Consider the following 127,166-nt stretch of genomic DNA (forward strand, 5'->3'; position numbering starts at 1 on the left):
ACTTTGGGTGTAATAAAAACAAATTAAATGTAATTCTCTTAGTTTTGAAAACTGAACTCTCTAATATTAATAGTTAATTAGTTTGTGTGAGCTTTGAAAAAGTTGTCCAGTCGATTTTCTAAATTGTATCGATGCGTGTGATTGCCACCTGAAAATTAAAAGTAGATCATAGAGAAGTAATATGTGGATATTTGGTCTGCCAAGCCTGTGAGAATATTGTCCAAAGTAATAATGACCAATTAATAATTTATGATTTGAAATATAAAATATATATATAAATGTAAAATATAGAAGAACAATTATGCATTATATCCCTGTGCGTACCTTTAGCACCATACAATTAATTTGAACACAGATTAAGTGTCACCCTACACACAGTGTTCTGTACTTATGACAGGAATAAGGGGACGTCTTATCCATTTATTTTTATCACACCACTATTTGCAATATTGATTTCCATTGAGTGATTAAAATCTAACCCTATAGGTGCCATTAAAGGGAGTTATTTAACATTATACGTTTATCCTACTCTTGAACTGCAAGGTTGGTTTGATCCATTCAATTCGGCAACAGTTCCCTGAAATAAAACACTTGTGTTTTTGTCATTTACAACCTCAGCAAAGTATTTCCTGTAAAACAATTAAATAAGCTTCATCTTTCAATGTAATTGGCAGTATTATCAGTACATTCATCACATGCTGGTTAATGGGTGTGTGGTAAAATGCTGTGCTTTGTCTGATATTTTGCTATTTGAGCAGTTTCACACATCTTAAAGCAGAGCCCAACCTTTTACTATATAAAAACTGGCAAAGTTGTGTCCAACCCCAAAACTGCACAGATAATATTGTAATTTATTTGTTATAAATATTTTAAATTATCTTTATTTTATTGTATACTCATGAAAATAACTAAAACTAATAAACAAAAGTCACACTTGGTGTGAAAAAAAATGTCCCCACAAAAGGAGAGCACAATCATATTTTATTTGCTATTATTTAATATGCTATTAACAATAATTGCCAATGGGAACTAAGACAAGTATAATCTTTTAGCATACTAAAAGCTCCATGCAGGAATGCATATTACACAACTATGCTTTTAGTCTTTCACAGACCAGTTATTTTAATGTACACAACTTTGATAATGAATGATTAATTCACCTAATTATGTCAGAACAATTTCAGTTTTAATAAATAATAATAATACAAAATAATTTGATCTATTTTCCTCCAGTGCACAAAAATGACTTGTCTACATTTCCACATATTTAAACCTGTGAAAACAGCTAAACTACCATAGTGTTATCATACATAGCAAGATTATCTTAAAAGGCAGTATTGGCACTATCATCAATGCTAAGTGCCATTTTCACAGAGTGTTAGCACTAAGGAAATTAATTTACAAAAGTGAAATGATATAAAGGAAGACAGTTAACTTTTATAATCCTTCAACCTCCCAATACAGTCCTATCTTAAATAATTTTAACCCTGTTTGCTCAATTTCAGATCTGTTAAATTTAAAAGTCTGCATGAACCTTCAACAGATCTTGATATAGTGACACTGCTGTATTGTTTCTTCTGTAATATAATTGTTTAATTATTTCCCGAACATTATGCCATGATTTTCAAAACACACACAATATGCTTTTGTGTCATACTGACGCATATATTATTTCAAAATCAATCACCAATCATTTGAGGATTTAGCTTTTAAAACGTATTTCTAAAATATCAGTGAAGTTAATTGGATTATCTTTATAATCTCCTGTGCATTATTCAGGGCTCTGTTGAAATGTTTGAGAGGCAGAAGTTTGCTGGCCAAGTTTTAATGACCTTTGATGACTCTCAATGACTGTAATGAACTTTTCTTTTATGGCTTCTGTTTTTCCATGGATTGTTACCAAGGGGTTATTGATGTACACATTGTCTTCAAAATGACATACTTATATTTGACTAATGCTAAACATCTTACAATATTAGGTTAATACTTTGGCATATGTTTGCTATAATTTAGATTCAATAAAGATTATATTTTATTCAATAAAGCATTTAATGGCTTTACACAAACAAACATTCAGCAGACATTTAAAGCTTGTTTGTCCATTCTTGTAAAAGCAACCAAATTAATTGCTGCATTAAATATTACAACTAGCGGGAGAAAATTCCAGCCCCGGGTTTTTGGAGTTCAGAATTTATAAACCCAGGGTCCCCAGGGCACCCGGGCTTGATGACAAATTAGTCCATAGGCATATAAATAGGAAAAATAAGCAATATGGAAACAAAAATAAGTAAATAAAAAACACTAAGCTCACTATAAACCTTTCCGATGGCGCTTCTCACGAAAGTATACAAGAGTTCGCTGTTGCGCGGTGCACACAAGTATGATTTTTTTTCTTCCCGTCAACCCCAGTTTTATACCTATGCCAAACCCGGCCTCGACCACCGATTCCCAGATTCTCCCTACCAGCCTGTTCACCTGATCATTGACCCGCTGCTTGCCTTATCGACCACGACTTCTGGATTTCCCTGGACATTACTATTTGCCGGTATTGACCCCAGCTGTTCCTGACCACTTCTCACTCCGCACCTGGGTTCCCTGCCACGGCAGTCCTTCGTTACTGAAGACTTAGCCTAACAATGGACCCAGCGGAGATGTCAAGCATCAAAACCATCATGGTAGCTCGGGATGCTTGGTTAGAAGATCACGACACGAAGCTGCAACAGATTGATGATGCTCTCAATAAACTGTTGCAGGGAACATCACTGAGCGCTGTACCTGCACCTCCGGCAGTGACTGCAGCTCCCCTCTGTTCACCTTGCTATTCTAGAGAAATTTGATGGCACTCCTGACAGATGTGAGGGATTCCTACTGCAATGCGCCCTGTACTTCGTCAATCAGCCCTCCGCCTTCCAAGATGACGCCGCAAGAATAGTTTTTGTCTTCACCCTTTTGACCGGAAAAGCCTTGCCTGGAGTACATTTTGACCGGAAAAGCCTTGCCTGGAGTACATATGCTCTGCAAAACTGCTCAACCCCCGACAGGCGCGCTGGGCATTCTTCTTCACACATTTTGATTCCCCCTTACCTACCACCCGGGCTCCAAGAACACCAAGGCGGATGTGTTATCCAGGTTGTATGATGCTGACGCTGTTCGTATTTCCACAGACTGGCTCCATTCTTCTCCCGCGTCTGGAGATCCTGGGGTTCATCGGACCATCTCCCTGATCCAAAGGAAGTTCTAGTGGCCAGCGCTGTCACAGGAGGTGGCTCAGTTTGTGGCAGCATGTCAGACATGTGCACAATCGAAAACACCCCGGCAACTACCAGCAGGTCTACTGGAGCCTCTTCCAACACCACAGCGACCCTGTTCCCATATTGCCATTGACTTCATCACAACCTTCCCAAGTCCCAGGGTTACACCACCATCCTTGTGCTGTGGATCGCTTTTCTAAAGCATGCCGACTCATTCCGTTGAAGGGACTTACTACTATCCTGGAGACAGGAGATTGTCAGGTTCCTTGGGTCCTACTGCAGTGCCTCTCAACCTGACTGGAGTCGATTCTTGCCGTGGGCTGAATATGCGCAGAACTCCCTCACCAGCTCCTGCACCAGCCTCACCCCTTTCCAGCGAGTCCTGGGATATCAACCTCCACTCTTTCCAGGTTTGGAGGAGACGCATCAAGTTCCTCAGGTTGATGACTGGTTTCACTGCAGTAATGAGGTTAGGCAAGTTGTGCACACCTATCTCCAACAGGCTGTTTGCCGTCAGAAGGTCCAGGCGGATCGCCGGCATTGGCCTGCTCCCCTATATGTTTCTGGACAAGAGATGTGGCTCTCCACCAGGGACATTCGTCTCTGTCCCCCCGTAGAAAACTCCTTCGGCTGGTCAACCCCGTTGCCTACCACTTGCAGCTTCCTCCTACCTATCGCGTCTCCCTTCTGGTCCTGTGGATGTTCTGCATGTTCTCCCTTCTGCAGTGCCTCCCCCACCTCCATTGCTGCTGGACGACGGTCCCGTCTACACCGTTAAGACTCTCATATTCATATTGAAATAAAGGTTTTACCTTAACCCTGACTCACCTCTGCTATTATTAGTTGTTTTGGTCAGTGGTGAATCCAGTAGCAAAATGCTTGAAAAGCTATATTATTTTTGAGTCCCTTTTTTCATAGACAATGGCATTTTTGTCACCTTTAATGAACTAAATTTAAGTGGTGCAGTGATTGTATATTCAACAACCACATAAATGGTATTGAACTAAACTAGGTTTAAAATAAACAAGATGTGACAAAGGTGTTTTGAAAAAAAAAAAATACAAAATATCCCTATAAAAAAAGAACAGTTGTATGCCTAGCAGAGATACAAATACAGGGCTAGTTTAGCTGCTATTACAAAACAGCCAGAGGGAAACCTCTACCTTAAATGGTATTTTCACTTTGCATCACTGAATGCACCACAGAAAAGAAGCTTGAGGGAAACATTAGAAAAGAAAAGAAAATGCTGTGAATTGTCACAGAAATAAATCTCAAGCCTCATTCGGGGGTTGCAAGACTCATACTCTCCAAGTGTGAGGCAACCCTACACAGGGAGACACATTTAACCCTTTGTCATTCGAAAGGTGAGATCATGCACTGTAGTATGGGTGAAAATATCTGAATATAATGTCTTTATTAGGGTCCGTTGTTTATATTGTTTGTCTGTGACAGCAGTTTTTATCCAGGGACCGACTGCAAATGTACAGTGGTGTAGTGTGACACCACTTCAAACATGGAGTCTGAAAGTTCACACTGCGTTTGTGTGCCCCACTGGTCACTGTACGTGTTAAAATAATCCATCAGTCAGTTTATTTTGATGCTACTCTAATCCTGTACTTTCTACTTAGGAGGGTTTGGTTTCTGACCTGTATTGTCTATATTTATATTCTAAAGACTTAACCAGGAACAAAAACAACAACAACAAAACTGTTACACTTTCAAGTACAGTTTCCAAACTTTGGAAAACCTGTGAACAAAGGAACCAACATTAGTGTTAAAAAACAATTGAGGACATGAGTTTTATAAATTTAGTTTTTCAGTATCCTTCATGGTCTTCCTGCAAAAGACAAAGTGTTAATAAAAACAAAGCAATCTGAAATATCATGCATAAGGAGTTTTAATAAATAATAAAACAACAGTCTGTTCTTCGGTGGCTGCTACCTTTGCAAAAACAAATGTTTGCAGATTGAATAATTTGCATATTAATTAATTCTGATTTTGTTTATTCCAGAATGAGAGAAATAATGTTCAGATAGTTTAAAAGCTTTTTAATATAGCTTTTTTTCACTTTCTATGTTCTAATTAGCCTCTCATTAGGACACGTTTAACCATAATATCCTTACTAATTTTACTTAAGCTTTACATTAAACATGCGGGCGTTCCTCTTGCGTGATCTTTTGCCTGGTTCAGATTCAGTGTGAAACTAAATTAAAGAAAGAAATGTGTTAAGAAAGATAACCCAGATTATGAACCAAAGGTTGAAGTATTAAAATAAATTTGCCGGTAGAGCCAATTAAAGGAATAGTCTTTACGGATAAGCATATGACACATGCAGCTTTCAATTATTTCATTTTGTACTTGTTTTTTGTGTGTTCCTTTGTTTTTCCAACATATTCATTAACCATTTCAGAACAAAGCACATCTTGGCAAGATTTATCACAAACTTATTCTCAGTAAATTTAAAATTGAAGTATTAAACAGGTGCTATACTTACATACCTCCTCATTTTGAGCCCTGTCTTCTCAATTTCATTTTATTTCCTTTGGTTAAGTTACACAAAATATTCACCTGTATTCTTCCAGTCAGATATTTTCTTAGAAGAAATAAATGAGCAAAGAGTTATTTTATGTTGTTTTATGTAATTAATCATATGAAGAACACAAATAGATAGTAAAATACACAGCACACAAGATGCCTAGATGTACGGTAGATCAAAGCTCCTTTTGATCAGTTGGTAATTGAAATCATGCACTTTGCTGACCACAGGATTAAGAGAGTTAAAATATTTTCAATGAGGTTTTCCATACCATTAAATAAAATCCACAATTCTGCACATTACATCTCTAAAACCTCCTCTCACCAGTACGCGTATAAGTTCTAAGACAAACTGGAATGGCGTTTGAGCTGCAGAGATTTAAAATTACATTATCTCTGCCCTCACTTTGGGCTCTAAACCTTTGTTCACTTAAGACTGCAATGCTGTGAGAATAAAAATCTCTATAAAAGGGCCCATAACAGCACTTAGGAGTTCCCTGGAGGGTTGTGTGAGATTTGCAGGACATTTCATTCCTGACATTACGAAATAATCTAAACTCTGTCTGTCTTTGCCCAATAACATAAATCCTGATGGTATTACTCTCATTTCAATATTGCAGTCTCACAATATAGTATACAGACAGACGGGTGACAAATTAAAGAAAAAACCAACATAAAGTGTCTCAGGTGGTGTTGGCCACCACGAGCTGCCAGAACATCTTCAATGTTCTTGGCACAAATTCTACGAGTCTCTGGACTCTACTGGAGGGATGAACACCATTCTTCCGAAGGCTGTAGCATACGAGTTATATAATTTTCTTACTCATCAAACCATTCAGTGAGCCCTCGTGCCCTGTGGATGGGGCATTGTCATCCTGGAAGAGACCACTGTCAACAGGATAGAAATGTTTCACCATAGGATTAAGGTGATCACTCACAATAGCTTTGTCATGATTTGCAGTGACCCTTCTCTCTAAGGGGACAAGTGGACCCAAACCATGCCAGGAAAATGCCCCCCACAGCATAACAGATCCTCCGGACCCCCTCACTGTAGGGGTCCAGCAGTCAGGCCTGTACCGTTCCACACATGCACTCGTCCACTTGTCCAGAACACGAGCCAGTTGAGTGTCTGTGCCATTCGTGCCCCAATAATGACCCGTCTTTCACAGTCACTTAGATCCTTTCCTCTTGCCATCTTGATCCAAAATCGAGGTCAACTGGGCCTGTTGAGCATTTGTATACATGCCACAGAGAATGATAGGATGTTAACTGCTTAATTGTATCATGCAGTACACCTGTTTGGAGGCATCTGCATTCATTTGTCACCCGTATATATATATATATATATATGTATGTTCAGTGTGTTTAAAGTAACTCACTTAAGATAACACTTAACTGTAGCAAGAGCTATGCATATTATTTGATTTTAAAATAATTTAATATTGTAGTGAATTGTTTCTGTGGGACACTTCATGTCCATATGCTTCCATGACATGCTCAGCTGTAATGGGCTCTGACATTGGCTTGCTAGACCATAAGACAAATTGATTAGACTCTCTCCCTGGTCTGTCAACTAAACCTGGCTTTACGTACAGAAACTCTGGTTCTTATGATAATGCCATGTTCTGTCAGTAACCTGTGACGTCTTCTACTATATTTCCATGCTGTCATGTCAATATGAGTCATCATTAAAAATAAACCCATTCCTTGCCTTTTTTTGGCTTCCAATAAGTGCCCACACAGGGAGGTGAATCATTGCCCTTGAGATTAAAAGTCTCTAAAACATTACCTAAAACATTTAATATTATATATACTACAGAGTCACTGATGTGTAATAACAGCTTGCTTTGCTTTCATCACAACTGGCCTGCCTCTTTGCTGTCACTCTAATTCTCCAAAACCATACATTTGCCGCTTGTATAAAATCAGTTAGGACACAGCAATGCAATGCAATGTTCCATCGAATCCCCTTGGATATTGGGTGATTAAATGTAAAATCTAACTACAGCTGTTTCTTTGTCTAACTTTGAAGACATTACACGTTAATGATAAGCATCGGGCCAAATGTACAGCAGTGTACATTTCCGATGTCTGTTTACTCTAGCTTGAATAAGAGCAACGATAATGATTTCGTCTCCTGCAGTAGCGTCTATCTGTCAGGATGGAGCAACCATGGATGTTAGCCCTGTGGACTGAATCATGAGCAAAAGGTGATAATGCCAAAGTGAACATCACAGTGTTATAGCACAAAAATGATAAAAGGACATTATAAACATGCTTTGCTTGGGGTCTGTCCTCACATGTCTTGTATTAAATGATGTTGACATGTTAGTGGAATTGTGAATATTGGGGTTGGCATAAAACAAGCTTTGGGTGAAACAATGCAACAAAATCAAACAGAAAGGATGCCCTAAAGGAAAAACTGTTGAGATCCATTATGCAAATGCCACATGGTTGATTAAGTATGAGAAGCAAAACCACTGCTAAAAAAAAAGTGCAAACTGAAAGCGCATGATGGGGCAACTATTCAGAACAAATGTTTCAATGTTTACATTTGAGCCAATCTGGACATACTCCATGTAACTGGCAAATATTTCACATTGTTACATAATTCCTGAGCAACAGTTTGAAGTTAACAAACAGAACTTACTAGATGCCAAGAAGCAAAGATGGATTTTACATTATTATTTTTTACAGCATCATTAAATATTATTGCTTTGCCCCAGAATAAAGCTGTATTGATTTATAAAACAAAAACAATAAAATATTATAATTGGTTTACTGTATATATTTGTGATGTTTTCAAGCAACAGATCCACTGGGTTTAAAAATCAAATTCCTACCAATGATTTTCACAACACAACCAATGCTTTATTGGGGTAGACCTAGAGAAAAACAAAAGTACAGATACTCTTTCATGTTTCACTGAACACTAAAGAATCTAATTGCTGAAATTATAATTTCTTGAAAGAGAAATTAAGCTAAGAAACCCTCTGATATATATCGATGGAACACAAAGTCAGATGTTTGCACCATATCACATGATTGATTCAAATTGATCACTGTCAGAAACCAAAAACATTGAATCCCATTAGTTTACACATTAACTTGACAGTGAAAAGGTAATCAAACCAGTTCAGAACCAGATTAGTTCTTTGCAATTCAATTAGGTTGAATAGAGCACTGAAATACAGCAAAACAAGAATGGACAATGCATGATCATCATTATTCACCAACATATAATATTTCTGAATGTATTTCTATACCCTCATAATAGAGATTGATGAAGACCAAAGCACGTAGAATCACTAAATGCTTTCACTACTTCACAGGACATGATGTGTTTCCTACTGTTCTGTCTCCATGCTTGAGCTACAGTGCTTGTATGCACTGACTTTTTGCTATTACGTAATGATTAAAATTGAGCTCCAGAATATGATGTTTTTTGTTAAAAAACTATAAGGAATATTAAGATATCCTTATAAGAAGATAATAGTATAGCATAGTATTAGTGTTAGTAATAGTATTTCCACCAGAAGCATATATAAGCCTTTAAATACGATATAATTACATTAGGGGCCTGATTTTGCAAAGTTGGTAAAATACTCAGACATGAATAAAACCAGCAGTATAAAATTATTTGTGAACTTTTACCGTTTTTTAAATTATTGATGGGCACCTTTTTAAAACTTTTATAGTACTTTAAAGGGTTTATTTTCTGTCTTCTTATTCTTCCAATCAATATCTGTTTTTTGTTTTGTTTTAGTTTTACTGTATTTATAAAGAGGCCCAAGTCAAGTGTGTGTCCTTTGACTGGGTATACTTTGTTTGATTTCATTTCACAGCACTGCGAACAAGCTGTTAAATAATAAACCCACACTGACTCATCATCGTCTTTTTGCAGATTAAAACTTAAGATGTACTCAGTGGGTGAAATTAAATAAATGAGGTGCAGAGGAGCGGAAGGCCCGGGGGGGGGGGGGCTATTTAAAAGTGTCTTTAAAAGATAGATCTTTGGAGCAAGAACAAGGAAAATGGGGGCTGTGCAAAATTAGCTCACCAGCAAATGTGACTTGAAATCTACAGGCTTGAGAGAATAAGCTTGAAAGATATTCGGCAAGACTGCTGTGTGCTCAGGGTCTCTGAGCATCAGCTGATCTTCCTAGCACATAGTTTGTGTTACACTTGTAACATCTTTTTCTACGTGTTCTTCATCACTTAGGAATCACTGGAAATTATACCATAACACCATATCCTGTCTTTGATATTATTACTAATGTTTGTTTGCCAGTGTATTTATTTGTAAAGATTTCCACTAATTATAACTATTACTGCAGAGAGAAATGATTGAATTTCAATTTAATTTCCCAACAGTTAGGATGCAGACATTTAGATAGTGAGTGTACATAACTAGATATAACTATTACTGCACAGAGAAACATATTAATGTTGTTGTACGTGCCACTCTGTATGTGTAGGACTGCATGCTAACTATTGTTAAGATACTTACAATACTTTTGTGGGTAGGTTATTGTGTGGTTAGATCATTGTGTGGAGAGGTCATTGTGTCGAAGTGTTCTAAAAGGCTTTTAAAGGTCATTTTTTCCTTTTATTGTGAGATATATCCACATAACTGAAATCCACATACTAGGCATACTATACTGACATTCTGACACTTCAGATCTGAATATGTGGTCAACAGCTCTAAATAGCACATTGTATTGGGTAACATTAAAGTTTAACCACAAGAAAGATAAACATAATGCTATCACTCAACTCAATACAATCTCAAGAACTAATGTGTTATAATAAATAATGTTATGATCAAGGACTGATGTGGCTAAATATAGTCATAGTAAAATGTTTATTTGGGATAAATATTGACACAGGCCTTCATAACCATACACAGAATGCACAAGATGGTGTGGAAGCAAATGCAGATGTGTCATATGTTTCTGTGCAAACCACATATACCTAAATCTATATGACATGGTTGGCAAATTGCTATACAAAAGGAAAACCGTGTGTACATGATACATGGTTGGCGAGGGATTACAATATATCATTACAAAGAAATGGCACAAAAGTGCAATGCTCACTATCAAGCTCTCTCAATTAACTTAAATAAGTACATATAGGCCTACGCTATCTACACTTCACTACATCTGTGTGATGTGTTCAAACTTTATATCTTACCATGATTTAAGAGCTTCTAAGACTGCACTGTGTGGAACTAAAATGCTTCAGAAACCTTATGTTAAATAATTATGCTTAATTAAACATAATAATATGTTATTATTATTATGAATGATATAATTATTATTCCTTTGTTCCTTGCAATAGTCAACTGTCACAAATATAAATACAATAAAATGTACCTACAACTGGCTTGTTAAGGCCATTGGATTTAAAACATTGGGGGTTATATCACAAGATCATTAAGATCACAATTTAATTTCTCTAAGGACTTTAGAAAGTGTGCTGAATGTTTGTTCACTGTGTATTACATTACAAAAAGCATGAGATATGATGCAATGTTTTAAGCAGACGGCTTAGCTACAAGGGCATCTCGGAAACCCTGTACACTGAACAGACTATATCAGAACATGCTGCAAGCTAGGATCAAGTTATATAATATTTCAATCAAATCAAGATTGGTTTTAGATAACAAAAACAAACAAACAAGCAAACAAACAAACAACAACCAATATATATTTGTGGGAGTAGGGGGGCTGTAGAGGACAAGAAAGCATTATAGGTGATACAAAAATTCATCCCTGTTAATGCATTGTTTGTTGTTGGGGAAATACTTGTTATTACATCAAATATAGAAGTCATTATTCACTGTCTAGTCTACTGCCCTGGAGAAGCCTAATACTGTATTACACTTTTTATATTGTGATACACTGTACTGTAGTATAATTATGACAAGTCAAATGAACATTTAGAGATATCTGCACATTATTTCAAGATACAAGATATCTTGAAAACATTTAATGATACTGTAATACACTGTGTTACTACAATACACTGTACTGCACTGTGAGACACTGTACTGTAATACACAGTATTGCACTGTACTTTTATACAGTGTAGACTATTATAATGTACTGTATTGTTTGTGCTTTATGTAAAAAAGCTCCGGCAAAGGAACTTTTTTCTGCATGTCGTGGGGGCAATGGTGTCCCTGCCTCATGTTAGGCTCATATAGTATACCCACATTTTAGCACTTCACCTGGTTTGTGTGTATGTGTTTGTCAGTAAGAGTGTGTTGGCTTCTTCTTTGTGAAAGGACACTATCAGCCCTTCACCTGGCCAGAATACAGTGAGTGTTGTGGCCGAGAATAGGCCTCAATCCGTATTACTGTCTCAAACCAGTCTAGACTGTCGTTGTGTAATCCTTCACTGTGCAGCAGATGAATTGGAGGATAAACATGTCATTGGGAATGGATAGAGATTCTGTGAATGAGCATTATGTAATTATATTTCAAAATAAATGCAATTGTGATCATTCACTTTTGTTGTTGCAGTGTAAATGTATAATAATGTCTGTACAGACTGTGCTGGTTACTGTGAAATCTTTGGCACAAGTAGAGAATTCGAAGTACACCACACTACATGTTACTGTGTTTTCACCACAAAACAACAAACTATATATTACCATATTTTTACCACAGTACATCACTTTACACTTTATTGTGATTTTGCCAGTGTTCACCACACTACTCTTTACTGACATAGAAGTGTGGTATTGGTAAAAATTCAGTAAAGTCAGTGATATTATTATTATTATTATTATTATTATTATTATTATTATTATTATTATTACATAACATTGAAATATGTGTGATACTGTTAATACTAACTACATCATGCAGTATTATACATGTAACATTTTAAATTGATAATATGCTGAGATATTAGAAGTCTATTCTTCACTACAAACAACACAATATGTACAATCATTTCATATTATTATTAGCTGTGGCTGCTCTTGGACAAATTAACCATGTCCAAAATTAAAAATATAAAAATGAAGTTGTGGGAGTTAAGTATAAAACAGACCTTTTGAAAATGATTGGAGTTAAAATGCAAATCAGTGTTCATGCCATATTTATTTATTTATTTATTTATTTATTTATTTATTTTGAATCTGTGCTCCTTGGAGATGATCCTGGTGCCCATCTTGAACTTTTGATCTCTACCCCTGGCTCACATCAGTTATCCAGCAGTGCTGTAAATGGGAATTAGGGAATGGAAAAGCAGTGCATTTACATACAGGAGGGACTTTTTCATGACCAGCGGTTCCCAATAATCAACCAGTACCATTACTTCTTTAGAAGACTATTTAGCAGGCAGGTCTACCTGTGCACTTTCTCTCCAGCCCCAAGGATGTCTTTCTGTGCCACCTACCAGCCACCCCTTCGCCACCGCACACACCTAACATATTGGACCACAACCACAAAACACGTACTATTGACACACGGGATAGTGCTGCCTTAAGACGGCAGGGGCGTTGAGTCGGCCTGGCGCAGCCCTGCCTCAATCACGGGTCCTGGGTGCGAGCTGCGCCTGCGCGGAGAAAGAGCGCTTTGGACAGGGGGTCCAGAATAGAGTAGAGTTTGTAAAATAGAAAAATAATAGCAATACTCTCATAAAATAGCCACACGACCTTCACATGAGAAAAAAACGCACATTGAGTCTATATTGTGTAGCCATTCAAATAATGTTCAAGTTTGCACATGTTAGGTTTAAAGTTAGCACTACTGAGACATAATAGCGCACTTTGCAATCGCATGCTTTATATAGGGGATGGGTGAGGGCTTTGGAGAGTCATTTTGATATTCCGATTTAAATGTATTGTGTAAGAAACTCAACGATACACTGTTAACTTTTGGAGAATGTAGCTGCTCTTTTCTCTCCTGGCTTTACCAGTTTGAAGGCACCCAGCTTACGCGTGTGATATTAGCGGACCGGAGCATCATCATCACAGCTGAGGAAATCTCCCAAAAATAATATAATAAATAAACTTAAAAGTGCAGGACAGTCTCTGCAGCAATGGTTATTTTCGTGGGACTGCTTCCCCACTGACCGGGCTGGTAATAAAGAGGAGGTGTGCAGTGCAGCGGACGTGCCTCTCCAGTGAGCTCATCCACAGGGACGCAGCCGCAGCCGCAGCCTCAGCACCAGAGCTGCGCTGATTCGGGGGAGCCGGCTCGGGCGCCTCGTTTTTCCGCTTGGGTGACAAGACAACTACAAAAGAAGGAAGAAAAGAAACACAAGACAACCCCGGCGCAATCCTGCAAAGTGCGTGGACAATTTTTCTCCTCTTTCTCTCTCTCTCTCCAAGTGCGTCTTCTGCCGACCCCAGCGGGCGCCCCAAGTTTCTGCACCTATTCCAGTTGCGGACAGGGGGAAGGAGATGGCTGCTCTGGTGACTGTCTCTCTGTGTCTCCTCATCCTCACCGTGACAGGTAAGTGCAAGACGACAATAATGGCGTGAAGAGAGAACTGTCGAGTATGATGTGAAATCGAAATAAGCCCAGCGACAGCCGGGGGAAGAGCAGCCCAACAAAGGCAGTTAATACGATTCGTTTGCACTGGTTTTAAATGCTATTCTGTGCAAATCTATACTAGTCTTGTTTTGGGGATATTGGTTATGCATTGTGGATGAATTGCACGTTTGGGGAGGTTATAGGAGCCTCCTATTTCGTTTCTTCTCTTGAGGTTAACAGTTCCTAAAACTTAACTGCCAGGTATGGAGAGCTTTTGCTTGCCGGTGCTGATGCTGATGTGTAATTGTTTTAGCAGGCGCTCACCTTATGAACAGATCCACAGATTTCATTTTCATCTCGACTAGTACATCCTGCCTTGCTTCTTAAACAACGTTTGCAATTAAGCAACATTGATCACTTTTGTGACCTCGTTGTGGTTGACAGGTTAATTTAATTTAATGATCAGGTAAAAACGTAACATTTTCCAAAGGCTTTTTATGGTGGCATAGGCTTGCCAGTGGGTATGGGTCTTTTCCAACTGTTTAACCCACGGCATGCTAGTTTTCACAGTGGAGATGTGCGGTGTGAGGATGCTCAGTCTTGTCTCCAGTTTGAGTTGCTCGGATTGATTGATTGATTAATTAATTCATATTTTGCATCTGTCAGGTGACTTTCGGCACGCCTCAGTTTAAATTCAACCGCATTACAGTTTGAGACTACAACACCTTGCACATGAATAAAACATACACCTGCTTATCGCGCATAAATAGATGCACCCCCCGCTACATGATGCCTGTGTATTGTTTTTATACGTGTCTGAATCGGTTTATTCCTACTTACTGTAGATTTCACAGCCCCTTGTTGATTCAAATTACATCCTTCACTTCAGTGTTTGATTTGTGATGTGATAGGGTCAGCACTGAGAGCAAAATAAAGAACTGTTCAGGATGTGATGTGCATTGATTTAATTAGCAGTTGTTGAATGGCAGGTTTTGTCTGGCAATCATGTGTGCAGTGTAGAGAAGGCAGTTGGTTTGGGACTGACCTGGAAATGCTTCATTTTTTTCCCCCAAAGTTGTCTTGAAAGTTGTTCTGGTTTGTTTCTATACAGGGTTAATGATATACAGTCAGATCTCTTTTTTTCTCTCCCTCTCTCTCACTCATGTAACATGTCAAGAATTGGAACCAGATATGTCTGAATTCCTGCCACGATTTTGATCTTAGTGATAAATCAATGTGCAGGTTACAGTCATAATGAATCAGATTGTATTGGGAGTTTATTTCAATTAAAAGAAGCTTAAATCTGAACAGCAATTACATTAAGGTTATACTGTAACATGGCATAGACCTTTGTTAATGTTAAGTAGACTAGTAACCTGCCTGTGCCATAAATACACTTATGATCCAAATTATGGAGTCCTCAGAAAAAAATGAAAAGTATAGTTGAACCAGAGTGCTATATTAGTGCTTATAATCCTTTTTTAAAACAACATTTAGTAATAGATACTGGTATTTTGCCTCAGTGGCCCCTATTAAAGGCTCTCTCATAGAACTGTATGTTGAATAATTGTAACTCCAAAGAAATTCAATGAAGACCTGGTATGGATTAGTTGTGCTTCGAAGCCATCCTTATGAGGTTATGTTGGGCTTTAAAGAATGGAAGGATGTTTCTATTTAATTTTGTCCTCAAACTTTCAATTTACTATCTCCGTGTTTTACTGTAGGGACTACATAGAAGTGTGACACATTCCCATCTTGTTTCCTTGCATGTAAAGAGTATGCATGGATCTGAAAAGTGCAGCCATAATTTCAGTTTCTCTTCGTGGTTCGTCAAACAATTATGGCCCTGCATTGGGCATTATTAACAGCTTCCCCACCCAGAAGTGTTTACATGGCTGCTCTCTCCCTATCACACCTGTTTCCTCACAGATGTCTTCACTGTTTCCTTTACAATTGAGAGATTTCAGATGTAATGGATATCAGCACTAAACAGTTCTGTCGAGGAGATGAAGGACCCTCATGGGGTTCCAAGGGACCAGAGGGACCAGTGGAAAGAAAAATAGAGCAATATGGTCTGCAGTATCCATTTCTACAGCTACTGTGAAAACTCTGTACTCAATTAGGCTTTTATTCTTATCTTATTCTTATACTTATATCTAATTCTAAATTAACATTTTTCTATAATTACTTTACACTGGTCTTCGACAGCTACTGTCATTTAGTACAAAACGAGAATACAACCCACACATTTCCACATTTTTCATCTCAGTTGGTAAACTACTGTTTCATGCTTTGCAGACAAATGTCTACTCACCAGTTTCTGTTTCCAATTAGGCCCTTATCTATCAATTTATTGATTTTGCTGCACACAAGTTTTTGAGTCTTTAAGGTCAGTCTAACAGCTAGCACACATACACATTTAGTGTATACAAATAAACTGTACACTTTACATTTTTACATTTACTTTCTTTAGTGATTTTAACTTTTCAGAAGGTATCTACATCTAGTAGAATGTTTTATAAGGTCGTATTTTTACTGTGAAGATTTCATATCCACCACCAGACTGAGCCAAAGCATTTCTTACAAAGTTACCCGAAGCATGGTTAATGCAGACCCTTGAAACAGTTGAAGCTTGAACAGCACTGGCTTAAAAGGAAGCATCTACAGATGGTAGATATCTTAATAATTAATCGAGAAAAAAATTGAGCTAAAAACACACATTTATATGTATATAAATAAAACGGAAGGGAAAACATCTCATATTTTTCACATAGGCATCTGATTCATCTTTACTTATTTATATTTTTATTTCTGATGAATTCCATTTAGATTCTGCAGGTACCGAAATTGAAGCTAAGAGCTAAATTATTCAAGTGGTGAAGTCTACCTTGGTGCTGTGTTAGTGTTTGTGTTGTTGTGTGTTGTTAAATATGTCCTCCTTTTGGAGGGAGGCTTGCTGAGTGGGATTGCAAACTGTTTGTGGGTGCGGTGCATACCTTCTCGTAAGTGTCATCTAATCCGTCTTAATGGGACCCTTTGAAAGCCATTACCTTCATTAATTTACGCATTGTGATTTTAAATTAAATTTCGGTGGGATCAGTTATGTAGAAGGTTATGATGGCTGCTGTGGGCATTAAAGCTTAATTATATGTCAATTGCCTGCAAACGTCTAATCTGATTGGATAAAGATTGCTTCTTCACCCCTATTAACCTTCATGAATGTCCATCACCAGAAACTACCAGCAATGGTATCGTTTTATATCTTCATTTATATATAATTGGAATAATACCCTTCATTTCAGCTAATGCATTTCAAGGAGAAAACTAGCACATGATATCCCATGAGTGGTGTGGCTTAAAGTTTCTCACATGGTTATAATAATAATAATAATAATAATAATAATAATAATAATAAAATTAAGCTTTAAAGTAAGACAGTACTTCTAACTTTGTTGGAAAGATACAGGTAATAAGAACTATAGCATTACTTGACTGTACTCTCACTCCTCTCCTAATTAAGATGTTTTACTAATATTATAAGACAATCTTAGTTTCTAAAACCGTTCTTTGCTCAGTTTATGGCACCATGTGGAAAACCTTCAATCACACTTACTGCTCTACAGATATTCAGTGTCTTGTCAGATTATTAAAATACAACCTGGTTTTGGCCATGATGCTGAGAAGAGTGGAGGGGGAGAGACAAAACTTCAATTCTGTGCATAGTTTGAGATGATGACAGCAATTTAGAACTAGTTTTTAATGCACTAGGGTTTATTGAATTGATAACCAACTTTTATTAGGTATAAGCTTCAGTGAATAATATTAGTTTTAATCTGTATTGTCCTTTCTATAGTATCACAATGTAACAAAGGCCATTCATTAGAACTGGTTTCTGTTACAATGCTGCTGAAATGTTTTGATTGATAGAAGATGTATAACACATGTATTAGAATAATGATATGCATTATTATCATAAGTCATTCAACAGACTAAATTCAATTATAATAAAATAAATAAATGGCACAAAAGAAATTGGCTTTGGTTCTCTTTGAACTCTCTTTGAACTTCTTCAAGCAGCAATACATATTGTCTCTGGCTCACCGGCCTATTTCTTTTTTCTGTGGTGGAGATATATTTCTTATTTCCTTACAGGTTTTTTTTTCTACAAGTGGTTTAATTTGAATGATTTCCTGACTCCACTAATTACCACATAAACAAATGTCAAACCTATATGAGATGTAATTCCTGCTCATGTTGGTCAATTCTGACTCTAACTTACAGAGACATGTACATTGTACATTGTGCCTATTTAGAACCAATTAAAAGCTGAGGAATATGAAAAAGTGAATAGGTGAGAAAGGGTATGACAAATACATAATTATAATTTTGGAAATAACTGACCCTTTTTAGGTATTCACAGTGTAGTGACAATAAATGACAGCCACCATGAGATTAAAGACCTGCACTTCACTGTCATATAATAATTGTATTTTGTCCTGTACCTTTTTCACCACTCTGTTCTTTTTACTTAGCTTATTTCTCATCACAGTAGGATCAGAAGATATGTGTGTGAGAGCTGATTGCTAACACTTTTACAGGAGGAAACTGTTTTTATAGACACAGGTAATATATTATAGTGCAGCACTACTACATTTTCATGTGTAATTTTCTCGTTTCCATTAAGGAGCGTCCCAGGCTATGGTTTGTACCCTACTCTGATAATTTCATGGAGTTTAAGTTGAGGTTATTGTGTTAATGGGAGGGTGCTGGCTGCTAGCACTTTGGCCCTCTGTGTCTTACTCCTTCAGTAAATAAGTTATCTTAAGAAAGGTGCATTCTATACCCTAATTCAATTTATTTTCTTCTGATAATTGAAATCTTAAAATGAGTTCCCTGAATTTAATTTAATTTTAATATATTGTTGGTTGAGCTATATATCCAGCATAAATATGTCCAGGAAGACCGTACAAAATGATTTAGAGCACATTTAGCCTTAAAGTGTATGTCAGGTTAAATTGTAGGTAGTGCATGTTTGCACAATATGAATGTATTTCTTCCACTTACTGTTAGAGACCATATAGTGCGCACAATGTTGCAGCTGTCTGAACCAATACACCTTCTTTCTGCTTATGGCTTATCGCTAATTCATTGTCCCCGGGATGTTGATTTCGCCGAATCTGGTATATATTTGAAACGAACGGCAAGAATTAGATCAACCCACGCACTCCACCCGGAGCATAAATGGAAAAATGTCACTGGATGTCCAAACAGGGAAAACAATAAGTCTTTCTAAACAGTTTGAACTTACTGTACGTGCCGGAGCTTTGTGGGTGAACCTAGCAGAATCTGAATGCTCTAAATGATCCAAAGAAATCCTCACTGCTCACTTTCAGGTTTTAATGGAAATACGAGCCCTCGCTTGTCTTGCTCTGCTTGTTGAATGTTGTGCTAATTATCTGTGTTTGTGTAGCTCTGTAATGGAAAATGATATTCTCATGTTTCCACAAGATTTATGAAGAATGCCTTAAGATAAATTATATTTTGCAGCTTTCAGAAGTGTACAGTTTGTGTATTATATTGCTGGTGCATTACAGTTGACTTTTATACACTATAATATATTAATTTTCTCATAAGGATGCATTACATGTGAGAGCATATTTTAGTTATGAAATGAAAGATGAGTTTTATATAAACTTGGTTGCATTGTTTGCAGTTTGAAATTTCTCAGCTACTATACCAAACTAAAGTGCTAAAGGTGAAGTTGAATCTTAAATGTTTTTTGTTTTATTGGGTTCATTAATTTTGAATCACTGTATAGCATTTCATTCTGCTGATGTCAGGGGTTGGGATACTCTATTTTCAGTTCCTTGTCTTATTATGTCCAGGTTTGTGAGTCCACCTCCACCAGTGAATCTTACAACTTCCAGCTAGAGATGTAATTAATGTTACATGTAATATTGACCATCTGTCCAGGTGCTGTGAATTCAGCCTCAGCTTGTCTAGTTGACTCTGCTGATGTATTTCTAGCATAAGTACATAAATAAAACCATGGTCAATAAACTTCTTTGTTTTAAGGCAATCCAGGGACCCAGTGTCTGTAGATTTGTCCAATTACACTTTTAAAACACATTCAATCATCAATATGTTCTTCTCATCATCTGATAGAACCTAGTGCATTCATCAGTCAGGTAAAAAGGTCACATTTTGCAGTTAACTGATCATACTTCCCAAATGTACAGTATTAATCTGATTCATGTCCTTGTAGAATCCACGTAGCACATTGGTTTAATTTAATATTTTTCCAGACGTCTGGATGGGAATTAAATTTATCTACCTTTTTTTCCATTTTCCTGTTTGTACAGATTAGTTCTTATTAGTTGTACAGGAGATTTGCTGTGCCTCTCAAGTCCTTCCCATCACTCAGTCAAAACAATTATACCACCTGATCCCTTAGCTGACTGTGGGATATATTGTATTGTATTGTGTCTATATTTGACACTATTTCATGCATTTGTCATTTAAAATTCTACAATCATATCAACATCTACTGACCTGCCATGTTTCATTGTTATTTCCCCATTTCCATCGATGTAAACAAATTACCTAAAGCGGATTGTCCTCTCAGTGGATCTTCCTTAATGTAAAATCTTACATTTAGCCTGAGAGCTATTTTTATTTTACTGTCAAAAGCAACTGAATTGCTTCTATATTCCATTTTCTTTTGAAAGTTACATTTTCCAGGAGGTGACAGTCAGTTATGAGGTGAGATCCTGCCTCACTTGAATTGTATGCAAATGAATAGGCAGCAGATGTTTGTGTATACTTGGATATTTAGGTGTCATCTATTGTGAATCTTAGAGGAGAAGCGAGATACTGCATTTGACGCTTGTAAGTGGAGCTGAAAGTAGTTCTTCAGCCATTACTCTTTCTTTTTAAAAGTGCTTTAAATATTTATATTGTAGCAATACAACAAACACTCAACATCAGTGTGTAGCTGATGGATGGATCTGGTGGATCTTTCCCTTATAAATACAGATAAGAGTGATGTTCCTAAAGCAAATAATATTAGTCTGTGTGAATAAAACATTTGCCTTTTTTAATTTTTGATTTTTTGATGGATTTTTTTGTTGTTGTTTGTTTGTTTTGTTGACATAGAAAGTAGGCCCGCAGCTGCTAGAAGATTTAACTACTCTCCTAATGTATACCATCAAAACCATAAATTCAACTGATTTAAATGTTTTAAATGTGAAAAAAGATCAGGTAATGCAAATTTACAATCCATCTCTGTTGCTAAAAGTGTGTAAAATGGCAAAAACAATGTAAAAACAGTTCACAAATTTATATCAGAGAAGCGTACAGAAACACACTCCTATAAATGCCACTTATATTGACACAAAGACAACTCTGATCAAACTAGTTGTCGACAAAGTGTGTAACTGCACATCTACAAACCCCAAATTGTAGCTTTGTAAAGACAAGTTTTGTAGATTCCTCACAGCCATCTGTCTTGTATGTGAAGCAATTCAACCTAATGAAAATAACAACCCACGTTAAAACAGCCCACGAGCTTCTCTAATTTTTTACCTCATTAAATCAGACAATCACGATTTTAAGAATTGCTCATCAGCGTGATTCAGTGCTTTTGAATCTTCCCCTCTTCATCCTCAATGTAGTTGAAGTATTATCTTGGCTACCGTGCAGGTCACACCATGAAGTTTATGTTTTGGTTTTAATATGAAAGGGATAGATTATGGGTTCCTATAGTCTGCTCCTTATAGAAGTGTTTTCTCAAAATTAATGGCATTTTAAAATTGTTATTATGCAGTAATCCCTTTAGTTAGTGCATCCAAAATATTTAGAATTTAATGGAAACTTGTGTTATGAAGATATGATTGAATAATACGACTACATAATGAACTCAAATTGTCATTGAAGAAAACAATGAAACACAATTTAAGCATTTCCTAGTGTCTCTTTTAACACTGAGACATACAAATGAAAAATGATAGGAATAAAAAAAACATTAAGGACATTCAAGTTTGGATTTGCAATAACAAAACGTGGAAGCACAAGGACAGTAATGCCAGTTTCTTTCAGCTGCCCAGAAAACTGACATTCTAAATTTATTATATATTGTTCATATTGCATTTAGTTTTTTGTTTTCTTTAGATAATGGAAGTACTTTCTGGAAGGGATGAATTTCTTATATTACATGTCTTTTGCTGCCTGAATCTTTAAGCATCATGAATGAATATAGAAAATGTTTTTGCTGTATCTTCTGAGAACTTTGGCTGTGACTGAAGTCACGGTCTTTAGGGTTCATGTGTTGAATTCTGGATGCAGGGCTGGGCTTTATTACTGGCACTTTTATTGTTTCTGTTCCTGCACTTCTAAATCTTGATAATGTTACATCAGTGGTTGTACTCCCAACACTTTCACTGAATTGGAAAATCACTAGGTTAGCAGCCTTCTAGTAAGGAGATGCATTTCCTTAAATTCACAACAGACATTATGCCTCTCAAGTTGAGTGTTCAGACTCTATACTGTTTTCTAATAAGTTTAATTTAACTCCATTCGTGCACCTACTACGTTTCTGTCATACAAAGCCTTTGATTTTTAGATGACCTCTTGTGTTAAACTGTATGTGCTGCTGGTCTAATAATACATTTTACCTAATTTTCTCCAAATGTCATTCAAGCATTATTTGGTTCAGAGATGTGTCATTAAAGCAAATACAGTTTCAATCCATTCCCTGCATTTCAATTAAAAAATAAATAATTAAGATGTCTGCCTTAGCACTGCAATACCATCACTAAACACACAACCATGTCCCAGGTGTTTTGTGTTTTGTCAGAACGGTACCACGCCAGTAGAAAAGCACAAATGCGAACTTGGCCAATGATGTGCATATGTAGTACATAGTGTGTTAGTGTTTGAAAAATATGTAGACTACTCAAAGATAAACACATCTGCAAAAAAACATATTAATAATACAAATTGTTTGACTAAAAAAGGAGCACTGCACTGTCGACACATATTGTTTCATTCTTAGCCAACAGCCTTACCCAGGGCCTCGCTTGTACCCACAGATACAGACCAAAGCGCAGTAACGTTAAATGTGGATGATCACTTCATTTGAACATCATCACTAAGTCTGTGAGTCTGTTATAGAAATGTGAATAAACACACGGCTGGGTTACATCTTTTCAACATCGCAGAGCCGGGAACACGACGTGCGAAATCAGAGGCATGCACATTCATCCGTATGTTTAACTATTTAAATTTAATTCTGGTTTGTACTTTAGTTCCTGCGTTTTGACACTATTGTGAAATGGTAATATTGAGAAAGTTTTACAGAGCTTTTTACTCAAACACCTACCTGGCAAAGTTAAAGGCTCTGGGATGTATGGTCTATTTAGGCAGGTTCCCATCTCCCTTGGGAAGGAGGAAAGTAGTTCATGTCAATCTACACACAGAAATGTTTATGTAACATTCTTTGGGTTTATGTCTCGGGAGAACTGTGTGTTAATTTTACACCAACCAAGAAATGTGCACTCACTTATATAGATTTTAAGTTGCACTTTAAAATACCCTGATGTATTACTAATTTTTGTATTATTTTTTTCTTTCTTTTGTCAGAATTGTCTTTCAGATTTCTCTTCCTTTTTGTACATCAAACATTTCCCCAAAGTATGTTTGTTGTTTCTCCAGACTCTCAGTGGACCTGGTGCTATCCAGTCAGTTCACAAACAATGGTTTTTCAGATCTCCTCTTCAAGCGATGGCTGCTGCTCCTGTCAATGGGGCTCCATATCGATAGCTCTTCAGAATGCAAGCTGGAGAAAGATTAAATGCAAACAAACAAGCAAACAAAAAATCCTTTTAATTATATATTTCTTTTGTTGTTTTGAAAGATGTTTCAGTTTTCTGTGTCAATAATAAAAACCTTTTGGTACAAAATGTTACTGATCTGCTACAATATGAAATGCATCTCTGTAAATCTGTACCATTGTTGACATGTCTGAAGCCGTTACATTTGTAAAGTACAGCTCAATTTATTTACCCAGAGGTTTTCAAAACAGCACGTACAAAATGTGAGTGATTATATTGGTTGAACCTAGGGATGGCAGCCTTCTAATGTAATCCCTTTAAAATGTTGACTGCTTGTCTTTTCTAATCAAACTATGACGAATATTTATAATTTGTCTTACATATCCTCACCTAGCTTATAATTTGTATTTTGCCATATTTCTAATGTAAGCACAGTTGACAAATGACATTACTTGGTTGTCCAAAATCCATTCTTACAAGTTACTTATTTGTTTTCGGGACATGTTTTACTTCCCCCAAGGGTTTAACAAGGTATGCTGACCGAGATTCTCAGCATAAAATAGACTCATACAGGGTGCACAGCGATAGAAAATCCATGACTTAAAACCTCCATGATTCAAGGCTCTCGAATGGTGCAACCTGTACAGACTTCTTGTCACAAAGCTGGTTGCAACCCATAGTCCAGTGCTATTGTCTGAGTTTGAGTGAAGGTACTCAGGGTAACGACAGGAGATGATTTTACTTCGCAGTGCAACTGAGCTCTTGAGAAGCATGATGTTTAGTAGATAGCTGCCGGTACCAAGTTCCTTAATAAGTAAATGTGTAATTGACTGCATTACTGCTGTTCTATTGCAGCCGCCTCTGCCGCTGATGCAGAAGAAAGGCTAGTGAATTACCTACTGGGTCCAGAGAGGTACAACAAGCTAATCAGACCAGCTGTGAACAAAACCCAGCTTGTCACTATAGCCATTCAAGTATCCCTTTCACAGCTCATCAGTGTGGTAAGACAAGTCTAATTACATTGCACTGCATTACTGTGGGCCTGTTCAGACGTAATCAGATGTAAAGTTATGGTGACGTTGTCAATAAAATCATGCAAAACAGCATGATTAGACCTTCCCAAACATAGAACAGTAAAATGAAAAAGTGATAAATTGTAGTTTACTATATTATACAAGTAACATTATTATAAGTAATTTATAAAACACATGCTCATACAAAATAATAATCTATACTGTACTGTTAAAACAGATCTGGAAGGTCAGTAAAACATCCTCTTCCTGCTGTACATGTAATGCTTCCTGTAGTTTAGGAATGCATGTATTTGAAATCACTAAATGTACACAAAATATGAATTGTGCATAACTGAGGCAGGAGGTTGATTTTATTAAAATGTGTTAGTGATGTTTTAATAAATGTGTCATCCTGCAATGTTATACACTTCATGCAATGCAAAGATTAAATGAGGGTTATGTGCAAAATACTAGTTTAAGTTTATATTGTTAAATTTAAATAAGGAAAGATTAATTTAATTGGTTTCTGTGGTAGGCTGTAACAATCATGAGGCAGCTGTTTTAAAGCATTCAGCTTCGGTTTCTCTCTCCTGAGAAGATGCATACCACAATGCTTAAATAAGGAATGGAACACATTTACTGTAATCCCAAATGGAGGGATTTCACTTGGGGGTCTTGCAGCCTCTACATCTTGTAAAGTAAAGCCTCTCATCTGAGTTTCTTTCTGTCTTTGATAGAATGAAAGGGAACAGATCATGACTACGAACGTCTGGCTCACACAGGTCAGTAATACTTCTTAAATGTTTGACAGTTATTCTGTAGCTTTGCCTGCATAAAGTCCTGGCATTCATATGTCACATGTAAAACCGCTGACACTCACATGGAAAACAGACATATACACTTTGTAGTGTAACACCAAACACCAGTTTGTAAACTTGAGATCAATCAGTCAAAATATCATCCCAAAGGAGAATTAACCTAAACAGCAAGATGATATTTTTAGCACATACTGATTCTGTGATATGATTATGGATGAATGCTTAAAAAGCAAGCGATACAAGTTCAGAGAATCAGTCATTAAAGAATGTAATGTAATAATGATACACAATTGTGTGTGCGTGCGTGCGTGCGTATGCATGTGTGTTTGTGTGTGTTAGCTGGAAGCATAAATGTAATGCTTGACTGAGCTCATTATGTGTTTTGTGGATTAATCCTAATTCCTCAGGAGTGGAATGACTATCGCTTGATGTGGGATCCCCAGGAGTATGAAGGCATTAAGAAACTCAGAATTCCATCACAACACATCTGGCTACCAGACATTGTTCTATACAATAAGTAAGTCGCCTAATTACACTGTGTTCTTCTAACTAATTGAATTACAATCCGTGGAAAATGAATACATCATCCTGCTAATTTCACAATAAAAGTGCATTGACCGTTAAAAAATATTCCACAATCCATATGTTGCGTAATAAGACTGTCAAACTGTTGTTTTCTTGTTTGTTTGTTTTTCTTGTTAGGATTGTGCATGTTTGTCAAGGGTCTTTTGACATATTTTCTTTAGCATGTAAACAAATAATAATACCCAGGCTGGACATGATTGAATAATCATTATTTTAAAATCAAAACAGGTCTCATTGATTACAAATACTGGTTGGCATTAATTGGAATGGGTACAGGCTAGTGGTGGGCATAGTGCTAGGTAATAATAATCATTCATGGTTTCAGTTCTTACCATTTCATGGGGCATTAAGCATGTTCCTGTCAAACAAAGACCACAGCATTTTAAAAGGCTGCACTTGCCACTAGCAGGCAGGTATTTTATTTTATACTATTGAATACATTTACCTATAATAACAGTGACTAAGAACTCCACAAACACCGCCCCCCCCGTTCAAGACAAGTGCACAATCTGTTGGCTATATTGTGTAATGCTTCTAGTCAGACACTGGAGAATACAGTCATTGAAGAGACAAAGTAGTCAATAAAACACAGCGTGTTCCTCAGATTCTGAAACAACTGAACATCATTTAGTTTTGGTTTTAGCTTTTATGTTTTCCTCGATTAGAAATGGAACATTTTCCTGGACTCGAAGGAAAGTAAAGCATCTATGCTCATCTATTCTGAATAAAGTACATACATATACACCAATGGATTTCACTAAAGGATGGATACAATATATAAAAAAAAGTGCCAAATTAGAGACTATAAACAAAATTGCTTTTTTATATGAAGCAGCTAAGTGTAATATCCTTGGTCTTTCATATACTATTCATACATTTGCCAGCTTCTGATATTCAGTTGCTTTGCACCACTGGTTCACCAATATTACCCTGAGTGTCACATCACAGACATGCAGCTGCAGTGTCCGGAGCAGGTAGAGATTTGTGTCTGTACGTTGTGCACGTTTGCACTTCATTTGAGTCGGACAAGCAGTAGAATCAAATTCCTAATAGAAAAATCTGGCCTGTACATTTGTGGCTTTGGTTCCGTCAGTATGTTGATAGATTATCTGAAAATGTGTCTTTGTTTTGATCATTGTAAATCTGGTCAGACTATTGGACAAGAGTTTTAGTGACCCATAAGGCAAGGCTGACTTTCCCTGTTTTAATGTTATTGGTTTGATGTAAACTCAGGTCTTATGCTTTTCAAAAATGTAATTCCCAGTTAATCCTTAAGCAGATTGGAACTGAGGTCAGCAGAGGATAAGGGGTTGAAAGGCCAGCAAATTGACATTGTCAACCTTTGTTTTATTTTTAATTGCTATAGTTTTATGTGCTTTCTATAACACATGTACTTGAATTATAAGGTTGATCACACGACTACATTAAGAAGTACAATTTCAACTAATTGTTCTAGTTCTGATTATATCAAGGCCCAGGCATCAAGTCAGATATTTAACTCATTTTGTGAAAAATACTTGATGGCTTTCATTATCAAACCTGTTGGACCAAATCAAAACATTGAAGCTACTGCAAATATTATTCAGCTACGTTCAAGGATATGGACATCAAAAACATCAGTCCCACTCTCTTTGATTCGAGAGAAAAATTCACAATTGAAACAAATTCCAACACAACACCTTGGTGTTTTCAAATCACTATAAAGACATACTGGACATCTCCTGTAGTAGCTGACTGCAGCTGACTTTGTCCTTGAAGTTTATCAATGTATCCCATCTCTGGAAAAGTCCCATCGACTCTTGATCACTCCATTGCTGACACCAATTTCACACGCCATGGAACCCTGTGAATTGCCTGCCTTGGTCATACTACAAGCTGAACACATCATGACATGCTGAGGCTTCTTCTTTATGACACGCTGAATGTCAATTTATTGCTTTGTCTTGAAATGAGGCTTTCCCTTCCTGTAAACTCAGCATTTGCAGTATGGTGTAAATAGATAAATAAAATATTGTGTCACGGAGAGACACAAGTTTAAAATCCTGTACTGACTGACCTCAATAATAACCATACATATAAGTGAAAAATATATATGTTATGAGATTTTGAAATCTGTATAATGATACATTTATTTTTTAAGAGATTTTGAAATATTTTGAAATGTCCATTTGGCAAATCATTAGTTGCATTATCCTTTTTGCTATTCTAAAATTGAAATGTTATATATATATATTTATATGAAAGGCACACGGAAAACTCAAATAGATTTTTATACACATTTTTTCACCACCCTGGGTAACTATGTCTGCAAAGAAATAACTAATATTAATAATAATCTCATTCTGTACTGGTCAGGGTGAAATTGCACTGTATTCACACACATTCATCATAGATCAGCTACATTTGCTTAACTTATTACTCCTTATTAATTGCAGTCTTCTGCTGGAAAAAAGGAGAGACGCGATTTGTACACAAGCTGTACAACTTCTGTTAATTGAGCTCAGATCATAGTGGGCTGTGCTTCTGCTCTGTACGTTTCATCACATGTCACTGATGCACTGTGGGATTGAGGTCTGGTAACTTCTCTCTTAACTCATCAAAGCTGCTCTCTTTAGCTGAGTTTTAAAGGGCGCTCAGAGTATTACATTCAATTACATGGCTTAGTCACCCATTACAAGATTAAGAAGTCTGTAAAAAAAAATTGTTTCTCTGTATCACTGCTACATTTTGAAATGGACTGCCTCAGGTTGTCAGAGAAAATGCAGTCATCAGTCTTATTTATATATAATGACAACCTTCTCGGTTTCCTTTTAGTAATATAAATTGTTACAAAAATGAAAGTACTGAATTGCAAAAATATATTTTTTACTACCAAAAATTCCCCACAAAACCTAAGTCTAAAATAATAGCTGGTGAGGGTTTAGTATGAACCCAGATCTGTGCTCAAATACAACACTATTTAATTCCAGAATACATTTTTCACTTTTCATTTAGTTTCCCGAGATCATGGATAATTTCAGTCAGAGGTTATCTGTGACATCCCTATTAATACAGGTGTCCCGAGTAAGGCAGTATTGGAACACAGAATGTAAACCCATTCTGATACAGATTGATTTTTCTTAATTATAAAACTTTACTGCCTGATTAGTATATTGTTTTTATGAAGGGAAGTGTGTATTGATTTTTACAGATAAGTTATGTTTGTCATTAGTTCATGTTGCATTGTTGCGTTCCTGGAGAAGCATCTAATCTGTTATTTAGAGTACTCCATTAGATTATCTTGGAGAAGTAAACAAAGACACAAATAAAATGTCTGAAAGCACTGTAGTCTCAAATGCTGTGTTCACCTTTAATTGTGATAAAAATAAAAATAAAAGAAAGAAGCAGTCAGCTTGAGTCTCTACAAACCCACAACGGAATAAGGAGTCGCCCATTTTACTCCATCATCACACAATGTAGTTACATTTGCATTGCAGAGTTTAACAGATGCTCATAATTCTACATTTCATTAGTTCTTTATTTCTTTCTTCCGTAGTGCTGATGGGACTTACGAAGTTTCCTTCTACTGCAACGCGGTCGTGTCCAACAACGGAGATGTCTTCTGGCTGCCTCCTGCAATCTACAAAAGCGCCTGCAAAATCGAAGTGAAGAATTTCCCTTTTGATCAGCAGAACTGTACCATGAAGTTCCGCTCCTGGACTTACGACCGCACGGAAATCGACCTGATCTTGACGAGTGACTTCGCAAGCCGAGACGACTTTACTCCCAGCGGAGAATGGGACATTGTCTCTCTGCCAGGGAGAATAAATGAAGATCCCGATGACGTTACCTATTTAGACATTACGTACGACTTCATCATCAAGAGGAAGCCCTTGTTTTATACCATCAACCTGATAATCCCATGTGTTCTAATAACCTCCCTGGCAATCCTGGTATTTTATCTCCCCTCAGACTGCGGCGAGAAAATGACACTCTGTATTTCAGTGCTGCTTGCTTTAACTGTGTTCCTGCTGCTGATCTCGAAGATCGTTCCCCCCACTTCACTGGCCGTCCCGCTGATCGGCAAATACCTGATGTTCACCATGGTCCTGGTAACATTTTCTATAGTCACTAGTGTCTGCGTGCTGAATGTCCATCACCGATCTCCAAGCACTCACACGATGCCTGAGTGGGTAAAGAGAGTGTTTATAGACAAACTTCCAGCTTGCTTGTTCATGAAGAGGCCCGACAACACCAACATCAGGGAGCGGTTTCGCCGGAAACAGCAGAAATCCTACCCCGACCTTAAAGGAAGCAAAAGTGACGTTGATTCATTCTATGTCAATGAAGAATCTGCCAAAAAATACGGGTGGAAGATCAGTGACATTCCTGAAAACACAGACTTCAGGAAGAGGATGACAATGAAGTGCAACCCAGACATGGAGGAAGCTGTGGATGGAGTGAAATTTATTGCCGAGCACATGAAGAGCGAAGATGACGATGAAAGTGTAAGTATATGGTAGTAGACTTTTTGTTCATACTCTAATATCAAAGGGAACTGAATTGGTGAAGTGCAGACCGCTGAATAATAATAGTATATTTCTTTAGTAATAGTATTATTGTTTTTATTAATATATAAAAACAATTTGACTTTATTATTATTATTATTATTATTATTATTATTATTTTTTTTTTTTTTTTTTTTTTCTTGGCAGACGCCCTTATCCAGGGCGACTTACAACATACAGTGAGGGAAAAAAGTATTTGATCCCCTGCTGATTTTGTACGTTTGCCCACTGACAAAGAAATGATCAGTCTATAATTTTAATGGTAGGTGTATTTTAACAGTGAGAGACAGAATAACAACAAAAAAATCCAGAAAAACGCATTTCAAAAAAGTTATAAATTGATTTGCATAAATAAATGTAAATAATTTGAAGACTGTAAGAGAAAAGTGCTCATGGATGCTTTATCTTCCTTTTCTGTTGTAGATTATTGAAGACTGGAAATACGTTGCAATGGTTATCGACCGACTTTTCTTGTGGATATTTGTATTTGTCTGTGTTGTGGGAACAGTTGGACTTTTTCTTCAGCCTTTGTTTCAGAATTACAACACTCCAAGTCTTGCAAACGATGAGTAACACTACAACCAGATACCAATTGTAAAGTTTACAAAAGGTCACATGCTTAGAAGCAACTCAGGACTTCTTTTGATGGCACTATATTATTTTTAGTTTTTTTTTCTTTTGTTTTCAAATACAGTATTAGTTTTTATTTTGTCACCATTACCTGAATATATAAGTATTACAATTTATGGTTTGTCTAGCATGTAAAGGTATCCTGGTAGTGACAGAGAGAGAGAGAGAGAACAATAAGCCAGTGAGGGATTGGAAGTGTGCTCAGATTGCTTAGCCCAAAGATAACCCTGATCAACAGTTACATCAATAGAAGAAAGCAAGGTGATACGGAACCTTTCTTAGACTAATTTCCAGTGGAAATATATAAATAACATTGGTCTTAGAAAAAATATATATATATATCAGTGTCCTTTGGTGGAAATGGTTTGCATTGTTGCAGTAATATAAATCAACAGAGGAATGAAAAGAAGGGGGAAATCGCTACCAAGAAGATCCTTTATACATCAGACAGCAAAGCAATAGAACACATTTAAATTTGTTACGTTTGTCTCTGGGTGAGGTGATTTTTGGGGAAGCAGGGCTTTATTTAAGGAAAAAGTGCAGACAAGTGTAGTCTGCCGTCTACAAATTCATATCCATTTGATACTTTATTCCTAAGTGCAGTTGCATTCACACAAAATAAAAAACTGAATGATGCCAGCAGGTAGACATACTAGTTCATAAATCCACAAGCACATGTGCAAGGCTGAACGAGGACTTCATGATGAATGTAGGCATGGGGTATTGAAATATAGGTACGAAATGCTGGTTAGAGTCCTCCATTATTCTCCCTAACTTACATATCGGTGAAGCAGGGTGTGGCTTTTGCAATTTTATTAAAAGCGCTATAATACATGTTAGGGATGGGTATTTAGAAACATAACGTTTACAAACGAGGCCATTTGACCCATCATGCTTATTTGGTGTGCATTAATACATTTTAGGGGGGATGTGGGGTGCTAGCAGTGCCATGTGATTTCAGATGTCACAACCCTAAGGATAATTTAACACAGCTTATTTGTATATTTAATTATTTGTATCTCCCAGAATTCAACTATTGTCATGAGTAATCGAAAACTAATGTCGCTTCCAATATTCGAATACTCGTGCCAATGATTAATATGTGTAGCCTTGTGTCTGTCGCCGAAAGAATGCTTTCACTGCTGTGAGCCCGAGTGGCCAATCAGCTTCACATACTTTGATTTAATTTGCATATTTCAAAAGAATAGGATATCCTCTGCTTCCCTGACATGCCGACCTGTCTTCACTGTTTGTCTAACCGATGTACGACTGATTTGTTGGAAAATCTTGAAGTTGGGGGACAGAATGCAGAATATCCGTAAAGGGCACAATACAAAAAAATGTAAAACTAAAGGATAAGCATGGCAAGGAGTTTATTTCACATGCAGAACTGTTTTTCTCTTATTTATTTTTAAATTGTGTAATTGATTAAATAAATGATTGTTTAATAAAATGTACATGACATGTACAATAGACGGTGTACCTGAATAGAAGAAATCCATTCTAAAAATTCAGTGTTCTTCAGTTAAAAAGAAACTTACACTTTAATTATTGCCTTAACTGCAACAGTTAGATAGGTGTAAGATGTAACTATTGAACATGTAAGCAATATTTTAAGAAAATGTACTCTGTAAAAAGAAACCATTAATGTCATTTGTTTCAATAAAATATTGAATCTCTACAATTGCATTATTATCTAAATGTTCCAAAATTCTGCAGCAGGAAGATGTCAAAAACACACTTTAAGCTGAATTAGTAAAGAGGTGTCATCCACCTTATTTTGAATATTTAGTTTTCAGTGTTTCAGATTTGCTTCCGGCACAAAGCCAGATTATGCCACTCTCGAAGCAACTCCTCAAGAGAATCAAGGACAAAATCCCCCAGGAAAAAAAAAAACACGGTACGTAATCTAATCTAATCACATAGGAACAACACAAATGGAAAGATGTATTAATGAAGCTCTTTATTCACCATACAGGCCTTTAGGTGAGATATACTGATACATATTCATAGTTTGTGGTCATTATTTATGTTATCTGTACAGTATCTGTTAGATTTTTCTTAATTTCTCAATTTGTACTGTGGGATTATATTGGTGTAGTGTAGGATTGTCTAGTTGGATTTAGTCCAGATAGGCCCACAGATGATTTCTATTTCACATGTTACAGCACAATTACTTTAATAGTAATTCATCAACACTTATGACAACTCAGAAAGTCATTATTCCTTCATCTTCTCCTAAAACCATTTTTTTTTAAAGCACAAAATAAACTGTTCTATTACTCATACTATGATATTTATTCCCTTTTTCTTTACTTTTTACTCTAGCTAAATTAAAGTATGTTGCATGGTTTTAGTTACAGAATGCCCACAGTAATGCAGGACATTTACATAGGGATATTTACATAGGCGTTTATATAGGGATATTTTGTTTTCATCATATAGAATAGGTAAGACTTTTAATGGTTACCCCACAAAACACATACAAAAAACATACTTGATTCACAGTATTTGATCATATGAAGTCAGAAGAAGATGAGGAACAGGAGTGCTCTGGTAATCTCAAGAAGAGGAAAGAGGGGACGCTACTGTTGAGTGAAGATCTTCTGATAGTGTATGTAGGTGTACAGGTATGTAATCTAAATGTTAATAGTATAGTATGGTGCTCGGAATTATAAGGGCATTGCAGGTTCGATAGGGATCTCCATGTTCCTTCTTTGAGTTCATACATCACAACTTTCGTATTGGGAAGCGGAAGGTACCTAGTTCCCCAGTGTCACATCAATGATCTGGTCTAGCTCAGAGAAGGTCTTAGTGAAGTTGTCATGTTTCGCAACCCATTACATCCTGCCAAGCACATACAAGATAAGGAAGAAGTGCTAAAAGCATGTCAAACAAAGGACATTTAAAATGATTCATGGGGTAAAAAATCTATAAGGAACTAGAAAGCAGCAGAACATAATTTTCCTATAGCTTACAATATTCTCCATTCCTTTCTTTACCTTCATGTAAAAATGCATCAATACACACACTGTCTTAGTGCAGTTCAATAAAATTTAATCTTAACATTTTACTTTATGCTGATTTATTGTTCTAATAGCTGAAAAGTCATCTTAGATAAATCTTAGATAAATAAGCATACCAGTAGTTTAATTAACAATATTGACAAAGTTAAATGAATCACAAAGTAATAGTGTTTCAAATGAAGTGTGAATATGTTCAACTACAACTTTATATATGCTGAGCATTGCACGCCAAACCGTTATTCTTTTGAGAGAAATTAGTGATTAATTCCTCCTAAGCTTAGATGAAAATAATTCAATACAAAAATAATAACTATGTCTGAAAACGTAATGTCTTATTGTGAAATGTTCTCAAAATCTTTGCTGTATTTTGTTTTCTTGAAGCTGAACTTATAGATTTTGGTTATAGAATAAGTGTCTAAGATGTATCACTTATCAATAAATTGACTTAAACTTCACACACTGATTATCTCAGCAACAGCATTACAGCATCAGAAAAACAGTAAGACATTAATCAGTTTTATCTGTATTACACATTTTCTATAGATACTGCATCTACAAATATACATCATATATAAGATGCAAATATAGTTTTAAAAATGTTTTAAGTACATCCTCTAAATACATTTTTAAGAATTATTCACTCCAGACAGATGTTTCACAGTCTAATAAATATGCTTTAAAAGCTGAGATGAGAGTCACTAAAGCAAACAAACAACATGATTAAAATTATACTTTAAACAAGTGAAATAAATGCAATACAAATGCAAACTCCCGACAACCAATGTATCATAACTAATGTAAATAGTCAATTAACTATACATTACCATACTCTGAATTACACTTGACTTATTTAAGGGCTGTTTATTTCTCATGCTGGATGAAAAGCTTTTGTGCTGTAGTTCCTGAAGAAGAAGGGATTGGCTTTTTAACTGAAAGACGGGGTGACGTTTCTATAAGATCACATCAATGTCAAAATGAAATGTTAGTGTAAATTCTTATTCACATATAAAGAAAACTACTTTTCTGCAAAGGAAAACTGTAATGCATTGTGCTGTGTTTATTGTACAGATGCAGCATTGCATTGCATTCAACTTCATTCACATGGGGGTATGTGACTGTAAAACACAACGTGAAAGTTTCTGTCATAAACCAAGCAGCAGCTGGAAATTATAAAGGCAGTGCAATAAACACTGTGCTCTGCTACCATGCAGTCTGAGACATTCACATCACATGATATTTTTAGTCCTGTTTTGAATCTCCAAAATCTGTTTGGGGAAAAAATAAACATTTTACAATACATATAACAATATTTTGTTTACTGCATTTTGCCTATGCCACCTGCCTTTAGCTCTTATCTGGGACTTCACTTCCTCATATTCGCACTTGTACATTTTATTAACTGTACTTCTGCACTTTTATGATTCTTAAACTGTATTATGTATTATGTACACAATGAGCCCCATTACATACACAGAGAAATAAGAATTGACATCTAGTTCTATGAAAAATATGTACTGATAACAAATAATACACTAAACCTTCTATGATACAATACAGGTGCACTCCACTTATAACATACCCCAGGGGACCGTGGAAATTAGTAAACAAAGTATATTGTAACCGTCATAATAATTCAGATGCTCCAGTTTGATAATAAGCATCACTTTCCCAGCTGTCACGTCGAGTACAAGCCTCGGCAAAACTGCACGATGAGCACTACCTCCTGGACATATGTGGTTTAAACCCAGGCTGTCAGTGACTAACTGCCATCAGCAGGCCCAATGGGAGTTAAGAGGCTAGGAAATCCTTTTGCCTCTGACATGAGCCTCCATATGATTGGCAGGCACCTCTAGATTATATTCTTCAGTTGCTGAGACCATGAAACAGAATAGAGGCTTAATAGGATTGCACACAGATCATCAAGCAGATGTACCAGTTTTTTATTGCATGCCGTACTGTGTTACTATGTTACATACATGATTTTGACGTGATCAGGACCTGAACCAGTGAACAGGCAACCACAGTGGTTACTAAATCAAAATATTATATGAATCAGCCTTTGTGCATATGTTTGAAAAGTAATGTCTGGATAAATATTATTATTATTTTCTCTTTATAAAGGTCACCAGAGAACATCTGCTTACATTTAGCAGTGTTAAAATGCCATGAGCAGTATTTTTTAGTAAAAAATGCACTGATGTTTCAGAATGTGAGGTCTAATTCTTACAGCTGATATAATGTTTTACAGGGCCGGTGCAACTATTAGGTAAACCAAGAGGTCGCCTAGGGAACCAAATTTACGGAAGCACAAAAAGTATAAATATAAAAAAATTGGGGCACCAAGAAATGATTAAACTTTAAAACTGTTGTCACAGAAAGTTAGCAGCTCTGACAGATTGTGTTCCCAGCATCTTCATTGCGGTCCACTTTCTTTTGATGAGCCTTTTTGTATTTATATTGGAAGTTTTGGGGTGGGGGTTGTTAGCTCCCAGGTGGACACATTTGCTCATCTCTTTTATACTGAAATTAAACTACAGATCAGTTGTTGTTGTTGTCATTATAACTATGGCCCTAGAAAATTCCTAGTGAAAATTGAAGGACCAAGTAATTTATTTCAATAAATAAATACATTCTTCACAAATACACTCTTTCCTGTATTTGATTCAGTTTATATAAATTGTCAGTAGACGTCAAATTAATGACTTATTCATCAGTGCTAAATCTGTTGTGGAATAATTGCTTCAAGACACTCATAATGAGTGTATGTGTAATTATTATTATTGTTGCTTGATTGATATTTTGAGATTCCCAGTTGATACCCAAGCAAGTTAGGTCATTCAGATTTCCCTTCACATCCACCGGGTCCTAGTAATAAAATGTTTAGGCAACTCAGAGTGCTGTGTAGTTCATCAATGAGGTTTGCCTATAAATTAGCTTTCTTTCTTATATTTCAGAGCACGTCCATCCTACTTATTTGCATATGCGCATGATAGAAGACAAGAAAATATCTGAGTCATGCTGGAATTAACATTTGAAAAAATATTTTATTGAGGTCAAATTAAAAACAATTCCCTGAATTTGTAAAATCATCCTTGTGAAACAGTCACTTTAAAAATAAAAGACAACAAACTGAGAGGTCTGCACTGTATCTGAGCAGGCTGTGCTTCTCTGCCAACAAAACTGTTGCTTTAAGCTGATTCTCCTGTGATTATTTCCTGGCTGATGTGAGCCAGTGAATCCAGGTAACAAAAATACAAAAATGCTACAATATATATATAAAGGTTCATAGCACACAAAACCATTAAAAGCATTTTATAGACTGGCTCAGAGCCTACCAACAGTTTCAGTATAAGGGGACTTCTCATGTTACTTATAATTACAAATTCATAAAAATCTAATAAAATACAGAGCAAACTGAACCTGTGTGAAAAGCATTATTGGTAGATATTGATTGGGAGTGCTGGCAAAACATCCTGTACCATTCTCCTCAGGTTCCCTTAATGCAACCCATTTAAATATAGCACTGGAATTCGCTTCACAATTATGTTGTGTATCCCAGAACTGCAATCAATATTTATGAAGCAGGTTATTCTTCCTGGTACAAATCTTTGCATATCTATCTATCATGAACTATGAAGTATATGTATACATGCATGCGATTAATGTATTGATGTTTTCCCTTTTTATTGGACATTGTTTACACAAGTTTATCCAACAATATATGCCAACATGTAGTACATTTTGAGTTATATATAAATCGAGATTAAATTCCTACAGCGGCACCAGTAAAAACTCAGATAAGCACTGATACCATTAAAGATTACTGTAAACTCTCAGCACTTCAAATGATCGGACTATGAATAAGATATAAATCTCCCTGAGCACATTGCTTGATTCATATCAACTGGTATACAGAGTTGGTGCAAAGGAAATTGGCGCCCTTGGTGAACTGTCCCCCTGGGCGCCCAGTCAAATAAACTGCAGTTATGATAAGCAGTTAGCCTAGTGAAAATGTACAGAAAAGTCCTACAGCCTGGTCAGATCATCAGAAAATGACACATAGCAGGATTGTTCATTCTGCAATTAGCAACATGGTTTTGACAGCTTTGCCCAAGTTTTATGTGGACTCTAATGGTTTATATGATGCTTAAAAGAGGGGACAGTATTGTATGTGTATCAATGTATCAGAGGTATCCCAGTAAAGCAAGTATGTAATGTTTACTCTGGGGCAATTTCTCCTCTCCTCACTACCAAATTGGGAATGCGCTTTAGGAGATGAGAAAAACAGTAAAACTAGGTCAGAAGTGGATCTATTTGGGAAAGTATTGCTATCAAAATAATATTCTAATACCTGTAGCATTAGGATTGCAGCTTACTGTTTGTTTCCCTACAGTGGTGTAGATTTATTTATTTCCTTAATTTCCTCTACCACATGTTGATAAAATACAAGGCATGAATGCTCATTTCCCTTCCTTTATGGCTTCAAAGCATTTTGAGCAGTAAATCTCCTCAATGCTCTTAACACACTAACTTGCTGAGATGACAAAGTGTGCATCCAATGTGGTCACTAATTCAGGTCTGGCAAAAGTGCTTCCTCTCTCTGATAATGCGGGTATTTTTAAAATCCAAAGCAGAACACATTATTTAAGCTCAGAAACTCGGGATGCGCTAGGTTCTTTAATGAGATCAGGTCGCTGGAATACGCAAGCAGTTAGTGAAATTGTGTTGTTCTTTGGAGTTGTATCGTTTCATGCTCTGGATTGCAAAGAAGATTTAAAAAAATCACTTCAAATCATGTTGGAAGTGCGGAGCTACTGGTGGTGGCTGGATACCTCCAGTATACAACTACATTCTAGAAAGGACAACATACATTTAGCTGCTGCAAACTTTTGGGACAATTAGTCTTAATTTTCTTTACACACAACTTAATCATCAAGCAATAAGTAACTAATCAAAACCTTCAGTTCACGGTTTGCACATTCACAGCAAATTAAATGTAATGTTTTTTGTCTTGTGCTCTGCAGTGATATTGCTGGTTCAGACCAATATCATAGTACAACTTCAGGTATATACTGCAATGGCATTTCTTTAGTTTTAGGTTTGTTTCATATTGTTATTTTGTTTACATTTGTATTTAAAAAGACACAAATTGTGTTCTGTCTATTTGACCTCAGTGACCTCTTCTCACCCGCCAACGGGAATCAGGAGACCGCATTTAGGCTCGGAGAGAGATGCAACTACAGCTCGATCCAGCTGTTACCAGAAGACATCAGGCAAGCCTCTCTACACTAGCAAGGCATTATGTGGATAATGCTTAGAGCAGGCATATACCAATATACCGTACATCAGCGTTTGCTGCAGGTTGATGCCTGAGTACAATTCTCTGAACAATCTTGTAAATGTTTATCCCTTCCAGATGGGACATTCAAGGCTTGGATAACAAGTATTTATCTTCCAATAGTCCAACTAGGATTGCAGGGAGAGCCTGTGAGGACAGCTAATGACTGGCTGAGGATTAATAAAAATGGAATTACACATACACTCATTATGAGTGCCTTGAAGCAATTATTCCACAACAGATATAGCACTGATGAATAATAAATAAAATGTCCAAAGTAGAACATGAACAGCACGATAATCCACTGCAAACAGAAGAAGCTCGAATACTTTGTGAAACAGGAGCCTTTTAATGTAATTATACTTGGTTTCATGCCCCTGCTTAGTTCTAGGGTCAACACAAGCTTGCATTCACAGTCTTGTTGATATTAAACATTTCTTGTTAAGAAGATTTAGAACATATTTTTCTCCTAACCAGGAAAAAGACGAATGTTATCATTCCACAACCATTCATATCAACAAGTCACATGTTATTACATTATCATAATTCCTTCACAAATAGAAATATATACATAAACAGACACGTATTAAAAAAATAAATAAATTGGAGGGCAAAGTCTGACTGACTGATTTACTGATGTTTCACAACATGTTTCTTCACCAGCAGCAGTGACCCTGATTTAAAGGTAACTTTGCAACCAAGTCCTGTGCCAGGGTTGATAGTTTAACCCTGATTGAAAGCTTTCACATGACAACAGATTTGTGGTCTTGCCTCAAACACACTTGAAATTCAAGGAAAGATTTTTTTTTTTTTTTCTGAAATGTTTTTGACAAGTTATTTGACAGAGTAAGACACTATGCGAAAGGCAAAGGAGCCTGTAGACACACAGGGCTTTTGCATACTGGGAATAAGTTATCATGAATCAGCACAAACAGTGCTGGCACAATCACAAATACTGTCATCTTTCTTTTTGCTCCATATACTGCTGTCAATTTTGACTTGGCTCAAGTGATTTTTCCAGAAGTGTTCAAAATGGAATACCATTTAAAAAGGATTTAAAAAGGTTAATATGTAGAGGGGCCATTACAACTCCTTCACAACATTGTGACTACATTATAGCTGTGCTGTCTGACACCTTTGAAGAGTTCTCTCAAAACCAGTTTTCCATAGAGCTAAAAATATAATAAATGATCCACACATTGTATTAAATATATAATATAATATTCAATATAGTATAGGAAGTACACAATGTTTGACAGCACATTTTAAATGTGTACCAAACCCTGTTGAACTTCCTTGACATTTTGATAAGACTAAAAATGATAAAGCAAAGGCAGCGCAACTGTTAGTTTCTGTCCCACAGTAAAAATATAGTTATATTGTTAATATTCATTAGTCTTAATTAAGACAGATAAATAAATAAACACATTCATTACATTCACACCTGTATGTGAATTGTGTGATTGACATGTTGATAACTGTAATCTTGGCAAATCTTTCTGTAGCATTTGCTGCCAAGTAATTTGGCAGCTTAAATTTGACAAAAAGTGCTCTCTTCTCTATCTAGAGAACTGTTTTCTAAAACTTCATGTCAGAACCAATATATGAGGAATCTGATGATGCTGACTGCACAATTACATGCAGAGAAATTGTTAATTTGTTTTTTATTTTTAGCTAATGTGATAACAGTTTCGACAGCACAATGTCTAAATTAACATTGACTGCACAAAAGTAAGCAAACAGCAAGGAGAATATTCCAGAAGCAGGTTTTTCTGAGCTCTCAGTGGCTGCCCATCAGCATGCATTTAGCACAATGTTTCTGCTCAGATGATGCGTTCCAAAATTAGCAACTCTCCTCAGCTATGAAATATTCCACCAATCTGCAGATGAGTTAGCCAATAGGGAGCCTACTGTATGATTGCAGGATGGGAAACTGCCTAGATAAAGGGTTGGGAGACTGACCACACCATATGTGGAAAATTGGGTTTTATAATACAGGTTCATTTACAGTTACTAGTTAATCTTTAGGTATTATTTATTAAACATTCTCTTCAGAGTCAGGTAGTCCCAAAAGGAATTAAACGTGGTTACGATAGTCTGGTTTTAAATATTAAATATTGTGTGTTGCTGTTGTTTTTGTGGTTGTTGGCTTATACTAGCAACATGACCATTTATGGTAAAGAGTTCAAACTTGAAACCACAGGTAGTTTCTGGGAGTTAAAATGGGAATGAGCAAATCAAATTCTGCAAGAAATTAAATTACTGTTATTGAATTGAACTGAATTGAATTGATTTAGTGTTAATTTGTGTTCAATTATGTAATAAAGCAATGGCAGATAGCTTTTGAAGTTTAATATCAGCTACATGTAATTTCCTTTCTTAACCCTTTTTAATAATATGGTATCGATTATCCTCACCTATTTTCATCACACAATTTTAGGGAAATGCCAATAGCCACATAAGTATGTTATTGCTAACCTAAACAACAACAACAACAACACAATACAGCTATATATTTTCTTAGATGATTAAATTTATGTCTGTTTTCTTGTATATGTTTTTTTAATGAGCTCAAGATATAAAAAATAAAAAAACAAGGGATAGCAAACTGATTCTGAAGGTAGTCAGGATCAGTTATAATAATATGTTGGGCCAAGTTTAGACTATCCATTGAACCCCAAAGTTTCGCAACATCTACAATGGGCGCTGGTCACTGGCCTCGCTGCACAGTCCACTTAAAGACTGCGGAGCCACTCCCATCATTCCTTGCGCTCTGGTGACGGTGGGATGCAGCTGTTGTATATAATAACGATATGTATAGCTGAGTTGCTCAAAACACCTGGACATGTCATGCCAACAGGAGATTGCAGTGTTTTCAAAACCCTTTTACAAAACTGCATTCTCAGAAAAGAGGGGCACAGGCAAAACACTCTGGGAACACATCTGGGGAAAGATAGCATCACATTGTGCCTGGTGCGTGTGGATGAATGTATCGCTTAGACGCACATAACTACTGTCCTCATCTGCCATCTAAATTACAGGTATGGCTATATCTGCATGTTCACAATTGAACTGTTTTCAAACTAAAAAAAGCACAACAATTGAGTTATTTTGACAACAAACTCAATTATATTTTAAATCGCTGCATTAGTGACTCATTTTGGTGAAATTGCACAATGATATTCCTATATTCTTAGTAAATACGCCACTGCACCACTTAAGGCTGATGAGGCACATTCAAATTTAAAATTGTGTTCTGTGTTCATATAAAAAATGTTCATAAGAATAAATAGTTCACTGTGTTTATAATTATGTAATAACAAGTGTAAATGGCTGGGTCAGGTTATTATTACCTCAGTAGACACATATAAGTGTTGACTTTGTTCTCTCTTTCTCTGGAAGTTTTGTAATACAGGTGTATAGCCAGAAGTTTCTGTGACCTGAGGTGCGTATTAACATTCATTGAAGGATAGTCCTGAATCTTAGAACAGCAGGTCACTTTCAATTAGATCCATTAAGAAGTGTAGCAGCACATTTTGAAGGCACCTCAATTGATCTAAATTGCATTGTCTGTAAATAATTTAAAGCTCTAAAAGTTCTGCTTAGGGGCCTTCTTATGTAAAATAGAAAACTGCACTTGCAAGCAAACTAAAACTGCATTGGGAAAATTGCTAATGACTTCATGGATCACAGCACTGCACCATTGGCATTCTTTTCTTTTCTTTTTTAAAGTAATGTTGTGGAGACAATAATGCTTGCACCTAATCTTCCTCTGTATGAGCTATATCTATATTTCACTTCATACCATTTATTAGAATTTATAATTGATATTGATATCTTTTTGAACCCATAAAATTCCTAGCACACCCCCCTAGCATTAGTCACTTGAATCACCCTAAAGCTCATGCCCCCTAACACAAGAGCAAGCTCGTCACAGTTCGCCTGCCTCAGTTCAACTCTTCTGTGCCTCACGCTCACTGCTTCAATCCAGACACCTGCTGCCCTAAGGGCCACAGTCCCAGTTCATCCAGGAGCTGAATTATTCCTCAAAGAATAAATTGCTCCTGCAGGCTTAGCCTTCTTTATGTCAGGCTCTACCACCTGCGCTGTTCCATCATTGTAGCTCCCTGATATCCTCCTTCTTGTCTTTCTGGATCTGCCCAGCAATGCCAGCCCCACAGCTCAGACCAGCGAATCATTCAGCTGCGCATCCTCCAATCAATCCACAAAGGGCACAGCAGCCAGACCTACCACTGTCCTGTAACTCCCCTTCCTCGCCTAGCTTCTATTACCAATCCACGCTAAACATATCCTAGCCAACAAAAAACTATCGCTGACCTTCTCATTTCCAATCCAGAAAAAGTGACCTAAAACAAGCACATGATAATCAAGGGCTCAGTTTATGCATTGGTGGTACGGCAGTCTGTTTGTTCTCGGAGAAGGGGTCAGTGGTCCAGCTATTGGTCTCCTCAGTCATGCGAGTAAAGGCAAAAGCTATAAATACCTATAAATACCTGCTTTAAAACACACACCCCTAACGTTGGTCACTTTGCACCCCACCTCCCCAGGTGGCCTCTACAGCAGTTCCTGGCTGAATCCTCTTAGCAAGGGGGGTATCCAATGGTCCAGACTGTCATTTCTCTCAAGCGAGTAAATCCAAAAGCTTCATATAACCAATCGCCCTAAATCGGGCCGGTAAACTACTGAATGTACACTCACCTAAAGGATTATTAGGAACACCATACTAATACTGTGTTTGACCCCCTTTCGCCTTCAGAACTGCCTTAATTCTACGTGGCATTGATTCAAGGTGCTGAAAGCATTCTTTAGAAATGTTGGCCCATATTGATAGGATAGCATCTTGCAGTTGATGGAGATTTGTGGGATGCACATCCAGGGCACGAAGCTCCCGTTCCACCACATCCCAAAGATGCTCTATTGGGTTGAGATCTGGTGACTGTGGGGGCCAGTTTAGTACAGTGAACTCATTGTCATGTTCAAGAAACCAATTTGAAATGATTCGACCTTTGTGACATGGTGCATTATCCTGCTGGAAGTAGCCATCAGAGGATGGGTACATGGTGGTCATAAAGGGATGGACATGGTCAGAAACAATGCTCAGGTAGGCCGTGGCATTTAAACGATGCCCAATTGGCACTAAGGGGCCTAAAGTGTGCCAAGAAAACATCCCCCACACCATTACACCACCACCACCAGCCTGCACAGTGGTAACAAGGCATGATGGATCCATGTTCTCATTCTGTTTACGCCAAATTCTGACTCTACCATCTGAATGTCTCAACAGAAATCGAGACTCATCAGACCAGGCAACATTTTTCCAGTCTTCAACTGTCCAATTTTGGTGAGCTTGTGCAAATTGTAGCCTCTTTTTCCTATTTGTAGTGGAGATGAGTGGTACCCGGTGGGGTCTTCTGCCTCAAGGTTGTACGTGTTGTGGCTTCACAAATGCTTTGCTGCATACCTCGGTTGTAACGAGTGGTTATTTCAGTCAAAGTTGCTCTTCTATCAGCTTGAATCAGTCGGCCCATTCTCCTCTGACCTCTAGCATCAACAAGGCATTTTCGCCCACAGGACTGCCGCATACGGGATGTTTTTCCCTTTTCACACCAGTCTTTGTAAACCCTAGAAATGGTTGTGCGTGAAAATCCCAGTAACTGAGCAGATTGTGAAATACTCAGACCGGCCCGTCTGGCACCAACAACCATGCCACGCTCAAAATTGCTTAAATCACCTTTCTTTCCCATTCAGACATTCAGTGTGGAGTTCAGGAGATTGTCTTGACCAGGACCACACCCCTAAATGCATTGAAGCAACTGCCATGTGATTGGTTGGTTAGATAATTGCATTAATGAGAAATTGAACAGGTGTTCCTAATAATCCTTTAGGTGAGTGTATATTCCACATGGTTAATGCATTGTTCATGGTCTTTTCCTGGCAGTTGGTAGCCCTGCTGGAGTTGGGTGGTTGTTGATGGATGCACTCTGAATGCATTAGCAATCTCGCTTTGCAATGTTCCTGCAACATTCCCAGAGCATGCCCACTCATTTTTTTTTCTGAGCATATTAATCATTGGACTGTTATAAAGACCAATGAACCCGTGTGGCATTTGCATGTTAAAACATAACCTTTCATGAGCAAGCACTGTAAAACACATTACTGATTTTATATATACAGTGAGGGAAAAAAGTATTTGATCCCCTGCTGATTTTGTACGTTTGCCCACTGACAAAGAAATGATCAGTCTATAATTTTAATGGTAGGTGTATTTTAACAGTGAGAGACAGAATAACAACAAAAAAATCCTGAAAAACGCATTTCAAAAAAGTTATAAATTGATTTGCATGTTAATGAGGGAAATAAGTATTTGATCCCCTATCAATCAGCAAGATTTCTGGCTCCCAGGTGTCTTTTATACAGGTAACGAGCTGAGATTAGGAGCACTCTCTTAAAGGGAGTGCTCCTAATCTCAGTTTGTTACCTGTATAAAAGACACCTGTCCACAGAAGCAATCAATCAATCAGATTCCAAACTCTCCACCATGGCCAAGACCAAAGAGCTGTCCAAGGATGTCAGGGACAAGATTGTAGACCTACACAAGGCTGGAATGGGCTAAAAGGCCATCGCCAAGCAGCTTGGTGAGAAGGTGACAACAGTTGGTGCGATTATTCGCAAATGGAAGAAAAACAAAATAACTGTCAGTCTCCCTCGGTCTGGGGCTCCTTGCAAGATCTCACCTCGTGGAGTTTCAATGATCATGAGAACGGTGAGGAATCAGCCCAGAACTACACGGGAGGATCTTGTTAATGATCTCAAGGCAGCTGGGACCATAGTCACCAAGAAAACAATTGGTAACACACTACGCCGTGAAGGACTGAAATCCTGCAGCGCCCGCAAGGTCCCCCTGCTCAAGAAAGCACATGTACAGGCCCGTCTGAAGTTTGCCAATGAACATCTGAATGATTCAGAGAACTGGGTGAAAGTGTTGTGGTCAGATGAGACCAAAATCGAGCTCTTTGGCATCAACTCAACTCGCCGTGTTTGGAGGAGAAGGAATGAACACCCAAGAACACCATCCCCACCGTCAAACATGGAGGTGGAAACATTATGCTTTGGGGGTGTTTTTCTGCTAAGGGGACAGGACCAATGATTCACTGAGTCCTGTTATGCTCTATATGGTGATCAGTCTAACATTTACCTCTTCGGGCATCATTAAACATTCTATATTGAATCATCCATTTTGACATGAAAGCTAAATATAATTCACGTAAGTAAATCAAAAATAGAAATAGTTTGTGGGGTGCTGGGAAAGTTCAAACTGGAACAGTGTAATATTGATTTTGTTTTCTTAACCTTATAGTCCATTCAATCATTTGGTGCTTAAACTGTTCCAGTCTGTTTATGTAAATGTTTAAATGGGATATTTATGTTGTTTTAAGGTTTCATATGCTTGTTATTCTCTGGCTTTTCAAATGAGAACTGATTATTGGTGTGGCAGTTTTGCCAAAACGTTAGCCTACATGGAACAAGATCATTTAACTGCCCCTGTCAAGATCTTTCTGATTTTGAAGCAAAACAGACTTAAAAATGAAATTCTTCCAGTAAAGGCATTCAGTCATATTTTGGGGCTAGACTGCTTAATGACTGAAGATTTATCATTTTTGTTTCATTATTTTGGTACAATTGTCTTAACAGAAATTAATGGAATACTATAGTTTTCAGGCTGATCCAGTTTTTGCAGTGTTTGAAAATGTAAATGTAAATACAGGTTTAAAATACGTCTGCATATGCATTACTTTACAAGTGACAATTGTGTACACTTTATCCTCTCCAAAGAAACTGAACTAAACAATGATGAACTAATCACATTAATTAATGGATAATCATAAATTATATTTAAAAAATATAAAAATATCCCTTTTAACATTGATTATGCTATTGGTAGAGTTTTGGGTCCTGTGAAATTAAGATGTAAATTCAACAGGAAATTTAATGTTGGATTAAGCTACTCCAATGAAACTGATCTAAAAATAACTTCTTATTCAACACCTCAGTGACTGTCTAAATATAACATTTTCCCTAATAATGAGGGAAGGTTATGCAAATTATACAACTAAAGTGTTAGCTTAACTGCACTGAACCAACATCACTTCTCATTAAAAATGAAACAAAGGTAAATATAATTTCTCCCCCCTCCCCCAAAATAAATCTTCAGCAAATATTACATTCCTTATGAAAAGTTACTATGTTTATTAAATTTGCTTGTGAATTTCACAATTTTGCCATTGCTTTCCTCCACACTCATTTATCATGCTTGCAGTGTTCATTACCACATCTACACTATAATATTAAGATGATTTACCATAGTAAAGGATAGCATTGCTTACTCCTAAACATTTTGATACTAAACAATGACATGAAGTTGTTGAAAAGCATTGTAAAAGGCTTCATTCAGGATTATGTTAATAATGTCACTGGGTAATTGTCAGATAAATGCAGGTCAAATTAAGCTTACAGTGTTATCGTAGAAGCTCTGTGGTCAGATTCAAACACTAAACCTGTAATGTCTCTGTATTAGCACTTGTTTGCTCTCTCTCTTACCCAGGGCGACATATAGTTGGCACAAAGCATATGCATTTCCTGGGGACATTTTACAGTTTAATTGAAGTGCAACAAGTCCCGGATGCCCAACTATGATACAGTTGGGCAGTGTGGGTCATTTAACATACTGTTTTAATGTTGATGTCATACACAAAGTCTGATATTGTGAAATCGCCACGTTTCCATTGTGTTGGTTGAGCTATCTCCACCCTGAAAGACAATATGTCTGTCCAGTTAATAAATGCCGGAGGAGGGTGGCTGTCACTCTGCAGCCGAGTACATTACAGTTTCACCAAAAGGTCCTGTCTCAATGGCAAGGCAGTAACTGCGCACTCACTTCTTGCACCTGCTCCAAGGTCACACAGGCTGCCATATCATCAGCCATAACAGATCAATCCCGTACTTAACGAATGTGAGAAAATGCATTGCTCTTTCTTTCCCCTTCCTTTTAAGGATGCACGGATTTCCGATTCCAACATGAGTTATTCTGTCAAGGTTAAAATAATAAAAAAAAAACAGTCAGTAAATCTCATTTTGAAGTGGTTAATATTTTACTGCTTCTGCCTCTTTCCATGTTAATTAAAACGGTCTAATTGGTTAAAGGGAATGTTCATTCACAGTCAATTTAACATCACTGCAGAGCAAGAAGTGAAATGCTCAACTTGTTTTAATTAAAATCCATTGCTCCAAAACCTGTTAAAAAGAGATCATCAGATATAATAATATTTTGAAGGGTAATTTGAAAAAGAAAAAAAAAAGATTACATTACCTATTTAGAAAGGAGTGTCTTTTAAAATGTCTGATTAGGCCAATATGGTGGTACTTCTCAAGTGGGAAGATAAGTAAAATGTGCAGAATAAGTGTAGCTTAATATAAGAAGAAATGGTAACACTTGAATGCATACATACATATTAATTGTATTCCAGTGTGGTGTGTTCTGTATCTTGGTGTTTTCTTGGTGTATTCGTAAACCTCAAAGGGCAAGCTAACCAAAAATGAAGGTTTTATACCTCTTTACATGTTGTTATTTTGTATAAGTAAGCTATATATCTGGATTTAGTCAATCATATAATCCTGATGAATGTATTTAATGAATTAAATTAAATTAAATTAAATATGGAGTGGGCAGTTTTCCTACTGTATACATTAAGAAAATATAATATTTTAATATTGTAGTTGTCTGTACAAAATAAATAGCAAAATAAAAAACTGTCCTCGGAATCACACATTTCTGAGAGCCAAATTTAAGAAAATCTTAATATGAAAATGTTCTGGAAAAGAGATTAATGTCAGAATTAAATCAAAACTTTAAGCAACTCACCAATGTTCAATATGCGATGAGTCAACTGGTTTCTGTCAGGGATAGTTTTCTCTGTAAAGTGAAGAAAATGAGGGGAAAATAAATAATAAAATGTTTCTCGATGTGATGTTTTCACTTTTTTTATGGATTTATTTATAATGACCTTTAAAATATGCCTTCCAGTGCTGTGATTTAGACTTCAAGTCTCCTAGTATCACAACTGGGAAAGTTGTATTATTTAGGCCATTGGAGACTAGTTATAAAAAGTGTAAACAAGGGAATCCAATCAGTGAGATTTTCAGTAATAAAATATTAAAAATATTTTAATTTAACACACAATTGCATCTGAAAGTCAATATATATAAATCATAACCTCCTTGATGCCCGTCTCTCTGTCTCTCTCTCTCTGTCTCTCTCTCTCTCTCTATCCCTTAGTAGTTGTATGCATGAACACAGGGGTTAAGTGCTGAATATAAATACACCCAGTAAGCCGATTAAAATGTGTGCACAAAGGGGGGAAACACAAATACACTCACTGACAACACACCACACTGGTGTCATGCTTTATTGCATAAGCTTTTTCCATTATTTAATTCCATTTCCATTTATCATTTATCATTGTGAAAACTGATGTATTATTATTATTATTATTATTATTATTATTATTATTATTATTATTAATTGACAGCATTGGTCAATTTAAATGTAATCTGCCAAGAAGGGACAGTTATACTTAATACATTAGCATACGTATACTTTTTTATCCGTATGAGAATATATATACATATAAGTTATACCTGTCTGTACATAAACACTTTGAACATGTAAGGGCATGCTGACAGGGAAGTTGTAAGAGCAAATCATTTTAACTTAATGGAGTACAGACTAAATTCAGCAGATATGGTTGCTATGCAAACAAAAGACCCTAGGAAAGACAAGGGTGCACTCGATTAACTGACATCCACAAAGCTGTTTACACTATAGAGTTTGTTTGCTACTTTTTCACATCTGACGATTCCCTGCTATATTGGTATTCAGACATTAGCATCGATCTCAAGGGTTTTTGCAGCTCCATCCTTCACGACAATATTCCATATGTCACATGTAGGACTGATTTAGGCAGTGCAATAATATACTTTGCATTATGATAAGTGGCATAGGAAACACCTACTATTACATTTTGGACAGACTGGCTAAACAAATCACATAGCCTATCTAATCATATTTAGTGGTTATGGAATGGGACAGTTTTATGGCAGTCATATATTGATATTGTTATATCTATATTTCCCCCAATGGTGTAGAACACTGTATTTGGCAGAAACTGAACAGACTTTGCTGTCTCACTGCTGATGAGATTACATTTGTGTTGGCAGTACCGTCCACAGTTGCTGTATTATTGGCTTCAGCAGCTTGCACCTGAGCTTTCGTCGTTTTTCACAGCAATTGTGTATGAATGGACAAAATGCTGGAGTGTGACATATCCCTAAGGCTGCCCAGTACTCACACTGCTTCTGATATATACATATACAAATTATTTATTGTTTATAGTACATAGTAAATACATATTTATAAGAAAATGTTATGAGGAGGGGAACTACAAGCTAAAACACTTGGTGAGTTCAAAGAAACATTAGCAACTACTAGAATGAGTAGTAAACCATGCTGATTGGGCCAAAAGAGCACTGGATAAGTGTGTAATGCACTCAGGAAACAATCTTCAAGTCCTCCATCTCCCCTGGGAAGATGTGTGTGAGAAGAAACAATAAGGTGAGAGATTGTCAAAAGGTTAGGGATTAGTTTGCTGATGCAACAAGAGATTCAGTGAAGGCATTCATATAAGTATATTCTTCAGAGTCATGCAATACCCTCAGCATGCCAACTAGAGGAGGTAGTATTTGTTTTTCATGCTGAATTATTTTCAGGATATTCGAGATTAGTAATGCTGATGAGATCTGTTCAGGAGATATATTAGAAATCGTAATGACACTGAATAGATATCAAAGATCTTTTTTTAATCCATTCGTTTATTTTTTGAGGGACCAGTTCCATTTTTAAGAAGGACATTGTAAAGCACATTTTAGTAGTTCTCAATTGTCAGTTCATTGAAATTAGTTAAGACAGCAGGTGTGTAAACATTTGACTGCATCTGCATAGGATCCAGTGGAGTAGCAGTCAAAATCACATGTATGTCAATCTACTGGAATCTTTAATATTTTTAAACTGAATTTTGTTGTGTAGTATTTATGATAGTGTGAGTGAGGGTGTATCTCATTGGCTGAACTTGGAGCAGAGCTTAAGCACAGGGGATTGTGCTCCCAAAAAACTGCTATTATTCTATGGGTAGTGCAGGCCTCAGCTGCAGATCTGTCACGTCTTAAAGACAGCCCATGTCCCAAAGAAACATCCTGCTCTCATAATCATAATGAACACATTTAAACAGACATTGAAATGTCACATGCATGGTGACAGGAGCATCAAGGACTGTGCCAATGTCAGGACTAACTACATTCAAGATCTCAGATATGCTTGGAAAGAGACATTGATCTGGGCATTCTAACATGTGTGGACAGTCCTTTAACCCTTCATAAACACTCCCAGAGTGACAGCTACTTGCAAACAAGACTGTGATCCATCTGCTAATGTTGTGACTACCTCGAGAACTGAAAACTAACGGGACAGAAAATGTAACAGTTCCTGTTATCAATGCCCCAGAAGAAGGAAGCGGGGAGCTTTCAGGCACATGTACTTTGCATGACTAGGTTAAACCTCCAGTCAGTATACAATGTTCTCATGCATGAGTACAGCCGAGTTTACACAGGCTGGGCTGTAATTATCACCATATTAGGTGTTCTGACTGAGAGAGGATTATCTCTAGAGAATTTAATATCAGTAATAAGTAATAAAGAGACTCGAGTGATGAGAAACAGCAGTGTTAATTAAGACATTAACAACTGGCTTTGAAGTGGCTAGCTGACCTATTCTTATTGAAAATACCCAGTGAATGTAACACATGCAACAACATTAATATGTTTTATGTTTTTTAAGATATGAATGGAGTATTTTAGGCTGATAAGGTGGTTTGTTGCAAAAGTAACCTCATTCTCAGAACACGTAGCAAGAGTCAAAGAGAGGAAGAATTGACGATAAACAAAGATGCAGCAAAACACATTTAAAAAGCATGTAATCGTAGACAAATATAAGAAAATGTGTCTCATTTAAAAGCTAAATCAACCCTGCAAGAGCAGGCATATAAGGACAAACACGTGGAGTAAAGTGAAAGACTTCAATGTCTGCTTTAAATATATCATTTAAAACATTATTCATTTGATTAATTATCATCTATTATGATGATAATGATGATGATGATGATGATGATTAAACCTTAAGTGGATTGGGGACAATTATCCTGGGTTATTCACGTACCCTTTAGAACTCAAACATATTAGGGATACAATTATCACATGTTAATCCACCTCTGATGTTGCCTTAATGCTTTTATCACACATTTTAATGTTTTATAATTTCGTATACGTTTGCCCTGAGTATGCTGTTATGATTCTGTGTAATCTGTTGCAGACAAACTATTAAAGTGGAACTGAATGGATTGTAAATAGCACATGTGACAAATGTGCAGATCCAGGGACAAATAGAGTAACAAACTTTAGAGAAGGAAAATAATCAGTGGAAGACAAAGAATGGATAGAAGGATGAGCTATAAAATATGTAGAAGTTGTCCAAGAGTATAAAATGCCTCAGTGTTTAATTTGTGTCAAATGTTATGGTTAATTAGTCTGTAACATTAGACTTTAAGTTATTTAAATACATGAGAAATTGTCCCAAGCTATTTTATTTACTGTGAATAATAAGTTTGTTTATTTATTTATTTGGTAAAAAACAAGATAATTTGCACCTTTTAAATATGATAAATCAGAATAGCATCAGTGAAGGACTTTAATCAATGTTTTACTAATGCTGAATGTATTACCATATGACTTTTTCCATAATAACCCAAGCCCATACCAAGTAAACCTTCCCCTCCCCTCAACCAAACCTGTACTTTACCGCTTTCTATTATAGTCTATAGTCCACAGCCATTTTCTACTACTCTAAGATAAAATCTGGAACAATTGGTGCAGGCCCAAGTTTTGATCTGGTCCAAATCTCAATCTGAATGACAGGAAATAAACAACAGTCATTGCAAGTGTGTTGGCCTTCACATGCTTCCAGCTTTGCCATGCTGTGAGATGAGCTTGACAAGCATCAATATTCATAGCAGCAAAGGTGTTTCATTTATACACTAATTTAGTGGTTCCCAATCCTGGTCCTGGGGACCCAGTGTCCAGCTGCTTTATGATTCACCCTATTCATTAATTAAACTTAAACCTTAATTGAACTAATATTTATTTTGTAATTAGTAAAAGTTGGAGAATTTGGGTACCTAATATACTTTCGTACTCAAGTGGTGTAGGGCAGTGGGTCCTAATCCTGGTGCTTGGGACTCAATATCCTCCTGGTTTTGGTATTCCAATTCCTTAATTATAATTGGCCTAATCAGAGCTTATTAAGAATTGTAAACCATTGGAGACATCAGGTTGAATACAAAAGTATATTAGGTACCCAAATTCTCAAACTATTTATAATGTTAAGTCAAATAAAGCAAATGATTAAGTCAATTCAGATTTTAATTAATAGTGTGAGAACCTTGCTGAGAACCACCATCTAACCCTGTCCAAAAGCATCCAGATCCACACAGAGAGCAGCCTTCAGTTGAATCCTTCCAAGTTGTATTTAAGAGCCATTTCTCACATGGTTCACATAGTCACGACCGCCATTAAACACCTTCATGTTTACTGTCCCCTTACTCCTGATGGGGTAAAACAAAAAAAAAGATTAGTAAACCAAAAGATCGACACCCGATCATGAAATAGTCACTTCAAAGTCAAAAACAGTAGCCAATTTGGGAATCGATTTGACTAAAATCTTGAAATGTCGCCAGCATTTTTACCTCAAACTATAATATTAGTGAAACAGAAAACAAAAAAACAACAAACCGACCAAACGCAGCGTGAGAGTCGCGTTCGTGCAGGGCAGATTGCAGCAGTCCTGCGCAGATCTGCAGAATCCCACCGCTCCCATTGGTGCAGCAGCGCAGATCCACGCAGACCTGCGCAGACCTGCGCTACAGGAGCGCGGCCGTGTTGTCGACGCCGCTTCCCTTTAAGAAGCCGAGCTGAGAGAGGTTGCGCCGGAGGGGAGGGACGACAGGAGCCCCAGCAGTGCCAGTGAGGGAGCGCAGTCCGCCCGCCGCCGTGCCAGCCAGCCGCCCAGCCGCCCAGCCGCCCAGCCGCGCCTCCATCTGCGCCCACAGCAGCGCCGACACGGCTAGATGACTTCCACGGGGAAAATCACTTTACTGCTTCTTTTTGTGTTTGTGATCATGAAAGGTAAGGAAAGGCATCGTTCCCGTCCTGTTGAGCAGTGCAAAGTCAGCCGCCACCGCTTTAGTTGTCATGCGAGTGAGGAGGTGAGGAGAGAAAAGAAAGATAAAACTACACACCTGTACACGCAGAGCCATTTTCAACCGCAGCAAAGCGTCGCGCACGTCGTGTGTTTCGTTAGGGTCGTGTGTGACGCGCCGTGCACTTTGTAACACAGTTTCACTCATTGTGCATGCATTATATGTGTCATTTGTAAAGAACTTTTATTTTCCCCTTTTCAAACGTCTATGATATTGAAGAATAATCGCATTTCCCTCACAGAAGAAAGCGCAGTTTGGATTCAAATGCGTTTCAAAAGTTTTGCTTCCAGGGCTTGGACTATATGATGATATACTGCAGGGGAAAGACAGGGTCTTAGCCTCATTTAAAATGATAATACACTCCCTTTGTTCGTTTTAAAATGTCTGGTTTTGAATGGTTAATATGAATTATGTGCCATGCAAACTATAATATCAAGAAGTAGAGAGACTGATACATTGCAATATAAGTCATATTTGAAGTTGGGTCTGTATTCTTGTGTGAGCATGTGTAACGTTTAAAGTTTTCTTGAATTATACAATGCGTGCTCTGTAAAAGTCAGTGATAATCATATATTGTTTAATTGTGGCAAGAACGGCCCTCTGGTTGTGAATCATTTCCTAGGGGATTAAAGTCACGTCTGTTAATCCCTTTCATTGACATGTTATGTAATTCAGAGGAACCAACTTCTGGGCTTAGACCCGTAAGCAACTTTTGCCATTGAAACCCCCGATACCTTTTTTCTCTCATTAATTTGCCATGGAGGTGTTGTGGGCTTTACCACACCACACGATGAATTAGCCCGCTGGTCAGCTACATTGTGACATGATATTTTCCAGGCACGACATGGCAAAACAAACTGGATCTGAAAAGACAGACAGTAAATTAACTAGACTAAACGGACGCCGATGGATAGATTTGTGTCACGGATCTTGGTCAGGATGTTCATGGAGATGTGACAACCTGAAGATAAAGGAGCATGATTGATCACAGTCGCTATTTTTCGGACTCTTTCAATTGAAATACATTGTATTGTGTCACCTCGTTCGCATTTCCCATTCATTAATAAATAAATCAACGATTTTTTGCTCTAGCATTTCTTCCACTTACTGCCACTCGTTCAGCACTTCACCGGGTTATTGCTGTATCATAAGAACATGTGCTTTAATAAAAGATGCCCTTTAATAAATGTAAGTAACTATTTAATACATTGTTTAAGTAGGTACACATAACAGCCTGTGTTTCATGCTTATCACATTTTATGGCCTTGAAAAGTGTACCCTTGTGATAGTTTTAAGCTTGAGGCAAATAAACAGAAGTATTGTTAGAACAATTACTTTGACAAGCCATAAATGTGACATTGCCTTTTGCTATATATCAGTTTGTATGTTTCTTTTCTGTTTTTCTTTTTTCTTTTTTTTTGGGGGGGGGGGTTGTTTGTAAATTCTGACAAAACAAACAATAATTTGTTTACAGTATTAAGTTATACAATTTAAATAAATACATACATGCATAAATTGTTATTTCCAATTGTATTGTTCCAGGTCATAAAACAAACCTTAACAAAAAGAGGTCTTACCTACTCTGCTGGTATTAAACGATGCCAGATCATGATCACTTTTAACATATACAATAAAGCATGATAATATATACATTTTAAATGTTCCTACCCATATTTAAAGTGTTTTTACATCATATTGTCATTCTATATCCATGGATACTCAACTCTATTGAAACATGTGGAAATCTTTCTGGAATACAACTAAGAACTAACAAGAATCAGTATAAACTATTGATTTTCATGAAAACCTATTAACCTTTGATAATATATCTTGTTTAAATTGCATATACTTAGCTGGCACTTGGCACTTAACTTTTCTTTTTTTTTTTTTATCAAAATAGACTGTCCCAGCAATCCCAGTTTGGAAATACTTTTAAGAAGTCTGTTATAACTTTACCAGTCTATCATCAAATACCAGAATTATGCATTAACTTCAATAACTGCAATAATTTTGATTGCATTCTTATTTTCTGTTCTGTGACAAGTTACAAGTACCTCTGGAGAACAAGAAATCATCTACAAATACAGTTCTTGTTCCTGATCTCAGTCATTTAGACTGTGAGTTTAGGTTCATTATAACATGAACACGGGATGCCGCTGATCTGCATGTCCGCAAACTTCAATTTGTGTGTCATTTGACCACAAAACATAATCCTAATTAACCTGAGAGTAATTTGGTTTAGGCTTTCTGGCTAATTAAAGCCCCTCTGTTATATCTATGGAGACCAGTGGTATACTTTGTTTAAAAGAGTGACACTTCTGTCGAGAAGAATGTGAAAAGCACTGTGAAGCATGAAAGCAGATCTGTTTTGCTTTGGGGCTATTGTGCATCTTCCAGTCCAGGTGCACTTATTAGAACTGGGGGATGGATGGATTCCAAAATATATTATGATAATTTAACCAATAAACTTAGCACTATCATTTCAGACGCTTAAATTGACTAAGTCACAGATTGACTTTACAGTACGATAGTAATCTGAAGCACAAATCCAAATCTAACCCTTACTGCGTTGTACCTGAAGACACACTGTGATGAACTGTGTGGGAGTTCAAGGTGTTTAAATTGACAGTCTGCAACCTGTCATGGACTGTTCCTATGAGGATGGCAAGTGAATCAGAGATGCCAAACACGTGGCCTCAACATTGCATTGACATTACAATTCAGAAGGTTCACAGTGTAAAACAAGTTACGAACACAGTGTGAATTGATCCGCACCTTGTATTGGAACATGGATTTTATAATTGAATGCTTACACCCCTGGGAATATGGTTTAAGGAAAATAATTCCATCAAGGGGTTCTGTGACATCGTACAAGGCCATGAGGTTGAGGAGATTATGAAGAGTCACTCAACCCCAGGATGGATTTATTTACCCTTTAACACTCCAGTCTATGTATTATTTTTTGTATTACATGGTTAATAGTACTTTTGAAACTCATGGTATAGTTTCTTTAATTGTTTAAATGTATTATCTTATTTGTTTGGTGGAACATCTTTACAGAGATGAATTGGAGAAGAATGCAGTTTGGACCAAAAACAGAAAGCATAATCATTTCTTTACCTCCAGGTGGCGATGTTGCAAATAGTGCAACTGCATATTCTGAAACTACTGGAAGTTGAATAGATCCCTTTAAATGTTTTTTTGTTTGTTTATATTCGAATAAGTGTAATTTATGACAGTGTAGCTTTTTATGAGTATCATTATCAACTTTATAACCTGTATTATATCCTATACAATCATTGTCCGGCACCTGGTTTTATATTGATGTTTAACGCGGGCAGAATTTTCGTAATGCATGCTCCGTGGTCAGTTTATAAATTGGAGGTGTTTTGTTTTTTTACCTCTCTATTCAAGGTAGTTGATGTCTTATGAGTCTGATTTCCCCATTTTAGGTTTTGAAAGCATTCATGAGCTGATAATCAAATCTGAAATGGGATAAAAGTTAAAGTATATTTGTCTACAGAAATAGTGATACATAGTTTTTCCTTCATTATTTGGAGTGAGTACACAGATGCTACTTAGTCATTTTAGGTTAGAGGAAAGTCAGTATGTTTTCTTGGGACTAGTTAAAAAGCTCCTGGAGGCAATATAGGTGACATTCCTTTTCCCCTGGAACACTTCAGTCAATCTGATCTTCTCTCTGGAGTGGAGCACTTAACCAAAGAGCTTGATGTGAAAGAGAGTAATCATTTCTCCTTTATAGATAGTTAAAGAGAAGTTTGGTCCGATGGGGTGGGATGGGATTTGCCATTTGGAAGTGTTTCTGTTGTAATTAAGTATGTGCAGTGTTACTCTTTTTACTGTGGTCAGAAGCCTTATGCTTGACTAATTTGAAAAAAGACTTGAACCTGAGGGCAGAATTATATAGTATAGTTTCTAGGCTGGTTAGGTGTCTAGTGCTGTTGGGATTGAGTTGTATAAAATCAGCAGCATTCAGCATGTTTATGATGTTGCTTAACAAGGACTGCTAATGATACACTGTATGCCTGCAGGGTAGTGCAGCAAACCCTGGGGCTATGTCTGTCAGTCAGCTATTTAGAAAGTTGTATAGTTTCCTTATTTGCTGTGCGGTATGTTCCAGGCAGTGGTGCTCTCTCTGCATTACAGTGCTGTAGTGAGATGGGATGAAGGCTGGGTGTTCCACATTGCTTTACAAATACAGTGAAATATAACTAATTGCCAAAAAAGGTAAACGTGTGTTGAATGGAATTAGTCTTGGAATTCCCAAATCAATCTTATTTGTAAAATCTATTGAAAGAGGCTGTCAGCGCACTGGACCCTGAAGATTGATTACAGGTAATTTACATTGGTCCTGCTGAGGGTGAGGGACGGTTACCAAAATTAGCTCAGTCTACATGCCGAACATTGCAAATACTGAAATTGTCAATGCCAATATCGCATTCCCTGTGGGTCTTCTGTCAAGATACTACACTTCGTAAAGGATCCAAATCAGTGCTGTCTTTTGGGCATATGAGATTTGTATGGGCTATGCTGCGTACCAGTCATGGTTGGACTCCCATTGTACTGAGAGTGCAAAGTAGCAGATTGTATGAAATCTGAGCTCCTCAGTTCAACGGTGGAGGTTTCTTATCTAATAAGTTATTGGTAGAAAAGTGGACTGAACTAGATTAAAGGAATTAGAAAAGGAAACGGGTTTGTAATTACACCATTCACCTTTGCCATCTTATTCACAATTCTGCTTCTTGCCTTCTCTGTCTTGCTTCTCTACTGCTACATATTTCCATGTTTCTCTCTATATGGCCGGTTTCACGGTTCCTCTTCTACGGGTGGATCAGTCGCTCCTTGCCTCAGCTGGCTGACCGCCCTGGCTCTCTTCTGTCTTGCCCCACAGTGGTGAATTGAGCTGCCTTTGAGCTATTTAACTGCTCAGTGTTTTACCACCTTTCAACACCTCCATGAGACGCATCTGTTTAGGTTACATCTGTAGACATGATTCTTAGCTTCTCTTATCCTTGCATTTTATTACTTGTTTCACATTTCAACTGCTATGCCCTAGATGTCCCTGCAGCCTCCCAGTTAGTTATGGTAAATTAATTCACAATAATAATAAAAAACTAAATGCGCATTGACTAATTAGACTATAGACTAGACTATAAATGGTAATTTTAAATAAATTGATGCATTAAAAGAAATATTGAGAGACCTTAACATCTTATTCCAAAAGCATTTCCTTGAGCTAGCCCATACAACACAATACATCTGGTGTTCTGCAAATTGATGGGTTTCATTTATTTGCCGTTTGCAGTTCTACAAATTAGCTTTAAAGCTGAAATAGGATTTCCCAATTTTAACATTTAAATAATGTAGTGACAGATACCACTCCCGCAGAGACGTATTGGTAACAAAAGGATGCATGTCCCTTTAAATAAATGTTGGTAGCTGCTACCATTTAATAGAAAGTGGTTTTTCAATAAGTGGTTTTGTTAATTAAGCAGACTACATGGCCACCTTGTGCGGGGAGGACTGAAGTGCAGCCTTAGAAAGCAGGTCGTATAAAACACAGGGCCCTACTTATGTTATTTTTATTGTACATTTTAAATATTCTTACAGTGTCTGAAAAAAGGTAATCCTTTACTGGAGGGTTTTGTTAGGCATTCAGCCATTAGTGGTCATGACAGTAAGCATTACCTGATCAATTATTTATCTTGCCTATCAACATTGTTAGGTGTTAATGCTCTCTAAATACAGCACACTAATTTAAAATGTCAACAAAGTGTCTCTTGGGCATTTTGTCCCCTGCTAAGTCTAATTTCTATGCTAAGTCTAATTTCTACACCTGCTTGTCTGCTTCAGAATTAGCCCTCTCAAAGACTCACAAAATAGCAGTGGTTTCATGATCTGCCTCCATACAAGGCTGTCTTGCATGCTGTGATCTGCAATTAGAAGTTAGACATACAGTGGGGGTATTAAGGATCATCAGTCTGTCTCAGAAGCGTTACTTTCATTAATTGGTATCAGATGTTTAGTATCATTTCAGTGGGTGAGCATTAGATCTTTAAAAGTTTTGCATCACTAGCAATACAACATGAACTCTTCTATCCAATGAGCCAACCCTGTAGGTGATGTAACTTTGTCCTGATCATTGCCTAGAGGGATGTGGATTAAAAATGAGAAGGTAGTTCCAGCTCTGTACCCGTTAGTTATTTAAAAGTAATTTCCAGACATTCTGAGCTCGGCCTTTCTGTCTAGTTTGACAGTCGTTCTCTAGATTGACAGTCATCTCATTGCTTTCCACCAGTGCAATTGATGTACTCATTGCTAGGCAAATGCTCCTGTACCTTAATGTCATCTTGAAAGTATTCAGAGATGATCTTTCAGATGTGGTGGACTTGGGCTTAACTTGTCCCGAAAGAGACCATCATCCTCAGATGTATTCAGAGATTATACAACATCTTAATTTGGACCTAGTGGACCAGGCTGTTCAAAGATGAATGTGGTTTTCTTCAGCTTATATGTAGTAATTGTAGAGGGATATCCTTGGTAATGCTGTATTTGTGGGTGATCTGAGACCATGCTGAGGTCCAAATGTATATTTTTGCCTTAATGTAAAATGCCCTTGTAGAGAGTGCATTTGTGTCTCAATGGTACCATTTATACAGCAGTCATTTTTAGATATAATAGAATATTGCAGAAAAGACAAATGTTTTTTTTTAAATTGGCAACATTGTCTCGAGCTAGATAAATACATAGGTTTTTAAAATACACCCAAAAGTGACTGATGTTGACGTGTTAATGATGGTTGTTTGTCAAAATGAAGCAGGTTGTTTTTCCACTTCCTTTAATCTCTTTATGATGCTGGATGATGTATTTTAAAACTCACATTAGACGTGCATATTAGACGTGCTGTAGAGATCAGTTTGACAGTCTATATCATTTAGAGTTTTTTTTTTTTTTTACTTGATGATGTTCATGACAAAATGAGTCCAGGGTGTCTTTCATTAAGCTTTCAGTGTCATGATGTGACATGATTGTGTATGTTGCTTTTTTCATGTTGTTTTATAATTTTGGTTCACAGACGTATCTGGTCAATTTATAATGTGGGTCTTCTTGAACAAAAAATACAAAAGTATGTATAAATAAAAATGAAATGATGTATGATTTATTAATGTACCAGTTTTGTTTACATTTGTTAGTATGATTTTGAATTCTTAAAGGACACTAAAGGATTTTGCTCACTATCACATGATTTCAGTTATATTATAAATTACTCAAAATCAACTTAATGATAAGGAGTATGAATGTAAAATTATTTATTTTAAAAGATTCGGTTGCTTAATGTTTATTACAACGGAGGTATAGTATTGCCTGGCTAAAATAAAATTTCAGCAGATTGTGTAATCTGTGCTAGGTATTGTTGGTTTAGAGAAAATACTGACTTAAAATTTTGTTAACAACTCATAATTAATACAAATAAATCAAGTATGCCTAAAGCAATGGAAGATAAACCAAAAAAACAACATAATTATTAAGTTAGAATAGACAGTTTGCCAACCACTTCAATTATCAAAACACAGACGAACGGAAGCAGGGTCGGTGTAAATGTTAGAAGAAGGTTTCATAAGGAGCATCATTTAAATTCCTGCTTTCCCCTTAGCCTGCATGTAGCCTATAACTTCATCTATGCAACTGTCATTTTCAGTGGAGGTGTGAGTAACAGACGGAGTCATTTTCTCATGTTTATACAGAGAATCCATCTTCAGCTGAAGAAGTGCACTGATTTTCATCATCCCGAAAGCAGAGTTGAAAGTGGATTTTAGATTTTAATTATACCTGCATAAACGTCTGTCAAAGGAAAATTAAAGTGTATTGTATCGTGTTAGTTTGTGTCTTCATCCAACCCCCATTTGAGTATGTAGAGAGAGAGAAATCCCTTAACATCAACAAGGTATCGTTTAAATTAAGACAGTGCCGAAACATTTCCATGAAATGTGCTTTTTGTAATAATCAATGGCATTTGTTTTGCTACAGTGGGAAATCATACATGCTATGTTGTAGTCAGAAGGTATCTAGGGGTTAATCCCCCGGGAAATGAGTCATACAGGAACTTTGGTATGCTTAATCTAATAGACAATGTAGAAGTTAATAGCATCAGAAGTGCTGGATTCCCGCAGCGAGAGTCCAAGTTATATAAAGACATATGGAATGAAAACGGGCCTTTTCGTTCTTCTCACTTGGTCAGTAGCTGTGTAACTGTGTACTCAAGGCAATGTCCCTTGAATGAAGTGTATCAGAAGTCAAGAGTGCACATTCAATTATTTGTATGCCCTCGGGTACCATGTTTTGCCCAACACACAGTTTAGGGCTTTACTGAATAGATTTACTTTTTCTTTCTTTTTTTTTTAAGAACTCAGTCTAATTGGCTCAGCGTTGTCTTTGATCTAGGCTTTGGAGGTTCAGCTCTTTTAACATTTATGACATGCCTCTCAGCCCCTTGTTCTCCGTTGGTGTCTTTCTAGATTTATTTACACTCCCCGCTGTAGGAAGGAAGAGGAGAGTACTAGCACAGAGCAGTCTGAAGTTTCGACCCTGAACACAACAATGAATTAAATGCACCTAGGATTTACTTGACGTAGCAGACATTTTGTATGTTGTTAAAGTCATGTGTCGTTAATGCTGATGGTGGAAAATAACAAAATCTTGCAACAGCTGAAATTGGCTTTCTAATTTAAATTCAGAACAAAACGCATATGACTAAACCTTCTTCGCCAACTTGATCCTTTCAGTTCCATTTATGTGCGCATTATTTGCTACCCAGGCTTTGTTGTGTGGCTAATTTTGGGTAGTACAAAAAAAAAAAAAAAAACTAGAACTGAATATATGAATCTGGATTTCTACTTTTATGCATGGCTGTATTTCTACTTCAACTATGCTCTATGCACATATAACTGCAAGAGCTTCAAAAGAAAAGCAAACTATAAAGACCATCTACAACATCCATATTTAATATTTAAGACTATAAGGTAAAAAAAAACATTGTGGTGAAAAGTCATTTTCTCCTACCGGAAGAGCATAAACATGTATATAAGCCTTTGCAATACTGAGGCAGCAATGTCTTTGTACATTATATAGCCTATTTATATTTTTCTCTTCAGCGTGACAATTCCTCATACACTATGCATTCTTAAGGGAATTGTTTCTGCATTTTTCTGTACAATTATACATTGTTTATGTCTGTCTCGATCCACACTCAATTTCTTTGTATCAATTTGATTTACGAGTGTTGAAATTAAACTGAATGCCAGTGGCTGTAATTATGTCTCAGATATTGAACAAAGTAGGAACATTTACAATAAGGTGGCAGAAAGTCTGTAATAGCATGCATACCAATTCTACAATTCGAAATGTTTTCTTCCACTGAAACGCATTAGGAAAACCTAAACGGTGGTATTGTTTAAATCACTCGAGAATTAAACCTGTTACAAAAAACCATTGCTTCAATTTACAAGTATACCCTTCCAAATTTGATTTGCATCGATACAAGTAGTAAATAATTTCTAGATGTTGTAGTACTTGATCTTGCCCTTGCATAACATAGTGCTCATTGGTTTAGGTCAGTCTCGTGAAATTAACCTGTGCTTTCACTTACCACTGTGACTTAAAAGCAAATGATTAGAAACCAGTGATGCTTATCGCTGCCCTCCGCAAACTGACATCAAACATTCTCAACTGAGATGTTGCCTGCAGCATTTACTTTACAGTGCAACTGCATATTGTCTATCAACGCTGATAGATGAGGGCACTTATCGTGTTTCAAATGAGAAAATAAATTCTGCTGTTGGGAAAGGGTAAATTAATGAATTTCTGAAAGCGTTTTAAATAATTTACCCCCTCAGGAACCAATTGGCTTCAATATTTCTATTAATGATGAAGGGTGAAGTGTTCAGTGGTACTTCAAACTCTTTTCTTCCAAGGAAAATGCAAGGTATGTTTTTATAGTCGTTCAGGAGCTTCATGAGCACTTGACTCTTAGACACTGAACAACTCATCCCTGGCCTAAATCTATCGCCCACATAATTAAGAGGACAGAGGCAATGCTACCGTTTTATCCACCGTATGTAAGGAATAGGTATGTAGAAGGACATCTGCCAAGAAAACAAGCCGGAGATCATGTTTGTGAATGCTAGAGGACCACAGTGGTCTAGAGATAATTGGAAGTGGGGAATAGGATAATGGGGAGGAATCCTCAGGAATAAAGAGTACCCAACAATGAAACGATTTGATTGTATCTGCTATATTTTGATTTTTTTTGGGGGGATGTTAGATTTTTAAAAAGTGTTTCACTGTTGCTCTTTTATCTGTGTGCTTTGACATTGAACTTGGCTGAATTCATCTGGAATTCGTAACCCTTTGCTGAAATTGTTATTCTCTGCAGCAGTTTAAAAGGACATTTTCAAATTAAATAAGTCAATGAATTGCATCCCTCCTCCATCCTGATTGCCACCCCTGCAGCAGTCCTTTGGCTGTAGGAGTTTCTGATCGCTTCATCCCTACAACCTGGTCGTCCTTCTCTCTGCCAAGAAGGTCAAGGCCAAAACATTTCCAATTGCCAATGCATGCAAACACTGAAGCTCCTGAAGTGTACTTGAGGTGCAACCCAATCCTTTTTCTTGTTCTTTCATTTTGGGTGAATTAAAGATTGTAGTGCAACATAAGCCTTTTTCATTTGCAGTACATTTTTTGTGGTCCAAGAACTTGGAAGTCTCAAAGTCAGCTGAACTCTTGCGGGTCAACTGTAGAATAGCCACAATTGTTCCTCTTTATTATGGATTTTTAAAAATAATTTCTAAGTTATCGATATGTTGATTTAACTTTTAGATGCATGTAATTGGGGAGTGTATTTGAGATTTTGTCTGAACTGCAGTTTAGTGCACTAATTCGAAATTAACCCTAATTCTAAACCCCCAAGTTTGTAGGGATCGCTACAGATGCTTCTCCATGTCTGTAAAGGACAGGGCTACAAACATGATACAATCTGCAAATCCTATAACAGGGCAAGATGCATGTGTGCGTTTCTAGATTAAAAAAAATAATAATAATGACTAGATAAGAATTCTTAACCACTTGGACCTCTTGACCATTCCAATAAATAATTTTTGGTTATGATTTTAAGTTATTTGATTTATTTATTTCAGGTAAAACAACAATGATCTGACCATTCCCCCCTTGTGATTTATCCTCTGTGGTATGATGTATGGCAATGCATACCAGCAGTGGCTGTGGAATATCTTATAAAAAGTAATAGTGTATGTCGGTCTGAACACATCACCCGTCTACTTGCATTCAGAATCCGAGCCGTTAAAAATTAAGAAAAGCATTGTGAAATCCCATTTCCTTTGGAGTGTTCAGCTCTGCATCTCGGAAATATGTGATAACACAATCTTCTTGAATGTTTTTAAATATGGTGTCATGCCAAGTCAAGACTGATTATTTATGAATGAGATGTTTCAGCCTCCATTAACGTGCTGCTGAAAAGCTTTGAGGAAATGTCCCATGTGCACGAGGCAGCTTATAAGAGTTCCTGGAAAAGTAGCACAGAACCCAGAAATGGATCTCAGACTACTAAAGGTTCTGTTACAGATAGAACCAATGATACGTTTGCTATCTCTGCTTTTTTGGATGAAACACTGTTTATTTGTGTGTGTTTGTGGGGGGTGGGGGGCACTTTTGTATTAACCCGACTGTGGTTCTGGTGATGAATCAAAATGAATTCAGGTACACGAAGTTCTCGAAATGGTAGAAATGTTCAGAATAATGGAAGCTACAAAATGTTGTAATACAACGTTTAGAAAAATTACAACATATTCAGATATTGGAGGGGAGAGTTAAATGCAAGCACGACAGCTTTATTCATATGAATGCCCTTAGAACAAGAAGAAGTGCTCACCCATTAAAATCCACAATTAATTTAATTAGATAATTGATAATTAGTTATTGTTTTTCACAATTTATTTGGTATCATGACAATTACAGAATACAATACTAATCTCCCTCACCTCCAAGAGAATCCACCTGCCTCTGTTGTAGGCCGCTCAATGTTTTTGGCATTGAAATGATCAGAAGTTTCTTCCTGGGTCTCCTCACCTTGCAATATAAATTTAAATGACCTTCTGTGAAATCTTGTCATTGTAGAATAGCATCAGTCAACGAGGCTTATGGTCATAAAATGCTCACCTGTCAGATAAGGTCAGGGAACCGAAGGTGCAAACTATTTATATCGTTCATGTGCTCAGATGTCTTATAAATATACATGTGATTAGTAATCTAATTAGTATCACAGTGCTAAAAAGTAATGTGCAATCTCCAGTCACATTACTCAGAAAGGTGCAGTACATTCGGTGAGTGACAGACCTGTCAGGGAAGTGCAAGTCTCTGAAATGCAGGTAATACTGTTAAGCAGTTTACTGTAGTTCATAGGAGGAAGCAAGGAAAAAAATTCTTTTAGAAGAAATAAAATACAGCTTTCTAAAAATGAGGTTTGATTGTCAAAGCTTGAACATGTATGACAATCCTAAGAATTCTACTTAATGATTAATTGAGCAGTCCCTTTAAACAATTAAGGAAAACACCCATCTGAATGGATTTTGTTTAGCTTTGCTTTTTTTAGATGTATTTTTTAAGTATGTTAAGCTACAGAGAATTGAGGGACTTGCATTAAAGATGTCTTTGAGATTCAAAATATGATGCAAACTCATCTCTGTATTAGATGAAAACATCTATGATATCTGTACTCTGAGAAGTTATTATGTGGATAGACATAATGTTTTCAGAAGACCCTACCTCCTGGGGATTAGGATGCCACTAGGAAAGAATCCATTATAAAACACATTATATACTTTTCCTAGGTATGGGATGTAGGGCTGTGCAGGATAAATGCAGTGATCAGTCTGCTGCTCATTTAAAAATATGAAGTCTGTGTATAACAATTGATTTAAGCTCAAAAGCTCTTTCACTCTGGCATTTTCTACAGATTTTAAACGTTTGTTCTGTGACTCGTATAGGAGAGATTCTAGGAATTTGATTTTTCATCTTCTGAAGGGCTTTTTAGATTTCACATTATGCAAAGAAACCCATTTAAATCAAAATATATAAAATTATCAGCTCCATTGTTTGACTTCACCCTGACAACGTTTAGAACCAGGTTTTTTCAACTTAATAAAGGATTTAGGTTTGCCTTCATGGGTGCAAGCGCCAAATCAACAAGGCATGTTGTATATAATGGAACCAATTAGTTATTTTAAATAATACTGTCTATTTCTAACTTCTTGGAAATATGTAACAGCACACTGACAATGCTCAAGATTTCAGTAAAAGGCTCCTGTCAAAAGCAAATGCTGTCTTCCAGCCAACTACGGTTTGCTGTGGCTTAGTGAGGTGAGATGAATCCGCAAAAGCTGATGTCATTTTATTTTTACTCCAAAGACCTAAGACCTAAATATCAATGGCAATGTCCTGTGTGTGGCAAATGTGTGGCAAATCCCAGATACGGTGCTGTTTTCCCCCAGGTTGACAGGGTTCCTGTATTAAACATAGGAGGTTCATCGGAGTATGATTGGACAAGATGACCTCAAACTGTCCTTGCCGTATGCGTCGTGCTCAATCTGTAGTGTGGAGAAAGCTTGTGTGTGTAAAAGCTGCTAAAAGCCCTTGCTTCTAACACATCTTGAACATTTTCTAACTGAAAGGTTCTAAGAATCTGCTGCCTGTGTCCTAAGTAGCAATATGGATTTTTTTAAGGATCACTGAGTTTACTCTCATGTATAGGTGTCTGAAATGTCCAGTTTCCTTGTGTATGTCATGAAAATGAAAATGTATTCAAGCAATCTTAATTTGTTTTTTAGTAGGAAAGGATTGAGAGAGAAATATCCAAACCAATAACAATTCAGATGTTAGGGTTTGTGTTTTTAAATTTACAATCATATTTCATTTTTTGCATGTCTATATCTGAAAACAATGACAAGCTACATATTTCAGAAATGATCTTGAGAATGACTTCTCATGCCCACTGGCTGGAAACTATGCTCTCCTGTGTGTGTGGAGAGCACCTCACATGCATTGTGCACGTGGCGTTTAGAAGGATTCAACCTCTAGACTAGACTTTCAGACATAGAGGCACCTGTGAAAAAAGAAAACAGGAAAAAGTCTGTTGATATTATTCCTTAACAAAGTGTTCTGGCAATATTTTACCATGCTGTAGAACTAATAAAAAAAATGCTGAATCATGTCTTAATGTTAGCGTAGGCTGTGTATTGACATATTTCACTTTTCTGTTTTTCTCTCCCTTGTTTTGTGGAATACAGACTGTTTCTCATCCAAAGGTGAAGACAGACTGTTTAGAAGACTGTTCCGACGCTACAACCAGTTCATACGCCCAGTAGAAAATGTCTCTGATCCGGTGACAGTGGAGTTTGAAGTGTCTATCTCACAACTGGTCAAAGTAGTAAGGAAAATATTTATTACACATTTATTAGACATCTTTAGCTATTATTTTAGATTCATATTAAATGGTTAAAATTTTGTTCGTAAAATCCTGCAAACAAAATTAATTCCTTTGCTACTTTGACTGCAAATAGAAAAGGAGCATAGACAACCAGGAAGGAGGATGCATTTAACCTTATAATTCAGTTCATTTCATTTTAATTTTGCTTTTTATTTGATCAATCACTAAAAGATTACCAAAAGAAATATAAAACGTCTATAGCTGTCTCTCTGTCTAATCTAATATAAGCTTGTTTGCTTGAAAAGACATCAGTTTTCATTGCATATCTTTTTTTCTTCTAGGATGAAGTAAATCAGATCATGGAAACCAATCTATGGTTGCGGCATGTGAGTTCTATTGAACTTTTGTCAATATTCACACTTTGTTTTCACAGAAATAAACAGCAATTGAGACTGTCTAATCCAATTAATGCTCCATTGATCAGTGTCGAAAATCAATTTTGGAAATTGATTGTATAGGCTGGAGAATGATACATGGATATTGTCTGGTATGAACAGTAGTCCAAGCCTACAGTAATCAGGTCTTCAAACTAACAAATTAACCCCTTACCTTGAAGGCAAGAAAATCCCTGCTTTAATCAGTTTATGATAAAAAATATATCTCACTGTGTGTAGGTCTAATCTGAGATACATCTAAATACATACATTCTGGTTACATGAACAGTCAACACTGGGACTTTTGCATTAATGAGACTTCTAATTTAAAAAAGATTGGTGCTGACTGTTTTTGACCACTGTCCTTTTACAAGTTTGTTTATTTTGCCTCAGCACTGCTTTTCACTGCTATGTGATTAATTGAAAAAAGTGAAAATTACTAAATTTTCAGATGAAAATTAGTTTGTTTTATAGGCATATATTGATATTTACAAGAAATCCAACTTAAACCCTGGACCCAGTCTGAAATGCCTCAAATGCCTAATATGGTAATCTCTCACAGAGCCAGAACAACCATGGACAGTAACATACACTTTTATACATGATATAATCCAATTTGTCTAGATTCTGTGTACATGATATTGATGAGAATATACCTTCAGCACCATAGAGAAAACACTGTTCAAAAATGTTTACCAGATTAATGTACATGATTTTTTAATTAATTTCTTTGACATGGCTTTGTAACTGCTCCCACAAACGACTGACAGGCTTTGTAAGGTGTAGCAATCCTTAGAATCAGTGCGATTAAACCAAGAACAGAACACAATAACCAAGTCTACATCTTGATATGCATCATTTACTTAAGACATTAGGTTGCAAACTATTGGGTTTAACAGGATTTCTCTCAGCTTTTTGGTTGTATTGTCATCTGCGCTCACTCACTGGCAGCTTGATCTGGAATTATTCACGTTTATGTCTTCAGACTAGGACCCCTCATGTGTTCCTTTCTAACATGCCTGAGGGGATCAGCTGGCATTTCATGACTGCTTTCTTCCAAATGTCTTGCATTCTTCAGCACACACAGGAGAAGTAAATACATTTTCTAGGCTGTGTTCACATGTTGGGACCTTTTTAAGTTTTCCTTTTAAAGATTGATGTAAACAAACAGTGGATCCAGTCCCTTTACACATGAGAACTAACCATATCCTACAGTATTTACACTTACAAGAATATAAAGCAGTACTCTTGTGTTACACTTAGATAATTAATCACCGCAGGATGAATTATTGTAAAATTAGAGCTGATTTTCTACTGCCTAAAACTTTGTAAAGCTGTGGAAGTGTTTAATGGTTTATCACACACGTCTCTGTGGAATCCATTACTGATACATTGCTTAAACTACAAGGTGCAGTTTCCCCCAAACCCTCTCACAAGGAAAAAGAGGTTGCTAAAAGATATGATAATGACAGCATGATGCATGATGAAAAAGTTAGGAAAACATGCAGTTATGATACATGCATGAAAGAGAAAAAAACAAAAAACAACTGTGCTCCCCAATCCAGCTCGATGAATGTTTGTTCTTGAACTCACTAAAGACTACTTCTAAGTTATATAGATGACTAAACCAAGGATTTGCAAAGTCATACATCTTAAAGAGTAGCTTAATCCTGTGCTTTTAAACATGAGTGATTTTCAAAGAGGAAAAAAAAAAAAAACTTTTCACGTCTCTCTTTTGAGTAATGGTCTACTGTAATGTAAAGCCGGCTCACAAATTACCCATTACTCCCCATTACAGACAATTTTATTTTAAAATGAGCTAATCAAACTGATTTCAGATCATTATAGATACATTCATGGCCCTGTAAAAATGTACACTCGGTTAGTTCTATGTATGAATATATGTTTGCAGCCCACACAGTAAAACCGTACAATTGTGAGATCTTCTGAAGAGCAGAAGCTCCCCTTGTCAATGAATGGCACCCAATCCTCAGGGATTGTTCTGTGTCTTAATGTCTAAATGTGAGACAAAGTGCTTATATCATGACTGTAATTGTAATTGTTTTGAATTGCTCATAATTTGATGAATACAAATATAAACAGTTTGGACCACATAGACTTTGTGAGTTGTCCCAAACTACTTCCTGACTGCAACCTAATTATTTGACACCAATGAGGCATACTTCAGCTTTAGCAGGGATATGTTTTAAGTATTAGAAAGCATATGAGGAATACAATCCCACTGATATATTTCATTATCCTTGATGGATATCTTTGAGTGCGTTCCATATGCACTCCAGCTTTTAAAGGCAGCCTGCTTTTAGAAGATTAATGAGAACACTTATTTTTATGGCACAGCACGGTAGTATTGCTGTGGAGCTCCAGACAGATCTCGATTTGAAACACTGTGAGGGTGAGTATAGGGGATGAGTGTGTTAGAAGACTGGTCAGAGATAACAATGTTTGCCATTTTCTTTAGAAAATTAACCTTGCATAACAAGACATTAGTATCCTTCTGTTACACGTGCATAGCAAATGACTACTTTCTCTGCAGAGACCAATAATCAAAAACACACCCTGTTATACAATTTTGCTTAACACAATTCATATATTAACTTCTGGGTGTTTCCGCTGTTTATGTCTTTCACTGATGGACTGCTAACATATAATACCTATAATACTGTGTTAAATGATGGCATTTAGCAAGTGGTTCAAGCAAGTGATTAGTCGTACTGACTTGGAGGTCATTGAGTCAAATCCAACCTCAGCCATTTTGTGGAATAGGAGTCCGAGACATATGGGCGTGTGGTCTGTATTTCCCACTGCTGTATCCTATCAAATTCAGCCTTTCCATCAGGCCACCTCCTCCAGGTCACCTTTGCTTGAGCATAACAGCATGCAAATGTCTCTTTCCATCTATGAGCCATTTTGTTGAAGTCATCTTTATATAATGATCTAAACTGCTATATCAGGGCCTTCATTTTGATGTATAGTTATGGTGGCAACCTCCCCTCTAAGAGCCCTTAGGAGAAAGACTCTCTAATATTGCCCATAAATTACCTTGTTCTGACACCAGGTCTATTTTTTGTACATCTTCTACAGTTAGGTCCATAAATATTTGGACAGTGACACAATTGCCATCATTTTGGCTCTGAAAGGAAACAATCAAGATGTGCTTGAAGTGTAGACCTACATCTTTAATCTGAGGGTAGTTACATCCAAACTCGGTGAATGGTGTAGGAATTGCACCCATTTTTATATGGTCCCCCCAATTTTATGGGCTCAGAATTATTTGGACAAACTAACATAATCATGAATTAAATTGTGAGATTCAATACTACAGTTCCAGAACTGTACAGGTTTCTTTAGATGTTTTTTGGCAAACTCTAATCTGGTCTTTGTGTTTCCTGTTTACATCTTGTGGTAAACCCTCTGTATTTACTCTGGTGAAGTCTTCTCTTGATTGTTGACTTTGACACAGATACGCCTACCTCCTGTAGGGTGTTCTTGATCTGGCCAACTGTTGTGAAGGGGTTTTTCTTCACCAGGGCAAGAATTATTCTGTCATCCACCACAGTTGTTTTCCATGGTCTTCCGGGCCTTTTGGTGTTCCCGAGCTCACCAGTGCAAAGGAATTGCAACCATGTATGCAGTCCAAATACTTTTGAGCCCCTAAAAAATTGTGTAATTCCTACACCGTTCACCCAATTTTGATGTAACTTCCCTCAAATTAAAGATGAAAGTCTACACTTAAAGCACATCTTGTTTCCTTTCAAATCCATTGTGGTGGCGTACAGAGCCAAAATGATGACAATTGTGTCACTGTCCAAATATGTATGGACCTAATTGTATAAGCCACGGTCTTGATGGCATAGGAATGGCTGTTATAATGACTGCTTCTTGAAAAATGCTGAAACAAGATAAGGTTTATCTTTTGTCTTGGGATTATGGATACGACATTAAATATTTACAGTGAGGGAAAAAAGTATTTGATCCCCTGCTGATTTTGTACGTTTGCCCACTGACAAAGAAATGATCAGTCTATAATTTTAATGGTAGGTGTATTTTAATAGTGAGAGACAGAATAACAACAAAAAAATCCAGAAAAACGCATTTAAAAAAATTTGATTTGCATGTTAATGAGGGAAATAAGTATTTGATCCCCTATCAATCAGCAAGATTTCTGGCTCCCAGGTGTCTTTTATACAGGTAACGAGCTGAGATTAGGAGCACTCTCTTAAAGGGATAGCTCCTAATCTCAGCTCGTTACCTGTATAAAAGACACCTGTCCACAGAAGCAATCAATCAATCAGATTCCAAACTCTCCACCATGGCCAAGACCAAAGAGCTGTCCAAGGATGTCAGGGACAAGGTTGTAGACCTACACAAGGCTGGAATGGGCTACAAGACCATCGCCAAGCAGCTTGGTGAGAAGGTGACAACAGTTGGTGCGATTATTCGAAACACAAAATAACTGTCAGTCTCCCTCGGTCTGGGGCTCCATGCAAGATCTCACCTCGTGGAGTTTCAATGATCATGAGAACGGTGAGGAATCAGCCCAGAACTACACGGGAGGATCTTGTTAATGATCTCAAGGCAGCTGGGACCATAGTCACCAAGAAAACAATTGGTTACACACTACGCCGTGAAGGACTGAAATCCTGCAGGGCCCGCAAGGTCCCCCTGCTCAAGAAAGCACATGTACAGGCCCGTCTGAAGTTTGCCAATGAACATCTGAATGATTCAGAGGAGAACTGGGTGAAAGTGTTGTGGTCAGATGAGACCAAAATCGAGCTCTTTGGCATCAACTCAACTCGCCGTGTTTGGAGGAGGAGGAATGCTGCCTATGACCCCAAGAACACCATCCCCACCGTCAAACATGGAGGTGGAAACATTATGCTTTGGGGGTGTTTTTCTGCTAAGGGGACAGGACAACTGCCATGTACCGTCAAATCTTGGGTGAGAACCTCCTTCCCTCAGCCAGGGCATTGAAAATGGGTCGTGGATGGGTATTCCAGCATGACAATGACCCAAAACACACAGCCAAGGCAACAAAGGAGTGGCTCAAGAAGAAGCACATTAAGGTCCTGGAGTGGCCTAGCCAGTCTCCAGACCTTAATCCCATAGAAAATCTGTGGAGGGAGCTGAAGGTTCGAGTTGCCAAACGTCAGCCTCGAAACCTTAATGACTTGGAGAGGATCTGCAAAGAGGAGTGGGACAAAATCCCTCCTGAGATGTGTGCAAACCTGGTGGCCAACTACAAGAAACGTCTGACCTCTGTGATTGCCAACAAGGGTTTTGCCACCAAGTACTAAGTCGAAGGGGTCAAATACTTATTTCCCTCATTAACATGCAAATCAATTTATAACTTTTTTGAAATGCGTTTTTCTGGATTTTTTTGTTGTTATTCTGTCTCTCACTGTTAAAATACACCTACCATTAAAATTATAGACTGATCATTTATTTGTCAGTGGGCAAACGTACAAAATCAGCAGGGGATCAAATACTTTTTTCCCTCACTGTATGTTAATTATTACTGATGTTTAGTAGCATGTTTAACACAAACACTCTGCTTTTTTCAGGTCCATTTCCTGCATCTTTCAGACATCCCCACAATTATACCACCAAATATTTATGAGCTTTAAAGGGGTAATTCTAGCTTTCCCATCTCATTTGACAAATTTAGATTTTCCTCCTAGCAGTGCATATTATTTTTGATGGGATTGTTTCAAATTTTTAACTACAAGGTAGTTTGTTAAACATAATGCTCTACTGCTTAGGTTTAATCTAGCAGCATGTTTAATTATGAAATACACAAGATTTTTAGTACTATGAAGGATTTGAGTTGGAGGAAAATGTCAGGCAGTCTACTGTTGTTTTGTACGATGTACACAGGTGCATTTTTTATTTATATATAACTAACACAATAATATCCCAAAACCCAACTCTACAATACTTCAGCAAAACACAAAAAAAATGGTGTGCACATAGGAATATGTTAGTTCAACGATGAGAGTTAGGTTGGTTTATGAAACCTTCATATTTCAAACTGACAAGGTCACTAAGCTTATGCACAAATGTCCATGCGATCTATTTTAAAAGCATGTTAGTCATCACCACTGTAGTTCGGATTTCCTTTAGTTTTTCTTGCCTGAAATGTAACTGGAGGAAAACAAAAATGGCTTATTTTTAAGAAGGCAGCTGCAAAACCAGATGACAATTATAGCTTACATTTGCATTTTGAAAGACAACCGCATTTAAAAAAACTTAGTTGATTTATCTTTTCTTGTTGTTCTGTTAAAGGCTAGATTGAACACTTGTATGTTTTTAAATATCCATGCTTTTTGTGAAATAAAGAAATGTAAACCAAAGACCAAAGCATTTTTCTGTCCTTCTATGGGTGTGCTGCTTATGTAAGTATATCCAACAGTCATATAATGTGACGTAACATTTTACATGAATAACGTTTTAAAAGTTATAAGCTGTGGGATGTGATTAATCATGTGGTTAAGACTGTTAGCCCCATTTGTTTAATATCCACGGCCTCCTAGTATGAGTATATTTCTACCCACCATGTTTTGGTATTAAGCATCATTTTGTGTTTTTTCTCTGTGTCTTTGTTTTAGATTTGGAATGACTACAAATTAAAATGGAGTCCAGTGGATTACGATGGAATTGAATTTATACGTGTCCCATCCAATAAAATATGGAGGCCTGACATAGTGCTTTACAACAAGTAAGAAACTGGCATCAGGGTCAGTTTATCATTCAGAAGAGTGTAATTAAACTGCTGATCTAACCATTAATAATCCAACTGACAGTAAAGATTTTTATACATCATAGAAGGTCTGTATTTATTGATGGTTTAATGATTCAACCAAGACTTACATACAATACATATTACAGTTCCTTGCAGTCATTTAAGTATCTTAATTACAATCAATAACAGTTTTAACCTCTGCCAGAGTTGTCTTCATATGTATAAACTTACTTATATTTAAAGTTAATCAATACATTTAAGGAGAGAAGTACATGGTACACTTTGATCCTAAGTCACAATATGATACACAGCCGGCAGTACAGTAGAGTTTTTGTGCACCATGATATCATTACACCTCTAGTATTTATATAACACTAAGTTTAAAATGTGTGCTTTTCTTGCTTGTCAGTGCTGTTGGCGACTTTCTTGTGGAGGACAAAACTAAGGCCTTGTTGAAATTCGATGGAACGGTGACCTGGGTGCCACCTGCTATTTTTAAAAGCTCATGCCCCATGGATATTACTTACTTCCCCTTTGACTATCAGAACTGCTCCATGAAATTTGGCTCCTGGACGTACGACAAAGCCAAAATTGACCTGGTCCTTATTGGCTCTAAAGTGAATCTAAAAGATTTCTGGGAGAGTGGTGAGTGGGAAATCATTGACGCCCCAGGGTACAAGCATGACATCAAGTACAACTGCTGTGAAGAAATCTACCCCGACATAACCTACTCCTTCTACATCCGGAGGCTTCCTCTCTTTTACACCATCAACCTGATCATCCCCTGCCTCCTGATTTCCTTCCTCACTGTGCTGGTCTTCTACCTTCCCTCGGACTGTGGCGAGAAAGTCACCCTGTGCATTTCGGTCTTGCTCTCCTTGACCGTGTTTCTGCTCGTCATCACTGAAACCATCCCCTCGACATCTTTAGTGATACCCCTCATCGGAGAGTATCTGCTGTTCACCATGATATTTGTGACTCTTTCTATTGTCATCACGGTCTTCGTCTTGAACGTCCACTATCGGACACCCATGACACACACCATGCCAGTCTGGGTGCGATCCGTCTTCCTCAGCATTCTGCCCAAAATCATGCTCATGAGAAGACCGTTGGATCAGCAAACACCAAAGTCCAGCAATAAGAAAAGAAAAAACAGTGCCTCCCAGCAGGGGGCTATGAACTGCCTAGAATATGGAGAGAATAAACTTCCAAAAGATCAGAAGAAATGCCCCTGTCAGCATCCTAAAGAGCCCTCAGAGCCCGACACCAGCAAGCTGAGCCGTCAGCTGAGTCCCCAGTCCATCAACACAGTGGTTGCATTCTCCGTTGTCTCTCCAGAAATCAAACAGGCCATAGAAAGTGTAAAATACATTGCAGAAAATATGAGGAGCCGTAACAAAGCAAAAGAGGTAGGACTCATAATGGGTTGTTTTATATATTTGTAAGACCATTTAAATGATACCTATTAAAGTTAAAACAAATAAAGTTTACATACAGTTAGGTCCTCCTGTTTTTGGGGCTTACCAATGTTTTACATCTTGTGGTAAACCCTCTGTATCTACTCTGGTGAAGTCTTCTCTTGATTGTTGACTTTGACACAGATACGCCTACCTCCTGGAGGGTGTTCTTGATCTGGCCAACTGTTTTTCTTCACAAGGGAAATAATTTTTCTGTCATCCACCACAGTTGTTTTCCGTGGTCTTCTGGGCCTTTTGGTGTTCCTGAGCTCACCAGTGCATTCTTTCTTTTAATAATGTACCAAATAGTTTATTTGGAAACACCTAATGTTTTTGCCATCTCTCTGATTGATTGGTTTGTTTTGATTTCTAAGGCAAAACTGAAGGCAAAACGCCCCAAGAACAAGCAGGAACTAAAGACAGCTGCAGTGCAGGCCTGGCAGAGCATCACCAGGGAAGAAACCCAGCATCTGGTGATGTCTATGGGTTCAGGCAGTCATTGACTGCAAAGGATTTGCAACAAAATATTGAAAATCACAATTTAATTAATAATTATGTTAGTTTGTCCAATTACTTTTGAGCCCCTAAAATTGGGGGGACCATATAAAAATGGGTGTAATTCCTACACCATTCACCCAATTTGGATGTAACTGCCCTCAAATTAAAGATGAAAGTCTACACTTAAAGCACATCTTGATTGTTTCCTTTCAAATTCATTGTGGTGGCGTACAGAGCCAAAATGATGACAATTGTGTCATTGTCCAAATATATATTGACCTAACTGTATGTATGCAGGTATAACCCTGTTTGCATGACCCTACTATGCATAGATTAGTCACACCTATTCTCATTAAATTAATGTATATATTAGCCAATTTAGTATGTATTGTTCTGGAACCGATCTCTTGTAAAAGTGAGGTATACCTGTATATATATTGCGGAACATGTAATTCTGTCCTGTTTGTTCAAAGGGGTGTAATTCAGTTTATATGAACATTTGTTTCGCTTAATTTTGATGAACATGCACCTATATTCAAGATTGCTGTTAATATCCAGGGAGGTTTAAATAGATCATGGAAGAATCCTGAGAGATGCACCAGAAGGAGTGAAAGTCATTGCTTGGTGTTTCTTTGAAATTGTCAACACAGTTCTTGTTTGACTTCCATCTATAGCGTGATGAGTGGCCACTTGTTTGCAAGATGACGATGGCCTAGGGATAGAGGAGATTCAAAACGCCTGGTGGTACAATTTGTCACTTTAGCTAATTCTTACTCTTCTACCCCCTAGTACTACCATCCATTAATATATATAAACTTGTGCTGAAAAAACCCACAAGATGTCATGCTCTGTTCTTTATCATATGATGAATAAGTTTAATAAAATGATTTTGACACTCTTTTGGGGGGTATATGTTTGAATTAAATGAAATTTTGCTGGGTAAACTATATTTAGTCAGTGCAAAAGTTTCCTATTTTTGAAACTGTTAAGCTGTGAACGTTATGATGCCAGTATTAAATCACTGTTTTTATCGCAGCCAACACCTAATCTTGTGATTAATCCCACAATATCCCACAAAGAAAAGCATTGGTAATAAACATTTCAGTGAAACACTTAATCCCAGCATTATATTTCATTGTGCCGAAGAAGAAACTAAACACATTTGTTATTTTATAGTACATTTTATTTTTTCTTAACTGCAGCTCAAATACCACATACCGTTGGCAATGGCTCAGTGTTCAAATATTGATTACATTTTCCCTCTTGTGAATGTTTTATGATCACTCTTTCTGCTTCAACCAAGAATGTTGACTCAATGGTTAATACGTATACTATTTATGGTATATGTTGGGGTACATTTTTATGTGAATATTTATGAGCAAATCTGGTACAGTTTGTACATCTCATTGCTCAAATGTACAAGGTTTTGAGACGTGTAACTTAGGGAGATGACTGATTGGGTGTATAGGGTTTCCTTCTATCCAGCTGTTGTCCTACAAACTTATTTTTTCTGTTTCAGGTGGAAGATGACTGGAAATATGTTGCCATGGTAATCGACAGGATTTTCCTCTGGGTGTTTGTACTGGTCTGTGTTTTGGGAACTCTGGGCTTATTCCTCCAGCCACTCATTGGATTTTTTAAATAATTTCTGTGTCTAATGTTTGTAATGTAAAACATGATGCATGATAACCACTGGGAGATAAACCTGCTACTAAATTTGTGTTAAACATTAAGCCATAGTAGAGCATTTTGAGGAAAAAACAGATCACTGTTTTGTATATTTAGATAAGCTTTTCCCAGGAGACAGGTGTGTACAGTAAAACCCTTTAAAAAAATTGCTTGGTAGCATCGTGCATTTCAGAAACAAATACACTAGATGATAAAATCGGTGATTTCACAGGATGTCTTATTTATAAGAAACTTTGCACTGAATTCCAATTTATGACACTTATATTTTCAAAGGAGAGTATATTAATATTCATAAATAAGCACCTTGAATGTTTTATTGGAAAATAGGGAACAGACAGATTGTGCAATTTTCAAACTTGATGTTTGCCAGAAAGCTCTATATAGCCCTTTAATGTTCTCATACTTTGTGAAGGATATGTTTCCCATAAGAAGATTTGTTCATACTCCAAAGCTAGATATTAGTTATCACTGCAAACCACAAAACTGCCAATTTGATTATTCATAAAAACACTAATTCACTTTCTTAGACAATTAACACATTTGTGGAGAACAAGGTGGACTTCTTCAGTTCAATATCCTTAAATATAGTTTTATTTTAATTTGAAGTTAATATCAAGAGCAGTTTTCAAAGCCTTCAGATAAATAACTTTTTCAATGACCATGTTTTCTTAAAGAATATTTGTATTTGTCATGTAATGTATTAGTTATTACGGTTTGTTGTTTTTAAAGGGTGTATGCAGATAATCAAGGATGAAATTAATTACAAATCCATTCCGTTAATAAAAGTCCAGTATTGTTGGTGTTCTTGTGTTTAGGAATCTTTAGCAATGTAATGTTTCAATTCAGTCACGCACATGGTCATATTTCCTTTGTACATTTTTAGCTACTAGTGTACATTAGTTGAGTGTAACTAACACATGCACCTTCTGTTAGGACCCCATTACAACATCCACTGTATAAAGGGAAAATGGTGACTTAAAAGGCATGACAATAGTGTCCTTCAATACTTCAAAAATAAAATGCAATGCTCTATAAAATGTTTTTACTGTCTAAATCTACTGATTTGCCAGTCACCAAAATCAACACTTAAATTCATGTTGCAAAGATGATCAAACCAAATGTTTCCTGTCCTGCTCACAGCCACACACTTTTAGCCCCATCATCATTTGCTCCAATACATTTATTTTAAAATATATACTGAAATGCCAATTTATCTCACCATATTTCAAATTAAAGGCCACTTGTATAATTTGCACTGCCTAAGGTACCATCACATGGTATTGGGCACAGTGTGAGTCATAAAACTGAAAAGGAATTGGTTTTAATCCTATTTCCTGCATGGGCAAAGAAGAATGACGCAGGCTGAGAACACCTGGGGAAGCGAGGTGTGAAAGTTCATCCCCAAGCTCAGATCCTTCTCCCTGGACTTCACATCTTCCATGAATCGGCACACATCACACATGAAACTCCTCTTTATGATATCCCTCCCACCGCAGTGTGTTTTAGATGTGCAAGAGCAACATGAATCTTAACTGATCCCTTTACATTAAATACAGGAAATAAGTCTTCCTCAAACCTTTGATGAGCACCCCCTAAGCTTTGTGTATTTCTCGACTCCTCACAGTACCGCCACCTTAATACTATCGGCTTATGCTCCTTTTACTTTTATTTTTAAGCTTTAGACTACTGAATTCATCAGAAAAAACGAAGAAAGATCAAAGCTTGACTATTTCAGAAGAGTATAAAATCAGGACTCCACATGATTAACATTAATCGTACAAAGTTGTTTCTGATTCAAGCTTACCTCTGTTAGTAGATTGATGGTATGAGTGTGGGGGAGGGGAAGGGAGAAGAGCAGTTCTCAATAGAACTGAAAACAAAATGTGCAAATATCCTGAATATGAAGTAGGATTTGAACCACAAGTCAAGATAAATAAAGACTTTCAAAATCGTTCAATGTCTCCATGTCTTTTGGTAAATGACTCTGGTGGAAAGTAAATAATAGTAACAATGAGTAACCAAGGCTTTTCTTCGAGGAGTAAATCAAATGTGACTTCTGTGGAATCTTTATTTTTTCTGACCTAAATAATAGAATGTCGTGTGTAATTACCTATGCACAATCTTTCAAAACGTCAAAATTCACAAGCCATTGACTACAATATTACCATTTTAGCCATAGGTAAAGTGATCCTTCTAAATAATTATTAAGCATTTCAAAGGAATCAAGCATCTATACGTATACCAACACACACAAGCATACATGTAGCATACAATACATTATATTCTCTTCCCAAACACTTCGTAACTTCACTAATTTAACCTTTTTTTCAAATAGAGAAGATTTTAAATTAGTAATAGACTAATGCAATAATATGTGAAAACCAGAGAAGTTCATGAATGGAAATGGATAGGGTTAAATGTTAAGAAAAATAACCCTAATCAAGGGTTTATTGTCAAAGACCGGCTTATCCTTGATTTTGTTAATTGCATTGACTTTTAATGTCAGACTATTAAACTGCTGAGAGCCATCTATTACACCTTGAACACAGTTCTTGCTCAAATAAACATCAGCTTCATAGCTTAATGTGGAAAACTAATTAGTTTCCATTGGAACAATCCACAGTACCTAATCTGAAGGCTGGTATTTTCTTGTGGACACTAGTTAAGATCTAGAGCTTGTATCTCTGGCACAGACTTCATTAAGTTTGTGTCTTCTCCCTAAAGCACATCAGTGCTTGAATGTCTTACTTACACTGACCTAATAAAGATCGAGGCAATGACTAAATCTTTGAGTTCTCTTTCGCTTTACTTTAACTTATTTGACGAATATCCAAAACCCATTCAGTACCAAAATAAATACGTATACCCCAACTCTTTACATTAAGCAATAATCGGAATGGAAACGGATCCCTGACTTATTGGATTTAAAACAGCAAATACAAAATGTGTCTAAAGCGGTCCAATTCCTTTCATCCTATTCTCACTGTGGGATTAAGGACAAATGACATCCATTGAAGTGGTGCTAATTTATCCCTCATAACCTGTCATCGGGGCACCGCTTGCTGGGAGCACCATGGTTAAAAGCAGATTTGCCATTTTAATGTGGAGCAGGATTACAGAAATGCAAAGACATCCCATGTGAGAAAATACTTCAAAGACTATTTATGGTCTTACAGCTACAATATAGGGATTTATTATGCTGGCCAATTCTGAAGCTGCCCATTAATGGACAGCTCCCAGTCCTAAATAATGCCTGTTTGACAAATCAAATCGATGCTTTCTTCAACCAGGGTATTCACTTCAGAACAAATGGTGTCAAAAGGCACAATAACCAAATACAATAACCCTTAAAAGCAGTCACATAACACAGAAAAAACTCAAAAGGCAGAGAAATGTCAGCACTTGAGTCAACACTAAAGGCACACTCACGTCCTTGATATAACCGATCGATTGATCTGAGCTACATCGTAATTGCCTCATCAATAAATTAATTTTGACATGTCAGTAAAATGTGACAGATGAAAGACCTGGGAAAAAAAAGGCTGCTCTGTTTAGTTTGTGATAGGACAGTGAGTTACCTGGAGTAGAAAACATGATTAGGATCAGACCATACTACCGCATAGTACCAGGCATGTCAATATAGATTCCAGAATTGTAACTAGGAGATGTTCAGGAGATGGAAAAAACATTTACACATGCGATTAAAATAAAAAATAAACAGTCTTTCATGTGCAAGATTTTTTTTTTTTTTCCCACAGTATCAAGATAACTTGCTTTCGTGTAAAATGCAAATGTGCAGCTTTGCCATTGAAAACCCACTTCGGACATTGACAATGACAACATCTGTAACATCTGTATTTAAGTTGACAATTATCCTTTCAAGCAAGTGTGTTTATATTTATACATGTTACTTTCTTATTAGGGTGCCTGGCCTAGATCACGTAAAACAGTACACAAAGAAATCATGTAATCATGAAATCATGTCTCTCAATGAGACGAAACGTGCACTTTAACACATTCAATTTTTTCCAATGAACATTTATTCATAGGAAACGTTGTGAAAGTAGGTTGTCACTATTCTAAGGGTGAATTAAACCAATCTTCTCCAGCTGTGTACTACTGCAGTGTACAGCTACTGCCCGACACTATCTCGGTCTGCCCAGGCTGGGCTCAGGCGTCTCTGCCTTTTTATTCACTCATCTCTCTCACAAGAAAGATAAAAACCCAACAAAAATCCCCAGAGAACCCTCGCATCTTAATCACAATCTATGCTACTCAGTTGATGTCCGATTCCCACCATGGTTGTCTACACAGAAACTGCTGTGGCACTGCTGAACACCCACATACCATAACCATTTTCGAAGATGGAGATGAAGAGACAATTTATTTGCTTTTTAAGGACCCGAGACAAACTAAGCTCTAGGTAGTAATGTAAGTAAAATATCAAATGTCACCACAGCATCCACTTAAGCCTCTTGGTCCAATCAACATCGCAGTCCTACCACAGGGGCTGTCATTTGGGCCGCAGACTTTTCCTGTTTAAGATGTCTGTCCCTTGACTTCAGCCAACCACAGCTCGATGCCGCTTAAGCAAGCCAGGCCACAGCAGGCAGCCGGAGCTCAGAGGGAACACAGACAGCTGCTCTTCTAAAATATATATATAAAACTGACATAAGCATGGGACATTTGAGTCACAGAGGAAAGCAGTGATGAAATAGATAACAGACAGAAGTATTGATTTTGCCCAATATAAGATAAACAATCTCCCCTTTAGTTAGTGAGTGAATGCAATTTAAGGAATGGAATCAAAGAATTCACGGAAAAAGCACAATTTCTACCCGAAACATTTGAATTTCAGAAACCTGTGAATGCTTTCATCGAGTGTGCTGCCAAAATTCAAATGTCACTTCGAACATGAAGTAGGAATATTGTCTCTGCAAAAGGAAAAGAAGTCAATAAACAAGCAGAACAAGTTATGAATAATTAACACAACTACTCTACTGGAAATGCGTTGTGGAGTTTTGAAAAACAGTACATATGCATTAACAATTCATCCTTATTTTATTTCTTTATATAACAAGGTCAGTATTTTATTTCTGTGTCAAAATCGCACCACAGGATTTTTGCCCAAGGACTTTCCTGTGGGGTTAGTCCTTCCGGACAGATTTCCGTTACGTTCTGTTACTAAGCAAAGGCGGACGGAGCTGGGAGGATAGAAGGTCGATAAGGTGACTAGTGAAGCATCACTGTGTTCAAAACTCCTTCCTTGAGCAAGCATGCAGAAACACTGCAATCATCATGGCTGAGAGCTTGGTTTTAAACTTGGCAGTTCTTACTCAGAAGGGACCGTTTAAGGTATAGCTCAAAGAATATAATGAACTTATTGGTTACTTTTGGCCCAAAGTCTTTATATATATATATATATATATATATATATATATATATACATATATATATATATATATATAATTTTATTTTATTTTTGATAGATAATAAAGTAATCTCATTGAACTGATGTAAATGGAAGCATGCATTATTTAAAGTCGTTTTAAATTTTTCAGTACTGTGTCTGGTTGCTTCACCATTGCACTTTCACCAACTAGACACTTTTTCTCAGAACCACTTCTGGAATAGCATAGTTTATCAAAATGTAAACTTCCTGAGTGTGTTGCTAACATTGACATTTAAAATAAATATTTCATACCTCGTTTAATTGCATCCATCAGCAAACTTGGATCCAACTACCTTCTTAACCCACAGACAATGAATCAATCTCCTGTGCTAAGCAAACTCGTGGGGCCCGATGTTGGAAATTACATTAACGCAATTTAAAGAATGCAAAATGTAAGCCTCACACTCATCTTACATAATTTCCTATAATGCTTTCAGAATCCCCAGAGACATCTTGCTTGCTGTGTAAATCCCACCAAATAACTATGAAATGCAATACAGAAACAATCACCAGTTGTACCTGGGAGATAGTAATGTGCTGTGAAATCTATGCAACATAAGAATGACATATACTGTAGAATGAGAGTTGTAGGAATCTCTGCCTATCAGCTTGATTTGAGTACAGAACAAAGTGTGTGTATTTTGTTAAACAGGACAACTCTGTATAATGAGTCTCTTGAGAAACATTTTCCCCATTACTGCATGCAGAAGATATTGCTAACTTATTTGCTATACTGAGTCAGACATAAAGTCCATATATGACCAAACTGAGAATACAACATATAAATGAAACATTAAGGTTTAGAGTATTTAAATATCTTGATGAGGATACAACCTCATATTGAAAAGAAATATAAAGAGCCATATACTCAATGTTGTCTAAATATATTGCAATATATTTGCCACAGAATATATTGAAATGTTTTGGAAATGTATTAGTATATATTTAAATATCTTCTTGTGTTTTCTTATTGCAGTATATTTATGAAACATATTTTACTGTATATATGTCTGTATCTTTCTTTTCTGTGTGGAATATGAAAAACACAGAGGTGATCTTCAGACCTATTTTGCACTTTATCTTAAGGCAGCTTATGTTTCCTAGTTTACTGATAAGGCTGGGTATATGATTTCTCTTAAAAGCAGCTTTGTGGAAGCAGTAATGCAATAATAATGTAGCCGCATTAAACACCAGCACCAGAAAACCTGTGTTACGTCAAGTCATTTGAAGCAGATTGTGAAAAAGCAAAGGAATTAAATTCAGCTTTAGTGGCTATTTCATCGATTACCCTTTGCCACCAATACTAGTGTAATCTTAAGCAGTTTTCTATACATGGAAAAACCCACTTGTTTTAAATGTATGGAAAATTAACACTGAATTAAATTTTGGTGTTAACCCTGTGAAGACACTGACTACTATTCCTACAGGGAGACAACCTTAAAAACACTATATGTGTGTGAGATGCTGTCTTGAAGAGTCAACTGACAAATAACTTTGATTTTATAGAAAGAACAGTTCCAAAAAAATATATAATTCTCTAAATATAAACACTGTAACCTTACCCTACCATGTAAGAAATCATATTGTCACTTTCGTCAGTCGATCTGGGTGAAATCTTTACATCAAAGCATGTTGAGCTTATGGATTGTGAAAGACACACTTGGGGTTACATCCAGCTTCAGGTCACTTTCAATGCATAACTATAACCAGGCTGTAGTTAAAAATAGAAATTCCCTTTTTTTTCATCTGCAGTTCTGTCTGACCTCAAATTAGAAACAATATAAATATATTTTTTAACGGTATAGCATAAAGGGAGCAGCCATCAACAGTCGTTAATGCATGGGGAAGCAGGACTTTATTGGCAGTGCCTGGGGACTGAAAGCGACTGTTCTGTACGATTAACAGTGTTGCCTGTTGGGATGAATTAGCTACAGTTCATGTGAAGTAAAGGCTCAGGGAAGAAGTAGCCTTGCACTGGGCACATCACCCTTCAGACATGGGCGGCCTGCATATCCCCCACAAGATGTTTGTACTTTTTCTTAATTGCTTGATTGCACAGTATCACAAAACAAAGCAACATGCAGACAACTCCTGAAGGAGATCAACAACAACAACTTATGATACTAATTAAAGGATAGCACATGTGTCGGGGAAATACAGACTTGGAAATTATTCAGGAAAGTAGGTAAAAAAAAGAGATGTGTCCCTGTAGAATTTATTTGACAAGTAACAGAACACCGGATCATTTCAGATCTCAAATTGTGCTAATTATGAATAAAAAACACCAAAATGTACAAAACGTATAACCTTCATCATCATCATCATGGCTGCTGTAAATACTCCAAAGGAGAGTTATTTGTGTTTCAGGATGTTTTGTTTCTACACTTACCAGATATCAGAAAAGACTACATGTACGGGATTTGCCTGCCCTGCAGCAGCTATAGTGACAATTACACTCAGTGGCAGCCGATTTGCTCGCTGGCAGGAATAGTGAACAATCGATCAGTGTTACCTGTCCGCTGCACCTGGAAATGAAGCAGCAAACTAATCTCAAGGTGTTTAATCTGTAATGACATTTACAGCTGTGATAGCTCCTCTTTAAGTGGACTGAACACAATCAATGTACACCAGAAGAATTGAAAGCTATATTAAAAGCACAGACTATGGGCACTCATATAACCTGACCCATAATCTAAAAGACTAGTGTCCAAACATCACTACCTCTTTACATGCTACTATCATAGGTACATCTCTCTTATGTCAACCATCAGTCCCATTAAAAAAAATGAAAGTATCCTGTTCAAAAATGTAGTCTCAAGCAGCAAAGCCTGATATACATTTTCTCTGTAAAGTGTCTTTTATGGATCTGTTACCTTTCTGTCTTGTTCTCTTGCTTTGTCAATAGCCATCAAACCCACTAACAGGGCCGGCGCTACCTATAGGCAGAGTAGGCAATTGCCTAGGGCCTCGGGCTTGGAGGCGGGGCCTCCATAACCATAACATCCCTATACGCGAGTGTAACGAGGCTCATTCGTGTCATAATGAGATCATTACAAAGTGACGTAACCCCTCGGTAAAAGTAGTATAGTGTTAATCCTCCTGTGGTAGGAGTCCCAGCCTGTTAGCATAGAGGGCTCAACACTCCACTGCGCTGGAGCTGCTGCAGTGTGGAGCGCCAGAGGTGTGTGGCTCGAATCCTGGGTGGGGAGCCCTGATCTGCATTGTCTATACCATTCCACCATGTGTTGATGGGTCATGGATAACATTCTATACTGAAAGATGTCCTCTGTGGGTTTTAAAGCTAATCTAACCCAAGAGAGCACAGCTCCGTTAGGGCCACAGTGTCTTTGGGTTCTATTCCACATGAACTCTCACAAAAAAGCTTTCACAACTTTTCCTAGTCCTTATTGGTTTAAGAAGACCTATAAATACTACTGGTTTCATACCATGGTCTATTCCAGTCTTCAATGTTCTCCCTGTGGCCCTGTGGGTTCCATCCCAAAGACATAATGCTTAGGTTTCCTGGTTACTCTAAATTCATATTTTAGAAATCATGTGTTTTGTTTCATACTTCAACTCATATGAGGTATGAACCTTTAAATGTGTTGTATATCGATGTATTTAATCCAGTGTATTTACCTTGATTGATACCTACATTATTGAATTAAGTTAATTCATTAAGTAGCATTTTTTCAATTTGATATATAATAGCAACCTAGTTATACATTTCATCTAAATCATTACACCTTGAAATTATGATGAAAATGATCTACATAAGTCCACCGGTAAAAGGCTATTTAATTGAATTTACTCACAGTTGAAAAACGAGCATGCTGTACTCGTATTTGGTTGTTATCACAGAAGCAAGTGGGACAAACTTTAATGACTTCATGCTGTGCATCGATACACAACTAATTGACCCAGAATTATCTCATGACAATGTCTTGTGTTGTGGTGGGAAATGGGATTACCTCACTTCATTAATTTTTCTAAATGATAAAGTAATCTACAAAAGGTTTGCAAAGTTTGCACAAACATTTGTCTTTGATGGCAGTTCAATATGAATGTTATATTGCAATATTAATTATTTGCCATATTATGTATTTATTTTCTCTGGTTGTTTACAATGCACGTACCAGAGTCAATTGTGATGAATGCAAGATATACATGTACATTAATATTAGATCAAAATCATTCATATTAATTTGCCTTTACTGCTGTTGGGATTTGGGAGAATTTGTGTATGTAAATCATACACATCTTAATAATTGGCAAGTCTCAAACAGGAACACAGAGGATTGCCCCATGACGTCCTGGAAAAGCATGATCTTGCTGCAGCCTTCTGTTCTCTTGGCTGGAATATGGTGAAATAATTGGCCGCATACCTTTTGAACCCCGTGGCTTTGCACCCACCTCCAGTAGGCCACCCCAAACCATCACCAGGATTGTGCTGGGATCCACCCCTTCAGCAGCGGCTTCCCAGAGGGCTCCACCAAGACATCTGCTTCTGTCAGTATCACTTCTCTCACTGCAGGGTGCTCTGTGGTGCTATGATACAGTCCAGCCCTCATCCATTGGTTAATGCCAGCATGCCAGGAGTGAGTGTGACATGTCTGTGGCATCAGTGAAGCATTAGCCAAACTATGACTTCATGACTTGATAGGAGAACCTAATAGGCTGCTCCAGGCTGGGCTTGATCCAAATTAAGATGTGCTGCAGCTAACTAAATGCCCCAGTGGGAATGCTGACACCTGCCACAGCTCTGTCTGGGGATCTGGGTCCTGATCCAGTCTAGCTCACCACTCTGCCAGCTTCTCACCTACTGACAGGCTGAAGAATAACTACATCTACATTGTTTCTAGACTAACCTGAATCTATCCATTACATTCCAGCTCAATGCATAGGTCCAACCCACTCTATAAAGCAACCCTCCTACCACTTCCCAGTAACTTCACTTAACGACACTCCCTTTAACCAATCATGAAACATGAAATAAACATCACAGTCTGAATGTTTCCAGTTTATCAATGCAAATATACCCTGGCAGACGGCATTATGGGGCCTGTTGGAGTACGAAGAAGGAGGAAAAAAGATTTTGTATAAAACCATTTGATCTGCGAAAGAAAGTGCTGGAAATAATGACAGCAGACATTCTACCAATACATTTCAAACTTAGTTAGCAAATAAATACATTTCTAGAGATCTCTAGAGAATCTAGAGAATGTAATTCTTCAATGTCCAAAAGTCAATTCCATAGAAAAACACGGTTAATGATATTGATAGCAGTTTGAGAAGAGTACCAACTGCACAAGTAATATCTACAGACATTGCATCAATAGAAATTTAATCATACCCGAGGTTTTAAAATCACATACACACTAGGGCAAAAAGAGGCTGAGCGGATATTCATGCCACAAATGTTCACATCAACTCTTAGCATTAATGTCAGGCATAACTGTGTTTTCTGGAGTAAATGCAAACACTTCTGTATGCAGGGCTAAAAAAATAACGTTGATGTCTCCTCACATTTATACAAAATAAAGTGAAATACTGGATTATAATGGTATTATAATTTAATACCTCTCAAGCATCAGTATAACATGGGTATATTTTAGATATTGCAAAAAATACTTCATCAATATAGTATAAAATGCTGTGTTTCATAATGCATGAATGCTTACCTTTACAGTCTGTTGGTTTCATTTCACAATTAATTTTAGTCAGACTCATATTGTCCATGCAACAATGCACAATTAAACATCTGCTAGCTAAAGAGGTGATCCACAAAACCTTAATACGAGTCTTAAAATAATATTCTGATGTTTCTGCATTATATATTGTTTTACTATGTAGGCTCAAAACTTTTTTTTTTTGGTCTGTATTTCTTTCATTTACATTTATTTTGTTTTACTTTAATAATTAATACATATCCTTAACTATTGTTGCATATTTTACTGTAATGTTTTCACTAGAGATGAACTGTCTCAAAAATGTGTTTCTTTTAAATAGCAGGCATATATAATCATATAATCATATAATCTTATATGCATAAACTATTAAGGCAAATTGTTTTAAGTTTCCAAATCCAAATGTATTTTGAAATAATGATATAATATATGAAAGATTCACATTGTTGGTAATTTGTTCAATTAAGCCATTTGAGGAATATGTGTAACTAAACATTACTGTAATCTATTTTTTAATTTTAATTTTTATTTACTTTTTAATGTAATAATGGAACACCCCCAATGAAGCCATTGACTACCCATATACTGGCTCCTTCTGACCATCTTACTAAAGCAGTCTTCAGGGCTTCTCCTTTTTGGAAATGTTCCCATAAGGGAGACAGTTTGGCTATTAGACTCTTTGATTGGCTGGTCACTATAAATCTTCATCCCAGAATGTTGCGATACTGTCTCTTGTGGATGATGTTTTATGGATAGGTTGCTGCTGTTTCAACTGTGTTGCGACCATCTTATAGGTTGTTCCTACTTCTTATGCTGCTACTGCATCAGAGGAAAAAAAAAACAAGTACTACTTCTGGGATCTAGGTCATAGCCCCAGTGTCAAAGACGAACTGTACAAAGATCACCACCTTCTGGCTGAGTGCCGCTCCACTCCCACTAGAGTTTGGGGGCCCTGGGCTGAGCCACACTACTGCAACAGCGAGCAGCCTCCATCCCACTGGGTTTGGGCTTTGACAACCTGCATCCACAGTGTCAACACTTCTTAAAACATTACCTCACATTCGACACATGGTTGAGAAGGTTATTATACTGTAAAGTCATGAGAAGCATCTTGTATATATTTAGTTTTTGGTCTGTCTTTTATTTCTGAGTACTTTTCTGCTCTGATCATGTTGGTGTCAGGAATAAATTGCACCGTAAAAAAGTGACTTTCACATGATACTTTGAAAAACAATTCAGTTTCTAAAGTCTAACTTCTAGTCTCCTGTTTCTCTCATTATCTCACTAGTGTCCTCAGAAAATAATTAAGCGCTATTACTTATACTTCTGTAATAAAAGGACTATCACATCTTTTGCCCTTTAATCCACATTCCCATCCGAAATCATGGTCTCAATTAAATGGATTTTAAAAAGTTGCTATTAAACTTTGATGACATTATGTGCTCTTCTGGTCGTTATCAAGTTATTTCCCGTTTGCTGACTATGCTTAAGTAGATGATATTCTGTCCACCACAGTGTTCCCACAAGGGATCATAAAATTACTAACCTCAGCAGGTCTAGCTCAGATTGCCAAGTATTGTTGCACTTCACTAAATTACTGATCTGACAAATACAAACTGTGAAACTAGGCATGCTTATGTGAGCTAATTGTAAATTCTGTTATCTATCTCTCTAGATAGAGATGATAAAGAGATAACACCAGAATGTCCCCAGAATCAAAAGTACTTTTATAACTTCCACAAGGAAAGCCAGGAGGAAGAATATAACAGATGTGGGGGAAAAGCAAACCGATAGCACTCAAACAAAGTACGATACCATTTTGGGGACTAGATGATGGAAGCAGATTATCATATTGTTTCTATATAAATCAACAGAACAATTTTCAGTAAAAAATTTACTTGCTCAGGTAATGATTCAACAGACACGTCTTATTTTGTAGTCTCTGATAACATCATCCCACCAGATAAGTATTGATGAGACAGTTCCCTTCAAGCACAGAACATACTTTAGTGTTTATTACTTTAAACTATTGTACAATGCATTGTGTTGAAAGGCTAAGCTTTACTGGAAAGGGAATATATTTAATATGAAAATTAGTTTGGCTGAAGTGGTGCTCCATGGTATTTCATGGACAAACAAACTAAATAAACACAGATCTGAGCAAACAGTACAAGAGCCACAGAAACCTGCAACAGACAACAGGTCTCAGATGTTTTTGCTGACACACTAATGCTACATACAAATCAAGCATTACTGTACATATTACTAGGGAGCTAGGAAGCCATTAATATTGAAATCTCTCCATTTCACATTACAGTATAATTTACTCCAGCATAAGCCTACACAGGCTGTTGAAGATCTCAAATGTAATGAAAACAAAAACAAGATAGAAATAGAAAGCCATAACACATTAAAATACAGCTGGGTTTGTCAGAGATTAAGAACAGAATGGTCAAACATTTTCAACATGATATCCTCGGATAAGACAGACTCAGGAGTGGATTACTGAACAATCAAATCATAGTGGGAAATGTTCAGTACAAAATGAGTTCTGACAATACATGCTTAAGACTAAAACGCTTCAGACATTCATAAAGTACAAATATGAGGTAAATTAAATATGGATAAATACATAATTGGTGCAACACCACTGTCTGTAGATGAAACCACAACAATGCTAGGACAGCTGCTGTGTGGAGTACTGGCTTTTTAATCCCTTCAAAAACATGAATAAATAAAGCACCATGCCCTCAATAACCCTGGAGTTTGTGAGAAGCATAATTAAACAGAGCACTGCTACCCACACACTTCGGTATTGTGCGTGTCCCTTTGTATCATGTCCCGATTAGATACAGCAAACATCAAGAGTCCTCCCCGGTGACAATAGCAGGTTGCAAGTAGCATATGTAGACGGTTTACATTTCCCCAAGTAATGCTTGCTACCTCTAGCACAAATGACAAGAAATTAGACTGAATTGAGTATGAAAATATAAAGTTTCTTACTCAATGCATATTACAGTACATCTTACAGTTTACATTTCTAGATTACATCATACTTATCCTGTATATCATAAACTATATTCTTAGTTCTATTAATATGGGACTCCATAAATAGTACATATGACATTTGTATAAGTTGCTAACACAATAACATGGACTTTAGGATTCATGAAAGAGAATTGTGGGTTTGAGCTCTCTATATAAACTATGCTTATTGTATGAAAGGTCCTGATATTTCATGATCAATATAAAAGATTCCCAGTGAAAAGGAGTCAGAAATTTGCATTTTTCAGCCATCTACATTCCAGACACTGCTGTTGAATGTTTGAGAAAGATACTTTTTCCTGAAAGCTCAAGAGATAACCCAGATGTATGAAAGGGATAACCTGCAATGGACTACTGCACCATCTAGGGGGAGTTTTGGACACCCAGTCCATTTAAAGCTACAGAAACCTGAACAGGGCCTTTTTATTTTTTACATAAATAGTACACTTCCCCCGATCCCCCTTTATTCTGTTTTTTTTTCCCCCACACAATCATTGTGATATCTGATCAAATTAAATGTTTTATAGCAGCACATTTTCTGTGTTGCTGTGAGTATTGCATGTTCTGATGACTCCTGCTTAACTTATTAACACGATTCATACATTTCTAGCACGATTATTATTCTATGAATTTACTGGACTTTTCATTTCTAGTTCATGAATAACCAGCTATTTGGGATCACTTCACGTTCAACTGGTCATCTATACACTCTATTGAAGATAGTTTGGGAATGCCGCCTGAAAATTACATTCGGTTCTACCAGATGTTCTTTTGTTTTCAGAGAGAGTATTCATTTGATATCAATGTGTCAGTGTTTACGTTTCCTGACATGCATGATTGATGCTGGTCTGAGTCCATTATTGTTCTTGAGACATTTCACAGCTGTGCAAGAAAAAATTAACAAAATCTCTGGTCCTTGTATTCCATAAATATGCCTCATAAAATAAAACAAAATGCAGGTCCAAGATAGAAATCTAAATAATCTTCAACTGCTGCTAAATGAGGATGAATATGCAACTGGTTACTGCTTCGGCCTTGTTTTGTATGGTGCAAGGGTGATAAATATATTGGCTAAAGGCAAACTGTGGTGATTCTTCAAGCTTTTCTTTATGAGATTCCTCTGATCATAAGTCTCACCCCAGTGCTTATGAGATTTATAGTCTTTTTCTCCCATTGTCTTGATTTTAAGAAATTCGTCCTCATTTCTGACATTTCCGTTTACATATCTGTCGAAGTTGGAATTGCAGTTTTGGTGATTTGCTGAACAATCTGGTTTTCCTCCATGAAACAATTTTGTTTTACCGAAAATGCAGTTAACATATTTCATTGGGTTGTTTGACTGAGGTAAAGACAAAGCACATTTCACAGGAGAATTCCCCATGATGGAATTGTTACCAAAATATTTTATAAGCCCCTCCTTTCAAAACCAACCATTTTTAAACAAACCCTCCACCATGTGCCGCTTCAGTTTTTTCACAGCTGACTGAACATTGTCAACACTGAGGTCACAGCAATGATCAATACTTCCCTACAATTGCTCATCACAGATTGAGACCACTTTGTGTAGTAACTGGACACTCCTTCTCTAGGGGGTCCATACGCCACTTCACCTGCTCCAGAGACCTCTTAGCCCCTTCTACGTCAGAAACACTTGTAGGCTGCCATGATTAATATTGCTGGTCTCACTAATATAGAAATCCATTTGTATGTTGTGAATTCTCTAGTCTCAATAGCAATGCTCCAGTCAGGTTTGATTGGAAATTATGAAGCTAATGTGACAGATGACCTAAACTGCATTAGAACCTGTCCTCTGAGAAAGTACAGACACCGCACTAAAACGACAGCTGTTGCTGTCTGTAGTTGAGGGAAAAATAAAGACAGTATTCCCGTCCTGTCTAACTGGGAAGAAATGTGGTCATATGTGGATACACACTACAGTTAGAAATTGCCTGGGGCACGTTCTCTTTGGATCAGGTCACTAAACAGCCTGGTCACCTGGGTCCACCAGGCTGGAGTCTCCAACAAACAGCATTGCAGCCCGGACTTTTAGGTTCCTTGTTTTTTCTCAATATTCCCAAGTATATATTGTTTATTATATTAAACTAAAGTAAACAACATATCTGCCAAATCAGTGGAGTGTACATTATTACATAAATGACAACTGAAGGCATTCATGACCCCAAACAGCATTTAAGTAAAACAGAATTAAAACCATTTAGATTACAATTCCCTTAAAATGAATACATTATGTACAGTGTATAGGAAGACCACCACAATATGCTAAGCTTATTTGTCTTTGGTCTAGACGTACTGAAACACTTTGCTGTACAAACGTTTCTTTTGTTGCCTATTACCCAGCATTGCAAAGCAGGTGTTTCTCCTTTAAATAATATTACAAAGAATATGTTCCAAACTGAATACAATGCGGTGCTTTATATTCAATTATGTATAAGGGTAAATACAATAATTGTTTAAAATCTGTTTATATTATGGATAATAGTTTTTCTATTATTATTATTATTATAGGTCTGCGTACAGAAGAAACCCTTTTGTTCTGAGCTTTTTACCGCCTGTTTTCATACCCTGTCTGTCCATCTGTTTGCGTCCCAGTCCTGCCAGTGGTCTCCCATGCAGCGGCGGTGATTGGCTGCGGGAGCCCCCCCGGCTCCTCGACGGCACCGAGGCGTCTCATTGCGGCGGCTGCTCGGGCAGCTCGGGGAAGCCAATGGCAAATCGATCAAGACATCATTAGAATCAGAGTTTGCAGCGGATTAAAACCCCTTATATCTCGCTTTGCTTTTGCACTGCCGCCGTGTGGGCGCTACATTGCGCCGTGCGTGTTGGACTGTCCTCCGGCACGGCGAGTATGTAAGCGCCGGGACAGACCTGTGCGAAGGGCGATGAAGCTCACGGTGCTGCTGCTGTGCGCAGCTCTGTGCGCGGCTGCGGGCTCAGGTGAGTGTCCGTGACTTTTGCGCCGTGTTGCCCTTGCGTTGACCAGTGCAATTAGCCGTCAATTAACCTATAATTGGCTGTCGCGAGGATCTGATTTAAATTATACTGTGACTAAAAGTTATTGCAGCGCAAGATTGTGTAGTAGTCTTTCCCTATAACTCTTTAACGGTGCTTTGTGAGACTTATTTATTGATTTATTCATGGCATAGAATTGAAAGCATCCGCAGAAGGAATAAAAATGGATGATGTGTGATTTAGGTATGCGGGACATCTTCCTTCATAAAGCACTGGGCGACAGCAGGCTAGTTACACGGAAGTCACCATTTAAAACAATGTATCTTTGAGTAGGCTATACCTATATAGTATTAACTACTTGTACTTGTACTTATTTGCCACGACCGAAATAAATGGTGTTGTTTAAATCTATGTTTTTAAAACAAGACATTCATGTTGTAGATGTTTAGCGCCACCACCTGGGATACATCGTTACAACCACATCACTGTCTTGCCTAAGTGCAATAACCCACCATATCTAGTTAAGTATTTTTATTTTTAATAGTAGAATATACTTTTCCGAGCATATGACATTGTTTTATTTATTTAGAGAATCGATTGAGCCATGGCCCTCAAAATGGCAAACAGCTGCGAAGTGGGTGAACAGTAATGCAACTACAGATGTGCTAAATATTTTGTTTGTTTGATTATAGCTTTAATCAGAAAAGCATTTCACCTGATTAACTTTTTAAAGTGCACATTTTCAAGGTTGTACTTTGCTAAATAAATAATGAACCAGGGAGAAATATGCTTGTCTATTGCATTGGCACACATCCTGAATGAATATAACAAGGGTTCAAGGACTATAGGAGCTCATCTGACATTCTCATAAACTGCAAACTTGAGAGGTCGAGCTGTTCTGCAGAGTAAAAGAGTCACCTTTTTGTGACCCATTTGGTGTTTGAAATTCTATCATGATATTCAGATACATAAACTGTGGCCGAACATGGTTTTCCTTTTAACAAGAACCATTCTTTTATTTAAGGACTAAAGAGTTACATAGTAGCATTGACATGGAGAATGATAAAGCAATCACATGTATAGCCTTAATATTTTACATATTAGTGATATATCTAAGGCAATGGTGATGGATTTAAAAGACACTTCTCTGCAAGGATATTGTATAACCTTTTAGAACTGATCTTTTGTTTTATCATGTCTTTTAAAAATGTACAACTTTAAAATGATCTTGTCTTAAAGTTTCTGAACTAATAGTAAAAGGGATTATTGGATTATTAACTGAATATTTAAAGGTACATTCTTTCCCCTCATTCTTGAAATGCTTGTATATGACACACACATACTTGCAAAGGTCAGATTCACTTTCTTAAAGGCAGATTGTAGTCATGTCATAACAAAACATCATTAACATATTTTTTCCCAGACATGAACACCGAAAGTTAGTATCATGCTTTAACAAAGTATTCGCACCACTTTGAACTAATATTAGAATTTACATTTTCTCTTGTGTTTGCCAAAACTTTCCTCATTTATTTATTTATTTGTTTATTTATTTTGTGAGTTCAGAAATGTAGAGTACTCGGTCTTATTCTGGAACCCGACTCTCTTTGGTTAAATGAGACAGCAGTTTAGCCAGCACAGCTCCCCACCAGTCCAGCTAGTTCCTGGAACAGAACCCCATGAGCATCCGTGAGCAAAATCCCCAATCTGAAAGCACGCCAGTCAGTTCAGTTCTTATGACACTGTTGCACAAATTCTATACCAGGAATGGATTGCAAGTCCACTTCCTGGTATTGGTGACTTCATCTGCACAATGTGTAGGAGGCAGGCACCACAAATTACAGGCACCTCTTGATTACATTTGTGATGATGATGATGATGATGATGATGATAATCATCATTATCTTAATCATTATTTGGCACATTTATTCAAAATGTCTTACAGTGGTACCTATTTGTGGAGTTTTTACCAGTGCGGTCTGGGCAGAGAACCACACTCAAGGGTATACTTTTGTTCAGAATCACAGAGGCAGGGTTGAGATGTCACTTGTGTTATTTTGGACATTTCTCTGTCCTTGACATCTAGGAAACATGAAATTGTTTAAATACCTTCTTATTTCATCTCTCTGCTTTTGGCTTGAGGCAAAGCATGTTGACAGTCTAAGTACATGCACTTTACTTTGCGGTATAAACGAAAACGATTTGTGGGATTCCTTAGTTGCATTTTATAGAGATTTAAATTTATGTGGTGAAGCTTTCTAATACCAGGGATCATGGCAGACATTATTAAGAATGTATTGTCATTGTATTGTCCAAGTAGTTTACATAGAAGTTATTTCAGTACCACAACAGTCTGTTTTAACTATTTTTCTGTGAAAATAAAGATTAAAGTCAAGATTACCTGGAATGGGGACAATGCTTATATCTGAAACTCCATAGTTATCATAGTGTTTTTGACATAAGTATTGGTACCCTGTGACTTAAATACATTCAATATATTTAGCTGAGTATATATTAATGGGAATTGTGATTAAAAACAGTTTTAACTAAGCTAAATGAAATGTGTAGCTTTCAAACGGAGAGAGCAAATCCATTTGTCTAAGACTACATATGAAAGGTGTTGCAGCACAAGGGTTGCTGGCAGCTGATTGCTCTAATATCACTCAGGTCACACTTCTTCAAACTCTATCCAGAGCAACAGTGTCATGTTGTTTTGTTTTGAAAAAACGAATTAATTCAGCTTTCAGAATGAGGTTAATGAGGCCACGCGGGGCCTATGGCCTGGCAGGGATACAAACCAGCTGGGTCCTCAGCACTGTAACACAAAGCACCACAATGGCTAAAGAGCTGAGTGACCTGTAAGTACAAACTTCAAACCAGACTTGTTGGGTCAGCAAGATGTGCAGTGCCCACTGTTCTAGGTTAATAGTCACTGCAGTCACCTCCTACTGTTGTTTTACTCTTGAGCTGTGTTTTGACAGATAGGTTTATTTAATTTGTTTAGCACAAGGTTGAAAGTAAATTAACAGACTATAATACCCTAATAAGAAGGCTGCTACACATTTTCCACAATTGTTTACAATCTACTTTTTAATGCCTTGATCCTCTTCTTATTTATTTGATATTTCCCTAAACTCCTGGACAACACCAGAAGAGTTTTCCATTTAGAGCAACATGCATCACAAAAGACAGCACACGTATCTTGTTTAAAGTCTAAAAGTTAATGGAAGGGAATGTTCTGATGTTCTGATTCTATATCACTGCTGTCAGCAATTGGTCCTTGCACTGAACAGTGTTAAGTAGTGATCAATCAATCCTAAAAGGATGCTGCTTTATTTAACTCCTCACAGATCTCTGAGCTGAAAGAAACCATGTATGGCAGAGGTAGGAGTGTCCACAGGATTATTGGTTATTTAATTATTTTATGACAAAATGTAGGCTGCTGTCCCCCGGGAACCTGGACATGATGATCAATGTGTAATCTAACATAGAGGAAGACTACTGGCATTAGGATTATTAATCTAAATGGTAGATAACATTATTATCTAAAGTTATTAATCTAAATGGTAGATAATGCTGTTTATCCTCTATTCACATTCAATTCTTGAATGATCTGTGCTTTTGAATCCAGGATCATCCTGCATTTGTGTCAAAATTGAAAAAAAAATACCACAAGAAAAATATTGCTTATACCTCTAACTCAATCTTTATTCCAATATTTTCTTTGAAGATAACCACTTTCATTAATACACATTAATGGGTATATCAGCATTACAGGGCAGACTGCAGTGTATAAAGTACAGACAATTAGATTTACTTATGTACTGAATTGCCCACAAATGAAAGTAAAGAACAGCGAAGCAAACTTCTCAACTTTTTTTTAGCAACATTATTAGTAATTAAGTTATACATAAGGAAAGAGTGAAAATAGGATACATAATGTAAATATTTTTACACCTACATTTGATTTGCCTTTGCCCAGCGAGGGACTGGCATCCCGTCCTGGGTGTATTCCTGCCTCGCGACCTATGCCTGCCGGGATCGGTTTCCCCACGACCCTCAAAGATGGATGGATTTTCTTTACCTTTACGGCTCACTATTTGCAGTAGCATCAAACATAAATTGAAGTGTCAGCCAAAGTTTTATAGAGTCCTTTCGGTAATCATCCTTGTGTAAGCTTGGTTATTTACATTTAGTGCAACAGCTTTTGACATTTGTCTCATTAAGAAAGGAATTGACCCAAAGATGTGAGTTGTACCGGGGTTGACTTGAAAGGACAGTGTTGAGGTCATCTTGAGTCACACTCTGCCAATGTACGGTGCAGTGTGAGGAATTATTCTTATTTCAACCTGAAGGTCAGGTCCCTTTAGTTGAGGACTTTCTGATATGATTTTTATGGGGATCCTAATTGGCAAGTGTCATTTATTTTTGTATTTATTCACCTTCCCAATTTTCACTCTTCAATGTGTTTTATTTATTTATTATATGTATTATTACAATTACTAAACTGACTGCTTAGTAGCAGGTTGGATATCCTAATTAAAAACTTTAACTTGTGAAAATGAGTATAACAGTATATTGTGTAGCTAATCAAGGTACACAAGCAATATATCAAGTTAAATGTAGTGCTGCTCTTTTTAATATGGGAAGTCCGTTATAATGGAAAAAGCTTGTGTATAATAACAATCATGAGTTTCTTTTTTCAGTTTCCCATTAGGAATTAATAACTGAGTGATAAATCTGGGACAAAAATAGATATTATATTTTAATGCATTTGGCCCGTTCCCTGACTATACCGGAGAATCAACCTGCACATTTTTTCAGGAGATTTAATTGGTCAATGTGTAGAGAGGCAGAAAACATGCTTATTTGTGCTACTGGTAATTGGGCGTATAATTGGTCCAATTAAGTAATTCAGAGGTCAGCTGGAACAAAAACTAAAAACTTAAACAAAACAGCAGACAACACTGACTATCTGGGGACTAGGGTTGTGAATCCCTGGGTTAAACCATATTATTGTCACATGATACCCCAATTAGATATCCTTACACAAATTAAATAGCTTTGTGTTTATTAGTTCTGCAATGTCATGGGTAGTCCTTCATGCTTATGCATTACGTAGCCTATTCTGTGCTCCATGTGTTACCTCTACAGAAGCTGAAGCTGTGCTGTATATTATGTTTCTTTCCCTCTATATTGATTTATTATTTTTGTATGTATTAAAGATTTAAACCTCTTGTTGAAAAAGCACTTTATAGACGTTCAGTCAAATTTACATTTCACTAAAACGCTTAATAGATGACAAAACAATAGTCGAATCATTCGGTTTAATTTTTTTATTTATTTTTATTTTGGTATGCAATATAAATTGAGTGCTACAGTGTCAAATAAATTGTTCAATTGGGGAATATATATATTCCTGGTTTTCTTCTTCGTCAGAAGTAAAACTAACCTTTCTTTATTATTAATGCTTGTATGTAAAATCTGAGAATCATGTTTGTAATGACTGATCATAGCTGACTATTATTAATTTAAGTGATTTTATTCACCCATATAGGTTTGTTACATCTATTGCTAATGACCAAAGCAGCTCCAGTATCTTTAATCTTGCATGACAATCTCGTGTGTGTGTTCGTACAAATGAATCATTCTTTTTGATCTACAGAATTTGAGAAGGTGTTAATCAGGAAGCTCAATATCCAGAAGAGTATTCGCCAATTATGATTGACTGATCTCTTCCATGCGTGTTTGACTGAAGCATTTCTCATTAAACCTTCATTACTGACTACCAGAGAGGTTGTTCTTTTATGATCAAGGAGCTATGGAATGAGGTAATAACAGTGACTCATAGTGTCTTGTGAAGCTTTTTAAGAGAAATGTATTCCTTCAAAGGGCTGTCGGATCAAGGTTCAGGGTTCGTTTACCCAAAGCAATTTATAAAACTGTCTTAGCCTCAAATTGACCTAACTGAAAGAGTTGGACTCGAGCTGTAATTAAATTAGTTTTATAATTAATTGATATGTTCCTTTCACGAATACTCATTAACTTTGGCCTTTCGCACTATAACCTGGGGTGGGGGAGAGGAATGACATGGACAGATGATAAGGTTACACAATGGTAGCTCCAGACCTTTTGTTTGCAGCTGAAATAACATTTTAAAATACTTGTCCAAACCTTGCACTGACTTCAAAAAGGGAACGATTGTACTGACACAGCACTGTCACTGACACTACGGGGAAAAGAAAGGGTTTCAGTTTCTGATGCAGCTCATTGTGAGTTCACGTAAGATCTTGATGTTGAGTTTTACAAATGGAAAGAACCAGGCATGTAATACGAACATTTGGTTTCAGACCCAGACCCATACATTGTTTTTTGATTCTTTATGGTGATGCAAACGTAATGGCTGCGGAGTATAACGGAACTAGCTACACAAATATGGGGTTTAAGTCACAGAACTGTTTGTTTGTGTCCCTTGTATAGCCTTCAACCTAGTGTCAGATTTCTGTTTGAGGAATTCTGGAGTTCAAATTAAAGATTGCATTTCAGCATCCGTAACCAAGCCGCTTACAAAAGGTTGCAAAGAGGACCTACAAATAATCAGAATTGAGAATTAAAGTAAATTATAAAAAAAACAGTAGACAAATGGAAAGTAAGATTTTGTGACTTCTAAACTGGAAGTACTAGCATCAAGAGCCTGCCGCATAAAAATGGCCTGCCACTTGAAAGTGCATAGAACTGGCACGGGCCTGTTTTTTTTTCCTGAGAGGGAGCTATTTTTCACTCATGCTTGTTGTGCATATTTAATGAAGATGTTATCTGCTCAAGTGCTCAGAGGGAGTGGTAGTAGGAGAGAATTTATAGGAAGGTCATCTTATAAATCTGCTCATAGGGAGATCTGCTGAACACTAACACCATGGAGTAGATTTATAACACTGGTGAGTTGCTAGTAGATTTAAAGAGTGGTCACGCATGCAGAAACCTAGTGCAGAAATCAATTTAGTTGTCATTGGAATATACACTGCATCACAGACTAATTTATTTACTGTAAGACAAAACATGAACAATGCAAATGTGAAATAATACATTTCTTGTTCTGCAAAATGTTCAGGTGTATGCTGATGACTGACTTTGATTTCAAATATACATTTAAACAAAAACACATGTATAAACCAAAGCTCCATGAATTCTACATTTAATAGATTGGGGTAATCCTTTCTAAAAGTCATATGAGCATGGCTTTTCAAGTGCAGTTTTATAATGTTGGTTAGTTGTGGCTTCTGATGCCCATATATTATACTTTCACATAACAATAAAAACTTGTCAGTGCCTGATTGCTGTGCTATGTATCGTGGGTCTGATACAGATGCAAAGTTGAATTATATTCCTCAGCGTCTTAAGAGTCACAATCACAGATGTTAGTTGTAATTTCTTTATTATTATTATTGTTGTTGATAATAATAATAACAGCAATAATAATTAGGAGTATAAAGACAGTTGCTAGCTGATCCCCAGGTGGAAATTCACAGAAACATTTACATAACTCCAGTCTCATTGTCACACTTAAACTCAGAAGTGTTGATGTAGCTTCAAGGAATATTATACCATAACTTCATTTAGTAGGCCTAGGAGTTACAAAGCACCTTCTAAATCCATTTTTCATCTGTATTCAATGAAGCCTGCATCATATTACTAATGTCATCAAACAAACAAACACAAATCTGATTTTAAAGAAGACAACAAATGCCTGCACTCACATTCTATAAGGAAGGACATGCATTAACAAGCAAATTTCATATTGTGACTTATTTTAATGTCTGTTTTAATAGTGGACATTGATATTGGAAAATGGCTGTCTATGAAATCCAGAGCAAATGTTCGCAAACGAACAATCAGATATTGGGAGTCATTGCTGTTTCAGCCACATTACTGTGCACTCAATGTCTGTGTGTTTGAATCTCTGCCTTGCTCGTGTATAAAGAGTTGCCAGTATAAACCTGCAGTGCTCAGTAGTTTAGAAAGTAAGGTTTTAGAAATCCCTGCCAGTGAAGGGTTATAGGCTTCGGGGTATGAAGGCACCATTGCGTGAGCGAGGGGCTCAGCTGTGCGATGCATTTAGGAGTGTGCTCTGGAGATTTCCTGGCAATGGCAAAAGGCACACTCAGGGGCAGGCGCATTGTGCTTGTCAAGACTTAAGCTCAAGTTCAAGGGTAATACACACTGATCTCTAATAGGGTCTTGGAATCAATTGAAAGCCATATGAATTGATTATACTTACTGCAAAGGCTTTGAGCCAGCAAAGGAACTGAGCTGGAAAGATTTCCGCAAGCTGTCCTCTAGCAAAGAACAAACCCAGCCTGCCCAAAGAAAGTCGGATTTCTTAATTTAAATTATTCATTGTCTTTAGTCTAATGCTTTCAATGGTTTAATATGTTTTGCATATAATTACATAAAATATAATTAATATTGTAGAAACCAGCATTGACTATCATTTTAATTTAAACACAAGTAGTATACATTCGAAAATACATAATTCATAAAATACATTTACTGAAATATATTCCTAGGTTGCTTTTGTTATTTAATGCATGTGTAATTTTACAGAAGTGTAATCAGTCACTGAACATTTTCAGTGCATTTTTGCTAACAAATCTTGGGTGGCCTGTCCAATTCTTTACTGAAGTGTGTCTGTTTAGAATAAAGTTTCAAAGTTAATATAATAGTGTTTTATTTTCACTCCAGAGAGCTTGGCCAAATAAACAATAACCTCATAGGTTGAATTGCCCATAAAAACACACAATTCTTGCAACATCAAAAGCCAAATGAAAGCCTGTGCTGTTTCTACTGAAAGGGAATATAGCATACATAGAAAGGCATATTGAGAAAAAATACACTTAAAACACATGTAACATTCTCATAAAACATATATAAGTACGTGTTTGCTTTAGGCTGAGAATTCTTCTTTTCATTTTTTAACACACATGACACTTCAGCAAGATCAGTGGAGTGGCTTTGAGGTTTTATAGTATGAAGCTGTACAGTTCTGGTAAATGTTTCCAACCTGCCTAATTTATTTTTTCAAAATCATTGCTAATTAACTGTACAGAAGAGAATACGAGCTTAAAAACTGGGTCATTACATTTACATTTGTTAAATTCCACTTAACATTTTTTGCTTGTTGTCTCTTAAGCCTGCGATTATTGGAATCATATTTTGTCTAGTCAGTGAGGCTGCTGTCCTTCTGTGGTGTCACCATTGTGCTTGTGTGCCTCGGACTTTGTCGCGCTGCACATTCAGATGAGGATAATGCATTTCTCTTGTGTTGTATAACAGTCTGTATTCAGAGCTGAATTTAGAATTTGATTTTGTTTCCTCTGATGTAATCACAGTCAGCCTTTACTCTTCAACCATACGTAAGGCCAGTCAGTGTATTTATTCCCGTGTGGCTTTGTTGCTACCCTTTCTTGTCAAAAATAGTCAGCTGAAGGTATCATCTTCAGAGACTTCATGCTGCTTTCAGTTTCCAAAAAGAACAAACCTCTATCTAGGGACCCCAAGTTCATCTGAGATGCATTTGTAAGTTTTATGTTCAGACAATACTTTATATTTTCTTATCTAGTGAGTGTAGCAACATTACCATTAATCCAGGTTTTTCTTAGTTGTCAAACTTTTATTTAACCAGAAAATCTTGCAACTTGTTTATCACATAACCTGGAATAACTCTGTTATTCAGCCTTCATGAAAAGGCCCAGACTGATATCAAAATAAACTGCTTTGGGTATTTTAAATGCTTTTTACATCCATCTTTGGAGATTTGCCATTTTGCATTTTCCTGGAAGGGATAAATAAAGAGTAATGGCAAAAAAGCAAAAACATACAAACAACCAAAAGAGCAGTTCTCTGCCAGAAAAATCATTTTTATTTGATGCATTTTCCATTACTAGATTGACTGGATAATTAGGTACTTAGATTTGTCTGTAGCTCCTTTATTTCATGAAATACAAACAGTTATCAAGTACTGTCCTTGTAACTCATAGGGATATACCAATTGATGAATCTTGTGCATTTCAGATATCATACACAATTTTCTGTGGATGATTAGTAAATATTTTAACAATGTCTACACCAGAGTTACAGACACAATTAATATATTGATGTTAATGGAAATTGTTAGGGTAGACAAGGTAAACCCATAATAAAATCTGACTCTCCAAATACTGGGCAGAAACTTCCACAATAAAGTATAAATGTACATGCTATTGAAATAAGTTATATATGGTTCCTCTTGGTAAATACCCAAATTTGACATTAGTTAATGACTTTCTTCAATGTCCATGTCATGGCATCTTCATTGCTGCGATCACATTTATTGAAATGGGGATAAATGGCCAATTTTAGTCCCGTAATTTTTCAGATGCAAATGGTCTTCTTCTGTCACATTGATGTTGATGTGCTTTCCTGTGTTTTCTTCAGCTTTTGGAGATTTTGTTTCTCTGGCGGAAATGGAAGATGCCCTCTTAAAAAATCTGTTTAGAGGTTATCAGAAATGGGTGAGACCCGTTCAGCACTCAAATGACACCATAACAGTGAAGTTTGGACTGAAGATTTCCCAGCTGGTGGACGTGGTGAGTATATCTTCACTATCTTTTTAGCTTTTCATTTCAAAATACCCACTGACTGACACTACCAAGGTAATAATGCTTTCACTGTAAAGTACCATTATGGTGAGGTTTAAATCTCTAAAATATGGATAGTAAGTGCTTCAGATGTGATGTGACATTATTAGACATATGTTTATTTCCCAGAACTAGAAGATGCAGCCATGTTATGACACATCATTTTTTCTGCTTCCAACAGAAATCCTAGCATCTGCCTTTACAAATAACAGAACAGGAAAAGAAAGCTATGTTTATATTTGTTCAGCAAGATGCTCAAGGATAGATGAGTAACATGGTTAATCTGCAAAAAACACAAACGGGCTTTGTTGTTTTAATACACTGCAAAAAGAGTACAAGTATTATAGGTTAATTGAACAAACCTCAAATAAGAAACAAATAAACTGTTTATATTGTTTCATGCATAAAAATTAAAGCGGTACATATACTTATTTAATATTTGCAGTTTGTTTTTTCCCAGCTTGTTGGCCATTGTCAAAATGGTAAAGCATTGTTTTAGCTGAACCAGTGAAATCCAAAGTAGTACAGATGGCATCTTTTCATATTTCTGGAACAACATGTCTATCATTTGAAATGGAAAACTAAACTGCATTTTGTCTTTGTGTCATCGTGTAATCCTTCAGCATCACAGTGTTTAAAAGCTTAACAGTGCTATAGTTAGATGCTGTCTATATTGGTGGGTTCTGTGTAGATTTGCATGTGATATAGCATGGCAAATGATTTCCAGTAGAAAAGGGAAGGATTTGCATTTATTAACTGAAGAGCACTTATCATAAGCTCATAACATAGGAGTTAAATTACCCCAAAGGATTTTCTGAGAGTTCTGGAACTGAAGATAGTAGAATGCTGAAATGTGATTTAAATCCCGACAATAGAACCAAATACACTTAATCTTTTTTTCTTGTTCACACCACTGTAGTTTAATCTAAAACAGATTATCCGTTTAAAACAAGGGAGCTTCTAAAATTGAAACCCTCAATGCTCGATTGAAGGCAGTGGTTTGAAGTTCTGTGTATTTGATAGTGTCTGCTTTCATTGTGAAATTAACATGTAGCCCTCACACAGAGTGGGGGAAAACAAAAAAGTTGAAAAGATTGAATGTCCTGTTAATTGGTCACACTTATATCATTATATTTGTCTTTTAATGTTTGCTTGCATGGCTCCAGAATTTTTTTTTTCAATACAGAATAAAACAACAATAAATTTAGGGAGTACTATGATTTCGTAGTTAAGGGGTAATATAATAACTAGTAACAACAAAGACTGAGGACGGGGTGTGTTGCAAAGGATTTACCATTCAGCATTCGAGTGCTGCCTTTGATGTGAAAAGTGTTAATTTGCTGTGTCCCGTAGGCTTGAGCATTGATTGGCCAAGAACTTCAAAGGTCTGTAGTAGAAGGCAACGTTGCAAATATTTTATTATGCATTGATGGTAACTTGCATTTTTGTCATCACACCAGCTCTGTATTTCTAACATTTAGGCATATGATAAACTGAAAAGCATTTTAAACATCTCTATGGTACAGTATGTTTTTTGTTTTTTTTGTACAACCAGCCTACAATTTTATGTTGCTGGATTCTAAAGGAAGGAAAGCCCTTTCTGCTTCGCCTTTAGCTGTACAAGTTGTACTCCGTTATTTATGCTGTTTTCATAGCAATTGCCGTCAACCTGCAGTGCAAATCCCATGAAAGCCTGCCAGACATTTCAAATTCAGAATGTCAGATGCCTTCAACAGATGAGTTTGCATTTTTGGTATTTATTTATTTATTTGGAAAATACCCTTCAATACCCCTCTCATAATATGATGTGTTGTGGCAGAAGATCAACATGCCTGGTGATTTGATAGTGCTTGATGCACGTGGGAATGTATGCAAGCTCTGTTGAAATACATTAATCTTGATCTGTCTAAGATCTTGAAATGGAGAATGAGGTCACCTTGCTATTGGCAGGAAAAATGACTTGTTTATACAGTTCAGTGTAATAACCTACATTAATATTGCTGGGAATCTGTGTTGAAGTCCCTTGTCTTTTGAGAATCACATGCTTTCTCACCTTCATTTTCAGATGAAATGCCGTATAATCCTGCATTTGAATATCCATCAAACTTTGATGGATTATATATTGAACATAGCCTTTAAAAATAATATATATATATATATATATATATATATATATATATATATATATATATATATATATATATATATATACTGTATATATACAACATAAATTCACAAATCCCTAACTAAACTCAGTAATATAACATTTTCATTAATTAATGGAGGATATAATCCATCATTTTTTTAACACAGAGTACAAGCACTAAGTATGCACATATCTTTTTATTTTGTATGTTTCTGTTTGCTATTGAACAAGGACCAACTGTAAATAACCACTTTTGACATTTCAAGGATCATAAAACCTACAACAAACAATTCATAACTCCCTGTGCAAGATTTTTTAACAAGCCTCTACATCATAAATGTACTGAAGAAAGGGCAATTTACACAAACTGAAATTCAGCAAATTCAGTCAGTAAAGCAAACGGATAGTGTTCAGACACGGGCAGCTATGCAAAAGCCTCAGGTTTGCATCTGGTGTAAAGAAAGACAGGTGTACTTGTACCTCCACAGAGTGTGTGAGCCAGCAAAACCAGCAGAGATGCAGCACTGGTCACGAATATTCATCAGCTCATTAACTTTCTCAAGTCAGTGTTCCAATACCTCCTACTTTATAGAAAAAAGATCTACGTATAACAAGCATTACACCCTTCCATGGTCTTGTTGGCCACTTTTGATTGTTTACAGTCTTTCCATCACTGTTCATACATCTGTAGTTCATCCTGCCTGTTTCAATTACTTGTCAGAATTCAATATAACAATGAATGTTTGTGTACACACAAAACCCAACAATGGCTTAATGCTATTGCAGTACACAAATATAAATGTATTTGTAGTGCATGCTTTGTGCTGACTACATGTATTTAGCTTTCAGAAAAATCCATATACTGCTCTTGAAAGTGTATAACTATAAATAAATTGTCTTGCTCATTGATGCCCTATTCACATGTGAAAATTAAACATGTGCTGCTTGTATTGGCAAAGGAAACGATTTGCATGTGGCCACATACTGTTTGTGAAGTTATTATACATTGTAGATTTGTGGAAACCCATGAAGCTCTTTTCCTTTTTGTATGCTATGAAAGCATGTATGGAAGCACCAGACCTAGGATTCCAACCCATTATAAACCTAATGACATCGATGGGCCTTGAATAAAATGGTGGTGTTCATTAAATAAGTAAGTTACACACTATTGTGAGACAATTTGTTCTTGTTCACCAAGCATTTAATAGTTACATGATTGTTCAATTCTTCCGGTTTAATCTTTTTTTTTATTGCGGTATAATTATTTTTTAATCCCTGTGTTGGGGACAAACGTAGTGTAATTAAATGGAAATTGAATTATTGTGATGTATAATTATGAGGCCTTCCTAACCTTTTGTGTAACCCGAAAGTGATTCACCATGTTTAATCGCTGCATCTTTCTTGGCCTGGTGCTGTGGATCATAAGGATTTGCTGCTTTGAGTTATAATTTTCTCCGTTCTAAAGACATAACTGACCAAACACTGAGCAGATGAACACAACAAATGACTAAAGTTTAAAAGTATAATCCATTTGGGTAAAGACTTCCATAAAGTGTCCTGCTAAATTTGTTGTTAAAGTTGTAGTTGTGTATATTTCATACCCCCTCTTCCCTTTTTAGGGAGTAAGTTCTGTTTCCATGCAGCTTGATTTAAATAAAATTAAAATGGTTCCCCCTACATAAATTCTAATTAAAATGCTGGTGTGTTTACTTGAATAGTTAGAGTTGTAAGAATAAGTTTCAAATTCTGTTTTTTTCTCCAACCAGGTTTACACAAACATGCAAGACGTCTAATGGTATCCTTCTGATTTGGGTTATAATTTTACATAATGGACCTTATTCTGAATCCATTCAAGACTTATCGCTAATTAACACTATTAATAGAAATTCTCCCATACATATTTCCTTCATAATTCATCAGATTTCACTGCTGCTTTTTAGAGCATGGTTGCTTTACATAATGGATAAAGTTATTTCATATTCTATTGGTATATGAAATAGAAACCCATATGATCATGTCATGCTGTGATTTATAACATCAGTGTTCTATAAGAAGAGTCTATTCACCAATTGATCAAAGACTAACATTGAAAGTGATTGTAATGCTTTTCAAACTGTAACTGTAACTGTAACTGACAATTCCAGTGTCAGTTTAAGTACAGGGAGAATGCAAAATCTGATTGCTTTAATTGCCTTTATTGTTCGATTTTCACATTGCGGTTGTGTGTTGAATGCCCTTATCTCCCCTTTATGCTACAGTTAAAATAACCATCATTTTCATTATCATGATTATAATACATTTACCTCATGCATTCCAGTCATTCAGTCATGACATTATCGGCTGCAAATTTCATGGAGCAAGAGTTCATATCAGGGCTCATATCCTCTATACAGTAGAGGATGAATGTATATATATATATATATATATATATATGTAAAAAAGTCACTAAGGCATATGTACTGAGAGACTTGGCATATTCTTAAGGCTCGTCTCTTAGTGTGCTGTTGTGCTGGAAGATAAGTGTTTCTTCAGGATTAAAGTGCACTTTCAAGCACCAAGCCTGAGTAATGGGGCCATTAAAAAGTCCGTCAGGAGGCATTAAATATGAATAACGTGGTCTGAAGATTAAAGTTGAAAAGTATTTGAATAATTTCTGATTTGTGACACCGCATGGTACTTTCCCAGAGTTGAAGACCTGTTTGTGCCTTTGATGTTCCTGTTTTTCGTTTAAAGAGAGAACGAAAGCCAGGGGATGTGTTCGTTATTCAGGGGATTTTTCCACCACTTATGGGCACCTTTCAACAACACTGACATTTAAAAGTACTTTACTCGATTTCATGGAAAACTACATGAACTACAACATCTTGAAAATGTAAAATGTTAATGTGTAATGCCTTATTGCCATCACTTAACAATTAAATATTAATAGTTAAGTCTATTGCCCTTTTTATTCCTGTCATTTGACCCCTAAGAATGGACCAATATGCCAGGGGTCAATATGTCTGGTCATGATGTCATAGGAAAGTCCGTGTGTCTCTCTGTTTGTGTTTATGGACAAAGTTTCCAGCGAATGCCAAGGGAAGCTCATCTGAAGAACAACATCAGCAATATCCATCTTGATAACGAGGGATAGTTATGGCCGTTCTACAACTGATGTGTTTAAAGATGAAGATTAATAATCTTGGACCATGATTTAATTTCATACAAACACAAAGTTGGAATTAAAAATATTTCAGTTACATCGATTTTAAACTGTTGTCAAAGATCAAAATAATTTCTGGTAAGGACGTACATTGGCTCATCCTCTTAGGTCAAGAGGGAAAACAAATCTCCATCATTGATTCTAATCTAGAAACTAATATGCTGCTGCACCCCTGGCCATTAAGCCATGTTTTTAAAGGCACAATGAGAAGTTCTTTGATGTCTTATTACTGCATCCAGTTAATTAAAAGGAGCAGACAATCCCCTTTGATGTGCCCTGCTTCCTACCTCATGTTCTAGTTCTCACAAACTGAATTCAGAAGCATTTTGACTCCAGTGCACAGAAGCCAACATCAATCCCGGGGTCTCCGTGCTTCCATAGCAACGTGCATCTTTTCTATTTTGTAATTTTGTGTGTGTGTGTTGCTGATTTTGATGAGAAAGTAAATGAACAACTGTGGACCTGCCCCGGATCTCACCTCTTATAATTAACAAGGTGCACGTGGAGGCCTGTGTGCTAATTGTCCCTTACCAGTTGTGTCTGAACTTTTTTTGTAAAATACGGAACCGGGCATGTTATTCTTACAATGAAATCCTATCGCTCTATAGACAAAGTACAGGACAGTGTTCAGTAAGCCGGACAAATTTTACCATCCCCTGACAATGACACTCATCCCTAGATCTCTGTGGCTTCACTGGCAAATCTGACTTTTAGAACAATCCGGCATGTTCCAGAAGTTCCAAAAGCCTTCAACAAAAAGTGAGATTTCAGCAATATAAGGAAATGTAATCATACAGCTTTTAAAAGAATAAGTCAATGCTATTTGTGTTTGCTTATCTGCAGCCTGAACTGTTAGTCCAAATTACATCCTGGCATAAAAATGCACATAGTGCCTAGAAATCTGGGACAGTTATGTTTCTTATCATGTTGTAAAGTGCAATGCTTTGTGGCTGATAAGCACATCTGCCTAGTCAGGGTTTAACGACTACAAAATCTATAACCGAAGCTTTTGCACGTTCAGTGTTCCGAAAACTTCTCCCTAATAAATTAATGATCCGAGTGAAGCCAACGTAGTTGTAATAGAATCCGTCTCAGATTCGCTGCCCCAGCCTTCATAACTGTGCGATAAGCATTCGGTGTTGCCCTTTGGCAGACCTTTACAAAACCACCTAAGTCACATTGAAACTCATCCGTTTTTGTGGAGTTCAAAGAAACGTGCTTATGCTACAGTTTAGGTCTCTTGTCTTGTTTGTTTCTTGTTGTCCTGTAAAAATCTTGCATAAGAGCAGCTGAGTAAATGAAAGGGATTAGGTTCCTTGTATAAATCTCTTCCATTAATGTTGACTCCTGTGTTGTTTGTTTCTGAGTTCATGAAGCTTGACTGTCATAAATATGTTTTATGGAAGATGTGAATTAGGAATAAGCGCAGAAGAAATTTCACAAACAATTATTATTTATTTACAAGTAGCTAGTTAAATGTAATTCAATTTAAAATTTAAGAAGTAACATAATTCATACATCCAAGAGCATAATTGCTTTGTATTTAATTTAGCTTTATTACCAACTGCACAATAAGGAGAAATAACAGAGAAAGTAACTAATTCAAAGTTAATAATTTTCTACTCTCATTTTTCAGGATGAAAAGAATCAGCTCATGACAACAAATGTCTGGCTATGGCAGGTAAGGAGTAAGATATTGTGTACACATTGGCCTTTTTTCAAATACAGTATCCTGGATGCTTTTTCTTCAAGAAAATGACAGATTCTTAAAGCAAACTGCGTATGATGTTAAAACTGTATATTTAAACTGTCACTAGAAAGATATCTATTTTTATTATGCCTTCCTGAAGTTGTTCAAATGTAATTCTGCTGTCCACAGTTATTTAAAAAATACTATAAAAGTAACAAGGCAATCAGTATACAATGAGAATACAGAGCTGTGTGTATCACTTTGGTATACATTGATAATGGTATCATACTGGTGTTATTTTACACTGTAATGAGACTTAAAATAGGAAGGTGAGAGCATTTCAGGGGCAGGGTAATGCTGTGATCTGCTCTTTATGTCTGACACATCGTGAACAGTGCTCAGACAGTGAGTAAGACACGTCTTCCCAGTCATTTCTCAGCACTGATATTTTTATAATCTATTTATAAATTATTAAAAGTAGACCTCTGGAACACTTTTGCAATAAAGCAAACAAACACTTCATAATCTTATTATTAACAAGGAAATGTATTACTTTGTCATATTATTTCAAGAAAACTATTTGACCTTTAAAGTAAATGTTTTGAGTCTTAATGCATGTTAACACAACAAAAGTAAGTTCATTTGTGTCAGTCTGCAGGTCAAGAATATTGTCAATCTACAATGATAAAACAAATTAAAAAGATCAAATGTACATATTTTGTTTCTGAGGTTTTAGACTGATCTGATCAGTGGTTAATAGAATATGAACATCCACTTACTGATATCTACAGCTCCCATCTACTACTCCAGCTTTATTGATTAGTGATCATTTTGAAATATTTACTGTGAGTGCAGATTTTCAAGAAAAAAACAAAAACGGTTTTGTCGTCTTAGGAGTGGATTGATTTTAAACTACGCTGGAACCCGGAGGAATATGGAGGAATCACTTCCATTAGAGTCCCATCCGAAACCATCTGGCTGCCTGATATTGTTCTATATGAGAAGTGAGTTGGATTTATATTCTGCATAGCTTTCATTATTTATTTATCACACTCAGCACATTAGCTGTGTTTGCAAAGAGCCTGCCACCTAATGGCATTATTAGGTTGGAACATTGAATCTGTGTTTTGATCTGTGTTTGGAGAGAAGGCCTTCTGTTTTAATGCTATGACTAAAGATATATAAAAAGTGTAAGGCACTACAAGTCACTTGTTTCTGTTATTTAAGGACTTGTACTTCGGGACTCCCTTGTACTTAACCCCTTAAGTTAACATTCACCAGTTTAGTGCCCCTGAAAACATAATCTTGACGTGTAGTAATGTAAATACACAGGCATGTGTAACTCATCCGTGGGAAGATAAAGAAAACAACAAACTCAACCTTGACATACAGTAGATCCAGAAAGATATATGGTTGTCCTTTTCCAGAACAAGTATTCATTGAAATGCCTGCAGTTGTTGATAGTCGTCTTTTCTTCTGCAGTGCGGACGGACGTTTCGAAGGCTCCTTGATGACTAAAGTGATTGTGAAGTACAATGGCACGATCACGTGGACCCCCCCGGCAAGCTATAAGAGCTCCTGCACAATGGATGTCACATTCTTCCCCTTTGACAGGCAGAACTGCTCCATGAAGTTCGGCTCTTGGACATATGACGGTAACATGGTCGACCTCATACTCCTGGATGACCACGTAGATCGGAAGGACTTCTTCGACAATGGAGAGTGGCAGATCCTGAACGCCACCGGAATGAGGGGCAACCGGAAGGACGGCCTGTACTCCTACCCCTTTGTCACGTACTCCTTCATCCTGAAGCGCCTGCCCTTGTTCTACACTCTGTTCCTCATCATCCCCTGCCTCGGCCTGTCCTTTCTCACCGTGCTGGTGTTCTACCTGCCGTCGGATGAAGGGGAGAAGCTGTCGTTGTCCACCTCAGTCCTGGTGTCTCTCACTGTGTTCCTGTTAGTGATAGAGGAGATCATCCCGTCCTCGTCCAAAGTCATCCCTCTCATCGGGGAGTACCTGCTCTTCATCATGATTTTCGTGACGCTCTCCATCATCGTCACGGTGTTTGTGATCAACGTCCACCATCGATCCTCGGCCACCTATCACCCCATGTCTCCTTGGGTGAAGAACCTCTTCCTCCAAAGGCTCCCTAAGCTGTTGTGCATGAGGGGCCACACTGACCGCTACCACTACCCTGAGATCGAACTCAACAGTCCCGACGCCAAGCCTAAGATGGCAGGGAAAAAGAGACCATTGTCAGGCAAGGAAGATGAGAACAAGGTGTGGCTGGCCCTCCTGGAAAAAGCGACAAATTCGGTGCGATATATATCGAGCCATATTAAGAAGGAGCACTTCATCAGAGAGGTAAGAACGGCCATGTCTGCTCTTCTTCTAATACAGCAAGTAATGGCTGATAGCATATTTGTGGAATAATTATATGTTCTGTTAAATTTACTGGGGAAATATTGCAAAAAACTGGCCTTTTTGAACACACCAGCCTTTTAAAATAAAAAGAAACTACGACTTCAATTTAAAGGCATTGCTTCCCCCCCACACTGATTCTATAAAACATGATTTCATAAAATAAAATTGGGTGGTAAGACGGATTCAAAAGTCATCATCATCCTAATAAGGTTTGACGAGTACATTTCTGTGTGTGTGTGTCTTTATTTTATGTATTTATATAATTAGATTATGCCATCACACAGAAATGTTTAAATGACTCATCAGTCTTATACATTTAATCAGAGCTTTATCAGATAACTTATTTCAGGATACCACATGCACTGCAAATACCACATTGTGTATAACAATTTTGCTAAGGAAAACAACTTTTCACTGATTTACTAACTGACTTCCCCCATTTTTATTATTTTGTTCTAGGTTGTCCAAGACTGGAAGTTTGTGGCCCAGGTGCTGGATCGTATATTCCTGTGGGTTTTCCTCACCGTGTCTGTCCTTGGCACCATCCTGATTTTCACACCAGCTTTGACGCTGTATCTAACTACCTAAAACCCAATTTCATGGAAATGGACACAATTCACTATTAAGGTTATAAGATTTAAAAAAAATACATATTAAAAGATAATCATCTCCATCTATAACACAAGTTCATTTTGGTGATGTAAAATAGTGGAGATTTTTATTTATTTATTTTTTAACTAACCAATTTCCGAATGCAGCTTTTCTTTGGTTTTGATGATACTGAATTAATTTGAGACACCAAAAATGGTAAGGATAAGAAAATGTGCAGTGAAAAGGTTTGTCGCCCTCAGATAAATGACAGGGAAGGAAAATGCAGCTCTCAGTTCAATGCACTGTTTTAAAATTGTTAGTTTATTCATACATTAATAGAATATATACTTGTAATAAATACATTATGAACCTTGCATTAACGTATGACTGTGAATACTTTAATGGAATTTTCTTATCATGTTTAATTTGTACAATTAACGTTGGTGACATTTAAAGAGATTTTATGATGTAGGCCATCATGTGAATTTGCAAGAAGAGCATGCTGTCGTGATTCCACACAATAGATTACAAATGAGCAAACAGGTTTTAATAGATTCAAATGTGTGATTAATTAATTAAATGGTCCTTTTTTTGAAGTAATAGCAAGTGTTGAAGGAAAGCTCTTTCATTGTACAGTTTACAAAAAGGCAATTGCAAGACAGCCGCTTTGCAGGTGGATATCATGGCATTAATGTGCTTCCAAATTGAAAACTGCCTGCCTTTGTTGACAAACCTGTTCAGCATCAAGACCAAAGGAAGATTAAACCAATCCAGCAACATGAAAAGCAGAAATAGGATATGATCACAAAAATGACACAGGCAAATATAACGCACACATTCTTTTTAATAGTGGAATTGGGGTAAATGCACTTTTTTCATTATTTTATTACTAAATTTATTAATATGATAGAAAACTAAATTGTGTCTTAATATGCCTTTTCTTTCCAAAACATGAAACAAAATTGTTGTATTACAATTCTGTTTTGTGTCAGGTTTTCTTGCTTAATGTTCGTTTTAAAGAAACTTGAAGAAATCGAAATGAAATGCTTTGAAAGAAACTGTCAATAAACAGAGTGGTCAGGTTTTAGTATTATTTGGGGCCACAAGATGGCAGCAAAATACTAGGCTAATATCAGCCTGGGCAATGTTAAATACGATCACATATTTTGGGTTTGCTTTTTCCATTTAAAACTGTGTTCTCTAAATGTATTAATGTCTTTCTACTCTGATTTTCAGAAGATTGATTCGTGTATGATTTTATGACTCTGTAATCAGTAACAGATTTACAACAGTTATTGAATTAAATTAGTCTGCTTGCCTTTATAAAGCTTTAAAACTCAAACTGTGTAATGCTTTATGTCAAACTTTAAACTGACTAGAGGCAGAATGTCAGTGCTGTGTTTTCCAGTGCAGGCTGAGCAAGTTGATCTTGCAATACAAAACGGACCCTTACTCTTTTACCATGGAGAATGTTGAAGCAGAATAGGTGGTAACAAACACTCACTGATCTTTGAATTCAATTTCAATTCAATTACAATACTTTAATTAAACAACGTTTTAAAAATCAGCAATGAAACCAAACTTCAGAATTGAAATGAAGTATATTTTTATATAACCTTATGGCTTGTTCATATGAATGTTCTATATATGAAGGTACCATAACAAAATATGTGCATAATAATATACAAATGTGATCATTTAATGCTTTACTATTAATATTCTGGTGTCAATACATATTATACAGTCATTTATTATGAATACATATTATCTTATGTGTCTGCATTCTGGGAATAGTTAAATCATATCCATCACAATAGGAATAAGCAGAGATTAAATTGATAGTAATGGGTGAATTGAAAGCATTATACCTGCGTATAATGTATAACATTCATTGTAACCTGTATGTTGCCTGGATAAGAGTGTCTGCCAGGAAATAAATAATAGTTGTATTTTAGAAATTGTATGTAGTTATGTATCGAAAAAGGCGAGGAGATGTTTCTGTTGCAACTTGTTTGTTTTAATTTACAGTTACTTTTGACCTTATTCATCATATGGGGTTTTATAGCAAACATGGCCTCTTGTAGCTTATTAGAAATTATACATTTTTTATTTTGGATTGTGTGTCCCACTGGCATTGCCATAGACAGTGTGATTTTCAAAAGGATGAAAATAAGTCTGTTGCATAGTGATTCCTATAATTCAGTTCAGGCTTAAGAATATTACTTCTTATTTTGTCCCTTTTTAAACTCATACTGATAGTGTTTAAGTATTTCTCACTGCTCCAAAATGAATAGAATAAATATTTATTTATTTATTACCAATACACGTCTAGGACACCTTTGTGTTATACTTTTTTTTACATTTGTGCCTAGCAGCTTTAAATTAAGGATTTGCATAAGTAATATGGACGCAATCTGGTTCCCAACAACACACATCTGCTTGGCATTTCGGCACTACATCCCATTTTGCTTACTGTGATAAAGGTGTTATAACTTGTGTCACATTCAGAAAGGTTCATCCTTGTAATCCGTTTATCCACACATTGACAGTCCAACTGTGAAATATAATTCTGCCTTTTAGTAATAAAATTGGATATTTAATAGTACCCTTCTTGTTTGTTTGTTTTATCCCATCTGGGATTGGGTTGAGGATGGATGAGTTTTCTGTGTTTATGTTTGCTGCCTTTGAGAAACTATTCAACATTTTTCATAATTGTGACTAGATAATTATCAGTCCTTTTTTTAGTCCATTTGGTAAGGAGGTTTAGTTTTCAAATGATTTTCAAATTGTATACAAACTGTACATTCCTATGCATTATCTTATGACAAATTCTACATTCGAATGCAGGCATTGTCTGATTGAATTTGAATGTCAACATTTCAAGGATTCAATAGTACAGAAAGCCCAGCGATGAACTGGCTTCCCGTCCTGGGTGTATTCCTGCCTTGTGCCCTATGCTTGCTGGGATCGGCCCCGGCTTCGCCACGACCCTCACCAGGATAAGCGGTTTTGAAAATGGATGGATTGATGAATAGCACAGAAAGGTATGTCCAGAAAATGGGATCAAGGGGATCAAGACCCAGTGCATAAGAAAAGGGAAATCTGCATCCACTATATTGAATCTGCTTCGAATCTTTGAAACGAGGTAAGTGCAAATCTTGATTTAGAATTAAGTCTTTAAAGTTTTAAAATTACGTTTTCAAGGAATATATAAATTGTCCACATTATTGAAAGGTCAGGTCAATCAGTTTTGCACGTATAAAAACACTTTTACACGATCTTAGTCTTTGAACTTCAAGTGTCCAGGTCTTGTTTATGTAATCTATTCTGTAATAAGTTATGTTGATATCGCAAAATGCAATACTCTTAACCTAGCTTTGAAAAGGTGGCCTCCAGGTACAGGTTATTGTGTGATTATGGCATCGTTATCATAGCAGAAGGGAGACCAATAGAAAAATGATCCAACATTACAAAAGCAGATAGGTTTGTTTGTTTGTTTTTCTTCATTGGGAAACTGATTCATCTTTCATCACTTGTAGTGCAATCAGTGCTGGTGAATTAAATGACAAATATGATAAGAGTTCTCTGTGGTGGCATTGGCAGGATGAACGAAGGGCCCTCAATATAACTGGTGACTTCATCACAAAGGGAGAGCATTCAGGGAGACCAAGAGGACAGGTCAGAAGTAGGTGCTGCAATAAAGCCCTCTAGGTCTCTATACAGACAACACGTATGGTTTATTTTCTGGCCAAGACAGAGGCTTGTCTTACAGTGCTTAGTTTGTGCTTTGTTTTTATTACTACATAGATCTATACTAAATGATTTAGAAGTCAATTATAATAATAATAATCTTTATTTCATATAGCGGCTTTCATAACTGAATATCACAAAGCGCTTTACAGAGGAGAAAGCAAATCAATTAACGGGAAGTATATCACAAAACAACATCATAAAAACAATAACAAACTGAATACTTTTTAAAGCAAGTAGATCTACTCCAGAAAAACACTGTTGAAAACCCATTTTTCTTCTGAAATCTTGTTTATTTCAGGCCATGGTGCATCACACATATTTTCTTACATTGGCCTGCAGGAACACACAGAACATGAATTTAATCCAGTTCCTTTGAAATAACTACCTTTGTTGCAGTGGTTTTCCTGACTTAAGTCCCTGCAGAACTATTCACTTTGAAGAGTTTAATTAATTCACACAGAAATGCAGTTACATTTAATCTTTCTTTCAAGATAAGCCAGTAATAAGGGTTTACATGGTAAGAAGGGTTGTCACTTTGTTACAGTTTAGCAGTCCAAGCTTATTCACATTGAACACATGGGCTTAATTGCCCCACACAAAAAAATATGTGGTCAGTGACTTAATTTGAATATTAATTAGACACCCCAGAAAACCCTTTCACAGGCATTTCATCTGTGTTCACTGACACCAAATGACTTCACCCACATTGCATGTTGTAAACACAATTTGTGAACAGTCTGTAAAGGTATCTTAAAGTTTGTGATGAAATATAGAGAAGGATAGGACAATTAAAACATTATATAATATATGTATAATGTATATTATGTAATCCTCATATTATTACAAATGTATTTAAAAGTACCAAACCAGGATTTATAATAATAATCGTATGTGCATTTTCCAGTTTTACAAATAAAGGGGGTATTACACCTAAATTTGTTGTTTCAGAGTTCAGTAAACCTAGACATTTTATGTAACATCTGTTGATTCAATAATGAAGCTATAATTTTATATACAGAAGATGAATGGAGATTTCTTGGCAACAGTTTGATGGGTATACATTCTATATAAATTAATTTGCATATGATATACATCAGGAAAAAATCTGGAAAATTATAATTTATCATGTTAAAATGCATCGACATACAGTTAGTTCCATACATATTTGGACAGTGACACAATTGTCATAATTTTGACTCCATACGCCACCACAATGGATTTGAAAGGAAACATTTAATATGTACTTTAAGTGTAGACTTTCATCTTTAATTTGAGGGTAGTTACATCCAAATTGGGTGAACGGTGTAGGAATTACACCCATTTTTATATGTGGTCCCCCCAATTTTAGGTGCTCAAAAGTTATTGGACAAACTAACATAATCATGAATTAAATTGTGAGATTCAATGCTACAGTTCCAGAACTGTACAGGGTTCTTTAGATGTTTTTTTGTCAAACTCTAATCTGGTCTTCCTGTTTTTGTGGGTTACTAATGTTTTACATCTTGTGGTAAACCCTCTGTATCTACTCTGGTGAAGTCTTCTCTTGATTGTTGACTTTGACACAGATACGCCTACCTCCTGGAAGGTGTTCTTGATCTGGCCAACTGTTGTGAAGGGGTTTTTCTTCACCAGGGAAATAATTTTTCTGTCATCCACCACAGTTGTTTTCCGTGGTCTTCTGGGCCTTTTGGTGTTCCTGAGCTCACCAGTGCGTTCTTTCTTTTAATAATGTACCAAATAGTTTATTTGGAAACACCTAATGTTTTTGCCATCTCTCTGATTGGTTTGTTTTGATTGCTAAGGCAAAACTGAAGGCAAAACGCCCCAAGAACAAGCAGGAACTAAAGACAGCTGCAGTGCAGGCCTGGCAGAGCATCACCAGGGAAGAAACCCAGCATCAGGTGATGTCTATGGGTTCAGGCAGTCATTGACTGCGAAGGATTTGCAACCAAGTATTGAAACTCACAATTTAATTAATGATTATGTTAGTTTGTCCAATTACTTTTGAGCCCCTAAAATTGGGGGGACCATATAAAAATGGGTGTAATTCCTACACCGTTCACCCAATTTGAATGTAACTACCCTCAAATTAAAGATGAAAGTCTACACTTAAAGCACATCTTGATTGTTTCCTTTCCAATCCATTGTGGTGGCATACAGAGCCAAAAGGATGACAATTGTGTCACTGTCCTAATATTTATGGACCTAACTGTATATAAATAAGACTGTCTTCCTTGGGGAGATTAACCTGTTATTATTATTCATACCAGTGAAACAGTAAGGGGATCTTAAATAAGAAAGAGGGGCTCTTCACTTGACTCATAATGCCTGATGCCACTGAGCAGCTGATTACTAAATGGAGCAGAAACACATTCACTCACGAAAGCAGCCAAAATGAGACTAAATGCCTTTGACATAAGATGCCAGTGAAAGACATTGAATGCTAAATGAAATGACTACATCAGCGATGATATGAGTTTTGAGCTGACAAGACAGAGAGAACTAGCCGAGGACCGTCATGAAAAGATGGTAGTGATGGTACATCTAATTGATCTCCGTGTACAGTCAGAGGATTCGCTGTAGTGCTCCTGAAGTGATGAGCAGGAAAGGCGGTACATTTATGAAGAAAAGAAGCTCAATTGTATTGGGCAGGCACAACCACTTAAAACAAATCGGAGTGAAATGCCTTTTGACTTAGAACTGCCTGGAGCTCAAAGGAGATATACTGAAAGAAAAAGTAATAATAATTTAACTCAGCACTGTAAATTCACACATATTCATTTTCATCCAGTCCTGTGCTCTAAGAATGGATCAATCTTATAATATTTACTGAAGGATGTGAAGGACACAGAGTGGTTGACTTATGTTTCTATTGTATTATGTATTACACTTATGTATTTCACTTATTTAATAATGGAAAATCTTTGCCCTTTGCTATTTGGAGGGAGGATAGAAAAGTAATACATATATACAGTATATTAAAATTATATAAAATGTCAATTATACATTTGATTTAACTTTGGTTTATGCTTTTTCCTTTGTAGGTAGATCAAAATGAATGTCAATCACTTTGCTGTTATTAAATATTTGTTGGTAGAGGACACTGGAAGTTTGAATATATGATCAAAGTGTGCTCTTACATTAAAAAACTTAATGAGACCACAATGCTTAATGCTAGATTGACAGCATTGAATACTATTTGCCTGCAAAAGATAAAGCATACAGTACATAAAGAACAAATCACTAAATGTTATTTGCATTTGGCTGTGCTCAGTATGTAGAGTTAGTAGCTGTAAATATGAATGTGCTTTGGTGTTTACTTCACTATTTTATGCTCACAGCTTTTTCCAACTGTCCTTGAACTTCCTCCAGAAGCATTACAATACACAACTGAGGAAACTCCCTTCAGTGTTAAGCAAAGAATGTGAATTTCTGGTCCAATTGAGGATTGCAGTAAGTGAACCTTTGATTTTCTATTCTAAAATTGTAATTTTATTGCAGAACCGAGTGTGCAAATAGATGGAGTCAAAGCAATTGCATTCCCAGATATTTCCACCAGGAGTCGCCACTGTATGCACAATTTACATAGAGGGAAGATTTTCAAAGACATTGTCATAGACACAATGTCTTTTCTGAAAAAGCCAACAGTAGAATCTCATAACATAGTGAATTGTACTCTACGCACATTGTTTCACAGCAACATTTTCACTCTTCAAAGGTTGGTTTTAAATACTGTCAGATCTTTCACAGTATCAAGGTATGCCTGGATTACTGTGCTAATTATATCCATCCATCTGTCTCTCCATTGGGGGAATTATTTTATAAAATGATAAACGTAATGTAAAGCATAAGGTGTTCCATTGCATACAGGGGAAGTCAACTTCAAGGCAATTATGTAAATAAACAAGGCAAGAACTTTTCAATGATTTAAGTGCTTCACTGCTGTAGGCTTCACATGAATGTCTCAATTTATTACTACATCTCTCACCACGCTTGGTACACATGCCTCAGCGAATTGCCAAAGTTTCGACTGCTAGTTGAAGTGAAACAAAGAGAACGGCTCCTGTTCAAATCCAAGTCAGTTCTGGTTAGTGTTGCATTTGTCGAAACATGAATCTCATGAAGCTATTCTAAGGTGTCAATGAAGGACTAAACATGGTTTGTCACAAAGAAAATAATTTGAATTAAATGATGAAAAAAATCACCTAAAATAAAACCAAAAACGTGTTTTAGCATAATTTCCTAAATACATCTTTCGTTCAGGTTGTATTATGAATGCCACCTATAGCACCTAGTATCTATTAACCAATTAAGGTATTCATTTATACAGGTGTATTCGATGAGTAACTGTTAGCTGATACAAATAACTAATCACATATAAAATACAACTGTTAGTTGCAATTAAAAACCTAGCATATTAAGTTAAATACCATCTGATAACATTTTTTTTTTAAATAAGTGTATGCCTATCCTATTGTTAATGCCGACTGTTTACAGTCCTGTCAAGAAAGGCTGCAATTCTAGAATCTTATTTGTACATGTTCTTAAATTCTTCTAACCTCATTGTTAGTGGTTTAATAAATTAAATGAATGTCCCTTTATAGAAAGTGTGACAGACATTCATGATTTATGATATCATTTGAAATGAAGGTGCTGCTACTCAAG

General features: G+C 36.7%; 3 protein-coding genes across 3 annotated transcripts; all 3 read left to right on the forward strand.

The window, feature by feature from the left end:
• Positions 1-13,395: 13,395 nt before the first annotated feature.
• On the forward strand, positions 13,396-33,437 carry chrnb5a (cholinergic receptor, nicotinic, beta 5a). Its single transcript, XM_066720583.1, has 6 exons — positions 13,396-14,260; positions 24,967-25,112; positions 25,862-25,906; positions 26,350-26,459; positions 30,063-31,014; positions 31,498-33,437. The coding sequence occupies exons 1-6, from the start codon at positions 14,209-14,211 to the stop codon at positions 31,645-31,647; spliced, it is 1,455 nt and encodes a 484-aa protein (XP_066576680.1). The 5' UTR covers positions 13,396-14,208; the 3' UTR covers positions 31,648-33,437.
• Positions 33,438-55,245: 21,808 nt separating this feature from the next.
• Positions 55,246-82,821, forward strand: chrna6 (cholinergic receptor, nicotinic, alpha 6). The gene is made up of 6 exons (XM_066720584.1): positions 55,246-55,434; positions 69,887-70,026; positions 70,368-70,412; positions 77,087-77,196; positions 77,630-78,629; positions 80,695-82,821. Exons 1-6 carry the CDS (start codon positions 55,377-55,379, stop codon positions 80,818-80,820), a joined length of 1,479 nt encoding a protein of 492 aa, XP_066576681.1. The 5' UTR covers positions 55,246-55,376; the 3' UTR covers positions 80,821-82,821.
• Positions 82,822-97,661: 14,840 nt separating this feature from the next.
• chrnb3a (cholinergic receptor nicotinic beta 3 subunit a) lies at positions 97,662-121,353 on the forward strand. Its single transcript, XM_066720587.1, has 6 exons — positions 97,662-98,003; positions 108,489-108,640; positions 115,676-115,720; positions 116,624-116,733; positions 117,212-118,097; positions 118,617-121,353. Exons 1-6 carry the CDS (start codon positions 97,949-97,951, stop codon positions 118,743-118,745), a joined length of 1,377 nt encoding a protein of 458 aa, XP_066576684.1. The 5' UTR covers positions 97,662-97,948; the 3' UTR covers positions 118,746-121,353.
• The last annotated feature ends 5,813 nt before the right edge of the window (positions 121,354-127,166 follow it).

This window comes from Amia ocellicauda, chromosome 13, assembly GCF_036373705.1.
Source record: "Amia ocellicauda isolate fAmiCal2 chromosome 13, fAmiCal2.hap1, whole genome shotgun sequence".
NCBI classification, from domain to species: Eukaryota; Metazoa; Chordata; class Actinopteri; order Amiiformes; family Amiidae; genus Amia; species Amia ocellicauda.

What these genes read in the sequence shown, in the direction of transcription:
- chrnb3a (XM_066720587.1), top strand. Translation starts at nt 97,949, where the DNA reads ATGAAGCTCACGGTGCTGCTGCTGTGCGCAGCTCTGTGCGCGGCTGCG. An exon ending in TTTCCCAGCTGGTGGACGTG is followed by an intron (nt 108,641 to 115,675) that starts GTGAGTATATCT and finishes CTCATTTTTCAG; the next exon opens with GATGAAAAGAATCAGCTCAT. An exon ending in GATATTGTTCTATATGAGAA is followed by an intron (nt 116,734 to 117,211) that starts GTGAGTTGGATT and finishes TTTCTTCTGCAG; the next exon opens with TGCGGACGGACGTTTCGAAG.
- chrnb5a (XM_066720583.1), top strand. Translation starts at nt 14,209, where the DNA reads ATGGCTGCTCTGGTGACTGTCTCTCTGTGTCTCCTCATCCTCACCGTG. An exon ending in TTTCACAGCTCATCAGTGTG is followed by an intron (nt 25,113 to 25,861) that starts GTAAGACAAGTC and finishes TGTCTTTGATAG; the next exon opens with AATGAAAGGGAACAGATCAT. An exon ending in CGAACGTCTGGCTCACACAG is followed by an intron (nt 25,907 to 26,349) that starts GTCAGTAATACT and finishes CTAATTCCTCAG; the next exon opens with GAGTGGAATGACTATCGCTT.
- chrna6 (XM_066720584.1), top strand. Translation starts at nt 55,377, where the DNA reads ATGACTTCCACGGGGAAAATCACTTTACTGCTTCTTTTTGTGTTTGTG. An exon ending in TCTCACAACTGGTCAAAGTA is followed by an intron (nt 70,027 to 70,367) that starts GTAAGGAAAATA and finishes TTTTTCTTCTAG; the next exon opens with GATGAAGTAAATCAGATCAT. An exon ending in GACATAGTGCTTTACAACAA is followed by an intron (nt 77,197 to 77,629) that starts GTAAGAAACTGG and finishes CTTGCTTGTCAG; the next exon opens with TGCTGTTGGCGACTTTCTTG.